Here is a 144,179-nt window from a genome sequence, read left to right as displayed (position 1 = left end):
ATAGTTCGAGTGATAAGGATTAACCAACCCTCTCCTCCCACACATGTGACGCGATCTGTGAACACACTCTATATTACAAGCAACATTCCCTAACCTCTGCCATAATCATTTTACAGCTCGGGCTTGCATTAACCGAGAAACCACCGCCATCGCTTGTGTGAAAATGACGATGATTCCTGACAAGATAATGGATATTCCTTGAACAGTTTGATGGGGATTCCTGATAGCTTGGAAAGGCCATCATGCTTTTTTGGACTATGGGAATTATGTAAAGTTCACACACTTGTAGCAAATGCAACTACCTCACATTTGGTGGTGTGGAGTGGTATTGGAGTACGCCTGCTTTTAGGTATTACAGGTTGTCTTTAGAGTAGGATCGCTCTGGCATTGCCTCAACTTTATAGGAACTGCTGTATCTGATGCGATGTCCAAGTTCTAAAGTGGAACATTGCTCGGAGGTTTTTGGTTAGTAAGCCTACAACCGGGATTACGTCTTCACAGGAATGTCCATTGTGATTACAAATTATATGACACACGGTTGTCATTGACAAGAGAAGAGACTCCTCAAGGACTGGTGAAATTATATCAAGTTGGTTTTATGGAAAGGATGGTTAATTCATGACTTCTTCTTTTCGTTATAGAGCACAAATGTAGTGTAAATAATCCTATTATAATAATTTATTCCTTTGAGGACAAATTTATGCTTGCATGGGAAAATTTGAAGGGTGCAACTGGCTTCAGGATCTCATCTATTCTGCTGAAGAATGCCATTCATGTGATATCTTCAAGGCACTTCTCGTTGACTGCTTTGATGAGATCTAACCAAGATGTGAACATAGTGTATGGATATTGAATTGAGAAATTGGATTGGTGTGCAAGCTTGGATGCTACTATACTGTTTGAAATGCACAGGCAAGTTTTATGTTGAATCATCTTCATGGAGTGATACAAATAATTTGTTCTGGTTACATGTCTTGTGCATGGAACATTCTTCAAACATTTTTTTTCACACCAATACCCATTGAACTTTCACCTTCATCTCAATGTCGCAAAATCATGAACTCACAAAATTACTCAAATCGTATAATGACCTTCTGAGCTTCATGCATTGAAGTCTTTTCATCCATATACTCAAGAGCTTTTGTACTGCGGCAAAGTTATGTGTGAGGATTATTGGAGATCTAGAATTCTCCATGTGTTCTTGGACACTGGAAATGACCTTTAAATGTGCTTATTCTTAAGTGTTTGCCCTTCAAAGTGTCAAGCTTCCAATCCGGTTATGAGACAACGTGTTGTGAAATGCGGGGACTGTGAATGACAGCATCAACCTAAACCTTTGGCTTTTTCCAGCGTTTTTTAACCTCATTATTGGTGCTAGAAGTGGGTTCGGGGCCATTGTAGAAGGACAATATGCGGTTTCCTCCAACCTCAGAGCCCTGTCAATACTGCTCTTGACAGATTTTGATCAATTCTTTGGTTCCATACATTTATGATTTTCTTCCTAATTCTCTGTCCTGAGATACACGACTGAACACACCTCATTTGAAGTCAATCCCTTAAATTTATAGATTTTTTTTTGTAGATTTTAACACCATTTCTTGATTTTACTTTTTTTTTTAGTAAACCCATTTTCGAGAAGACGCCCCATCAGAAACTTCTGCAGTCACTCTCTCTTGCTCTCTAGACACAAATATCCCTTAAGACGCTACAAATTGCTTAATTTCTCTTCGCCCTTTGCTACGTAAATTTCCGAATCCCCTTTTAGTTTTCTTTTCGTCTGAGAATTATGCTGATGGACGAGCTGATGATAACGCTCAAATGGGATTGTTAGGAAAACAGGAATGCTCATTACGGAGAGCCAAGGCTTAGTTGGCTCCCGAGATGGGACATGTCAAAGCTTATTTGTGCATCAAGAATCAATAAAGTGGGGTATATGAGCCGATTTGGGAAATGGCGTTGGAGTCAAAATATGTTACATCGCAAATATGCAGGAATGTGTGTGGCGGAAGATATATATAGTGTCTGCAGTGGGATGATTTTCGCGAGGAGACGTCTATTTAATGTGATCTATGCTCTGCTTTGGTGATTTTTCATGTTGCCGTCGGCGTCATACTTAGTGGATCAACGTAGATGGAATATATCACTTTGGAGGTATTTTGTTGAGTTTTTTTTTCTGGATAGCAACAGTCGGAAAGGGGAATTTGTGTGATTGAAAATGACAAGTTTGAATGTGATATCACTGCTTCAATATGTGTTGGAAGTTTTTGTTGCATCTCCTACTCATGACACAGATGTAATCCTGACAGAACACTACCCATGTGGATTAATTTGGATTAGGATTTGATCACTGGAAACTCTATTAGGATTACTTTGGATCTAAGAATTTAGATGTTTTGTACTACTTGTCTCATTATGACTTCATCAGGGAATAAAAGTTGTTTTTGAATAATGGATGTCCAAATGACAAACATTTCGGAAGGATGATAGAAAAAAAAAGATTTATGAATATATGCACAAGCTCAAATGGTTCGCATTTTATGAATATTCAGGTGGATTTCCTGTTTTTGCACTGGAATCAGCAAGTGAACGACAATCTTATTGGATATTTCCATTTAAATTTGAAATGATTACTCTATCCAGTGTATGAACAGAAATGCATGAAGTTTAGTGGCTGACCATTTCAGTTTTTTTCCCAACACATTTTGCTTCTTAATGAACTCATGTGGATTTCAGAAGTGCATTACATGTAGCCCAATTTGTGATTTCTACTTTTATTTGCGAAAAATCATTTTTATATTAACACAAACAATACAGTCCGTTCAACCCGTATTGAGACTTCTAGTGAAACCTTTTTCGCAAAGCAGTTGTGCTAAAAATCAAAGTTTTGAGTGAAATCAAGTTTTCAATGAATGATAAAGCTCATTCACCCCTACTTGAGACTCCCAGTGTAATTTGCGATTTTTACCTGTGCCTTTATCCGAAAGCATCTGGGCTAAAAATTCATCAATTTTGAGTGAAATAAATGACATATTCAGTCGAAGACGGGATGGATATCGGTATAAACTTTGGGATGTTGTGGTGCGGCCAGGAGCGAGATCACAGTGACACAAGCCCAGATGTAGAGTAAGTCTGATTCCCTTTATAATCCTTTCCAGGAAACGATTGATCTATTCTGTATCAGGGAAAAGACAATCCGATGGGTTTGGAGCGGTTGCACCCCAAAAATTGCATATTGGGAATTGTAGGCCTATATTGAATTGAAAGAAAAATTATATGTGACATAAAAAAAAAACCATGGCCTGTTTAAAAAATTGTATTAGGTGAAATATAATGGTCTTACCTTTTTTCCTTTACTTTTGTAATGAAAGGTTAATGGAAATATGCTGAGTCTCTATCTTTGTCTTCAACAGCCATCTTATATTTAGTTTATTTCCACTTTTTCCCCCAAAATGCCTTTTCTTTAATATAAAAATTGCTATATAAATTCATACATCTGCCAGAGTTAGCCGAACCAGTTGAAAACAAGCCTATTTCAGTAATGTCACACATTTCCCATATAATATACATGTAGCTCAATGGATAAATACTCCCAATTTTATTGTTTTCCATGTTGGGTTGAGAATTAGCGGTAACAGACATAATATAAATATAATGCAGGATGTAAATCCCTTGAAGCTATCAGTATTCCTACTTGGGATCAGTTCAAATAATGCTGCATTCATAATAATACTTCAGGGCGATGGTTGTCACGATTTCATTAGTTTTCGTATAGATTTAATTTCCTGTGCATTATATGTTTTATGTGGGTGTGAAGCCATCACAATTACCTCTATTTTCACTTCTGGTACATCATTCCTTGGTATCTTCTACCAAGCTGTCCTGATATTCATGAACAGAAATGTCAACAATAATGATAATTCTTCTCAAGTATTATATTCACAGGGAGTATTGGAAGTAAAAGGGATACCTGAATGTGGTGATAATACTGAGCTTTGATAGATCTGTGCAAGGTTAAGAAAAAAAAAATCCTGGATTGTTCTTGCATGTTTTTGTTTTATGCTTCTGACATTAATGTGAAGTTGTTTTATAGTCATAAAGAAATTTGGAACTAATCAGAGGGGCTGATCGATGGAAAATGACTGAAAAGCAATTCAATTTTAAGTAAATTAAGATCATTTGAAAAATACAATCGCTCGTTATACTGTACGTCCACACGGTGGGGTTTGATGATTGACAGTTGGTAGTAACCGAATCGGTTTGGGTGCTGTTTTTTCATGGTAATTTCTAGTTCAAGAGCTTCATGGATACCTAATGATATAACATTATTTATACATTGATATACCAGGGCACCTGACTCATTTCATACCCATAATAAGTGCTTTTCTTAGGAATACAGTGCTCTGAAATCGGGATTTCATTGGAAGTCTCCCCCTCCTCACTTTATAGCCGCCATAAGTTACACTCGTGATTTGAAGTCGGATTTATCTTTTAGTGATTAGCGCTAAGACCTTTCCAAAAATACAGAGAATGAATCTATCCTCGTTAATCCCTTCTAAAACCATTCATCCATTACCCACAACTTGTAGAGAGCACGGTTCATCAGTTTGGGTTTCAGTAACAAGTACAATGTATGAATCTCCATGCTTGATTGATCCACAGATCCTTCCTGCACGCCGATTATTAACAGTTTGGAGACAGAGTTTTGGGCGTCGTTGGGTTTGGCGTTTGATTCGGCGCCCATCCTTTAGAGCGCACGTGTGACATTGCCAATTAATGCCTCGTCAAATTTGACGATCGTTGCTCTTCCTATTCCATCCAGGCGTGCTGGTGTATTTGTGCCATTAGAACACAGGGGCTCTGTAAGGGGATATGATTCTATTATGGAGTCGGACAGGCCTATATAGTACATTGTCTATTTTTAAAGCAAATAGGTTTATTGATAAGGTGTTTTATTAGATACGATATAGACCCTATACTGCACATTGCACAATTAATTTTCATGTGTTCAGATTCAGTTGCAATGGCTTCATGCAGTGATATATTACAGTCATCAAGCCCTGAGATTTGCCAAGACATTTAATAAATCAAGTAAAGATCAATTACATGAGTGTAGGCATACATGCTAAAAGGTAAAGGGGAGCCATCGTTCAAAAAAGTGACATCAATAACATTAATAGAACTCACACAATATCAGTCAGGAACAGTCCAACCACCTGTCTAAAACCCCATAGGTTATTTGTACCCCTATAACTCGTAGTCCTATATGTATTTCACACAGCAAACAGCTCATAATAGAAGCTACCTGCTCATAAAGACTGCTTATCGTGTTTGATTCATCTACAGGAATACATACATGTTTCACTGTATTTTGATTTTTATGTCGACCTACACATAGTCCTGATGGTGATACTTCATAAATTCCCTATATGTACAAGGATATAAAGAATGCAAATGATGCAAACTTGCAAAGTATCATACATGTACAGTGTATTGCTCCTATGAGTTCCTGGTTTTAGGCCCATGTACAGCCAGCAGACGTGTAGGAGCGCCTGAAGCTTTAGTGGCGGTGTCAAGACGGAGCGTTTCACGCCTGCTTATTAGCGCGTAGCACCTCGCGAAGGAATTGATAGAGGAAGCACCGTTCCGTGGACTGAGTAAACAGAAGGAGAAATATTTCGGGAGAGGTTTTATTGCTTGACTGGAAGAGATAGAGATGGTGGAGGAAAAGAATAGTTTGAGGAGGGGGAGAGGAAGAAAGAAAGAAGGATAGTAAGAAAGGAAGATAGGATGAAGTAGGAGAAGATTTGTATGGAAGTTTATTGCTGAACTGGAAGAGAGGGGAGGGAGGGAGAGAAAGAAAGAAAGAAAGAATGAATGGAAGGAAGGAAGGAAGGAAGGAAGGAAGGAAGGAAGGAAGGAAGGAAGGAAGGAAGGAAGGAAGGAAGGAAGGAAGGAAGGAAGGAAGGAAGGAAGGAAGGAAGGAAGGAAGGAAGGAAGGAAGAACTTTAAGAAAGTAAGTTGAAGGAAGGAAGAAAGAAAGAAGTACTTAAGAAAGTATTAAAGTTAAAGGAAGTAAGTAAGGAAGGAAGGAATGAAAGAGAAATGTTGCAGTAGAATAGAAGAGATACAGTAGAAGTTGAGGGAAAATGGAATGAGAAGAAAGGTTGAAGAGATGATGAAAAGGATGTAGAAAGACAGAAATAGAAACTAAAGTAGGAACAGGAAAAAAATTGTTGTGGGAGAGTTTATTGCTCAACTCAAAAAACCCTCGTGATGAGGAAAAAAGAAAGAAGTTGAAGAGAAGTATTAAGGTGGAAAGTTAAAAACAAAAGATGATGGAGAATACATGTCGCAAGAGAGTTTCCACACATGGATGCTTGCCTGTGAAGTTAAGTAGCAAAATAAAACAGGTTACCAAGAAAGAGCTCATTATGAAAGGGGCATTAGTGTTCCATGGGTTGAGACTTGGTTTGAACTGACGACTTTGAAGGATTCAGCAGTGGTCTTTTGGGTGACAATTTCACATGGTGGTAATTAATGATGCATGGACAAAAGCATGCATATTACACCATTAGCAGGAATGCGACGTGCAGGTTTGGTTTGCATATAAATGAGGATATGATGGGCTTAAAAGGGATAGATAAGATGCATGTACCTATATATAGATGAAGCTAGAGATGAGGAGGATGGGAGAAGGTGGAGGAAAAGAAAAAAGAAGAGGGAGGACGAAAAAGACAAGAAGGAGAAAGAGAAGGACAAGGAGGAGAAAGACGGGGAGGGAGGGAGGGAGGGAGGAGGAGGTTCAGAAGGAGAGAGAAGGATGCAAAGGATGAGGAGAAGGAGACAAGAAAGAGGAGAAGGAAGAGGAAGGAGAACGAGATGCAGAATAATTAAGAAGAGGAAGAAGGAGAATAAGCAGAAGAAGAAGAGGAGGAGGAGGATGAAGGAAAATAAGAAGTGGGAAGAATGAAGAAAGAAGCAAAGCTTGATTGTGAGATATGAACAAGATGTCATGATTCTGTCACCTATTTTCAGTTCAGCAGTTCAGTGTCAAATATACGCTTTTTCTTCATTGATGAAGTGATGAATGTGTGCCCGTAAAGGTAAGCGTCGAACTTGGACTGGTAACAGGGAAGAGAGTATTAAGAGTATGAAAGGGTATTAAGAAGTATTTTAGCATATTTTTTAGATGGAGTGAAGCTTTGAGAACAGTTGAGTGGTATTCTCTTGGCTTTCCCATAGTGACTACTCAAATCAAACAGCTCCTCTCTCACCAGAAATGGCAAATGTAGCATTTTTATTACTGCACTGAATTATCATGCAGTACTGGTATACTCGATGTTAGATTTGGCTGATGGATCAAGGTTTAATAGGTGGTTTCAAACCGCCTCGATCATAAGAATCCCCGTTAAATTACAATAATTTTTTAAGGCTAAAAAATACCCATTATTACCCATTATCTTTGGTTCGACGGGCAGACGCATTACCGACTGAGCCAACTTTGCTCTCTTACAACTTCGCACGTTCCGACTAGTTCCAACGCTTGTCTTTGAAACAGAGGGTTGTGGGTTCAAAACCCAGGCACTGTTTGTTTCCTTCAGCAAGAAATACATTCACATTGTTCTGCACTCAACCCAGGTGAAGTAAAATATGTTCCTGGGAGGATTAATTCCTTGATTGCACTGATCTCTACAGAAGAAGGGGCAGCTCGATTGATACTAGTGATGTTTTTTGTCATCTCGAAAAAGCCCAATATAAATCCAGCTATTTTTATCATTAATCCATTGGATACTGAATAATTTTGCAATGTTCACGTCTTCCATAGACATTTAAGCATGCATGCATGTATATGCAGGCTCAGTCACGTACGATCCAACAGGTCAATATTTTTGTCATGAGTGAGAACACAAAGTTCAAGTACTTCAGAATTCTGGGGACAGTTTCAACATTCATCTGACGAGTCAGATTTGCCAGTTTTCATTGATTTTGATTGGCTTGTTTCATTAAAGAATTGGTACTGTTGTATTTGTATTTGCCATTATAAACTACCATGGCAACATGGCTCTTCAGCCAATGGCAATGAAGGGTTCAATGTGAAGTTAAAAGTATCTTATGAAACGCTCCCTAGGTTAAAACAAAATTGAGTGAGCACACCCATAAGTTTGACACTTACAATGCATGTTTGTGAAAACTGGGCCTCATGGCTCATTTATTTATGATGAGTCCCATGTGTGTATTATTTTGTAGTTCATGTCCTGATCCATCATATATAATTTACTGTCCTTCATCATCATATTCATGAAACAGAGAGTGCTGAATCCAGAGAATGTGAATATTCCTGGCTATTGAACTATGCAGTTGTACATGTACAAGTATGAAGTGAAATAACATTTGTTTATCATATGAATTCTAATGTCTGTCAAATGAAGAAAAAAATTTGTCCATCTTTGAGTATTCTGACACTGTAGATTAAACAGATTGGGACATAATTTAGAGTGAAAGTGAATAAGGACTAACTGTACATATTGGAATGTGAAACTTGAAGATTTGAATTTTAATCCTTTGAGATTTGAAAATAATTCTTTAGGATTCACATTCAATCCAGGATTTGACTGATCAATTAATATTCAAATCAGTTCTCGTTATTCGTAGTACGTACTGTATTCTTTGCATGAAAGATTCAGACTAGGCCCATTTGCATAAAAGTTATTTCTTACGGTAACTTTGCCATCTAAAGGTAACCACTGGTTATTTCCAATTCGTCTAATGCCAATTCGTCCAATTGCCAACTTGTCTTCTATCACTTGGTCTACCATCAGTTCGTCCAATATCCACATCGTCTAATTACCATTTCGTTCACTCACCATTTCGTCTAATAACCAGTTGCTCCAATAGCCATTTAGTCCATATACATGTACCATTTGGTCTAATTAGACTAAGTGTTAATTGGGCAAAATGAATGAAAATAAAACGATTATTAGACCAACTGGTTATGAGACGAAATGGTCATAGACGAACTGGTGATTAGACGAAGTGATAATTGGACCAAATGGTCATTAGACAAAATGTTGATGGACTGAACCGCAATAGACTAAATTAAGGTAGACCATGTGGTGAGTGGACAAATTGGCAATTTACCGATAATAGTAACTGTTCTGCAACAGTGGCCTAATATAAGCCGATGTTAACGAATTTGTTGATTTTCAATTTCTCCATTTTGAAGACCCCGTTCTGAGAGCGACGATTCGATCGCGAATGACGAAGAATCCATTGCAACCTACGGTACGATGGATAATTCGTCGATCGCGACAAAGACCACGGTGGAAGCGCACGTAGAGTTAGCCGATAGGTCCGCACAGACAAGCTTTGAAAAGCAAAGGTGGGTCTAGCATGCATGCAGTGCTTACTAATCAATGACACAGCACATGGGATGTGGTAAAGTCATTTGGAAGTTTGTGATTGATTCAAGTCGATCTCAACTTGAAATTGATCTCAACTTTCATGAGATACAAATGATATTATGATAACCCTTTATATATTTGTTTATGATTAATGGAATAACTTATTACATAAGTGTGGAATACCATAATTGACAATTGATTTAAAATATGATGCGTGAATGTATGGGAGATGATTTTAATACTCAATCCTCTTTTTAAAAAGACCATATATTATATAGTCCCATTTTAAAAAGAAACACAATAGATATTATTTTAACCATATTGCATATTGTTTCACACATAAACCTTATTTTTAATTCCCTCTAATATTTGGAATCATTATATGGCTATAATTTAATGAGGTACCACAATAAATGTAATGCTATTTTTTTCTCCATTTTTAACACCCCAGTATATATGTAATGGACTCCATGTCTTCTTAGAAATACACCTATTTAATGAGATTGAAAGTATTAAAGATAATGCACAAATTCATTGGTTTTGTCCAACGGTCACAGTTACTTTAATGATAGCTGTATGAACAATTTTTATACATAGCAATAAATGGTATGAAATCGTTTGTATAGTATTTGTGACTGTAGCATAAACTAAAGAAAAATAATGTTCATACCTTCCCCACCCCCCCCCCCCCATATAAAAAGAAGAAAGAAAAGGTTACTGAATAAATCAAACTGTTGGACTATACCATTATTTACAGTAGGCATAATCCAGTGAACTTATTGTATTGTCCTCAATGACTTTAAAAGTGAAAGCTCTTTTAGAACACGTGGAAGACCTGTGGGTTCAGTAATCCTCTGAAAGTATATTAATTCTGTCAAATCTTAAATCTCATAAACCTTGATTAGAAGAGGAATTTCTCTGATGCACGATAATAGCTGATCTTTGCCAAAATATAGATCATAGTTATTCATGTATGATAAAATGTAGAAATAGTATAAGAAAATTGGCAGTTCATTTTTGCTAGTACAATTTTGCTAAAAGATAGAATGCTCTTTTTGATATATAAACTTGAAATTAGAAACAAAATAGCAGGGTAATATCAAGTAATCGTATGTTTCTTTTCATATCATTCTGTGGTTTGTCCTTTTTTTCTCTGTTCTTAATTTTCTAACAGAACAAAAATATCATTTGTATTTCGTTATCTCATTGGTCTTTCTGGCTCAGTCTTTGCCACATCCCATGTTTCCATATCTTGTATGCTAGACTTATCACATTTAATAAATCTTTAATATTCTGTTTTTTTTTCCTTTGCACCTTTACTAATCATCAATAAACATTTCACATAAATTAGGCCTGTTTCATAAAGTACTCGCAAATATGGTAACTTTGCCATTACCATGGTAACATGGCTCATCATTCGATTGAAATCAACCTTTCTATTACAATATTTGGCAGTTTTTTTGTGTGTTTTATGTAAAATGGTCCATTGATGATGAAAAAGCAATATAATTTCCAACACTTTACACAAAAGTCACTTTTTTTTTCTGAAATATGAAATATTAATGCTGTAATTAACTTTTTTTTTCTATTTTCAATTTTATATTATCATTATTATGCAAATAGCTGTTATCTTATGCATTTTCTTAATGCTTATTTCTTTTTTAATACATCATAAAAAACAAAGCAGCCACATTTATTCATGCATGAAAACATACATTCTTTACTTGAAATTTGAATAAACCATGAAAGGGGGTCTCCATCGTAGGAAACTCATCAAGTTTTTTTTGTTTTATAATTTTTTTTGCTTCCTATATATATATGAATTCCAGGCCTGTAGCCAGGGCTTTCATTCAGGGGGTGCTATTTCTCTTCCTCCTTGGCTCAAAACTTTGAGAAGCAAAACAAAAAAAGGAGACCAGCGGTCAAAATTGTTGGGTATTTCGTCACCGAAAGCCGGTTTTCCTCCTCTATGTGTTGTTGCTTTTGAAAATGTAGGAGGTTCAATAAAACCCCCACAGGCTACGGGCTTGAATCCTATAATTGAGTGTAGCAAAAAAAATTATTGTCATTTTCCATTTTGTTTTCATTGACTTTTATGCTACACTCACACCGATGATAGACAAAGAAAATCCATACCTACTTTATTTAGCTCCATTTTAAAGCATCTTTTATTCCTTTTAGAAACCATTCTTTGGAATGAAAATACACAATTTGGATGTGGATTATGATGGAGCTATATTTGATTTTATAAAAATACAAACACTTCAAAGTCGTTTTTCAGATCAAGTTTTTATTAACAAATCAGTCATTTTTAATGCCAGCTGTCACCAGCTGATCTATAATTTTCAGTTGACTTTCTTTGTACATGTATGATTAAGAAAGATAAGGAGGATGCAGGAAGGGATTGTGTATCATGGGAGTATTACTTTCAGAGATATCTTATTAAATATAAACTAATTGCCAACATTAACATCTTATCTACATGTATTTCAGAATTTAAATGATACAATACAGACTAATGTCCTCTAATATTAGAAAAATTTCAAATGATATTATCCTTCAGAAATTGGTTCTTTATCATCTACTGAAGATGTAGTTTTAAAAATTATATCTATCTGTACTTTTTTCAAATATCATATATATATACATATGCATACATCCTATGTAAGGGCAAGGTCTATGAATGGGTTTATTCCGTTATAATACACATTTAGACGTTAAGTCGAAGGTAGAGGGCGTTAAGGCGCATTGCGAACATTGAAAGAAGAAAAAAAATCGCCTTAAATGCAGATGTAGAAAGATATTATATCTGGAGGGTGTTTCATGAAACATCTTGTCACTGATTTTTCTTGAGAGATATGTTCTCAGCCAATCAGATGCAAGGATTTCAGTAGCTTATAACAAATGTCAGTGGAAAATCACTGACTATTATTGGCTTCATGATATGCTCTGGGCCCGTCTTACAAAGAGTTACAATTTTAAATCCAATCAACCACAACTATGGAAAGCCAGCTATGTCACCATCTAGAATACACGTTTGTTCAAAATATTTCCTAGATACATGTCTAGGTTGTATATTCGCACATTCATAGTTTTCTTGCTAATTCAGTATGCTTCTTTTGGTTTTCCAAGGACATTGTGCAAATTTCCTAAAGAAAAAATTATGACACTGATGGATTTCCATACACTTGAGATTGATCTGATCAATCGTAACTCTTTGAAAGATGGGGCCCAGATATCAGTAAATAATCAATTCGAATTGGAGGATTAATTTATTGACATTTTTTTTTTTTTTGGGGGGGGGCAATCGTGGTAAATTCAAGGATTGATATTGAGCATCACAGAAGTGTGTGGGTCATTTCAACACGACTAGTAGATCTATGCAGGAGTTTACATACATATACATATGTACAGCACTTGTGCAGTCAATGCTATTTCCCCCTTTTTTTCACTCATGGTGTATATTTATTCTAATTTCATCTTCTTGGCACAGGTGTGCGAGTTAACAGCCCAAACACTCCACTAATATGAGGTGATATATGATATTTGCACAGGTATAGAGTGTGAGGATCTGTTCACATGAGAAATTAATCCAGATTAAGTTTTATTCATGCATGTTCACAATGTACAATGTAAAAGAATACACAGATAATATATAAATATATATAAAACACAAGTAAATAATGAACATACAAAGGTGTTACAACATAAGCTAAAAGCTTGACTGGTTGAAGCACCTTTAATTAAACTGGTTTTGCATCCAAGAAAGCAAAATAAAAATGTAAGAATAAGGAAGAGAGAAAAGAAAGAGAAGAATATAAAAGTGATAGACTGCCAAGTTATAACAATTAAGTTTCAAGTTGTTATGAATATGGTAATAGTAATTCAACAAAGTTAAATTCTTAATCTTCAGTTACGAAGAAAAGAAAGAAAGAAAACAAAAGGCCATGCGTTTTGAGTTGGGCCCATTTCCTTTACATTTACATTTCCGTTATTTTAAATAACAATTGACTGCATTATTTCATAAGGTTTAATAGAAAATGAGTATGCACAGAGTGTGAGATGTGGCAGTTTGTGTGCAGTGTTTGCATCTAAATCTTCTTCAAATGAAATGAGGGAAACATAACTTGAATTTCAGTGTCCTGAATATTAAAGCGATCATTAATTTGGGCCATTATCCAAAATGGAAAGAGAGTAAAAAGGCACAGCGGGGCGTCTAGGGATCTGCTAAACGGCACCTAGTGTGGTGGGGGGGGGGGGAAGGAGCATTCCCCAGAACGTTTTACTTCTGTTGCCTTTTGATTTTTCAACACTGCTGATATTGTTTAGTATTTGTGTAAAGATTTCATCAGATTCAACACAATTCATGTGGGTAATAATAATATTTATTTATCCAATTGTATATCATCTTGCAGGCTCCACTTTGCAATGCTTGATAGAGACATAGGCGGCGGAAGCGGGGGGGACGTTCCCCCCCCCCCTAAATTATTTGTTGATATCCTTTTTTTTTTTTTTTTTTGCTTGTCAATTTTGTTTCCTGCGTTCCCCCTAAATTGACGTGGGCCCCCCTGAAATGTTTGTGTCCCCCCCTAAAATTTAGGTTGATGACCTTTTTTTTTTTTTTTTTTTTTGCTTGTCAAATTTTTTCCGTGTCCATCCAAACATTTCAGGTGGACCCCCCCTAAATGTTTTGCTTCCGCCGCCAATGGATAGAGAACATCCTTTTTAGGTGGTTACTGCTTGCCTCTTCTTAATATAAAGGAATGATTTTATTTTCAGTCCTGTTGGAAGTAATTTTTACATACAGTAGATCATTATGGTGTCAGGGTCGGTCATCTTTGCTATTTGCATTCCACTCCATCAGATGGTGGCATGTAGTTGACTTTTTGATGATTTTTTTTCTCTCTCTCTTCTTCAGCTTTGTGAATTATAAAAGCTTACGTGGCGTTTTTGCAATCATCTCATTTGTTTGAATTTAAAAACCTGTTCCGACCTTTGATTGCACTTCATTTGATATTATGAGTTCCATTTTTGCGCTCCTACATGTAAGCATTTAGACGGATATAGCTGCAGAAGGCTGACATTTCTTTTTTAGGAAAGGTATGATATTTTCCCTCTATTTAATTCTTATTCTTGTGACATCGGATATAAAATATTACGTAATATTACTTTGATATAAGCCAAGAAAATGTATATGTTTAAAGTCTTGCCTCTTTCACAAGCTGTTACATGTACATGTTGCTTGTAATTAGTAAATTAATGCCTTTCTAAAGATAGGGTCACATGGCTATGCATTTCATATAAATAGTCAGACTTTGCTTTCTATTTCTCAGCTGGCTATATGTCAGTGGAGCTTCATGCAAAGTCACAGTTGTAGGTTTGAAAGTTTACCTTCCTGTAGATTTCATTTCTACCGAGATTAAATCTGCACTGTAACTGTAATTGTTCACTGGGCAAACAAAATGGTTCTCACCCTTCCCAGATAGTGCAAAGTTAAGTTGCCAAAACTTATCTGGTTATATATCAGGGAAACCTCATGCAAACTAATTGTTTCCAGCCTTGGTTTTTAGAGTATACCTAGATTTGATTTATACTGAGAAGTAGACTATTCTCGTGCCATGTGCAATCAGACAAATGAGTTCTTGCCTCTTCCAGGCATTGTAATGCAAAACTCACTTGTAATACATCATCTGGTTATATGTCAGGGAAACCTGATGCACAGAGTTATATAATCAGCCTTGGTTTTTGAGGTATACCTAAATTGGACGTATATCATTCCTAGGGCTAGCTAGTACACAAAGTAGTTCTCATCTCTTGTTGGTCGTGCAAGTTGGTATCACTATCAGAATCAAAAGTATGAATTCTGATCGTAAGCTGCTGCCAGCATGCCTTATTGCTAAGTATTATCAAGATGATTAGATAAACTGTTCAATTGATTCTGTTTCCAGTTCAGTATGGTATTATTCATGACTAAAAACTGAATATCATTATCATTTTGACTGTTGTTTTACCCATTTCTATTTTGTTTTTAAACTCTAAATGTGGTTGCATAAGGTGCAAAGGCACATTCATCTAGACTTCTTTTTTTTTTTTTACCTCAATAGGTGAGTTCATGGGATTTCGTTTTAATTTAAGAGAAGTAAACACAAGTAACAGATGCTTGTGTAGCTATCTTAAGTGATATTAATGGTGATAATGAATACTGCTTGTATAGCGCATATCATTTTATATGAAGAGAGTCTCCATGCGCGTAACGATATAGAGATAAATTAGAAAGTATGTCTGTTACATGGAGATAAAGAATGTTTCTTTTATTGTGGTAACTCCCGTAGCAACTCAGCAGGACAGCGTTGTGCTCACTGGTAAATACCAAGCTGGTATATAACCAATGAAATATAATATTGCAATTATTAAGTGATTGCTAAAAATGAATTACAGATGCAAATGACAATTAAGTTTAACAATCATTAATATCATGAAGCATATGAATTGAAGTGAAAATTTACCTAGTTAGATAATGGAAGCCTTCATATTGATGTTGTTGAACTTGTTATTTCTATTTTTTTAATAGTAATTATTGTTATTATTATTTTTCTTATTGTTATTATACTTATTATTATTATTTTTTCATTATTATTTTTTCATTATTATTATTATGCCTATTTTTACTATTATTATCATGATCATTATTGTTATTATTATTATAGAATTAAGTCAAGAGAACTTCTTTTCCTCCTCATAACCCAATCATGCCTCCTGAAGAAATCGAAACAGTGTATAACGTTGTTGTTGTAATGAAATTATTCATGCTTGGATTTGGAGGTGCTATTATGATGTAGTGGTATGAGACACTCTTCAAACTCTTTAATGGCCTATAAATATTCATCGTAGGACTCTATGTAAGGCCCCTAGGGTGTAGGGATGGACTCACATGTAGGATAGTATCAAGGCTTATAGAGCTGGGTCTCTATCAAGCCGAGGGTGCTCAGTCTTCGGATTGGAGCCTGCCTTTGTGGCACAACATTTGCTCCCGTGACAATTGCTCTGGGCTAAATTTTGTCTAAGATGCAGGGAATAGGGTTTATGTTAAGTTTAGGGTAGGGTATAGTGTTAAACCCAGGGTTGACGTTGGTCATTTGATTAGTGTGTGGAATTTAGAGCGGAGCAAATATCATGGAGCCATTAGTCCACATCAGGATTTAACTAAAGAGCATTGAGGTGCAGTGGATCAAATCTCCAGACAGTCTGAAACCCCCCAAAAAGGACAGTATGGGATAAAGGATACTCTCTAAATTCCAAGGATTTAAAATATATCCAAATTGGCTGTGAATAGTGGCAAGTCGCATATTAGATTTAGATTTAAACCTAGTTGATTTAAATATAAATCTAAAAGATATAAATCTTATGAGATTTAAAAGTCAATCCTTGAGATTTAGAATAAATTCAAAATTTGGCTGGTCACTATTCACAGACGGTCTGGATTTATTTTAAATCCTTAATATTTAGAGTGTAGTCCAGGGTTAAGGATAGCATGGGCAGACCTGCCAACCAGTACGTTTTAGCCGTATTTAGTACGTTTTTTTTTTTTTTTTTTTTAACTAAATCGTAATTTATTGAGAAAAATAATCTCTATATGTCTCTATTTCATAAAACGTGCACAAATATGGTTATTAGATCAATGTAATTTCAGGTAACTTGTTTTTTTTTTCAATCATTTTGTTCAAACCAGGGTGAAGATATACACATGTTTTAATGTTTTTTTTTTTCATCTGCAAGAGCAGTGCGCATTTTAGCTTGCATGCAGCTTGAGCGCCGCGATGAGCGAGTGCGCCAAGCATTTTATTATGAAATACACTTTTTGGGGGAAAAATACAGTTTTTTTTTTCACAGAATACAGTTTTTCATTCCCAGAGGTTGGCAGGTCTGTATGGGGTTAAGTAAATGCAGTGTGAAAAGCATATTAGACTGATAGAGACTGACCTGAAGAGGGGCTTTGATGACCCTCTCAAGAGTGATGAATCGGTAGTTACAGAGGGCAGTGGAATAGATGAGACACCGAGGTGAGAGGTGCCTAATGACTCCCGTGACCCGTTGACAAGTTTGATACCAAAAGGGACGACTAGCATATTTATAAAATCGTTAGTGGTCATAGAGCTTTCAGAGATATTCTGTCTTGTGGCATAGTGGCAATGTTGATTTTGATGAGGTGACATATTCAGGGAAATGTTAAACTTTTTTTTAATGTAAAGTTTTTCAATTCCTGATCCTGAACCTGAATTCCTAGAAAGCAGAGCATTAATTGAATTTTAATTGAATTTTTAATTGACTATTCTTTTCTTGCATTCAATAGCTAATAAATGGATGTAACCAGTCCTTTTGAAAGAAAGGTCGCAATGGGGGGGGGGGGGTGAATTGTAAATTTTCACAATTTTTATTCCAAATTACATTATCAATATCATTTGTATGTTACAAAAGAAGACTAGAAAGTCAAAAGGGGCCTAAGCTTTCGATCCTAGCAGAATCTTCGTCTTCTAAAAGAAGACTGAAAGTATTGATATGTTGCCCTTTTTCAATGAAACCTAGTAATATATATAAATATAAATATGAATCCCTTAATAAGACTCCTCCGCAATTCAGTGAAGACAATATTACCTTCCTCCGTAGGTGGAACTAGAAACATGTTTGAAATGTCTTGGCCTATATACCCAAAATACATAATAGACTAATAGAGTGTGCATGAACATGTTAATTTGGGTCGTGAGCACGACACCTAGGTCCTGTTACATCACGCTTAGTAATCGATCTTGGGGCTGAATTTTGTAATTGATGTATACACAATAATCAATGCAATCGATCGTAGAAGTCCATCTCATGATCAATTGCCATAGTTTGTCTAACCGGGTCCTTGTGTGTTGGTTGTGAGAACTATCCATTATACTACATGTATCGCATACTCAGATCATGATTACTTTACCTGGTATATACTTAAAGGAGAATGAAACCCTTGAAATCAGCTGAATCCATATCAAAGAGAAAAATCAAAGAAACATATTGTTGAAAGTTTGAGGAAGATTGTATGAATAATAAGAAAGTTATGAGCATTTGAATATTGAGATCACTAATGCCATGTAGATCCTCCCATTGGCAATGCGACCAAGATCTGTGATGTCACACACGTACAACTCCCTCATTACTCTAGTACTTATTTCACTTATATTCTCACTTTTATAGAGTCTATCACAAGGTGAGGTGTTCTCTTTATGAGAGGACAAGTACAGAGGTTTCACAACATTATATCATTGATGAATCGTTTGTCATATGATGAGAATGAGCAAAAAGAGATGTTTTGGGGTATATTTTCAGTGTCCAAAAGGGGAGAGTTGTTCATCTGTGACATCATAGATCTTGGTCGCATTGCCAATGGGAGGATCTCCTTAGCATTAGTGATCTCGACATTCAAATGCTCATAACTCTTCTATTGCTAGTCCTATTTTACTCAAACTTTTGTTGATCTTATTCTTTGATTTTTCTGCTTTCACAAAAGCTAACTTGCTCCAAGAGTTTCATTCTCCTTTAAGAGCGGGGCTGGAATCTAGTTCAGAATTGTGCACCAGCTGTAACACAGGTATATCTAGGTAGTTTTTACAATGAGGGATGGAGTCTAGGGAGTAATAAAAAAGTGCCCCCCCCCAAGAAAAAAAGAATAATGATAATGATAATAATGACTAAAATAAATGAATAAAATAATAATAACAACAAATAAGAAATAAAAAGAACAGATAAAAAAATGAATGAATAAATGAATAAATAAATAGCTAAATAGATCTAAAGATAAATAAATAAGTCAATAAATAAATGAATAAATACATGAATAAATAAATAAATAAATAAATAAATGTATGTGGGGGAAGAGAGAGAGATTTAAGGAAGGAAATGTCAAACTTTATAAAATGACCAGTCGGCTTTCAGCTATTTAGATTATAGTGGCTGGCAACATGACATAATTGTGAAGTCAATTATTTACTAAGGGGTGTTTGAAAGGCATTGTTTTTTGCCAGTACTCTTTTTACCTTTGTTTTTACTTTTACCTTGTCTTTATTAACTATTTTCCCATTTTTTATATTTGCATAATCATAGCGGTGACTGTGACTATTGTGCCAATTCTAAAGAATAATTTGTACAGACAAAGAATTTATGAAATTGACATGGACCTGAATAAAAATGAAGAAAAATAAGAGAATTGCCCAAAGAGGGCCCCACAGGTGATCCAGCATTCAAGTATGGCATTGCTCCGTGGCTATTGACAGCACTATAGCATAGCATTTACAGCTGCCTGGCAGTCATCACTCTGAAGTGAATATGGCAATATGGTTAAGTCGGGATAGATCAAGTATTCTTGCAACTTCATCCATCAAATTCTGAGAGCTTTCACAGGTTCTCAGTGTCATCATCGAGCCAGGTTCTGAATGATGGCATTAGAATGATATTGTTGACTTGCATGGCTTATTCAATCATACTTTAAAAGTTATTAACTAAGGGGTGGCTGATATTAATAATAATGGCAACATAACATATTATGCTTGATACTTTTCTATAAGTACACCACACAGAGAAAACTTTAAAAGTGAAGTAACAAATGAAAACAGTTGCAAAATGAAAGTAGTTGCAGCAGAAAATTATTTCATGAGAAAGTCTTAAATCAAGAGTAATTGTCATATCATATATCTAGATCTGGTATACATTAATGTTATTAAACTTATCTCTGTGAAATCATGAAATCTTAGCTCAAAATTGATAATTCTGGTTATCACTTACACAGAAAAGCATATGTGGGACAGTATCAATATTGCTTGAAAAAATACCCAACATTTGATGGAATTCTGTGCTTATTTTGCTCATTTCTCAGCAGTTACACATTTTCTTCCAGAGTCATTTGGCACTTTTTTTTTTATTTATACATACAAACACTAGGTTGGTAATTTTATTGGATTCTGTTCGAACGCCTTTTGAGGTCGTTACCGCAACTGGTATTTATTTGTAAGAGGAACACGTAATAAGGTAAGTTTTAAGAAGTTTTTTAAAATGAATCAACAGATGAAATGTGCGCACAAATGTCTATAAATAGTTGCATCCCTATTTTTGTAAATGGAAATAATCATGGGCACATTTGAAAGACAAATGCCCGCGCTGAAGACTAGTCGTAGCAATCAAAAGTAAGGTGTTCTCAATGTCGGTCAATGCATGCAAGTAATACAAGATTTCTAATCAGGACGAACCGGGGATTGCTTCACTGATTTCTTTAGAAAAAAAATAGGAATTGTCAGTCACATTTTTTTTCTTGCTAATTCACAGGAATAAAGATTAAGATATACTGTCATTTTTTGTTCAAATGAGAGGGATTTCAATTCTATGAGTATTTTCTCTTTGATCAGAAGACGAAAGAAACTCTTAATTTGAATGGATTGGATCGAAGGATGCAAAAAAATATGAACAGAACTTAATATTAAGATATATGCTCAGCTTGTGATTTGAAGTCTAATCTACCCAACGTCAGGCTTTTATCCGAATGAAATGCATTTAATATGCTTATGGTTTTCTTTGTTTACTTCCCTGTATGGTAAAGCTGCTGGTCATGTCCAGGATTTTCCAAAAAGGGGGGCACATTTTTATGAGGACTATCAAAAAGGGGGGGGGCACACTTCTGTTTTAGCAGCATTTTTACATCACAAATTTTAATTTTGCTTCTCAAAAAAGAGGGGCACGGGTCGGCTGTGCCCCCCCCCCCCTGGATCTGTCAGTGGTTATGTCATCCATGACTTCAGAAATACCTGTAGCCCAATTATCTTTTTAAAAATTATTTGATCTTTTACTACAAAGTGGCCCCCCCCCCCTCCTAAAAACAAAGAATAAATCAAGGATAAAAAATAAACAAAATGATAATAATACTGAATAAATGAATTAAAATAAAAGAATAATAAAACAATAAAAGGAATGAAAATACCCAAAATAATAAATTAAGAAATAAAATCCATCAAAATACACACACAGTAATATTTGAAAGCAATATTCATTTTACCTGTAGATGACGATATGAAGCATGTGACAGTGCAAAGCAAGGTATTTTTTTGGATAATTTCCTTACAGATGTCACATGATCTGTGAGATTATACATAGAATATTTTCCCTGGTAATGCATTGCAATTCGCTCCACATTTTGAAAAGACATCTTTGTAGCAGATTTTTTTTTTTACATAGGACTGTACAGAACTTAGTTTTCGCCTATGAAAAAAAATGCTAATCAGATTTGGTAATATTATTCCCAGGTTTATATGGAATTTTCTTAGGATTAAATGAGTGGGATTGCATCTTGGTTACTTGGATACCCTAAAGCTTAGGATTAGGTATTTGTGAAAACTTAATATAGGTTCTTATGTATCATACTGAAATGTTATTTACTAACTTCTCTCAAAACTAAGTTTGTTTTTATTATTTGTGATTTTTCAGAGAGGAGGGTATGAGCCGATACATACTTAGCTGTTAAAATATGTACCGGTAACCTTTAAATATTCGTGGCTGTGAATTACTTTGCACCTTTTTTATGTTGATTGGAAATTTGTATAACTTACAAACTGAAGCCTATGACAAGAATGTTTGCCTAGAACATATTGATCTCATGAAGATGTGAACTAAGTACATATATGAGCTAATATTACCTTTGCATTATTTTGTATGAAGTGAAAGTTGTTTCGAGTTGCACCATTTGGTCTATTAAACACCTATTTAATTCAATTTATTTGGTTTACTTTCAGTTTATTTTATTGCTCTCACTGAAACACCATTTGGTCTATTAAATATCATTTGGTCTAATTTCTCCCACTGTTGGTCCAACCCCACTTGGATGATGATGATGATGCACAGCATTTGTATATAGCGCCATATATCTGTCAAAGACATTCAAATGCGCATTGGTCTGATTTCTCACAAATTTTAGTTGGTTTCCCTGGTACCAGTTTGTCCATTTTCCAGAATATCTATTGGTCTTGTTTTCAGTCATGAGGTCTAATGCCAGTTAGTCCAGTTTCAGGAGCTATTATTAGGTATCATCGATGTTGGTCCCATCTGGGTTGGTACAATTTTCTCATGAATATCACCTAGAACAATACTATTGATGGATCTTTGGTTCAGCTTTCAATTTTGGACTGATTTCTCATAAATTTGTTAATCAATTATTTTGTTCATGTACAAGTCCAATTGCATCATGGTTACATAATTATTTCCTTATTTGACCAGGGCCCCATCTTACAAAGAGTTACGATTGATCCAATCAATTCTAACTCTATGGAAATCCATCAGTGTCGTATTTTTTTCTACAGGAAATTTGCACAATGTCCTTTGTAAACAAAGAGAAGCATAGTGAATTTTCAAGAAAACAATGAATGCATGAATATACATCATAGTTGAAAAATATTTTGAACAAACATGCAGAATAGATGTTGACGTTGCTGGCTGTGCATAGTTGCGATTGATCGGATCAATCGCAACTCTTTGTAAGATGGGGCCCATTTTCGACGTTTACTAATACCCCTTTCATAAACCCAATAAAACCGAATTATGCGGCTAATGGCAGCATAATTTGGTCGTAAAATCAGAGGAGGACAAGAGTTATCCGCATTATTCTGATGCTGCTATTATCCGCATAATAGCAGCATCGGGACAAGATTTTGAGTTTATGAACGTATTTCCAAATAATGCGGATAATTGCCATGGTGCGGTCACAAGGTCACCCTTTTCCAACACAACCGCATCGGAGGGGGCGTGTCCAGTTGTCATGATGATTATCCTCCTTTGTCAGGACGGGCGCTCGTAAAAATAATGCGGATAATTTTCGGAGTTTGTGAACGCCATTTTTATTGAATTATCCGCATTACTCTTAGGCGGCTAATTGGAGGATAGGTTTTATTGGGTTTATGAAAGGGGTATAAAATGGCTCTTTAGAGAAGGTGAAGCGAGTTTTGAAAGAGAGAGAGAAAAGGAGAAAGATGAAATGCTCAAGAGAAAAAAAAAATATTCCATAAAAATAGAGAGACTAAAGTAAAGTAGTAAACTCAAAGTGGAAATATTTGAATGGAACACTTTCTTGCTGAATACTACTATGTACACAGGTTGTCAAAATCAGAGACACAATTGAATAGGGCTGCAGTTATTCTGCAGTATAAAATAAAGCATGTCATCTTTTCAAATTGTAGGCCGATTATTTGACAAACTAGCTTCTATTCACCAAATCAGGTCTCCATTCCGTGAAACCATCTGGACCAGTGTAAAGTTATTCTTCTCAATCTCCATTATGATTTTCCTCATATTTGTTCTACAAATGTCTCCTTGACTGTGCACTGACCGGTTGAGATCAATAATGTATGGCTGTCTTGTCTCTTCGGCTCACACCTCGGATCAGAATCACCTGCTCTGGCTTTTAATTCATTCATCACTCGATCTAATAATGGTCTTCTCTTTTATATAGTTTTCTTTTTCGCATTCTCATCTCTCTGTGTCTTTCTCTGTCCCTTTCTTCTCTCTCTTTATTATTTCTCTCTCTCTTCTCTCCGCTTCCCCTTGTTTCTCTCTTTCTTTTTCTCTTTTTCATATTTTTCTCAATATTCAAAATATGGAGTATAATTCATATTTTTACTCCATAAAGAATAGTGTTTTTGTTCTAGTTTGAATATAGCATTAGTTATCTTTTTATGATCTGATTCCAAACATGATTTTATCCTGTTTGATGACTAATTTCTTTGGGTTTGGTTTTTTTTTTTTTAATTGGAATATACATGTTTTGATGTGTCTCCATTCTTTTTCTCGATTTTTTGTACTGACCCGATCAATATTTTTCCATTTAATGTTAATGTGTTAAATGTACATTGTGGGCAGATTGTTACTTTGATATTTATTTCTCCTTCCTCCAGCCTCCATACCTCTTGTTCAGCCCCTGTCCCCTTGTTCAGCCCTTTTCATTCCCCCTTCACCCCCTCCTCATCCTTTCAACCCTTAACCATCCCCCATTCACGTCCTCCAGGCTTTGTCCCTTCTTTCACCCGAACCCTGTTCCCCATCCCCTTTTTCATCCCCATAATACCCCCGCCATACCCACTCCATCTCCCTTCCATCTTCTCCATTCCCCTTCATCCTCCCTTCATGCCCCCTTCACTCTCCTTCATACCCCCTTCATCTTACTTCATACCCCATCATCCCCCCTTCATCAGTTTTCATCCCCCTTCATCCCACTTCATCCCCTTTCATATCCCTTCATACCCGCATTCATCCCGCTTTAATACCCCCATTCATCCCCCTTCACCCCTCTTCACACCACTCCATCCCCCTTCATACCCCCACCTCCTTCATCCCCCTTCATCCTTTTTCACCCCCTCTATCCCACTTCATGCCCCTTCATATCCCTTCATACCCCCCTTCATCCTTTTTCATCCCCCTCCATACCCCCTTCATCCCCCCTTCATCCTCCTTCATCCCCTCCTTCCACCCCTCCATCTCCACCCTACCCCTCCTTCACTGTACCCGTTTCTCACGATCTCTTCTCTCCTTAATCTCTTTTAGTCAAGCGGACGAGAAATCCGCCACCTTGCCACCGGACCTGAGCAGTAAACGCTCCGACACTCCAAAGAAATCGGTGATGTTTCGGTCCGTTTCGGTGGACCCATCTTTAATTCCGTAAGGATGACATCATCATAGCATTGCCATATCATTTGCCTGACATTGGCTGCAAATTGGAAATTCTGCTTCTTTTGATATTCATGGCTTGCCGTAGCCAGCTAACTTTGCATTCCATTATACTTTTTTGTTACTTTGGGAAATTTCATTTCAATACGAGGATAACACTCAGTCATTTGGGAACATATATGCTTTTTGACCTACGAGCAAAAGTATCTGAAGTGCCGAGGCTTGGCCATGGCTTTAACTTTGGTACAAGTCGTGATTTGTAACTCTGTGCCTGACTAATACCTTTGCTTGTGAGTTATCATCGAATAAATGCATGCTCTAGCAAGGAAGCATGTTCATAAATCATCCTATTCTTTTATTTTTTTCTTTCAAATCCGTATTAAATCATCTGGATTTATTTTCAATTCAATATCAATTTTTGCCATCTGCGTGCATGGACTTGTAAGCGATTTAAAGATCAAGTGCATTAAATACATGATTGTCCATAGCTCTCTGTTGATGAAATGAAACCACTATATAATGTCTGTGCATGCCTTATGTATTAAATATGGCATTTGTAAGCATCAATTCTAAATTAAGATTGATTTATTGATTAAAGTCTTGCTAATACCTGATACAACATTCACCTTTATAAAATCATTATCGGACAAAATAGACATATTACCCACATATTCTATGCCAGTCATGTTTCAATAGCCCTCTCTCATGCGTTAAATTCTGCAATGGATGTCTGTATTAAAAATATTCCTCTTTTTCAGAACCATTTGCATTTTTTTCTCATGAATATTGAAGAAAAAATAGATCATCTTCTCTCCAGCTGCTTCATTGATTGATATCTCCAACTTTCTTTGCATTATTTTACTCAACTAAATATACAGTATATTCTTTCTCTCTACTCTATGCTCGCTATTCACATACAGAATGATGTGCCAAGAAGTTTGTTTCATATGTGTGATTAGAAATAACAACAGCTTGTGTTTTGTTTTGCTTTAAATTGATAGTTGGAAAACTTTCCACTTTTGAGGAGCAATTATCAATACTGGAGAAAAACTACCCGTAGGATAGTGAAACGATACTTTAGCGCATCTTTATGCTTAATCTTTAAGCTTGAATTCATCCAGAAATCTCTTTAGATTCATGGATTTGAATTGATTTTCACATTATTCATATTATTTAACTCTTGTTACCTTTAGCGCATCTTTATGCTTTATCATTAAGCTTGAATTCATCAAGAAATCTCTTTAAATTCATGCATTTGAATTGATTTTCATCATGATACGTATTATTTAAAGTTCTCTTAGTTTCATATTACAATTTTCATGTATCATGTTGCCTTGAAAATTTGCATTGTAAGATGTTCGATCAGCACTTTGCCTTGGGATTTTAATAGCTAAAACCTTGATTTGTAACTTAAAAGTAAACTTACCACTCTTCTGATTATCATACTCGTCTTGTATTATCTCCACCCGTGTGAACACATTTTTATAAATGCCCTGTTATGTCAATGGCTACTTGGACACTTGTTCACATGGCTGATGGTACTGTGTTGTCATCCTTTGTGGGAACACAGTCCTGTAATGCCATATGATCTCAATGTCATTAAGGGGCATTGTTCATACAAGGATTTGTTGTGTAGCATTGCAGTGCAGTCTCTCCTGCATTTCTCAGTCAACAAAAATTAGATTTTTATTTTGATATTTGATACCTTTCATGATGCCTTCAATTTTCTATGAATATTTGAATAATTCCTTTTTTAACATCATAGGCCTAAATCCATGCACTAAATCTATATCATCCACTCTACTGCATCTGTGTACATTTATTTATTTGGCTGTATCTTCTTTCTTTCTCTCTTTGATGTAAACAGTGATTCATAAAATCACCAAAGAATCCATTTTTTGTGTGTGCCTTAAATGTAATTAGTCCCTTCTTCATATAAAACTGCAACACAGATCGCGAGTTGTTTCTCTGACAACCTTGCTCATTTTGGGTGTTACGTTGCTGTCATACCTGTACATTTTTAGCAAGCTTTTGCCGACGTGCATAGGCTACATGTATGTCTAGTCATTTTCTTAATTCCTTTATTGTCTATATTATGATCATATATATATCTTTATATCAAGCATTGTCTTTTGTTAACAACTCATTCTTCTTATAATATAAAGGATGTGAAGTCTTTTTATTTTTTTTGTTATAATACAAAGCAATTCTCAATATCGAAAATGGGATTCTTGATTTCATTAAATAGGATAAAAGGAGAATTAACGACTGGCCATCCCAACTGGAAAGAACATAGCATCCCACAGTATGTGCAACTGTGTGTTCACAATGTGGAACACATTGTGAAATCTTCTTCACACTGTTAAATTTGAGCATTTCAACAGTGCGAATTTCATATTTGCACAGTCGACCATGTGACCACGCTGTGAACAGTCACACTGTTGAGGTATCCACAGTGTGGAAATATCTTCACACTTTTGGATTTGAGCATTTTAACAGTGTGAATGATGTGTTCACATAGTCCACTATGTGAACACACTGTGATCACAGTGTGACATTGTTCTTTCTAGCAGGGATACTTCAGTAGGTCAGCTTATACTGTCTAAAACGTTCAGGTGTGAAAGTGCCTCTTGGAGTGTTTCGATGTGATGCTGATGCGGTAACATTACTACTCTTTCGGTTTTCACGGTGACATTGAATTCCACTTTCCTCATGATCCCTTTGGCATTCATCAATCAGTATCCGTCAGATTCATTCATGTTGGAATATCCTTCATCTATTTTCTTTTCTTCTGAAATCCTGAAATATCTCAAATGTGCTGTTTACGTTTTGAAACTCAAGCAAATTTAGTATCTCTGGAATGTTTTCAGTGTTGCCATTATTGTTGCTCGAGCAAGATACATTTTTGTTTTAACACCAAACTTTACCTGTGCACTGTAAAAAAAAAAAAATATTGATATTTGTGGGGAAAACTATTTTCTAATTTATTGGTCAAGTTTAGCTTGGTTATGGGTTAAACTCCTTGATTTTGCCCAACCGTTTCTCTTTTTTTTTGCCCCATCTATTGTTATTGTTATCAGCAGTTGATACAAATGTTGACTTATATTTGGTACCATTTTTCTTGTCATCTTTGTTGGTGACAAAGTTTGAAACAACTCTTTCATGGAGTACTGTACCAGTTAGTCAATAATTTGTGATAATTTCGCCTACATGTTGTCATTGTGGGATAGTAGTGTACATGCAGGAGATGAATGGGATCAACAGAGGTTCCAAAAAGTGACTTAAAGGTCAAGTCCACCCCAGGAAATGCTGACTTGAATAAACAGAGAAAAATCAAACTAGCATAGTGCTGAAAATTTCATCAAAATCGGATGTAAAATAAGAAAGTTATGACATTTTAAAGTTTCGCCAACTTGAATGAACCATATAGTATTAAACAATGCTAATTCAACATGTTCAGGGAGGAATTAATCGTTGTATCACTTGACAATAAGGAGAATAATATTTAATATGATTTCATATGATAAAATACAAAAGAAATAGTGAGTGGATGACATCATAGTCTCCTCATTTGCATACCAGCCAGGATGTGCATATAACTGTTTTGTGAAATTAAGCAAAACTTTAAAATGTCATAACTTTCTTATTATACATCCGATTTTGATGAAATTTTCAGTGTTATGCTTGTTGGATTTTTCTCTTTTTATTCAAATCAACTTTTTGTTGGGGTGGACTTGTCCTTTAAGATGGAGAGGGAAAATAAAGCTCACGTTTGATGCATCCTAATGCAGCTTGGTATAATTAATAGATCCTTAACATCTTGGTTGCTACCAACTTCTATTTGCACAGATTTCATTGCAGGAACCTATTTTTTCTCTCTTTCTGGTTAATGGTTTAATGTGTATTTGCAATAAAACAAGCTGCTTTTTATCGTGTTAACCTTTCCTGGCTTCTGTCAGTTACTGTCGTCCATGCTGGCTTGCTTTTGTTTGCTCTGGTCGACACGCCACATTTACAAACAAGCTAGTACTCATGCATTCGATGGTATTGATGGTATTCACAATATTCTTTGTTGTGCATTCTTTATTAATAGTACACATTGTTTTTTATTGATCTTTTGAATAAATCACCATCATTTAATGTTTGGCTATAAGCCAACATTGAATAATCTATCACTCTTGGGTTTCACAATACAGGACAAAGTGTTTACGTGATTCATATTACTACTTTACACAACTTTTTCCAGTATCCTTAATGTTCTGTGTTGGGTTTATATCGAGATAAAAGAACTGTTCATTTGGGTTTTCTTCACAATCAGATGATTTTGTACATATCTTGTCAAAATCTTCTTCAATTAAAGAAATGCAGACCTTTAAATCCCGATAAATATCCGTTAAAAAAAAGTTAATATTTATTTAACAGCAGATGCATGATTTTGCATGTTTATTTTGCTTTTCTTTTTTGTTTCTTCCATTTATGTTTCGCATGGCATTAATCTGTTCTGACTCCAACCAACCAATCCTTCCATCCCTTGTGTTTTGCATCACCATGGCAACCTGTCACCATGGGAACTGGCTTGTGATCCACCCCCTGCATGGACTCTGTACTGTTCACATGTCATGTGATGCATCACATGTTTCGTCACATGACATGTTGTGTCTTGGTTTGGTTTGTTTCTTTGTTCTTGCATTCACATCTTTCATTTCTCTTATTTTCTCACTCCACATCTCATAATCGTGATCATTTTTCAAATCTTGAATGTATTTTATGTAATGCATGGAAATTTTGTGTTTGAATGTACATGTATTGTCCAATAAATTGTAATGAAAAAAAAAATGACTTTAAATTGGTGTACTAATTGCTATGCCCTCCTACATACACCGTAACAATTTGATGATTTGGGGCATGAAATTAAAACAAATCTATATTACTCACATTAAAATTTCATGACTTTTTAATGATTTTTTTGGTGGTTTTTCCCTCTGTGAATGCATGTAATTTTTTGTTTTGGCATGTGATTAACAAAATGAAATGTACCTGTAAAATAATAATAAAAAAATCATATAATAATTGAATTTATTGACAAATATTAATATCATTGAACTGAACTTGTTTGCACTTTTGATACTGGTAACTAACATCTGTAACTCATTGAATATGTCTTGATTTCATGTATGTGTTATTCTCTCCTTGCCACTGTTTATTCCTGTGTGTCGTGTGGTATAATATACCGGTCTTCCTCTTATGTCAAAACTAATGGGTATCCATATTTCATGAATACTAACATCCCCCAATTCAACAAACCTCATATCCGATTTCATCATCGGAATCCCTAATACATCCCGACGACAATTTATCCATGTGTTAACGACGCATTTGGCGTCCCCCTGCCGTTTGTTTCTATCCATAACTGATTTCCCACACCATCGGAACGGCAATGGCGTGAAATAATGTGGTCGGTTTGGGGTAGGCTGCAGAATTTTGTCCAAGACGTTGGATCCATGCACTCGGAGCCAGTGCAGCCGGCCACGAAACCCGGGATCCTGCATAACGTCCACTCCGAATCTACAATGCCACTGTCGTCCGAGTATGTACATGAACCAGTCTTTTATTTTAGGGGGTGCGGTGTATTGCGTGATGATTGTGAAACATGCTTTGGAATGTACACTCTAAAAGCAAATCAGTCAAAAATGACTAGTTAATTGGGTCAGCTGGGTGCAACTCTTAATCTAGTCATATTTGACTATTTTCTAGTCGTATTTTACTAGAACAGAGTTATTTCTGACTAGAATATATGTCAGAAATGTGACTATCAGTGATTGCCCCCAGCTGACTTCTGGTCTAGTCAATTTGACTGATTTGTTTTAATATAGGGAGGTGGTGTACTCTAACTTTCATGGATTAAGAATGAATCTAGATTGGCAGTGAATAAAGTACCATGTGAAGTCTATATTGATTCAAATCTCAAAGATTTAATATCAAGTGTCAAAAGATTGAAATTCAAATCTTTAGGCTTTAAATTCATATATTTAATAATGATAATAATAATGTTGGCTACTTACATAGCGTACAGGTCCACCTTTTGGTGCTCATGGTGCTTTAAAAATGGCCCTGCTATTATTATTTTTAGAGAGTTATTGCAATTCAATATCCAACTGGTCACAGTCACTCTAGATTTAGTATGCATGTGTTTAATTTCTAGAATAGGTATAATCAAAGTTTGGCATGTGATTTGGGGGTTCTTATCATAAATTGGCCTTATTTTGTCCATTTTATCATGAAAAAAGTATTTAATAATCCACTTTGGGGCTATTTGATATTATCAGGCTGTGATTTTTTATTCTTTTTTGTTTTTGGTGGGGGTAGGAATAAGAAAGAGATAATGTGAACATGCAATGAATTACTATGAATTATTTGGTAGAATGTCTTTGTCAGGAATTTCAGAGATGGAAAATGAACCCTAGCATTCCATAGAACTTTAGACTAAAACTAATAATGGTCTTCTTTTATAGCGTAACAGGTGTTTGGTTATCAGAATACTTCCCTGTAACTTTTAGGAGATTCAATATCATCCTTTATCAGATAACTTTTCTCTAATTTTGAGCATGGTAAAGATATTTTGTAGCTTTAAAGGAGATTCTCATGAAAGTGGTATATATATTTCAAAATCATCTCAAATTGCACTACAGGTTCTTGAAGAATTATCGTGAATATCATGTATGTCTAAGGGGAATTCAATTTATTCATCTTTTCAGCTTATAGATATATTTTTGGTGACCTTTCTAGAGTAGTTGAGTTCTAAATCATGTAGGATGGTATCCCGAGGGGCTTTGTGCTCCTACGATTAGCTAGAGTAACCCTCGAGGGGAGATTTAGATGTAAGCTGGATGAAAATTATAGTCTAGGGCGGAGCAGAGAGAGGGGGAGGGGGAGAAGTGAGGGAGGAAGGAGGGAGGGAGGGAAAATGAGAGAAGGTATAAAGATAAATGGGGGAGGGATGAGGAGGAGGGGCGAGAGGGGAGAGAGGAGGGAAGGAAGGAAGGAGAAGTGGGGGAGGGAGGAAAAGATGGGTAGAGAGGAAGGGAGGGAGAGATAAGGCATAGAGAGAAATGGGTAGGTCGGAGGAGGGGGAGAAGGGAAGGAGAGAGGGAAGGAGAAGTGAGGGAGAGAGGGAAGGAGAAGTGTGGGAGGGAGGAAAAGACAGGTAGAGAGGAAGGGAGGGAGAGAGAAATGGGGTAGGGACAAGGAGGAGGGAGGGAAGGAGAAGTGGGGGAAGGGGTGGGGGAGGGAAAGATGGGTGGAGAGAAATGAAGGGAATAGAGAGAAGACATACAGAGAAATGGGGTAAGGAGGAAGGGGGGGGGGGGAGATGCAACACTTAAATCTTGCCTTTGATTAACAGATTCAATTAAAATTCAGCGCTAAACGTTATAACCCATATAGAGACTTGTTGTCTCAAAGGTATATATAGGGCAACAAAAAAAAAGAACTACAAAGTGGAGATGACTTGATAAGAAGTTGAATAGGAATAAATAGATTAATTGCAACCTTCAAAACACATCATTTTGGTGGTGAAATTGGAGCAAAAAAAATGAATGAAAAAGATGACTTCATAGCAGTTAATTCGTATTTCGTTATCATCTGTTGCTCTTTTATTACTGAAAAAAAAATATGTGGAAAAAGCATGCTAACTCCTTTAAGAACCATTGGGATCGAGGGACAGTGTCAATCTAGATGCTTTTAAAATGACTTAAATTTATATCTTATATTACTAGAAACACTCTTGTTTTTTTTGTTCTATTTTGGGGGCATGCATAAAAAAATGGGAGGGAGAAATTTGGGATGAGACACTATACTCTTGCCCTTTTCCATGTATGGAATTATATTTGGGACCTTGGAATTAGATTTGAGTTGTATTCACTCACCCAATTGACGACAAGGTTGATTATTTTAGTATGCATTAGATGGGTAAGCTTTCAACAGGCTGCTATGTATCTTAAAGGTCGTACAGGGCTGATGTATGCATATCCCATTCTCAAACCAAATTGAATACAGTGGAGTGAAAAACAATCTATTTCAGTTTTAAGCTGAGCATTATAAATGAGATTAAGTTGCTGCATAAATGAGGCCGTAGCAATGGTAAATTATGGGTTTGGAAGCTTTGCAAAAAATGAGCAACATACATGACCATATATGTACACGGCACAAAAATAGAGAAACCTCCGTGGGCTGAGCTTTTTTTTGTAGGGCAAAGACCCCCCCCCGCCTCCTCCTTAGCTCCATCCTGAATGTAGGGCAAAGATCCCACCCCCCCCCCCCTGTGCAACCATGCAGTTACACGGGTGAAATATAAAAGCCAGAACCAACACACTCCCCCTTTTTTATCAAAATGGGATGAATTGAATGTATTAGAAACTTGTAAGAAAAAAAATAGGAGTTTGTGCTGGGAGGAAGATGGCAAACCCTAGAAATAGAACAATGAACAGATACGTGTATATCCTCAACATTGGTTTTGTTTTTCATTACTCAAACAATCAGTACTAATCCCAACCCATGCAGTGGATAGTATAAGCAGATTGCCTTTGTAAACAACCAGAAAAAAAAGAGAAGCAATATTGATTGGATATTGAAAACTTGCATTTTGTTTGATAATTCTATTTCCAATATTTCTTCGAATCCCTAATAATTCCAGCCCTGGGGGAAAATCTGTAGTAACCGGTGACATAAAAGAGTGGGATTAAGGTATTGAGGATTTTTAAAGGACAAGTCCACCCCAACAAAAAGTTGATTTAAATAAAAAGAGAAAAATCCAACAAGCATAACACTGAAAATGTCATCAAAATCGGATGTAAAATACGAAAGTTATGACATTTTAAAATTTCGCTTAATTTCAGTTATATGCACATCATGGTCAGTATACAAATGAGGAGACTGATGACGTCATCCACTCACTATTTCTTTTGTATTTTATTATATGAAATATGAAATATTCTAATTTTCTCCTCATTGCTATTAAGTGAAACAACAATTAATTCCTCCCTGAACACGTGGAATTAGCATTGTGTAATATTATATGGTTCAGTCAAGTTGGTCCTTATTGTCGAATTTGTAAAAAATGAAATATTGCATAATTCAAACAATAAAAAACAAAAGAAATAGTGAGTGATGGACATCACAGACTGACTCATTTGCATGTCACCGAGTTGTGCATATCACTGTTTTGTAAAAATTAAGCGAAACTTTAAAATGCCATAACTTTCTTATTTTACATCCGATATTGATGAAATTTTCAGCATTATGCTAGTTTGATTTTTCTATATTTATTCAAATCAACATTTTTCTGGGGTGGACGTGACCTTTAATAATGAAATCCTGCTTTGGTGGATTAAGCATGGAGAGAAGAGAGGGAGAAGAAAAGAGAAAAGGGAAGGAGATGGCTGGGAGAAGGGGTGTGTGAAACTGGGTCAAAACTGGCTTTGATACACTGTACCTATAGGATGACGAAACTTAGAACTGAAGGAAGACATGTTAGGGGAAAAGAGAGAAAGATGTATAGAAAGAGAGAGAGAAAAGAGATAATGAGATACAGCGAGCATGGATTGTAGTGCGCCAAATAGGAATAATTAAAATAAGGAGAAGAAGAAGAAAAAAGGAGAAGAAGAAAAAGAAGAAGATTAAGAAGAAGAAGAAGAAAAGAAGGAGAAGAAGAAAAAGAAGAAGAAGATTAAGAAGAAGAATGAGGAGGAGAAGGAGATTAAGAAGAAGGAGAAGAAGTGGGAGGAGGAGAAGAAGAAGGAGAAGAATGATGAGAAGAAGAAGAAGAGGAGGAGGAGGAAGAAGAAGAAGGAGGAGGAGGAAAAGAAGGAGGAAGAGATGAAGGAAGAGAATTAGAAAGAGGATGAATGATGATGCTAATAAGATGACTAAGAAGTAGGAGATGAATATAACAGGAGGAGATAGGAAAGGGACAAAGAAAAGAGTAAGAGGGAGTGAGGAAAAGAAAGAGAGAGAGAAAGAGTGGGAGGAGATTGAGTAGAGCTCTACTGCATTCAATACCAATTGAATCTCTTTCAAAGATGCTCGGACACAGTTCCCAATTTTATAACAGAGTATTGGTGTAATACCCATAGGTTACTTCAGATCTACTCCTGATTCATAAACACACACAAATACCGCAATCTGAAATTTGTCATTGAAGCAACTCTTTGCCAAATGCACTTTTCTTTTGCCAGGAGTACATATGCACCAAACATCCCTTTCAAAGACGGATGTTGTGGTAGCTTGCCTTACACAGCCATAACATTGAGCCACTAATCTGAGGAAAAGCTGTTTGCCTACGTTTTTAATGGTATATGCATGATCCTGCGGTTTTGCTGTGAACCTTGCAGCTTAATGTCAGATTATGTCGCAGGCAGGGGCTTAAATGCTTGATGTCCAACCAAAAGGGATAATCCCGCTTCAACAAATTATACCTTTTTTTATATGGCAACCATATATTTGTGTATAAAATATCTACTTTTAATAAGTTTGAATGAGAATACATGTTTGGGATTGTTTGATTCATTTCCAGGGCAAGTATGACAATGTATAAGGACATGGCAACAACTTTTCAGGAAATGTATCACAAACGGCAACCATTGCATGGGGATTACCTAAAATAAATTTCTGCTGATATATTTAATAATAAGTTTACAGTGGCGTTCAGTCGACCAATGCATTTGTGTTTCACATGGTATATCTCAATGTAATGTATGCACACTGTTACCAAATGAGTGAGAAAAAAAACCCACTTCAGCCCTTTTTAGGACTTTTTCAAGATGAGTTGCAAAACATATAATATAAAAGTAATATTTTGCAGAATGTTGTAAAGTGCTAATCTGTTTAAACTGTTATATCTCTATAAAAGGAATTCACTTTGTTGATAAACGAGAGAGAGAAATCCATTCAGCCCTTTTAGGAACTAGTCTGTATGAGTTGAAAAATATAAATGTCGCAGTATTTTGTGTTCTGTTGAGCAGTCCATTTCTGTTATAAGCAGGTATATCTCAGCGAAAGGAATTCACATTGCTGATAAATGAGAGAGAAACCTCCAATAGGAACTATTTTGGATAAGTTAAAAAGCACAGCATCTATTAATTATCGGATTGATTGATGATTATGCCCCGATACCACTTCAAACGGGTAGCCTTGATCCCCCGTCTTTCACTCTCACTCAGACGATAAATATATGATGGTTGCGCTGATTAGCAGACTAGTTCTTCATCCCCTGATCTCTTTCTACTTCTCTCTTCCTCCCTCTCCCCCTCTCTCTCTCTCTCTGTCTCCCTCTTTCTTCCTTTCTTCCCCCTTACTCTCATTGATCCTTTTATCTCCATCTCTTCCTTTCAATTCATCTGTCTTTCTCTCTTTAATTCCCTTTCCGCTTGTTTTGTATCTCTTCCTTCCCTTCTCAAGCTCCCATTTCTTTCTCTTTCTCTTCTTTCTCCATATCACTCACCCTCCCCCCCCCCCTCTCTCTCTTGTATACTTCTATTTGTCGCTCTCTTATGCTTTCTCTTCTCTTTATCATTTTTGTCTGTTTTTTCTCTTTCCCTCACTCTCTCTCCTCTCATAGTTTCGTCCTCTGTTTTTCTACCTCTTTATGTTCCATCCCCCATTCCCTCTATTTCACTCTCTTTTATCTATTTATCATCATCTATCCCTTCCATTCTCTTCCTCTCTCCCCCTCTCCCCCCTTCCTTTCTTCCTCTCTTTTTAATTCTCTTTTTCCTATGCTTATGGGCCTACTCTTGCTTTTTCAAACTACTTCTTTCTGTTTCTTCCCAATTCTTAACCCCTCTAAATGTTAAAGAGTTATTCTGCATGCCACCTAACCACACTCCTCTCAGAGTGAGACGAGGGACCAGTCATTTTGGAGTGGGATTTACCTCTTTTGAGAGTGCACTATAGCTCCTTTTGGAGTGAACACTGTATATTTTTAGACGTTTTCACTCTTAAAAGATGTAAATTCCACTCCAAAATGACTGGTCCATCATCTCACTTTGAGAGGAGTGTGCTAAGGGACCAGATTAACTCTGTTGCATTTAGAGTGAATTCCTGTTTGATTATTCTTTCTGTCTCTGTCTCTGTTTTTATTTTTTTCCCACCCCCCCCCCCCTCGGTGAAGCTGGTTACAGATACGTGTTTGGTAATATTACAAATGATTGCTCTTGCGTTTTGTATATCATGGCAGGTAATGCGATCTGCTCTGCGGATACGACCAGTAGTTTTACATGTAATTTGGTTATGTCATTTTGTAATTGCTACTACAGAAATGTGTGGTTTGTGCGCATTTATGGTTGACAATTGATCTACTTCTACATCACAGAAAAACCCAACCACTAATGGTTTCCCAGTGCTTGTCTGAATTTGATACTTTCAAGGTGTTTGACTAATTTATTGCCCCTCCTCCCTCATCTTGAAAAGGGAATTATTTTCTGTTCATGCTTTTTGTGGTAGGTTAATATCTATAGTAGATTTTGAGCACAAAGAGAGGTGTCGCCTTTCACGCAGTTCACCCATTTATCAGCCATAACTTAATGTCCTCAAAATCCTTTACTTTACTTCCCTTTCTTTCTTTAAAGACCATTTCATTGACTGTGCGCTTAAATACAAGTGAAAATACTTATTCGTATCTGACACTTCCATTTACTCAGAGCTAGGTTTGTATACTGTCTCTTTCCTATGTAGTATAGTCTAAGACTTGTCTTTAATAGAATGGAGTGATTTACTAGCTAAGCTTTTGAGTGCCATGGGATCCCTATATCTAGGATTGTTTAATTATGCAGATTTTGAAATGGATACCATATTGACTTACATTAATTCAATTTAGCTCGGATTGTAAGATGTATATTTGGTTTTGAAGATAAATATTGGATCATAGATGGCAAAGAAATAAGTAGTAGGTGTACCCTCTTGTAAAAAGCCTTGGTCTAAATAATAATGTGTTGATTAATATGTATCGAACCTTGCACAAATGGTCAAAATCAACCTATTTTTATTGGTTAGAATTATAACCAGAATCTTTATTATTTATACTGACCATTTTTTTCTTGGTCGGACACATTTTCACCCGCAGTTTGGTAACTTTGACTAATCCTTTAAGAGTGTAGACAGTTGTTAAATGATAGAGTCGTGGACTTTCTTGACACCTCTGCATTACATGTGAAAGATATGGACTTTGGTTTTAATAATAAATAATAATAATAATAAGCATTAATTTATATAGCGCAGCTTTTATATGGATATATTCAGCTGCGCTTGTTCAGAGCTCTTTTTACTTATGTCTACACAGCATATTTTCTTAACTAAAGAGATATGTTTTTAATTTTGATTTGAAGAGAGCCAAGGATGGAGAGCTTCTTATATCAATTGGCAGGCTTTTCCATAGTTTGGGGGCAGCAAGTGCAAATGCACGATCACCAAGTGTGACTTTTGTTTTGTGAAATGGGATCTGAAACAATAATTTATCTGTGGAACTTCGCAGGCTTCGACTGTGTGATTGGGTTTTAAGTTTGAGTAATTCTGTAATGTAATGTGGGGCTTGACCGATTAATTAGTGTGACTTACGGCTTGATTGGGTGGAGAGGGTCGTATCTGTTGCATGCATTACATTGGCAAACACAAGGTTGTTGGCACAAGGTTATTAGCCTGGTCAGCGTACTAGCAAATAACAGGAAACCCGAAGCTATTAAGGAAATTGCGACTTTTGGCAGTTAATACCCAGGTGTAAATGTCTTTAATGAGCGATTGGTGTCCCTTTTCTCACAGTGTCAGGCTTTTTTTGTGGAGTCGGTGTGTGATTAATGATTGACGTACATTTTAGATGCAGTTTTCCCGGGTGACAGTGGCAGATGAATAGCTTTTTGTTTGTGTGTGCATTTGTGAGAAGGGTCAGTTTTTGCTTTGTGGTATCATTATGTGATTGATAATGATAGTCCTTTATTAAATAAATCATGGTCGGACCCAGTTTGCGAGTTGCACGATGAATCATAAAGTCAGAAACGCAATGCTCGGATAAGGCTCTAACTTCTTGCTAATGCTGCACTGGATATATACATTTGAGGCTAAAAGTTTACATACACCCATGGAATTTAGTGAAATTTTTCGCTTGCCAAACATCGTAAAATTTACTATATCTTCAGAAATATGAATACTACCATGACAAATTCGGTATCAAATGAAAGAGCGTATTAAGCTCTTTCACATGATTGGAATGCCGTTGGGATTAAAGTATATTTCAGGTGGAATTTGTTTGAAGAAAAAAAAGTAATGTTCGTGCAAAATGTATTCTATTGTTTGTTATTATATTTTCAAACATCGTTTCATAGAAATGTCAAATATATGATTTACAGATTTAGATTACATTTTCTATCATGAAATGTCACAACTGAACAAAAAAGTGTGATCAGAAATGTTTCTGTTGATAAGTAACTAGCACAAATATGAAATGTTGTCAAGTTTTTATATTTAGTGTATCTAAAATATGAAGATTTTGGGGGAAAAAATTACACCTAAACATTTTTCAGCTCCTGATGACAAAGCAATGTGATGAAGGGGCATGCCATACTCATTTGTTTGATATCAAATTCGTCATGATAGCACAAATATTTTATAAGATACATTAAATTTTGTGATGTTTGCCAAGTGTCAACTTTTCTTTGAATTTCCTGGGTGTATGTAAACTTCTGGCCTCAACAGCTGTATGTAGAATAAAACATTATTATTTATTTTATCAACTCTTTGATGATTAAGTTGCTGATATTCCAAAGCTGATCAAGACCCCCGTCATCCATGGTTTATTTACATGGTTATACAAGTAGGAGTCTGTATGTCGTGCTTATGAAACGATATGTACTTTTAATAATTCATATGATAGCTGTATAGAATACTGCTGTAGACTGTATAATGCAATCAGCACCAACCAACAAAATGTACTTCTGCCTCTACCAGCCAGTATCTCAAGGAAGATTCTTGTTGGATTTATTAATTCGAAGTATGTTTCCCATTCAGTTAAAACGTAAAGTGCTTGTGGGGCTATATTCATCTTAGAAAAAAACAGCTTTAATCATCAGGAAATTACAAATATACATGGATAATAGTGGATAGTCAGGTAAATTTAATACATTTACTAAATGAATTCTGTTATTCCCATAAAACTTTGTACAATTGATGTACGGGGGGGGGGGCATCCCATTCCAGTAGGCAATGGGTGGAACATGATTACGTTCGTCAAAGTTTTCCAATTATTACTGGCACTGGAAGGATACCATATTCAATAATTTATGTGAAAGATACCTTTGTGGTTCATATAATGCAGACTGTACTTTAATCAAGAGCCATCTTAATTATTTATTGTATCCCCGGGTCAAATTTTTAATCATTTATTGACTACCTATGGGCCACTGGAAAGTGAGTAAGGAGGTGTGCTGATTATGAACGATTACAGAAGCGCTTTCCAATATATGCCTTATATGCATTGGGATATCAAGTTATGCTGTGTAATGCAGTCAGTTTTGAGCCACTTTGTTTTATGCATACTCTCTACAGTGCTTTTTTAAGAGCAACCACAAGGATGGTTATGTGTGAATAATGCAGATTTTTTTTTTTTAATTGCTACTCTTTTTCTGATGATTATTTGCAGAAGAATTAAGTATCCTCCCAATTTGTAACCAACCTCAAAGTTGGTTCGATTGTGAACTGACCAACTGTTGATTTAAACATTCCAATTCATTTTGCTTGTGAAATTGTTCTCACCAACATATTGTAGAAAGTTTCATATCTTACCCAACTTTGGGGTTGGTTAAAACAATTTCTGAGAGTGAAAGGGGTTTGGTATTTAAAACACATGGTATTAACTATTTAAACAACCATGCTTAATTCATTAAAGATTAAATATCAAAGGTTAAGCTTTATTGTTTAAGACTTTAAACACATGTTTAAACTTGGAAAATGTTGTAGAGTTCAAAAAACGTTTACATAAAAAGATTATTCAGCATTTTTTCTATAACCTCATTATGTGTCATATTGAGCCTTGTGATACAGTGTATCTGCTATGAAAAAAAAAACATTCTCACACATTTGGACCCCTTCTTGTCGCACAAGATCAATGATGAACTTGAGATACTAGTAGCTATAGCAAGTGGTTCCATGACATTTGCTCCGGCGACAAATGCTCCGCTGCAAATTTCACACATTATAAATGGAATGACGAACTTCTATCCTGGATTCAACACCAATACCCTATTCTAAACCTAACCCTAAACCTACATGTAAACTTTTGAAACCCAACGTGGAGCATCGTGGCCCAGTGGATTAGTCTACAAACTTTGAAAGAGAGGGTCGTGGGTTCAAATCCCAGCCATGGCATAGTTTCCTTCAGCAAGGAATCCATCCACAGTGTGCTGCACTCGACCCAGGTGAGGTACATGGGTACCGGCAGGAAGAAATTCCTCAAAAATCTGTGCGGGATTGAAATGAATCCAATGACCGGGGTAATAATATGCTGTAACGCGCTTTGAGCCATTCTGGGAAAAGCGCTTTATAAAAATTGGATATTATTATTATTATTATTATTATTTGCACCTGAATCAGTAGCCTAGCTTAGCCCGGGTAATTATAATAGCAGGGCCCGCTGGGAGAACAGTTTTTTGGAACTGAAGTGGCTACCCTTGGTAAATATACTGTTGTTATTATTAGTAGTAGTAGTAGTAGTATTAAACCATAAACCCAGATATATGATAAAGCCCGGAGCAATTTTCGGATCAAATGTGTCACGTATCACTTCCAAACATAGTGCATGCATTATGATTAATGAAATACCAATACACTGAAAGCTGCAGCGGTAGAGGAAAGCAAGCCTCACATTACAATACACCCATTAGCTGCATATAGGTACGTTTCCCCATCTCACTTGCAGATTAATACCAGGTCATTCCTAGAAATAATTTAGAGACAGCGGGGATAGATTTTCCCGACTCTCTAATTAATGGCATCTACAAGCTATTGGGTAGCAGTGATAGCAGAGATTGTACATTAATTGACATATGGAAAGCCTATATATTTTAATGGAAGGAGATGAAGGGGTTAAAGGTAAAAGAAAGTTGGTTATTCCATTGATGTGTGGAATTTGCAGCGGTGTAGGCAGGCAAGGAATTGCTCCTACCATGTATACCATTTACCTCACCTGGGTTGAGTGCAACCATTTATGGCTAAAGGAAATAATGCCATAGGTGAGATTTGAACCCATAATTCTCTATGTCAAAGTTTGACATTTTAAAGGAAAGTTCTAAATTTGAACCCATGATTCTCTATGTCATAATTCTAAATTTGAACCCATAATTCTCTATGTCAAAGTTTGAAATTTTAAAGGAAAGTTCTAAATTTCAAATAAGTCCAGAATTAAGCACTCCCCCACACGCCCTAGTAACCAACAACTACTTTGTCATTATTGAAATTGTGCAAATATTTTGCAAAAAGTTGTAGTTGCAAGTGTCCAAGAATTGTTACATTCAGAAATTATGGTGAATAAAAGGAAGGGGGAAGCTCCTTTCCAAGCTACAGAGCGCTATTTTTAAAATTTCATAATACAAATTTGGATTCATTGAAATGCCATATATTATGAGAGCTTTTATCCACTCTTCTGGCATCTTCTTATTTTTCTTCCTCCCAATGGTATGTTGTATGCCAAATCATTTCCAGCATAAACGTAGCGGGTAATGCCACCAAAAAACACTTCCATGGACAGGTGGGAGTGCAAAAATAGAGATATATGCCCTCAATTTCCATTTCTCACTTGACTAATTATCAAATTAATGAGGTCTATGTTTAAAGAACTTTCAGGCCTGTCTTGCGAACCTTTCTCACACCGTTGTGATCAGATGTAATTAGTCATAGACCTGTTGTCGTCGAAAGCGAGCAAATATTTAAAGAGGATTGACCTTTATGAGTATAGACTGGGCTCCTCTAATCAAAATTCAATAAGAAATGTGTGGCTAGCGGAACGGATGGCCACCCGATTGGAGACGGGAGAATGACAGCTATGCAAGGAGTGGCCGAGGCGCATTTCAGACAAGTTAATTTTTAAATCATTGCATTGCATGATGATAACCGTATTTGATTGGATTTGAGTTTTTTTGGAAAATAGGAAGTGTGGTAAAATCTGAATTTCTGCTGGGTCATGTAGATTGTATATTCTTTTAATGTTAAAGTTATCAATCAGCAAGTAAAAGAGCAATATGGGAAATAAGTATTAAAAAAAATATGTAATATTTCATTTTCTATTACTTTTTTTTGTATCATTTTTATAGTGTCATATTACCCTCCCTTTCAACAATGAGGTATACTGTGCTATGTTTACGAGCTATGACCTGATCGATGGCAATATGCATTCATATTTCCCCCCCCCCCTTTGTTTTCTTAAACTTCTCCCCTCCCCCTCCCCCCATTTTACAATGTTATGTGATATTTATGTACTACTCTCAATGTCAAGGCTTTGCTGTAGACCGTGGTGTAGTGGTTCTGACTCTCGCCTTTTAATCAGAGGGTCGTGTATTTGAATTCCACCATGGCGTAGCGTCCTTTGGCAAGGCATCAATCCACAATTGCCACTCTCGACCCAGGTGCTTATTGGGTACCCGTAGGAAACAACTGTCATTGTGTTTGTTTGATAACAGGTTGCTAAAAAAGCTGTGAAGCGCTTTAAGCAGTTGTAGACTGATGTCACATTATATAAAAACCCTTCTTTTTTTTTTTGCATGTAGGCCTATTGGTCGTGAAACTTTCTTTCAAAATCACTGCTCATTGCAACTACCACATGAGTTTGCCTTTAATGATGTGGAGTTTATGCCCGAGAAGAGATTGTGAATGAAAATCAGAGGGACAGCTTAATAATGGATCATTACTTTCCCCTGAGTTTATAATCGTTGAGTATTGACGTTCATTGCTATGGCCAGTAAATCCCTCTGAAGTTGATGAGCTGGTGTTCATCCGTTATACATCTTTCTGAGGTTTCTAAGATCAATAGTGCATGGTTACCGATCAAGAGATATTTGCGGTAATTTTGTGTATTTTTTTCAGATTAATTGATTATGGAGTTTTCATTAGTAGGATGGCATTAGTTATATCTCATTGATTACCAGACTAATGCATAATCATTTGCTTGTTTAGTCTTAATGCCAATATTAATAGCTGGATTTATAGAATGCTTTTTTGCCTAAGGATACAAAGCTCTGCTATTATTACCCCGGCTTTAGCTGTGCTGCCATATAGGTGCAGAAGCATTCAAGGAATTTCTTCCTACCGCGTACACATTCACCTCACCTGGGTTGAGTGCAGCACAATGTGGGCATGGGTGTGAGAGTTCAGATTTTTATCTGATTTCAGATTTTTTTGTTTTGATTTTCAGCTTAATTTCAGCTTATTTTTGGCCTTCCTCTGTACAAAAAGTATGGGAGCTCTTTCTATTTCAGACTTTTTCAACACTCTTCAGCTTTTTTCAGATCTTTTTATTTGTGACCACTCACACCCCTGAATGTGGGTAAATTTCTTGCTGAAGGAAACCACGCCATGGCTTGGAATCAAACCCACGTCCCTCTGATTGAAAGACGAGTCTTAACCACTAGACCACTACACCCCACACTAGACCACGATAGACAAGCAACCTGTTAGTAGAGACCACAACAATAAGAACCTTTCCATAAGGACCAGAAATTTGGTTTAATAATAATAATAATAATGATAATAATAGTCAGTTCTTGTATAGCACATAACACATTATGAATAACGTCTCTATGCGCTTCCAAAGGACTTGGATGTTATTACCCTGGCTGTAGCTCAAGCAGCTTTTACGCGCTCGGCATTTCAAGGAATAAATTCCTGCCAGGTACCCATTCACCTCACCTGGGTCGAGTGCAGCACAATGTGGATTAATTTCTTGCTGAAGGAAACTACTGGGGATAATACATGTAACTCCTCACTATAAATAGACATTAAATCACCCTGTCTGTAAAGACCACTTGCTCATGTACTTGTAGACCAATTTTCTTTTCTCCCTTGGGTGGTCTTTATAGTTTAGGTTTCATATTATCAATTTAGATACAAGAATCTGTTTTTCCTGCATAGTTGTCTTTATCATGAGATTGATATAGAGAGAAACATGCTTACTTGAAAAAAGTTAGAGAGGTGCTTATTAATATCATGTTGATTGATTCAGCATGATTTTGAATAATTACTTTATAGATCAAGTTATGTATTTCATTTTCTGGCTACATTTTGTGCTGTAATGAAAATTAAGCAATGCTGGCTATGCAGAAACACACAAAACCAATTCAAAACACTAACCTCTCCTACAGCAATACTTTGACTCAAAAGCTGCATGTGCATGGAAGGATTGGGGGATTATCAGATATTCAAATGAAGTTTCACCTTTTAATCACATCTCTGATTCACTCGACCTTGCGTTGGTGAATAGAAAATTTACGTGGCTAATAGGGTATAATCCTGAATTTGCACACCGCTTTTCGCTTTCGATAGGTTCAGATCATCTAATTCAATTCTGTTATTTACCAGACAAATGTATGCACGATGTTGTAGTGGATGTATACCAAACTGTGTATGAACACAATTCTGTTAGAAAATAAATGCGTTAGTATTTTGATGTTCCTCTAGAAATTGAATTTTAAGGAATATTAATCGAGGTCTGCTGTATTATACATCCGTTTCTTGAACCAGGTGGTTGCATGAGCCATTGAGAATTATTGGATTTAAAAATAGTCAACATATGTCAAATACGACCCATGATACTGCTTTCCATTGCTTAAATGTACACCAAGTTTATTCCAGGGTTTGAGAATGGTAGAAGGGTGGGGGACATGGGGGCACGGGAAAATTTGAAAAAAATCACTGCACCATCTGTCCATTTGGCTCTACTAAATATTTGTCGACTTAACAAAGTCTGCAGTATACACTTTAAAAAGGCACCCATTTTTAGCTCCACTTGCAATGATAATAATAGGCATTTATAAAGCGCCATCTATCTAGAAATAATCTATTCCGAAGCGCATTGTTATTATTATTATTACCCCGGCTTTAGCTCAAGCTGCCATTCAACACTCGGTGCATTCAAGGAACCAATCCTGCCGGGTACCCATTTACCTCACCTGGGTTGAGTGCTGCACAATGTGGGTAAATTTGTTGCTGAAGGAAAACACGCCATGGCTGGGATTCGAACCCACAAATATGGGCACAACATACCACACTAAACCACTGGGTACTCTGTGTATATAGTATTTGGGTAAAAAGGGGGGCATATGCCCCTTTATGCTCCACCTTTAGATGTGCACGATGTACATCAGAGGTACTGATGATTTGCTTGCCAAATTAATATGGATATGGGCACGCTATCTTTGGCTATATACATAACAAGGTGCACTGTACTCTAAGCTAGTGTGGCAATGCCCTGTAGATTCTCATTACACCTTTCTGTCTCCCTTCCACTAGATAGATTCTGGAGCCATTGCTTGTCCATAACGGACTAATAGAGCTTTGAGCAGCGCTGCCAATTTGAGGATGATGATCATCCATCAATTGGTGTAGGGATCTAGTCGTTCCCGCAGGTTGGATGACTCCCTAAATTGTAAGTGTGAGGGATGTCACATCCCATTATGCTGCTAGCAAGATGAGGGGAAGGGTGGGGGAAAGAAATACGGATAAGGGCAATTCCATAGGTTGGTGGACATGAGCTCAATGTGTCTTTGTACATATAGCCCATCTGAACCGTAACGTAAGTAACCACATTATCTGCACCCTTAGTAAAAACCATGTGTTCTTTATTTTTTTAATTATATACAAATTTGTCTCCCTTATATACTTCTTTGAAATAGATATAATCAACTTTCATAAAAGCCTTGTATGAGGACACTTTTCACTTATGTCCACTTTTCATTTTATGCATGTCCAAATCATGTAACATGAGTAACCGACACATTTCAAAGAATTGCCAGGAGCATAATGAAATTTCCCAAGTTTTGTTTTTATACAAAGGATAGTCAGACTGCGTACTATGTTGAGATAAAGAGATGTTTAGTTCCTATCAATAATAATGGAGTTACAGCTCCAAGTATGAGTCAAGGTGTCTCCAAATGTAACGTGGGTAACCGTGGAATAGCCCATAAGAAGATGGAGAAAGACAGGTGACAAGAAAATGTGTTGAAAGCTCCTTGGTAAAAGTAAAAGCAAGATAAAAAAAAAATGAAAATATATGGCTAAACCCAAATGGCATTGACACATGTAACTATCAGATGAGTAATTAAGCCCAAAATCTTAAAATGGCACAGTTCGGTGTGGGGTGGGGAAATTTTGAATGAAAAAAATGTGTGCAAGCTAGGAAAAAGAAATCCCTATTCAAACTTAAACATCTAATTTTTTGATAGATTTTGACATGGCATTCAAGAAATTTCCCTTTCATTCGGTTTCTTTCTCTCGTCTTCTTTTTTTTCCTCCCCTATAGCCCACCCATTTGGCTGTCTGTGTGCTTTATAACAGATCCATTTGTGTGCTCAATGTTGACCAACGAAATAAACAATTTTAATGAAATTCATACAAAAAAACAATTACTTGAGCATTATACATGTATATTCAGAGAAAATTTACAAACAAAATTTTAAAAACATAAAATTTGTTGCCATTATAGCTACTGAAAGATGATCAAATAATTGACAGACGAGGTGTATCAATAAAGGAAGAAATAGGAGATGATATGGATGATAGCGGTGTAGCATACTGTCATTTGTCCATGTGAGATGTAAAAGCAAATAGTATTTAAGCGGATTGAAGATTGTTGAACTCATATTGATAAAACAAGTTTCTGCTCAGAAATGTCAATAGCCTCATTTTGGGGGTATCATTCTTTATCAAAATCATTTTCTCTTTCTTTCATCAGCTGTCTCCAATTTCAAGTCCCATTTGATATTCCTTTTGGGGAAATGTTGGCTATTTCATAGCATTTTATTGCTGTTTTTATGGGATGTTAAAGACTAGATACCAGAACCACAAGCAAATTTGGAAGGTCTGAGAGCTAGAAGGGGAGAGAGTGGGGGAGCGATGAGGGTATAGAGCAAGGAAAAGATGGAGGGACGGGGGGGGGGGGGGTGGGGGGGGCAAGAGAGAAAAACAGGTGAAAAGGATAGAGAGGGGTGTGAATTAGTGATGGAGTAATTAATTTGAATGAATATCTCCAATATTTACCCCTCTTTAGCCCCCCCCCCCCACACAAAAAAATCCACATTGTTATTAGTGGGAGCATATGGCAAAAACATATATCTCCACATCATGTTGAGATGTTCTTTGGATAGACACAATAACAGCAACAATTAGTATTTTTTTCATTGAGAGAAGTCATGTCAAAAGAATAAAAATGTTTAAGGGAAATGGATACTCTATGAGAGACAAAATGACGGAGAAATATGATAGTTTGGAGCATTCTAAAAGATGGCCACAAGAGTTGGACGCTGGTTAGCAAATGATAGTCAAGTACTCTGACATGCACAGGTCTTGAGCATCATATTGAACAAAATACTGTAGTCTTTAAAGGTCAAGTCTACCTCAGGAAGATGTTGATTTGAATCAATAGAGAAAAATCAGACAAGCATAATGCTGAAAATTTCATCAAAATCGGATGTAAAATAAAGAAAGTTATGACATTTTAAAGTTTCGCTTAATTTTCACATGATAGTTATATGTACAATTTAGTCACATGCAAATGAGAGAATCGATGATGTCCCTCACTCACTATTTCTTTTGTTTTTTATTGTTTGAATTATACAAAATTTCAATTTTTACAGATTTGACAATAAAGACCAACTTGACTGAAACATAAAATGTTAAACAATGGTAATTCCACATGTTCAGGGAGAAATAAAAGTTTGTTTGACAGGACAATGGGGAGAAAATTAGAATATTTCATATAATAAAATACAAAAGGAATAGTGAGTGAGTGATGTCATCAGTTCCCTCATTTGCATACCGACCAGGATGTGAATATAACTATTTTGTTAAATTAAGCAAAACTTGAAAATGTCATAACTTTCTTATTTTACATCCGATTTTGATGAAATTTTCAGTGTTGTGCTTGTTGGATTTTTCTCTTTTTATTCAAATCCACTTTTTGTTGGGGGTGAACTTGTCCTTTAAGAATATGCTTGAAATTATCATGATGAATGATGCTTTTATGGTTTCCCTCATCATATTCTAATGCAACTGTCTCAAGATCCCCCTTTCCCAGTTACTTTCGTCTACCATCACAAAGTTGTTGTTTTTGTCTCACCTGCATAGCAGAGTGAGACTATAGGCGCCGCTTTTCCGACGGCGACGGCGGCGGCGGCGGCGGCGGCGGCGGCGGCGGCGGCGGCGGCGGCGGCGGCGACGGCGGCGTCAACACCAAATCTTAACCTGAGGTTAAGTTTTTGAAATGACAGCATAACTTAGAAAGTATATGGACCTAGTTCATGAAACTTGGCCATAAGGTTAATCAAGTATTACTGAACATCCTGCCTGAGTTTCATGTCACATGACCAAGGTCAAAGGTCATTTAGGGTCAATGAACTTAGACCATGTTGGGGGAATCAACATCAAAATCTTAACCTAAGGTTAAGTTTTTGAAATGTCATCATAACTTAGAAAATATATAGACCTAGTTCATGAAACTTATACATAAGGTTAATCAAGTATCACTGAACATCCTGCATGAGTTTCACGTCACATGACCAAGGTCAAAGGTCATTTAGGGTCAATGAACTTTGGCCGAATTGGGGGTATCTGTTGAATTACCATCATAACTTTGAAAGTTTATGGATCTGATTCATGAAACTTGGACATAATAGTAATCAAGTATTACTGAACATCCTGTGCAAGTTTCAGGTCACATGATCAAGGTCAAAGGTCATTTAGGGTCAATGAACTTTGGCCAAATTGGGGTATTTGTTGAATTACAGCCATAAATTTGAAAGTGTGTTGGTCTAGTTCATAAAACTTGGACATAATAGTAATCAAGTATCACTGAACATCCTGTGCGAGTTTCAGGTCACATGATCAAGGTCAAAGGTCATGTAAGGTCAAAGAACTTTGGCCACGTTGGGGGTATTTGTTGAATTGCCATCATATCTCTATAAGTGTATTGGTCTAGTTCATAAAACGTGGAAATAAGAGTAATTAAGTATCACTGAACATCTTGTGCGAGTTATAGTAGTTTTCAAAATCAGCACTGCTGCTATATTGAATCGCGTGATGCAGGTGAGACGGCCAGAGGCATTCCACTTGTTACTTTCATTGCAGTACTAAAGCTGCGACCCAGTGTATCCCCTTAATCGTTGATGCAAGAATAATAGTCTAAAATATTTAATCTGAAAGTGAACAGGGTTAGTTAACCCCAGTACTTTGGAATTTTTCTGAAGGCACGGTAATATCTGACAATGGAAAACAATTTTGAACGTTTGTTCGTACCAAAAAATGAATTAATAACTGATGAACAATATAAGCTTGCTTGAGTTGCTTCATATTCAGATTACTGCTTTTTCTTAGAGTCACAAACCTTGTTTTGTTTTTTATAAGAAAATCTTCACGTTATCAGACCTTGTTTTTTATGTTTGGAACAACATATCTTCAGCTAAATGAACCTTCGGACTGATATAACGAATTCTCAGAATATTAAACGTCTGGAATAAAGAACGTTTGTAAAAACATGCTTTAAACGTTTGTCCAACACAACCTGGATCGGTGTATTAAAGAAATATTGAAGAGTTTGATCATTTTGTATCTGAACTGATGTGCATTTTACTCATAAAGAGTGAATATGCTTTCAGAAACAATCAAATGCAATTTATGTCGGTAATTTTCTTTCGCATCGTTGGAATGGAAGCTTTGATATTGAAAAGGATATTGAATTTGAGACAATTTTAACACCGTAGGCAGCTCTCAAAAAGCCTTTCATGTCGAATAATATCCTTTCATTGCTTCTTCGCTCTCTGCCGTTCTGTTGAAATAGTACAGGCAACCGGTAATTAACACCCATTATTGTTAGATTTCATTAGAATCTCTTTAATATGAAGATATAATAGTACATTAGTTTTTACCTGTATTTTCACTGGTACATGTAAGAAAGATTTTGTTCATTTTATGTTTTGCCCTGGTTTTGAAAATATAAGAGACGATAAAATCCTTAATCGTTCCTGTCATGAACAATACACCAAACAACAGGAAGATAGACGATACAAAGTTAGTTCAATTATTAGTTACTTTTTACTGGTTCTTTTCCCTCTTCAAGTCACTCTGCATCTACAATGTATGTGTGTTTCAGTTTAAAAAAAACACGATGCAAGAAGATCTTTTTTTTAGGAAACGAAGTGAGTTCATTCACATTTGCACCATAATATAAATGCAAGTCACATCGTTTTTATTTTTATTTTTGTATTTTTTTTTTCATTAATTTGTTACAAGAACTTGTACAATACATCTGCATGTATGCCATAAATTTGAATGACATTTTGAATAGTAAGGAAATTTGATCAAAATTTATTGATTTTTACGTTCAATGTTGGATTTTTTTTATTTGTGGACTGTTTAAAAAATCATACATTCTGTGCATTTTTCTACTTCATCTTTTCTTTTTGCACATCGCACACTCTATAGCATGGAATTGGTGTTTTTATAATCACATTATTCTTTCCTTTTGACATTTCTTTACATTCAAAGCCCCAGTCCCCCATAAACCTTGACATTTGTAGGAATTTTATTGGTTCTGTGCATTTTTGTTAACTCTTCCACATGATTAAAAAGTTCATTTATATTTTCTCTTTCTCTCTCTCTCTCTCATCTTTCATTGTGACTTGGGCAATCTTCAGGGTGGATTTGGCGCATTGTAAATACCATCTATTATAATCTTTGTTTTGATATTTAATCGTATAAATATTTACTTTGAAAAAAAAGCATCATGATACCTGATAATTCTTTGATTTGCATATCAATCCAATCAAACAAGCTTGGATCCTTGCTTGAAATTATCAAACTACTTTTACGATAGATCTGAGCCCAACCTTCCAAAGAGTTGCGATTGATCCAATCGACCACAACTATGGAAAGCCAGCATCGTCAACATCTAAAATGCATGTTTGTTTGTTTTTTTATTCTAGATACATTTTTTTTTTCATTGAATGCATTCATCATTTTTATTATCAACATCTAAAATGCATGTTTTTCCAAAAAAGATTCTAGATACAATGTTTTTTTGTTTCATTGAATGCATTCATCATTTTCATGTTAATTCAGAATGGTAATAGCGTGTTTGTCAATGTCATCGTGCAAATATCTTGTAGAAAAAAATTATGACATTGATGGATTTCCACACAGTTAGAATGATTGGATCAATCGTAACTCTTTGTAAGACGGCCCTGATTAAAATCTTATTCCATGAAAGCCTTCACTTGATTATCAATTCATTTCATGTTCTCTTTGATATCATATCCGCCCACGATCGCTGCATTACGTGCGATCCAAAATGACTGCAAAACATGAATCTATGTCGTGGTTTAAACCGATGGAGTCATTGGTTGCTATGGCAACCATCATCCACATCCAGTTGGCGCTGGTCTCCCGGGAACTTGCTTTCAATTTTGGATATGGAACGATGTGTCTGGACTTAGAAAAGAAACAAAAATGGGTTATTACATTATCAATGATCAGCATGCAACGTTTTATATAACACTGGTCGATATGAAGGGATTTCATTTTGGTATGAATTGTGAAGATGCCGTGGCTGAGTGGTCTACGGCGCCTGACTGCACATACATGAGGGGCGGGGGTTCCATTCTCGGCTCCACACTTATGCCCTTGACCATTTCATTTCGTGTTTTTGCACCCTGATGATAAATCAAATAAATGAAATTGCTCAGGAACTGATAAAATGCTGCATGTGCATATTTTGTTGAAAAATATGTAAACTTTTATTCAAAATCTAATTGTACAATAAATTTTTGTTTGAAATTAAAAGGAAAATTTTAAAAGGCACTTGATAAAACTCTGAGGCTCTGAGCTGCCTCTTTCAGTGGAAATCTTACTCAGCGTTTCTCTTGTGCAATTCTCCCTTTCAGTGTGAATGTTTCATGTATTAAAAGGGAACTTGACTCGCCAATGATTATTTGATTTAAAATCAGTTGAACATTTCCCCTGATTTTAAATCAAATAATGCATGCGGATGGTACTATGTGATAGCAGCATATGAAATCATGTTTCTCATTAAAAAAGTATATGGTACCTTTTTGCTTTGAGTTGTTGCTCGATCAAACCTTGCACATTTGGTTATTCACTGTTGACCATGATATTGTGCAATGTGATATATTTCTACAAGCCATTGGGCAAAAATAAAGATTTCTGAATATTTGTCATGATTGCGGTTCTGAAATTATGGTGTAGTGTACTCCGAAAAAACCCAAAGTGATTAATAAAATAGTAATAATATAGGATAGTATAGCGCAGGTACAATGTATTCACCTTGCTAGGTGCTCAAGGCGCTCCTATATTACCCCGGCTAAGCTAGTCTATTTGATCTTAGGTTTCTTTGAGAGCTGAGACAATGTTAGCTCAGTCAGTAGAGCGTGGGATTCGGATTCCAGTGACCCGGGTTTGATTCTCACTTGGTGCGCTAGTGCCCTTTGGTATAAAGACATTCATCCTCATGACCAGGTCCCTCGGAGAGGACCTTAAGCGGTCGGTCCTCTGGTTGCTTGCTTACAAGCAATCAGATAAAAAATCACCTCCATTTTACCATGTTTGAACTCTAATGATTCAACTTATAAGCATTAGACATTGAATATTGTTGCTTCATTTTTACTGTACCGGTGTGATGGCTCAGTTGGTAAGAGTGTCCACCTCACTACCAGGAGGTCGGGAGTTCAAACCCCAGCCACATGTCTTTTTTTAAGGCATAAAAAGATGGGATGTGCTGCTACCCTTTTGGGCGTTCACAACATTTATAAAGGGACACAGCATCGTCTATCTGGCACTGCTCAGTGGCTGCCCAGCCCACTATCAATAGAGCAAAATGAATTTTCAGAGTAATTTAAGATTTCAAATTCAAACAATAAAATATACATTTTCATTTTTTATTTTTCATTTAAAATTTCTAACATCCTGTGTAAAATTTTATACCCAATCAAGTTCAGTTAGTAAACCAGATTGTGTCCAATAGTTCTTACTTTCCCTCGCTATCACTCCATATTCACAGTACATTTTGTTCACTCCTTGATGTACAAATAAACTAGCAAATGAATCAATTAAAGAGCAATTAGCTCCTACAGTCTAATTTGTTTGGGTATGCTAATTGAGTAATCAATTACTTTAGCAGGTAATTAACAGTCATTCAAATTGACGGCTCTGTTTAGGCGGCATGCGGCGGCTTTTTCAAAGACTTTGCTATCACAGGTGTTAAGAATCATAAATAGGATGATTATTTTACAAGGTGTTCAATTGCCAGTGTGTATACAAGTAATCCATTTATCAAGTGGCTTTTTATTATACAGGTATATATGGATTAATATTAATTGTGTGGTAGTGTGGCCACAGTGTGTTCACTTAGTTGACTGTGTGTAGATGTGAGTCTCACTGTTGAAATGCTGAAATTCAAGTGTGGACACAATTCTACTCTGTGGACACTTCTTCGGTCTTTGGTGTGTTCACATAATTTATTTGAAAATGTGATGCACACCATTAACATGTTCAAAGGAAACTGAAAATGTGATACACGCTGTTAACATGTTCAAATGACCGTGTGACAGTGAATACACACACTGTCTTCTGCACTGTGAACACACTGTGGCACACATTGGCTCACACTGGCACACACACACGCTCACATGCAGGCACAAGCTGCGAACGCACTGTGGCACATATTGTGGCCCACCGAGACACACACTGAACAAAATGTGCCATACCTTGTGATACACTGGGTGATTTCAAGTCCAGTGTTGACCTATTGGTGTTGGTGTTACGTCAATTTTCACACGAGTATAACACCAAACATAAAATGAAGATGGTCGTGAAAAGTTACCCACTAGTTTTTGAGATGTTAATAATGTGATTTAGATCAGTTTTACAAACTCAGAATAGATTTTGGAGCTAGGGGAAGCAATTCAAATTCCAACACCAATGCCAACACCGGACTTGAAATCACCCACTGTGGCATGTTGTACTTTTTTGGTGACACAACATTTGCTCCGGCACAGTTGTTCTGGGCTTTGTTTTGTCTAAGATTTAGATATATAAGGTTTAGGGTTAGTTTGTAGGATAGGGTATAGTGTTTAATCAAGGGTGGAAGTTGGTAGTTCCGTTAGTGTGTGAAATTTACAGCGGAGCAATTGTTGCAAATGTCGTGGAACCGCTTTTTCAGCAGTGCTATGGGTTGAGATGATAATTTAATTTTAGTGATGGAAATGCTATAATAGGGCCTGGCTTCATATGCACATACATGCATATTAAATTCTTGGTTGTTTTTTTTTCATTTTGTTTGTGGGATAGATAGATCTAGATCCAATCAATGTTAAAGGAGAAAGTTTACATTATCTTCCCAAGATTATTTCAGCAGACGGAAACGCATTTTGTAAAAGACATTTTTAAAGCTAATTTTTAAGTTATCACAAATTCAGATTTCATCTTCGATCGATGTTAATACGTAGGAAATCAAAAGAGAGACTCTTATAAAAATTGGAGTATTGTCTAAGCTTGGAAAGAGTTTTTGTTCTTTTTATTTCTCAAGTGTCAAATTTTTAGACCTTTTAGGAAATGAAAAGCTGACATGACCAGAAGGGTTTACCAATTGTGGAATTGAAAAAGGAAAATGCCAAAAGTTAGTGGGGACTTCCATCCGAATTAAAGGAGAAGTTCATTCTGAAGGAAAGTTTGTTGTAAAAAGAGCAGGAAAAATTATAAAAAAATATTGGTAACGGTTTGAGGAAAATCCATTAAAGATTAAGAAAGTATTAGAATTTTAAGTTTTGGATTTGTGACATCATAAACAAGCAGCTGTCTCATTTGTTATGTAATTTAAAAAATGCATAACTTTAATTTTTTAATGGTTCGTGATGACTTCAATATTTTTGTTTTCGCTTTAAGAACAGGTGTAAAATGATTTTGTCTATTGATATACTGAAGGTGCAGTAAAAATCATTTTCAATTTTCTGAGAAAATTACATTTCATCGATTTTTTATTTTTACCTTAGATATATGTAGGAAAGCTGCTCGCAAGTGATGTCACAAATCAAATAATTAAAATTCTGATAACTTTTGAATTATTTGATGGATTTTTCTCAAACCTTTAGCAATATTTTTTCATTTTTCTCTTATTTTTGCAATAAACTTTTTGTCAGGGCGAACTTCCCCTTTAAAACCTTTAAAAAGACTCATTGATTGTAAAAGTAGCCAATGCACTCCAGTATTTGCACAGTGCCATGACATGGCATTAAGAATGCATTGGTGGAAATGTGGCAAATATATCAGCATTTTTAGACTGACATTCGGAATATGCCATACATTTTATCGAGGGAACCAATGTAGTGGAAAAGGAAATTTAATTGCTAAGTTCTCTGTTTTCATGTGCTCAGAATACTTCTGATTGTGTTGGAATGAATATTTGTCTTTGTCTATTGAGTTTGTTTGTGTTTTAAATTTAATTCAGTATCTAAAAGTAATGTTTTCAGTAGTGCATTGATACGGCAAGATATTATATTGTGTTACAGTTTATTCTTCTTGTTCTAATGAGCAATTATTAATCCTTTGAGCATTCATACTAGATGTTTTAATTAGTTTGAAAAAAATATTTGTCCCTTTATTTTTTTTCCTATTTTAAAAATCTTTTTTATGTATTCATTTTTTTTAGTTATTTATATATATATATATATTTTTTTTTGGGGGGGGGCAGTAGTTTCATATCTTAGTAAGATATAAGTCCAGGGGATGTTTCACAAAGATTTAAGTATGACTTAGAGTTGCACTTAAATACCAAGTTGCGTACGATATGAAAGGCTTGACCGCATTGGTCAGATCGTGTCATGAAGATGCGCACTACTGCGTGTCTATCAATAAGATCGCGCGTTCCATATCATGTACGCGTAGGCATTTAAGTACGACTTAAGTCATTCTTCAATCTTTGTGAAACACCCCCCTGGACCCATTAACATAATGCATAGAAAAAGATCATTGGGCTCATTTTACAATTTCTTTTACACAGTACTCCGCTCTTTATTTTCATACCGTTTAAATGCAAATGTGAACACATCCCTCATTGTATTCTGCTTTAAATTAAATATGAGTGGGAGACCATTACCGATGCACATGCATGTTCACGTTTGTAATCATACAAGTTTACATGAACGCGAACTGTTTTCTACCATAGAAGCACTCTCAATCAATATCTCTCCCTGGCTAATTCTTCTTGCTGACATGCAAGCTTCAATTAGATTAAGACCCTGGTGTATTTATAACACATGTTTCATTTCTTATTTCATCATTCAATAAGTGGCCAGTTCGGAGCTACAAAGTCGTTAGTCTGACTGGGCTGACTATAAGATCTTGGGTTATGCCCTTGTCGCTCTCTGAATTTGTTTGAAGTCTTCCATATTAAGGCATATTAAGGTATGGAATTATATCCGTATGGGATTGAAGATGTTTGCAATCTTCATAATTAAGATATTGGATATGTCTCTGTGGCCCTGAAGATTTTTGAAATGATCTGAAGTCAAGCTCCATTTGACAACGATAAAAGGACATGGGTAACAGATTCCCTACAAAAGTAACGGATTGTGTAATGAACTCATTGTTGATCCAATATTATGTGGAAGGGACAGAGAAGGAAAGACAAAGATATATATAATAGTGGGGGAAAAAAAGCAAAATTATTTTTTAGGGAAAGGGAAAGATGAAAAGTAGTTTTGCAAATAAGAGAACCTAGGTATTAAACAAGAAAGGAAGAAGAAGTTTATATGAAATGTGATTTATGTTGGTTGAATTTAATTTTTACCAAACCCCCCCCCCCCTCCGTCCCAAAATAAGAAAGAGAATAGACACAATGGGGCGTTAATTTGAAATACCAATGTATTTTAGAAGAATTAATAGTATTAAGAATTGAAGACCCCACCCCCTCCTTGTGCCAAATACAAGGCTTATCAGTACTGTATAGTCTGTTAACTGTACACCTTCGTATTTCTAACCAAGAGGCGGATCCAGGGGGGGGGGGCACATGTTCCTGATGAAAATTTGACAAGCAAAAAAAAGGCCCTCACTTTCAAAAGGTGGGGTGGGCACACTTGAGTAAAAACATTATATTTACATTACAAATTCTTGTTCTGGCTCTCAAAATGGGGCCACAGCCGGCCCATGGATCCACCAGTGTTTCTAACTATAAAATAAGCAGCCCTGTTATTGATTCATGAGTTTTCATTATAGTACACTTATTCATCTATATTTTTTATAATAGTAATACATATGATTTTTATAGTGTCTTTTCCATTTTTATTAAATGCTCAAGGCGCTTGGAACAGAGAGCAAGACATAAGAGTAAAGAGAACTAAGAATGAGTAAATTACAAATGAGGAAAATGTCTGTCTTCAAACCTAGTACCTGCTGGTGAACAAATGCAATTTTAGGTTGCCCTTAAAGGATGTTGCAGAGTTTGAGTTCTTCAGCTCCTGTGGTAGTGAATTCCAAAGAGTTCTTTTATTAGTGTGGATTCTGATTCATATATCACACACAGTTTCTTTTTTCTTTTATTCCAATACTTGTTTTATTTTGAATTTTATCTGTCCGATATGGCCCGTTCTGGTGCAAGAATGTCGCTGGTTTTGTATTTGGCCGAACACTCTACTATCTACTTTGTGAATGGATTGAATGATGATGCGTGTTACTGAATCCTAATGGAGTAATCTGATAGAGGCTGCCGTGGGGTGTGCCTTTGTTAACTTGTCCCGAGCTGCGCATTATGCCATCTGTGACATCCAATAAAAGTAACCCCATTTTCATCTAAAATGAAACAAAGTTTGATTGGTAGGATATTGCATCCTGTAAATCCACTTAGTCCATTACGATCCCCTCTCGCATTTTGAAGAGAGTCTGGCTGATTCAGTAATGAATGTTTGGGGCCATGTATTACACATTAATTGCCCTGAAAATTAAACTTTGGATAAAAGGCGCCTGCTTTATTACTACCATGAATGCAAATAGTAATTGTACAAATTTCATCTTCTGGAAAACAGTCTAACCTTTTAAACCTGCCATATGTCTATCAAGACTTCAATGCTCCCCCCCCCCCCAGGCAAAAATATAATATTGTATATAGGGGGGCTATTTTTTCACAGCTTACTGCCTAATTCTTCATTTTTTGATAAGTTTTAACATGACAATTGGGATTTCCAGAACCTTTCTTCAGTTCCCAGAGCTTTTTTAGCATTCCGGGTTTCGCCCTGAGCCCCTGTGTGTGTTTTTCCCCACCCTCCCCCCCCCCCCCAGCCCAACCCTTTCCATCAATAGCATCTGCTTAGGGACGGGGGGGGGGGGGGGGTGGGAGGGTCGTCAACCTTGGGTAACATTCATGTTCCATGCATATGAATGTAGTAAGCTATGAATAAATGGGCATCTATTGAAGTATATATTTTTTTTATATGATACTGAAATTACAGTAATTTCATTAAAACTTTATATTAGGAAATACAGAAGTACTTGTAAATAGGTGAACATACATGTATTATAGAATCATGTTATCATGTACCTGCTTCTGCACATTGTTATCAACGTCCTTCGTTTGATTTGAATTGATTTGCATTATTAAAAAAAAAGAAACAAGTAACATGAAATGAACAAAATGAAAATGGCAGGATAGCCCTACCTAGCAGCACCTATCTCAGGGTTCCCAGCCCATCAGGGAAAATTATTTTTACATTTTTCCAGTCAGTGAAAAATCTGGAACTTTGCATAAAAAATACCTCAAATCAGGGAAAATGCCTCAAATGAGGGAAGAAATCAGGGAATTTTGGTCAGCCCAAAGTCGAAAGCACGGTAGTCAGTCAGACTCTGTTATATTTTGTTGCATATCAAAACAACATCCATTGAATGACTGGTTATGGTGGTACTAATTAGTTTTACATTATTGTTTTTATACTGAAAATGTAATCCCACTGCACAACTGAGAAAACATGCGAAACTGGGAAAGGGTTTAAATTATTATCATCAGGGAATTTTTAAACTTCATCGTGGAAAAATCAGGGAATTTTGTTTTTTTGAAAAGCTTCGAACCCTGCTCTCTGCTGCTGGTCTACTGAGGGGTCCCCAATCTGCTTCGGTGCATGTCCGTTCTAAACCCACATAAAGGAGAAGTATGAAAGGGGCATGCGATCCAATCTGGCAGGCATCTATACAATTGTGATTTGTTGCCATTTCCCTAATGAGTACTGACAAGATTTAATAGGGACAGATTTGGTATAAATCAAAACCCAATCCCCTGTGAATAAATCGCATCTGATCGGGATGACACTGAAATGTGTAATATCAGAGGGTACATTTTGCAATTAGATGAGACCGATTCATTAGAAAGCTGTTATAATGTGTAGATGGTATCAGCCAGCATCTATCTTTGTCAATTTTTTTTCTTCTCAAAAGATATGAATCAGTGAGAGGAGGAAAGGATGACATCACCTATAAATAGGTTTGTCAGGAAAGGAAATATATAAGTGTTCAAAAAATGAGCAGTCATGATACTTTTACTGCTACTAGCTGTTAACAGCTGCTGCTGCTACTGCTTCTACTACTACTACTTTTAAAACTACTACTACTATACCTCCATCACCACTACAACTACTACCACTACTACCACTACTACTACTACTACTACAGTAGTAGTAGTAGTACTACTACTACTACTACCACTAATACTACTACTACTACTACTACTACTACCACTACTACTACTACTACTACTACTGTCTACTACTACTGTCTACTACTACTACTACTACTACTACTACTACTACTACTACTACTACTACTACTACTACTACTACTACTACTACTACTACTACTACTACTACTACTACTACTACTACTACTACTACTACTACTACTACTACTACTACTACTACTACTACTACTACTACTACCACCACCACCACCACCACCACCACCACCACCACCACCACCACCACCACCACCACCACCACTACCACCACCACTACTACTACCACTACTACTACCACCACTACTACTACTACTACTACTACTTCTACCACCACTACTACTACTTCTTCTACTACTACTACTACTACTACTACTACTACTACTACTACTACTACTACTACTACTACTACTACTACTACTACTACTTCTACTTCTACTTCTACTTCTACTTCTACTTCTACTTCTACTTCTACTACTACTGCTACTACAATAACTACTGCTATTACTGCTGCTACTACTACTACTACTACTACTACCACTACTACTACTACTACCACTGCTACTACTACTACAATTACTACTACTACTTCTACCACCACCACTACTAATACTACTACCACTACTACTACTACCACTACTACTACTGCTACTACAATGACTACTGCTATTACTGCTACTACTATTACTACTACTACTACTACTATACTACTACTCCTACTCCTACCACCACCGCTAGTATTACTCCAGCTACTACTATCACCATAATTTATCCTTCTTCTATTCAGAGTACTACTGTTACTTCTTTGAATGCTTCAAGTGTAGAAGACTACATTAACTAAATCTGTATGAAAGTACATGAATGAGTTCAAACAATTTTCTTTCACTCAGAACAGAAGAGGTGTAACCGGTAAACAGGCTTGATTCATGTAATAACGTTCTTTTAAGGCAAACAAACGATATCACGGTCTTCGTCACCCTTCGTTAATTAGCCAACCAGCCAAGGTACCTTGTGTCGTGCAAAATAGATGGAGCGTGTGATGGGCATTGTTTAGTGGTTGGTAATATGTTGGCCTCATTTCCAATTATGAGGTTTGATGGTATAATGAGAGCTATGGTGATCAAGGGCTGCGGTTCAAATTTTGAAAGTCGAGGTGGGGGGGGGGGGGCTAAACATGCATGAAATCACAGTTTGATGGTCTTTTGTTTTTACATGGTTCAGCTTTGTGAAAGTTGTCTCTTTTTTTCTACAGCTACTATTCTAAACACTGCGGTTGTCTGAATGATGTTACTTTAAGTCAGCATAATAACATTTAATTATAAAGTGCTGCTACATTCATGAACAATCAACTCATGCTGTAGTTTAAGTATTATCTAAGTATCTTAAAATGGTTTTCTTTTTGTTTCAGTTGTCTTTATTTTGAGCTTTGTCTATTCATGGCGTAGACGGCATTCAAGAAGTTGATGAACCCATTTATTCCATTGTAATATAGTGGAGCTTGTAATTCAAGTGATGTAAAATATGAGTTTTGTAATATCTTTTACAATGACAGAAATGGCAGCGGAATCTGAGCGCAATGGACGTTTGTATGAATTATAGTGTCGATTGGCATTTGTGATTGATGCTCAGATCTCTTCTTCTTGTTTTATTGTACGAAGAAATAACTTTTCTTCCATTAGGGCTCTGTTGATAACGTCTCTCTTTCAAGTGGTTCAATTATATCCCAACACCTTTAAAAGATCATAGAATTCATGTATTATCCAGTAATCAAACCTTTAGTGTAGGACCAATCGTCTATGGATTTCCATGGTTACGACTAAAGCTCACAATGCAAAGCAAATATTGGCTCTTTTTGGTCAATAGAGCTTTGAAGCCTTTGTGTAAGCACTCATGGCCATTTCCCAGTCCTGGGGGCAAATGTATTTTGACATGATGGAGAGGTTTTTAGCAGCAATATTCCCCTGCAAAGTGACAATTATGGGTAATTAATGAGGAGGGATTTGGCGCGGGCTGTCAGATGGAGGCAGCGGTCGGTCGGCGAATTTCCATTTCGGCCTCTGGCAAACCACCCTGAAAATGTAGGCTTGAAACAGAATGGCGTAGAGGATGATAGTGGTTAACCCCCTCAGGCAGAGATGGAGTGCTTTACTTATTTAGTTTTCTTATCAATATAGGGCCGTCTGCACCATCCTGAGTTTCCGAATTAGCGCGCTTTTTCTGATCCGGCAAATTATCCCGATCTGAACAATCTCAAGATTATTTGCAATGGAGACGCAATTATCGCGCTAGTTCGTAGGATTAATCTTGAGATTGCAATCCCAAGTCAACTTGGGATTATTTGCAAAATAGCACGCTATTTTACGAATTATCGCGCTAATTCGTAGGTGCAGACGCACTCGGGATTATTTATTCACGGCGTCAGACCATAATGCATCGATGCCTCGCTCGAGCAGGAATCGCTCTTCTTGCGATGGTGGAGACGGGGTTTCTTGAATCTTGAGATTAATCGCGAAGAGGACCGATCGGGCTAAAATCTTGAGATTGAGCAAACTCGGGATGGTGCAGCACCGCCTATAAAAATATTGAAGTTTTGCCAGTTTAATAGCTCTCTTTTATCCTTTTACATTTTGGTAATTCTTTCTCCCCTCCCCCCTTTCTCCAATATCTGTCCATCTCATATGGTGATGTATCGTTCTGTATATATGTTTCACTTTGCCCCCCCCCCCCTCCCTGCAGTTTCATAGTTTTACCCTTGTTCTGCACCCCCCCTCCTCTTCTCTCATGTCTCTATCTCTGTTTCTCTCTCCCATTTTGCATCTGTCTCTGTTTCTCCCTCCTTCTACCCCTTCTTCCTCTTTTTCTCTCGATGATCTCTTTCTCCCTCTTTCCTTTCTCTCTCTACTTCTTCCCTGAGCCCCTTCTCTCATCCCTGTTCTCTCTCCCAAGCTTTACCCCACCTCTCGCTCAACATCAAATACCTCCATGTACCTGCAGTACTTGTCTTAACCATACACACGGAATGACTTTTCGGGTCCCATGACATTTCCTCTGGCGACAATTGCTGCGATGGAAAATCTGCAAGTTAAGCCAAACATAAAACCTAACCTCCATGACTAAATAAACCCTTTATCTTATCTATACATTATTCTGAACCAAAAACTCTATTACAATCCTAGCTTTAAATCCTATGCCCTCTGTTCAGACCAGAGCAATAGTCGCAGGAGCAAATGTCATATGTCACCGACATTTACATTCTGTATTCTCGTCAGGAATGCCATTGATAAGCAAGGTTGATCATTAACATATCAAAATGTTCATCATCTTTTAATTCATTTTTTTTCATTCTCACAGGTTTGAAAGGCCGAAACCCAAAGTTGGCGTGGAGCACGTCCAGCCTGATCCTAGCAAGCTTGGCCAGAGTCAGCAACTCGGAAACAGTAATGGCCAAGCCGAAGCCATAGGCGTTGTGAGTATTCTCAATATGATTTATATTACTCGTCAATGGCACCATCCCCTACCCCCTCCCTGTTATATCTCATTCTCAAGTACACATGAACACGAAGGCTTTACCTGTGAGTTTTGGGAGGCGCTCTCTGCTTTGCTGCAAGGTAGTGAAGTGGCATGGGAGTTCAGAGAAGAGACATTCTTTCTATAGTCAAAGGTATTCCATTCAGGTATCCATCTATTGTTCTATTGTCATTGGACGGTATGTAGATTGCTCGGGAGCATGTACAGTACATTATATGTACATTACAGCTGGCACTTCTATTTATAGGTTCTTCAATAGTACATAACATACATGTAGGCGTTGTGAGTATTCTCAATATGATTCATATCACCCCTCAATGACACCATCCCCCTATCCCCCCCCCCCTTGCCCCCTATCTATGTCAGTATTCTCAAAATGATCAGGGGTGTGAGAGTTCAGATTTTTATCTGATTTCAGATTTTTTTTCGTTTTGATTTTCAGCTTAATTTTAGCTTATTTTTGGCTTTCCTCTGTACAAAAAGTATGGGAGCTCTTTCTATTTCAGACTTTTTCTACAAGTTTCAGCTTTTTTCAGATCTTTTTTATTTGTGACCACTCACACCCCCGAATGATTCATATCACCCCTATATGATACCATCCCCCCTTGAGCCCTATCTATGTGAATATTCTCAATAAGTTCATATCACCCCTCAATGACACCATCTCCCTAACCCCCCCCCCCTGCCTATCTATAGATGATTTTGTAATCAATTTTGTTTGTCTATTCAACTTCCCTAAACACATCCAGAGCAAGCCAAACTGAAGTTATAGGCAAAAAAAACAGTAAACTGTGCTGAAGTTTAATCTCTTGGAAAGATAAATATGTTTGATTTGGAAGAAATTGATCTAGAAGATACATAAATGTATAATCTGTTCTAACAGTATTGCTGCAACTTGGGTAAAAATATTTGACTTGATATGGGGGTTTACCTGTATTATAAACTCTTTTTGTGCGCCTTCATAATGTATGACACTAGAGGGCAGCATTGCTTCTCAAATGCAGGCTGCAATCCCTAAATATTTGTCTTTTTGCTCTCTGCTTCTGGTAGGTTCAAAATTTAGAAGATTTTCAACCAATTAATATTCCTGTATTTTTTTCTTGACTTAGAATTGAACTAAAGATTTAAAATGTAGTTCTACTTTAAAATCCTGAAAAGTGACAGTGATATTGTTTCTTATTAATCTAAAAAAATATCATCATTTGGTGAAAGATGATATTATCTATTCACCTCATGAAGTATTCTGTCCACTGCTCTCGTAAACATTTATTATTTCTTTCCCTATTCATTTTACACATAGTTATGATGAGTGAGACTGTGTTTTGAGCCCTGTACAAAAATTGCCGAGAATGTTTTATCATTCTACCATTTTGACTCAGATTTTTTTTATAGATAAATGTATTGGAAATGTAAAGATTATAGTTGTTGTCTGTCTTCTTTGAAATCCATTGCGCAGATACGCATATCACATACGAGGGACATGTGTAGCCTTTCGACAATACTACATTTTTGACATTTCTAATTGACATGTTTTTCTGTTCTCTCCTTCTTGTTCTCTTTTTTTTTTTTTTTTTTCTTCTTCTTCTTCTTCTGCTTCTTCTTCTTCCTTCCTCCTCAGGCTCAAGGCTTAGATGACGATTCCTTTCAGTTCGGGGAAGAGCTAGGAAAGATCCAGTTCTCCCTCATGTATGACTTTCCCGATCAAACACTGGTGCTGCGGATCGTCAAAGCAAATCATCTTCCTGCCAAAGATTTCAGGTAAACGTTCAGATTATTCCACACTCTCACACTTTTTCTTGTTTTGTTAAAGATCAAGTCCATCCCAGAAAAATGTGGATTTGAATAAATAGAGAAAAAGCAAACTAGCATAGCGCTGAAAATTTCATCAAAATCGGATGTGAAATAAGAAAGTTATGGCATTTTAAAGTTTCGCTTATTTTTCACAAAACAGTGATATGCACAACTCAGTGACATGCAAATGAGATTGTCGATGATGTCCATCACTCACTGTTTCTTGTGTTTCTTATTGTTTGAATTATACAATATTTCATTTTTTACAGTTTTGACAATAAGGACTAATGCTAATTTTACGTGTTCAGGGAGGAATTAATCGTTGTTTCACTTGACAATGAAGAGAAAATTATAATATTTCATATAATAAAATACAAAAGAAATAGTGAGTGGATGTCGTCATCAGTCTCCTCATTTGCATACCGACCAGGATGTGCATATAACTGTTTTGTGAAATTAAGGTCGGCAAATATTTCCTTTGTAACTTCTTCTTTGAACTTATTTCATTGTGTCATTTCGTGCGTTCAATAATGTATTTTACTTATCTTTGATTTTCTCTTTATAAATGAATTCTAGGGTCTTCAAAATCATGCTCTTGCCAGATTAGAAAAAAGATGTTTGAAAATTATTTCCCTATGGAACTAATTTTTTGAACTTTTTCATCATGTACACACAGACTTTATAGAATGCTCTGTATACATGTAAATAATTCAGTTTACTTTATTTTGAATATCTCTTTATGAATTTTTGCAAAGTGATCTGTTTGTCAAAATCATGCTCCTGCCAGTTAAAAAAGAATAATGCTTCTTTGAAATTATTTCAATATGTGCACTCATTTTATCTTTTTGATTCCTAATTTACCCTTATATTATTTCTCTATTATTTTCTGTTTTTCAATTCTAGCGGAACAAGTGATCCTTTTGTTAAAATCATGCTTCTGCCAGACAAAAAAGTCAAAATGGAGACCAAAGTGAAGAGGAAAAACCTCAATCCTATTTGGAATGAATCTTTTCATTTTGAAGGTAAGTCCAGGATAATAATTTGCTAGTAATATGAAAGCAATTTTTGTATTGGTCGCTGGTCATTGTTTTGAGTAGAATGCATATGCGGCAGGTTTGATTGGCCATTTCTATTTATTGGTTTACAATGATTCTTTCTCAGGACAACAATTTTCATCATTTAATCAAAATGGAAAAGACAAATGTATTGTTATTATTCATCAGATGGCCATTGTTATGGGTTAATTTTATGTAGGGGGCAGGGGGGGGGTAGCTACAATGTATGTGTTGTGATTAAAGAGCATTAGGGGCGGGCCATGTTTGCCTTTTTTTTATCTGGGTGCCAACGAAATAAAATGCCCAATTTTAGGTCATTGCTGCCTACTTATTCCATTTAAAAGATGGTCTAGCAACCAAATAGAAATGTTTGATGAGATATGCGATTGATTGCAAAGCAATTCGTGTAACTTGGCCCTGGGGAGCATTTCATCAACATCTTTTGTCCAACAAGTTGTCGTATCTGACAACTTTCATTGATTTTGATTGGCTGAGAAGCAATGTTACTATGGTAACTGTTAGTTATTCATGTATTACAGAGTTTGTTGGATAACATGTCCGGCACGTCATTTCATGACATGTCCCCTGGTTTCACTGAAGCATATATCACAAGAAATAAAGGTTGAACCTTATTAATACAACAGTCTACATGAGTGACGCTTGGACAGAAATTATTCAAGGGTTCTATACAAGGTCTGCGGCCTAGACTATCACTCTCGGGAGTCCCATTCTGTCTCTTCGTTATTGATTTAATCATAATGAGGGAATATTTTTTCAATTAGTCCAACGTCACACTTCAGTGGACTGGGGGATGGCAATTGCTTTCCAGGAGAAGAAGCAAAATATTTCCGAACACCTTTTCAATTTAAAGGTGCTTTGCTGCTGGTGGGGTGAGTGTAAATAGAACGGAGCAGAAAGGGAGATAGAGAGAGGAGAGTGGAAGAGAAAGGGGCAGTGAGGAAATGAGAGAGGGGTGAGACAAAGGGAGAAAAGGAGGAAGAGGGGGAAAGAGGTAGAGAGGTGGAAAGAGATGGAGAAAGAGGGAAAGAGATGGAGAAAGAGGGAAAGAGAGATGTGGACAGATATGGAGAAAGAGAGGAAGAGGGAGAGAATGAAGGAGAAAGAGTGAGAGACAGAGAAGTGGGATAGCTGGATGAGAGGGGGATAAACTGTACTTTTTGTTTCCAGATGATTAAAGTTGAGAAATATTTTAACATGTTGTTAGATTATCTTACCTTAAATGTGCATATATCATGTAGTGATTGAATCACTCAGAAATATATCTGATCTTCTTGGTCAAACACGAGGGAGCACATATTGATGGCAAATAGTAACTCTTCAAAATTCAAAATTTGTTCTGTCCTATTCATTTCCTGGTGAATCCTGGTGCACTCAACCCAGGTGAGGTGAATGGGTACCTGGCAGGGTTACTTCCTTGAATGCACTGAGCGCTGAAAGGCAGCTCGAGGTAAAGCCGAGGTAATAATAATGATAACAATGCGCCTCAGAATAGATTGTTTCTAGATAGATGGCGCTATACAAATGCCTAATTATTATTATTATTTTTCATTATTAATATTATTTTTATCATTATAATGGTTATTATTATCATCATTATTATTGTTATTATTATTAATATTATTATTATTGTTATCATCATTATTATTGTTATTATTATTATTATTAATATTATTATTATTATTGTTATCATCATTATTATTGTTATTATTATTATTATTATTATTGTTATCATCATTATTATTGTTATTATTATTAATATTATTATTATTATTGTTATTATCATTATTATTGTTGTTATTATTCCCCATGTCCCTAGTACTCTTTCCTACAGCTACATTATCCCTTTAATTGAAAAAAATTAATCAGTATTTTCCCCTATAACTTCACACTTCACTGCTTATTCAGACCGTGAAGTTTGCCTGTGTACGCGTGTTGTTATGGTACACAAGCATATTAGCGTCTTAATGACCCAGCTACTTGATGGGGGTGGTGTTGATGGAAATATTCTATTTTTATCGAAAATGAATCTCATTTGTGAATAGCTATGCTTGACTGCTATCTATGTCAGAGTGTCAATACACTGTTTAAATAACGTTTTGTCATTCCATTATCGAGCATGTTTGGCTCGTTTAGGAATGTGCTGGATGATGATGAAACACCTTTTCAAATGAGTGTCCCTGAACTTGGAAATTGATTTTCAATTTCAATGAGAAAGTTCACCCTGATAAAAAAAGTTGGTTTAATGAAAGCAGAAAAAAGGAAAATGTTGGAAAAGGAATGTGCACAAACATTCATAATCCAATTTGTCTGCCTATAATGAACCATCGTATCAGTCAATTTTGGTCAAAAATTTGATTTTGTGATTTTTGCATAAAATGAAAGTACGTGTGTTACACTATTCATAACTAAATTTCTAGGCAGCAATTTATTTTATTTTCTGAGACAGAGGATTTTCACAGCGATGCCATACAAATTTTTGATAAAATGCGCAAATCCCATTTGAAACGTGTACTGTAAGAGAGCGATACAACATTTTGACTGACCACGATTTCAATGCGCGCGGTCAGCCAATCCGTGGTATCGGCACTGGGCACTGCATTGACTTTGCACATGAAAAGCAATACGACGCATGACTGAGCGCGCGCATTGAAATCGCGGTCAGTCAAACGTATCGCTTTTACCTTATGGCGTTTTTGTACAGGGAAAGTCTAAGCCGGTCGAAACCGAAATTACAAACATGTCCATGAAGCTCTTTCGCGATATTTTCTTGGATCATCAGTTTTGTGTCAAAATAAAGATACCAATGTCAAGCAATTTTCTTGATCTTTCCGACCATGTATTTTTCTAGCAATGAATATGTTGTAAGGCTGGGGAACTAAGTGTGAAAATTATAGTAAAGTTTGAAGTGGATTTTCTCTGAAATGGGTTTGCACCGTGGTATGTGTGATACGACGGTTCGGATGACGACCGACGAAATATGCATGGATCGCTGAATTATTGTAAAAATATTATTCAATCTTCTGGCAGGTTATCCATACAGCAAAATACAAGAGCGTGTTCTGCATCTGCAGGTGCTGGACTACGATCGCTTTAGTAGAAACGACCCGATCGGGGAGATCAACTTGCCACTCGCCGAGGTCGACTTGACACACGAAAAATTGTACTGGAGGGCACTCACGCCAAGTAAAAAGTCATCAGTAAGTCAGCGATTTGTTACAGGGATAATGATAAATTGACAAGGGGGTAGGTGGCATTAATGGGGCAAGATAAAGAGCATTTTCTTTATATAACTCTTACATGACTGTCCATTCGTTACCAAATTCCTTTTAATCAAAATGTAGGTCTATGAATGAGTAAAATTGTGAAAATAATCAGAATTTTAGTAATCAGCACCACCTATGCAAATATATAACAGAATAAGAATCAAAGTAAAATCAGAGCCCTTGGTTTTAGGGGAATAATACATTGAGCCTATGGAATGAAGTCTATTGCAACCCTAACCCTACATCTTAGACAAAATTAAGCCCGGAGCAATTGCCACAGGAGCAAATGTCGTGTCACCAGATTTAATTGCCAATAGAAGAATGAATACCTTAATTGGGACAAAGTTATCATTTACTCTCTTTTTGTCATAAATTTATTCTCTTCTTGCCTTTTGTAGGGTAAACTCGGGAGTTTACTGGTGTCATTGTGCTATGCACCTACAGCCGGAAGGATTACGATTACAGTCCTCAAGTGTCAAAATTTAGCTGCCAAAGATATTACAGGAAAATCAGGTATAGTACCTAGTCATGTCAGTGTAGAAAATGACACTGATGATCTAGCCTAGAGGACTCTGTGATGATATTTTTTATGATTTTGATATTGATATTACATCACAGAGCCTAGACGGGTATATGGGACTGTGCCTAGTGAACTATCAAAACAAGAAGGGAATTCTCTTCATATTTAATATTGGAACTACCGATCCTATTTTTAACTAAACTTTTTTTCATACCTTTATACACCTTATGAATATAAAGGTATGACCATTTCAAAAACGAAAATAAAAAATTAGGGGTTTCTTACCAGACAAATGTCGTGTATCCATTTGTAAACACTGCAAATACAATAGGCTTGACCCTTGAACCGCTTTGATATGACGTAGCTTGGATGAGCTATGTTACGAAGTGCCGTTTTGAAGAACAATTCATAGATTAAAATTATTTATGAAATCATAATATTTGAATATTGATTGTAAATTATTATTCTTATAATAATTCTTTACAATCAATATTCAATTTGTATTATGTAAAAATATTAATTTTAATCTATGAATTGCTCTTCAAAATGGCACTTTGTGACATAGCTCATCAAAGCAGTTCAAGGATCAAGCCTATTGTATTTGCAGTGTTTACAAATGGATACACGACATTTGTCTGGTAAGAAACCTCTAATTTTTTATTTTCTTTTTCGAAATGGTCATACCTTTATATTCATAAGGTGTATAAAGGTATGAAAAAAAGTTAAGTTAAAAATAGGATCGGTAGTTCCAATATTAAATATGAAGGGAATTCCCTTCTTGTTTTGATAGTTCACCAGGCACAGTCCCATACGCGTGTCTAGGCTCCGTGATGTAATATCAATATCAAATCATTAAAAAATATCATCACAGAGTCCTCTAGGCTAATGATGATCATGAATCAAGTCAGATCAGTGCTAAAACAATGACGATGATGAGAATGATGATGTTGATGACGATGATGATGACGATGATGACAATGATCATGATGATCATGATGATGACGATGATGATGATAATGACGATGAATCAAGTCAGGTCAGTGCGAAAACAATGACGATGATGAACAATGACAATGGCTCTCCAACTATGTTCGATACAGTGTGAGACAACTGTTTATTTCTTCTACTCAATCCTTCACCACGATGGACCTCTTCCACATCAATGATAATATATTTAAAATTTAGCTGCCAAAAATATCACAGGAAGGAGGGGGAGGAATATCTTGTCAGAATCAAAACCAGTATTATCATATCTTAAATTCATTGATTTTTTTAAATGTTTGTTTAAAACATGATCTGAAATTATAAATAGATCTTCTTCATAGGTCTTACTAGATCTATATATGAAAAGCAGGCACTATTGTGTATATCTTGGTTAATACATGTACATCAAATATGAAATTACATTATATTGCATGATTAACAAATCATATGTTTGCAAAATCAGAAAATCAACTAATTTTTTATCTCTCTTCCGCAGATCCGTACGTGAAAATCTGGCACATGCACAAGGACAAGCGCGTTGAGAAGAAGAAAACAGTCATCAAGTACCACACGCTCAATCCAGTCTATAACGAGTCCTTCGTCTTTAACATCCCGCTCGATAGGATACGTGACACGACCTTCGTCGTTTCGGTCCTGGACAAGGACCGCCTCTCAAAGAACGATATGATCGGCGGGATCCTTCTCGGCGCGCGGACGTCACCGGCCGAAATGAGCCACTGGAATGAGATGATGAGCAAGCCGCGGACTAATATTGCCAAATGGCATGTGCTAAAAGGGGTTAATTGATGATAGCGCCGTCGCCGCGGCGTTTTCGATGTCGAGTTGGTACTTTCAACACATGTGCATTTATCCGACCGTAGATTTCAAGCCAACTGTCCGACCCCCGTTTTCAGGTTCTAGCGGAAGTGTGGGGGATGGGGAAGTGCGTAGTATTCTGAGATGGAACTCATGATTTACATCTCAGAGTTTTGTAAAAGTATGCATCGTCATTTAGTTGGTGTCCGTGCTTATGTTTCCTGGTGTGATAAAAGGGCATGTACGGCCGAGGATTTTGTGATCATGGTACATGCATACAATAAGACATCATTATTGTGTACTCTCATCTTTCTCTTTCTACACTTTCATTGACTTCAATTCTTGATGGCATCTTGCTCCACAGGACGACCATCCGTACTACCAACCCACGACGAGATGCATTGCATTTCTCCTGGTTCCTGCATGTCATCACCCGTGTGAAGGGTGGCAATAATCCATAAAATGCCTGGGAATATCATTATACCTCAGCAGCGGACAGCCTTCCAAGATTCTCGCAGAAAAGAATTTCCCATCGCCATGATCCCTCTCGTCTCCTCAGGGTCCGGTAACATAAAGCGTAGCGACCGATTGTACAGGTGGTTTGATCGCTAGATTGCACGTTGATGATTGTAGTAGTAATCAAAGAAATCAACTGTGCAATCAATCGCTAAGCTTACTGTCACAGCGCCCTCATCATGTATAACCCAAAGATGTAGAGATGCACAAGACTCAATATGCCTTGATGATGCTATATGCAGTATCATGCATATGCTTATTAATAAAACAAAGCAATCATATGTATATGAATAGATAATTATAGTTCATAGATTATGTGAAAGCTAAAAGATTAGATACATGTATGATCTATATATTTTATTGGTGAATCATTTAATGATTCGGTTTTCTATGATATAATGTTATACTAAACATTCCGTGTTAGTGCTCTGTACTGTCATGCTTTCCTATTATCCATAATGCAACATACTGCTCAAATATTAGGAAATGAACCATTTCGTCTTATTTACGGTATGGCTTTACCCGTTTTCTCTTCCATTCACTTGGTCTTGCACCACATAGTCTTTATGATAATTCAAAGTACAGTTAAAAACCCACCTCTTTCTGAATGTTTTCCTAACCACCCTTTCACACGGTAAAAAAATTGTGATTTGAATGATGATTCCCGTGAAAAATAAGGCAAATGACGGATTTGTAGCACGTGTGAATCCAAACTAGAACATGATTAGAATCACAAACGCTAATCACAATCACGAATTCATATTCTAGTCCGGAGGTGAATTCCAGTTAAGTTTCACTCAAATTACGGTACGAATTTGCGTGTGAAAGGCTTGACCTCCAATACATCTTTTGGGGGCGGAGCTTATGTGACCTTTCAAGCACTTCCGTAGATAATACAATTGCCATGCACTCATCGTAGTTTATATTTGCGATGCAGTGCTTTGATTGACAAGTCACCAAGGACACATGCCGCCTTCGCTCGGAAATTCAAATTCAAATCACGGTTTTCAAGTGAGCGTGTGAAATGTCCGCTAATTCTAAAGACGAATTGCAATCATCAACAATGCTGATTCAAGATTCGCATATAAAAAGGCCCTATGTTAGGTTCAATCTTCGTTTAATATTCTTTGATCCTTACAATGTATATTTAATGTTTTGACGTTTGATCTACGATTCTAACCTGATTCCTCATGCTTAGAGACCTGGGGGGCATTTTTTAAAGCTGTTGGTAAGTGAAAAACGACTTTAACCCTTTGAACCCGATAGGCCGGAATACCGGCCCACCAGTAAACGCACATATACCCGATAGGCCGGAATACCGGCCTACAGCCATGTGACTTCAGGAACATGGATTCTAAATGTCAGGTGATCTTTTCAAAATGACGTCATCTTTCTAGTACGTATAGGAATATTTAGTCGATCATTTCAGTCAATGTTGGCGATGATTTCGAAAGGATTTAGCATAAAAAATGGCTCAAATATGCCACTTTTTCATGGTTGCTCGTGTCGTGTGTGTGGTAACACACGGTGTAATACGCGGCGAGTCACGTGCTTACTAAGGGGAAGCAATTGGTATATCTGACTATGGTGAAAACAGTGATTTTGAGCCCAAAACAGACACTAAAGTTGATATTTCTGTTTGTAGACTACACTGTAGGTCTACGAGAAGGTAAACAACGTCAGCTGGCTCGGTCCGGGTACTAGCGGGGGGAAGATGCCGTTGGATCTCGAATCATGGGAGTTGGTGAATGTGGTCGATATGTGCAAATAATTCAGGGTATAGGTCACCACCGCCCCTAATAATTCAGGGTTCAAAGGGTTAAGAACGACTGGTGATCTTTTCGTGTGGTAAATGATATTCACCATTAAATGTTCATTGGTGATTATTTTGCACAAAAGAAAGGTTCACCAGTAGTTCTTAAAGTCGTTCTTAAAGGTATTGTTCAACTTTGTGAGCAGCCGATTTAAAAAATTCTCAAACCAAGATGTAACATGTGTACAAGTGCATGTATTAGAACTAATAAACCCTGAAAACAACCATTATTGAGAATGAAAAGCTAAAACTACAAGGCAAACCCCAATTTTGTAAATATGTGTCTTATAGACGCTTAAGTATTACACATAAGTGTATGGGATGAAATTAAGATGGTGTTTTTCGGTCACTTTATATTTCAATTTTTGAAGCACTAAATAATGATTTTCGAACGCAATTTTTTCTGGGCTTCATTTTTGTAACATATCACAGACACGAGTGACAAGTGTGACCTTCTAGCTCAGATTTTTTTAAGTCAAACCAATGTTAACCAATCACTTTAACTTACAAACAGCTTTATGGAACACCCACCCGTAGGTGTTATTATTAAAAACTGTTCTATATTATTGACTGTTTATGAAACATATTTTGTTGGACATAATGCAACATAATACCTGGGGGCCGTTTCATAAAGCTGTTCGTAAGTTAAGAGCGACTTTAAGAACGACTGGTGAACCTTTCTTACGTGCTAAACCATCGCCAATTGAGTATACCATTTACCAAAAGAAAGGATCACCAGTCGTTCTTAAAGTCGCTCTTATCTTACGAACAGCTTTATGAAACACCCACCTGGAAGAAATGTAAACAAGAACCATCTGGGAATTACACTAAATGAGAATTAGACCTAGTGAGTTTAAAGGCCAAGTTATGGTTGGACCAAATGGTAATTAGACCAAATGTACAGGTTCCATAACATTTGCTCCGGCGATAATTGCTCCGCACATTAAAGGTATTTGCTAACATTGATTTGACTTTAAAAAATCTGAGCTGCAAGGTCCCACTTGTCACCTGCACCTGTGATATGTTACAAAAATGAAGCCCAGAAAAAATTGCTTCCGAAAATCATTATTAAGTGCTTCAAAAAAGTGAAATATAAAGTGACCGGAAATACCATCTTAATTTCATCCATACACTTATGTGTTATATTATTATCGGCACAATAGAAATTACACAAAACCATCAATTATAACGTATATCGAAAGGATTTCTTTCGATTTTTTTTTGTTTTAGAGTTTTTAGGTTGACAGAAAGGCATTCATGTACATATTTCATCTCTCCTTTGATATTTTTTAAATTACATGTCTACAACGTTAGCATATGCCTTTAAGCAAAACATAAAACCTAACCTCCAGAACCAAATAAACTCTAATCCTAATAATATTAACATTATTCTGAACCAAAAACGATATTGCACTCCTAATTCTAATCCTTTGCCCTCTGAGTTATTAAGACCGGAGCAATCGTCGCATGAGCAAATGTTGTGTCACCAATGTACATGTATAGTAGGTCAAATAGGTTTAGCCATGATGGTGTTAAGTGAGCTGAAAATTAGACCATCTGCTAGTAGACCAAAGTTGGTTTAATCATGATGGTGTTTGATAACCAATCCAAGAATTACATGTATACCTTCTGCTAGTTGACCAAGTGGGTTTAGCCATAAGAAAAGATAAGAGAGTGCAGGTTTTCTGAATGCTAAAACTTTAATATTATAGTATTATGCAGATATTCTGGGACTGTATTTAATTTGCTGGGCTCTTTTAAGCATTTAGGGGGGGGGGCAAACTTGCCCCCAGCTCCACTTTTATTATTATTTCTGTTTAATAGTCAAAGATTTGACTTAAATGGTGTCATTGCTTTGAAATTTGCTGCAATATAGTGCTGTTGAGGAGTATTTTATTTCCATTAGAATAGTAAAAAGTTTATATTTTGGATGTTAATGACTTTGAAGAATAGTGTGGTGCTCCAAATAATGATTTTTTTTTTCAGATGAATGAAAAAAAGATTAAGCCCATGTCATATTCATCGCAAGTGATGAACACTTTTTGTAAGAAATTGACTATACCAAAATTATTTTTAGAAAGTATGTTTGCGAAGGAAAGTTAATCTTGATGATAATTTGGTTTTGATAGAAAAATTAATGAGGGTGAAAAATTAATTAAAAAGATTGATGAAGGTTTGACTAAAATTCATCGAAGAAGAGAGATGTGAGTTTTTATATTTTGTGGCTTCATGTGTGAGCAGCTTCCCCATATATCATGTACTCTAAATTCCATTCATTCCAAATTTTAATGGATATGTAATGAATGCAAATATTCATATCAAAATTATATAAGAGGATACGAAATGTCTAATATGAAATTATGATATATCTATGGCAAAAATGAAATCACTTGTACTTTTTCAAGAAAAATTACATTTTTGGAACCTATTTAACTAACATGGTGGAGTTGCTTGTCTGTGACGTAACAAAATCAAAATGTTACATATTCATGACTCATATTTTTGATGAAGTTGATCAAACCTCCAATATTTTTCTCAGGCTTTTCTGCTTCTATTAAAACCAACTTTTTGTCAGGGTGAACTTCTCCTTTAATGTCCCAGATTTTGTAGTAAAGGACGTAGTACTGCTGATACTGTATGTAGTATGTTTTTGTACATTTTTGTGAAATATTAAATCAGAGATTTCAACTCGACCGATCCGTTGCTTGAGTGTTTTAGTATGTATATTTTGTTTTTCTTAGTTTTGTTTTGTTCCTTATGCATTTTAAATTCAAATTCTCCTATTTATTATGATCTGCATTCATTACTTGACATTTAGTTGATTGTTTATTCAGTTTGGCAAATGCACCCTAATAGTGAAAGTCAGGGATGCATTTTCCTTTGAAGGAACACACTAGCCGCTGTTCATTGCCAAGTGAGTGTTTCATAAAGCTGTTCGTAAATTAAGAGCGATTTAACAACTGGGGATCCTTTCGTAGGAGCTAAATCAACACCAGTGAAAATCGAATTACTGTATTTATAGCATAAGTGCTCAAATGGCTTCTTAATACAAAGAGAAAGCTTTACAGAGAGAGGGCACTATATCTAATTAAAGACATTGCTCTTGTAGGATGACTTACTTTTTGTTTTCTATTTTGTAATGCCCTAGCTCCTTAGACTAAAAAAAATCTGAAGATTTGATTTTTTTTAATACTAGAAATGTATTCAGTTAAAGAAAATATATGAAATCAAAGAAAATACAGAATAGGATTCGTTTATTTTTCTGAGCTTAGTTGAAATACCAAATAATCGTAAAGGACACGCTTTATATTGTATATATTGCTGAGTATTTATTATTGACCTAATCGTGGTCGGAGTAACACACAACATTTTGTTTAGATAAGGAAACCAAATTTATCTGTACTTTGTAATAATTGAGTATCTGTAAAATATTACAATTATTCACAGTTAGTATGTGATGTTAATGCTATTTGAACTAGCTGTTTAAGACTACAGATTTGATAGATATGCCTTGTTTTCATAGCATGGATGCATAATTGGCAATAAGTGGGATCACTATGTTTGTGTAATTGGAAAAATCATGCGTTTCAAACCTCGTCACGATCCCAAATTTAATTGTTTGCTTGCATTCGGCTGTTGATAATACATACGATACTTTTCTACATGTCTTTGCCTGTGGAAAGTCGATTTTGCAGCTAATTATTAATGTCCGTCTTAATAGACATTATCAGAATTAATTGATGTATAAAAAAAATGATGTATAAGACTCAGTTGGATCAGGGTTTATTAATGTACTAGTCACTGTCAATAGATTGATGATAATAATACAATGTATGAAAAAATCAACAAACATATATATTTGTGACATGTTAATTATGTATATAACCTCCGTATTATACATAGTTTTATTAATAAAATGAAAATGACTGATATTGAAATCATAACTCCGCTATTCAATGTGCCATGTGTCGAAGGATAAGTTTGTCTCCCTCTTTTGAGGATATTTGTGTAATGAGTTGATTGAAATTATGTTAGAGCCTCGGTTTCTCAGACGAAAATGGGAATTCAGACATTTATAACAATAGGAAAACCATTGTACAAAAGTTAGATGGTCTTCCTAGAATCGTGACTGTTGTTCTAAGTGGAACAAATCGGGGACAGATCCAGGGAAAGGGGGGGGGGACAGATCCAGGGAAGGGGGGGGGGCAGATCCAGGGAAAGGGGGGCGGACATGGCACTGGGGAAGCATGGATGTTGTGGGTTGACATGCTGTCATTGTACACCATTTGGCTTTATTAATACAAAGACGAGAGTCCCATGGCCCTAAAGGGAGAGGTGTGATGTTCATTTCATATGTTCATTTTAAATCAAATTTAATTGCAACGTTTTCTGCCAAGGATCCGAAAACTTTTAGTATAATTTGCATTTTAATGAAAGTTCATTGACCTTTGGAACTTTCCACTCCAAAAATGTTATACCACACGCTTCTCGGCATTTAAGTGCGACTTTGAGTCATAAATAATTTCTTGTGAAACACCCACAGGTTTGTAAAAACTTTAAAAATATATATATTTTCATTAAGTTTGTAAAAAATACTGGCTCCAAAAAGCAGTATCTTTGTGAAATTCTTTCATTTTATGTCACAATACTGCTATTGATATTATATTGCAAAAACATTACTTGGGCCCGTAACAAGAGATTAGAAATTAATCAATAATTTGAATTTCTGATTGGTTCTTATAGGGAGTCTACTGAGCAAAATGACCTTGATAGGTCATTGTATTTAACGATTAATCGCTAATATGCACATCATGTTCGGTATGCAAATGAGGGGACTGATGACATCACTCACAATTTCTTTCGTATTTTATTATTCAATTTTCCTCTCTTTGTCTTGTGAAACAAAGTTTGATTCCTCCCTGAACATGTGGAACTACCAATTTTTTAAACATTTTTTGGTTGTCCAGTTGGTCATAAGTGTCAAATCTGTAAAAATTGAAACATTGTATATCTTTTTTTTAAATGGTGAGTGGGGGACATCGACTCTCTCATTTGCATATCACTGAGTTGTGCATAAAAATGTTGAGTAAAAAATAAACAAAACTTTTAAAATGTCATAACTTTCCTATTTTATATCTGATATTGATGAAATTTTTCAGCATTATGCTATTTGGAGTTTTCTATGTTGATTCAAATCAATATTTTTCTTAAGTGGACTTGACCTATAAGGCCACCGCACATCTTGCGATCCATGTGCGACCCGAATTTTCAAACAAAACATAGAAGTAATTGATGCAAATGTCGAAAAATGCAAAAATTATTACTTTACAAAGTGCTTAAATTATGGAATAAACTGCCTGTAAAACTAAGATCGGCTGACAAGTTTAAAACATTTAAATCTCTGCTTAAAACACATTATTTGCTCATTGAAACTTTTTATTGTTATATGTTTTTTTGGTGTAACTAGTAGTGGTTTAAATATTTATGTTTAGTTTTTTTTTAGTGAGTATGGCATGCTTTCGTAAGTTGGTTTTGTGTTAGGGTTTAGCCTAGGCCTGGTGTTTTTAGAGTCAGGGCATTAAGATCAGGAACTAGTCCCCGTAGATACATTTTAAAGCGCTGTTCAATGTAATTTCATTATTAGTATTAGTTGTTCATTGTAAAGCGCTATATAAGTACCTGTTATGTATGCAAGCATGTATGTATGTATGTACGTATGTATGTATGGGTGTACGTATGTGTGTATGTATGTAATCATCAAATGAATGCTTAGAAGTTGAAATCCATGATTCCACCACTGTCCTTTATTAGAATAAAGCAAATTCATTACGATGTCATATCAATCGTGTGATGAGCTTCCAATAATGGAAACGTATTAGCATTCTTATCTGAATTTGTACATTTTCTTCAGAAAATACACAAAACAATTTTTTTTTCAAAATTGGGTCATGGAGCAGTCGTGTGGCGTGTGATGGCCTTTCACTAAACATCACAACGCTGCCTTTGATTTGGTTTAAATGTGTCTAACACAGAAAACAAAGCATGTTTATTTCTTCAATTTTTTCATTTTATTGCCTTTATTATTTGAAGGTCATGCAATATTGCAAATCACAAAACAATTCATAAATAAAAATATAGTGTGAGTATAACACTTGTCAATTAGTGAAAAAGGAGCAAAAATAGTAATAGTGAAGAAGTACTAGTAGTCAAAATATGCATCAATTATAATCAATTTAATACTCTGGCCCATATTCTGAACGCAGGTTGAACTTGGACCGTGGTCTATCTCTGTGCTAAAATTATGGGAAGCCAAGCATGTCAAAATGTGTTCACATGGTATGTTTCTTATGTTTACAGTGCTCTTTCCTAATTCCTTAATGTTGAAGACATCTGTCTTGTTTACCCTTCACAGACAGTTGAGAACAATTTGAGAGTCAAATGAACTGATACTATGAATCTCTATTGTTAGAGATTTATGTCACAATTGGCTATCCATAGTTAAACCACAACTTTAGACCGGAGTTTGAATTAAACCCGACTTCAGGATACGGGCCTTGGTGTTTTGAATTAACAGATTCCAGCACACAAGACCATTGTTCTCGTAGGGATGAATCACATTGCTGTAGAAGAAACCACTTCGAAGCAAATCTCCTCATGCCATTGCAACATTCAAGGTAAGTATACATACAATGTTATGAAGGTAAATATGAGAATGTGTGCAAAAAATACAAATGATACTAAATAGGTTCATTATTGCGGAATGAAATAATCACTAGAGGGTATTCATTTGTCTCGCAATCTACTATGGTCAACAAGGAAATTCGTGATCACTCTCGCAAAAAGTGTTCACTAGCTTACAAGTTCACGAGCTTTCGAGTGCCGCTGCAACTCTTTATCAAGTGACGAAAATTATCTGATACGGTAGTCTATTTATACCAAACCCCAGGACCGAATTTCCTTGTTGACCATAGTAGATTGCGAGACAAATGAATACCCTCTAGCGATCATACAAATGATGTACAAATAAACAAAACAGAAGCAGTACAGAAAACAGGGAATTTCGATTATGGGGGTGGTGTGAATGAAAACGGACCTACAAAAGGTGATGTCATTTTTTTTTCTCAAATGAAACACAGGGTTATTAACACACTATGCGATTTGTTGCGGTCCGAATTTCAAATTAATTGGAATAACATTTGATATGGATATTCCAACTAATAAAATATTACGGATCAGAGTTCAGATTAGTGGTAGGACTACTGAAATCGAAATTCAGTCCAGTTAAAGCCTCCCTGAATGAATAAAAACCAATTCAATTTCAAATCGTAATGTCATCCTCATCGGCTGCAACTTAAAGCCGATTTGGACTTTACTCCGACCATAGGGCTTGCCGCAAAGTAAAAATATGATTTTAGTTTTCCGAACAATATGCCAAACTTTAAATAAAATAATTTTACTTCTTGGAACTTTCATATTTAATGCAAATTGCGATTTCTTGAAAAATCGCGTCGCATAAGATCGCATAATGTGAGACGGGCTTTAAGGGTTTAAATGGACATGATGCAAACCTCAATTTTTTTTTAAATTCTAAGTTCGTTTTTCCCCCGTTCATCTCACTATAAGGGGGGGGGGGGGGGGCATGCCTCTAAATGGAAAACTGGCAATTTAGTGAGTAGATTGTGAAGCATGGTAGGGGCTAATCCCATTTTGTCTGGAAGTCCATTATTTTTCATTTAAAGTTTCTCAACTAAGCACCTTATTTCCATGGGAATATAAGATGGACAGCATTTTGATCCGCCCTCATTTAAACAAATACTAGTATACTATCCTGATGAAAAGATGGCATGTTAGTTATCTTGTATAATGTAGCAAATTGGGTAGTGTCAGTGCCCTATAAAATAAAATTGAACTTCAAATCTGGGCCCCGTCTTACGATCGATCTGACTATCGCAACTATGGATGGCCAACAACCTCAACATGTATTATGCATGCTTGTTCAAAATATTTTCAAGCTATGATGTATATTCATGCATTAATTGTCTTCTTAAAAATGTACTGTGCTTCTCTTTGTTTACAAAGGACATTGTGAAAATTTCCTGTAGAAAAATTTATGACACTGATGGATTTCCATAGTTACGATAGATTGGATCAATTGTAACTCTTTGTAAGACGGGGCCCTGTTCTCTAGCCAGGGACTTTTCATCCTCAAAAAAATAAAATAAAGTCTTGAATTCCAATAGGCTTTGTACAGGGACGACAAGATTTCAGGGGGAATTGATTAATTTAGACACAAAAACAAGATTCACTGTAAGGAATCAATATTATTGTCACATTGGTGTAAAGGCCTGGTCCCGCTGCACTTACGGATGCAGAGAGGATGTAAAACGGAAAAGAATCTTGCCATCTGTTGGAAAACGTTATGTATACACTGTGTACTCTTTGCATACGTATTTCATACGCTCTATATCCATTTAGCATCCGTCCACTGTGATTTCATTGTTTGCCCATTTTGTCCATTGTCTGGAGAGGATGAAAACGGATGGAGCCACCCCGAAATTTTGCTTGTCCGCTCTATCCGTTATGACTACGTCTTGTGTCCGTTGGCCAGTGGGACCAGGCCTTAAGAATGTTTTTAGCACAACATTTGGTGGGACTACATCAAGCAATAAAGCTCGGGCTAAAACTGTTTGTTTTAGATACAACAAATTTGTACATTGTACTAAAGGGTATACAAACCACTTGAATGAGCTTACATAGTCTTAAAGCAGAGAGGTACACAAGGCTATGGACATTCATAAAATACACAGTACATGGTTAAATAATATCTTGAGAAGACATTGTAGTGTAAAATTCACTAACAAGATACAAATAATTGCACACAAAGATACATTACACAAAGCATAAATGAAAGTATATCAGAGGATAAACACAGCTAAATACATGTATGCCTAAATCGGCCCTATTTGGTCAAATAATCGGCAAGGCACAAGGAATTCTACAAACACGAACATGCAAAGCACATGCTATTTATAGGTGTATTCAGACCACCTCGATCACCAGAAAAATCATTCTTAAAATATTTTTTTAATCGATAACTTATGCAAATTAGTGTATGAAATTTGCCATAAAAGTGGTGTTTTGTGCATGTTTTTTCCCTCTAACTTACTTTATATAGATAATAGATGCTACATTTTGGTGAAATATCTTTTTTTTTTTTACATATCTAACAAATACCTACAAAAAATAGCCAAAATAAAATTAATTTCCTATGTATTTTATTGTTTATTCAATTCTTATGTATTTCCTTGTTTTTCAAAATTAATTTCGTTTTTGTTTATTGACATGAACTTTGTGGGGAGAACCTTTTGCTTTCATAAATACCATAAAAATAAATCTATTTAAACCAAAAAAAAAGTAAAAATAACCATACATATGATTTTGGGGTTGAAAACACAATTAGCATTGACTTTATGCACGGAATCACATTTTTGAGCAAGTTTGAGTCTGACATGCACTTACAAAATGTTGCGTAATTTCGGAACCACGTATCCGAGCATTGCAAAATTAGTTTCAAAAGATGCGCAGCCTTGAAGGTAAAAATTCACCAAACGACGCAGTCATTTCAATTTGCATTGACTTTATGCATGCAGCATGGAATCACCTTTTTGACCACATTTGAGTCTGACATTCACATATGAAATGTTGCAGAATTTCGGAACCGCGTCACAAACTTAAGTCTCAAAAATTCTCACTGTGCCTGGTCTGAATCAACACAACCATTTGTGAACATGATTTTCAAAAGTTTGATTGCATAGTTTATCAACTTGTCCCATACAATAGGATTGCTAGAAAATGTGACAAACTTTGAAATACATGAAAATATTCTTTGTTCCTCTTTTTCAAATTTCCCTGAATAATTCAGTGCATTATCAGCAAGCAAATGTGCATAGATTGGTAAGAACATCTTGTAATACAAGTTTAATAAAGCAAACATGTGAAAATTGCAAGATCATTAGACTTGAAAAGTTAACTTTAATCTAATGCAAGAACTTCCCAGAAGCTCCCTCTTTCTCTCATTTCATTTAAAAATAGTGAGCAGTTTATGATAAAAGAAGTTCTGATGGGTGTTTCATAAAGCTGTTCTTAAAATAAGTTGAGAGCGACTTTAAGAACGACTGGTGAATCATTCTTACATGTACGTGCTAAATGATACAAACTTAACATTTAATGGTGAATATCATTTACCACAAGAAAGGATCACCAGTCGTTCTTAAAGTCACTCTTAACTTACGAACAGCTTTATGAAACAGCCACCTGGTCCTCCTGATGATAACTTTATAAATACATCTATCTCTGATTTATACATATTGGCAAGAATAAAAATCATCTTATTCATAATCTCTTTTTTTCCTTTACTTTTGATATTTTGTTCCATTTTACATTTTACAGAGATATCTGTAAACATCATAAGATACATGTAGACTTGAAACATGGATAATAGTTACAATTGCTTTCTCCTATCCTATATGGTCTCCAAGTGTACAAGGGCAAATGGCTCTTAAGTCAACTTGTTTTGTTTGTCCATACTCTTCTCTCCATTACCACAGGGGTGCATAAAGGGTTGCCAAGTCAGAGAGACCCCTGAAAATTGACTGATTTTTGAGTGAGAAACTGCAGATTTTTTAACATCTCCCCATTACATACATTGATTTATTTCAATGGATTGTGTGTTAATGAGAAAAATCTCCCTTCTTCCTCAGTAAATTCTCCCTGAAAGGTGAAAGTTAAAGTTGGCAGTTCTGCGCACATTCAAGGAAACTTGTGGTAACCATCTATAAGGAGTTATGAACCTACAGCAATTGTTTATCAGAGAATCTTCCTCCAGCCCATTCTCTTCATTTGGACAGGGGTATAGGATGAAGTACACTATCTCTGCTACAGTTGAAGGCCCACCAGAAAGTGCCGTCCACAACCATGTCAAGAAGCAAACCTAGGTTGTTGATGAAAGAGCTTTTGATGGCTAGGTTCCCAAACTGTTGCGACCATTCAGATTTACCCATTCCGCTCTTCTTTAATTCTTATACTCAATGGTCAAACACAACAAAGTACACAAGAACTACTAGTACTGATACACAAATTAGTAGGTTTAAAAGCTGCAGGTATCAATGCGACTCTGAGACTCGTGATGCTATCCTCGTGTGGCCTCACAATTCATTGTTAACCTGTTGACTAATGAATTTTGAAGTGCCCATAGGCCTCACACAACGACCACCCTGTTCCAGTAGGCAATGGGTTTCGTTTTTCTGTGCTCATATCTGAAGAGTTGTTATATACATGTAGCATGACTGCCCATACAAGCCGTTGGAATTGTTCACAACCCTAATCATGCAGTAGTTGTTACAAGGAACAACTTATTCAAGTACATGTCGCTTACAAAACTAGCATCCATCAGTGGATAGTGGCTTTTTTACATCAGCTTTCCCTAGCCTGCAGGGTTTGTCTATGGTGGCATAGAAGGATTAGATGAGCAAAACACGAAGAGTTGAAATTCCAGTGAAGACTCAACAAATGGTGGCTCAGGCTTTCATTAAGGTGCCCTAAGGATCTATCAAATGCAGAAGTTCACATCAGCTTTCCGTTTCCCCCATGGCTTTGTCTACATGCATGTTGGATAAAATGATTATGGTGGAAGAGACATTGAGCAGTGCTTCTCCTGAAGATGAAACAATCGGTGTCTCAAACATTTCAGACTTACTGAAGATGAAACATTTGGTGCCTCAGACATCTCAGACTTCTCCTTAAGATGAAAGAATCAGTGTCTCAGACATTTCAGACTTCTCCTGAAGATGAAAGAATCAGTGTCTCAGACATTTCAGACTTCTCCTTAAGATGAAAGAATCAGTGTCTCAGACTTCTCCTTAAGATGAAAGAATCAGTGTCTCAGACATTTCAGACTTCTCCTGAAGATGAAACATATCAGTGTCTCAAACATTTCAGACTTCTCCTGAAGATGCAACAAATGGTGTCTCAGACATTTCAGACTTCTCCTGAAGATGAAAGTGTCAGTGTCTCAAACATTTCAGAATTCTCCTTAAGATGAAAGAATCAGTGTCTCAAACATTTCAGACTTCTCCTGAAGATGAAGTTCCGGTGCCTCAGACATTTTAGACTTCTCCTGAAGATGAAACAATGGGTGTCTCAGACATTTCAGACTTCTCCTGAAGATGAAAGAATCAGTGTCTCAGACATTTCAGACTTCTCCTTAAGATGAAACAATCAGTGTCTCAGACATTTCAGACTTCTCCTTAACATGAAAGAATCAGTGTCTCAAACATGTCAGACTTCTCCTGAAGATGCAACAAACGGTGTCTCATACATCTCAGACTTCTTCTGAGTGTCTCAGAAATCTGTTACGGTCCCCTCATCACTTATCCATGGTCATGTCAAGAGGATTGTCAACAACCGAGTCATGCATGAGAATAAAGAGGGGCAGATAGGTGAGAAAGTCTAGCATGTCCATAGGACCCTTAGGACCTAGGATGTCCTCACACTCTTGCTGATGTTCCAGACTAACTCCACCTGCTCTCAGTTCGATCAACAACCGGTCCATCTTGAAATGTCTTGTCTTCTCATCTAGGCACCAATTAAACAGCTCCTGGAAAAGCAAGGAAATATTTTTAATAGAAAAGCAAGAAACATTTTAAATAGAAAATTTACTGAACTTAAAAAGAACCTCATAATGAAGAGATGTGTGGCCTGTTTCATAAAAGGATTTGGCATGTGGCTATTATGTAAAATCTTCAGTTTAATTTGACTGCCTGCTAAGCAATGATACCATGTTAGTTAACATAATGACAAATCCACCATAATCATATGAAGTTCTTGAGGGAAACAGACCACTGATGTAATATCACTCCTAATGAGAAAAAGATGCTAATTTCATTTCCGTTTCTTCAGATTCTATTTTTAAAGCTCTAACCAATCCTTCACACTCTATGCAATCTTTTTTAAAATTACAATTTGTTTTGTCTTTCTACTTTACATTATCATGATTGATGCACGATTCCAGCTATAACAAAGTATTTTAGAAGGTCTTAAGAACTTTGATACGCATAAGTCCTGATGTATTTTCCATTATTGTGTACAAAAATGTCAACAGGAATCTAATGCAGTATAAAAGTACACTACAACACTAACTTGGTAAGAACCCTCTTTTACTTGTTTGATGCTGTAATTTGTATCCAAATAAGTTCATCAAGAAGCTAGCGAGAGTTTTAGAGCATACCAATCAGCGTAAGATGTTGGTTCTTAAACTCTAATGCACAGAGATGCAAGAGACTTCTCACCTTTGCACGAAATATTTTCCAGTCCAACGTCTGAAGATCCATCTTTTCAATCACATTTTTGACGAACTTGCTGTAAAAAAAATGTTATTGAAATAGAGTATGTTTACCAAGTGGTTATTTGTATTCTTACACTTGTTCCCCAAATCATTCCTTTCCCATTATGAAAAAATAACTGTGGGTTTGAAATTAATGAAAAAAAAATTAGATTGATTTGTACACTAACATATACATTCTCTAGGTTGCAAGTTATAACAATCCCACACGAAAACGACGTAACCAAAGATCTCCAGGAGGGAAGATGGCAGAAGAAAGAAGTGAAAGAGGGGAAGGCAGCAAAAGGAAGAAAATAAAATGAATGAAAAAATAAAGGATGGGAGGAAGAAAGGGAGGGAGGGAGGAAGGAAAAAAGGAATGGAGGAACAAAGGAAGAAAGGATGGAACAAAGGAACGAAGGAAGGAAGGAATGACAGAAAAAACAGAGGAAGAAAGGAAGGAAGGAAGGAAGGGAGGGAGGGAGGAAGGAAGGAAGGAAGGAAGGAAGGAAGGAAGGAAGGAAGGAAAGAAAGAAAGAAGCAAGGGAGGGAGGAAGGAACGAATGAAGAAAAGAAGCGTGGAAGGAAGAAAAAAAAAGCAGGAAAGAAGAAGAGGGAAGACAGAAGAAAATACATGTGTAAGTGGTGAAGGTACTTAGAAAAAAAAGTGACCCAATATAAACAGATGATGAACTAGACTTTTCATCAGCTGCCCTAGAGGATTTTTTTATTTTTTCAGGATCTTGTTCTAAAAGAAGCTTCTCCATTTGATACGTGAATTCATATTGGGAAGATTGAAACTTTTTCAATTTAAATTTTAATTCAAACTGATCAATTCAGTCAATAGGTAAATCTACTTACTCGATTGACGATATCTTTTGATATAGGGCAGCCATAAGGGAGAACAGCTTGAAATCTGTCCCATGTGACATATTGTAATCTGCTAAATCAAGAACCTGTAAAAAGCAAAAAAAGTCATGAAACATTAAAAAATAATTTGCAATGACGCATCCTCGAAACAGCATGTCTATCAATTTACTGAATAATAAATCTACTGCTTCTGCTCATCATCTCTACTCGCCGACTCAAGCCAGCACCTCCTCATCCATCCTACTACTCGAGCTGTTTCAACTCATCAATCTCTTCTGGTTTACAGTCCTTTTCAGGACTACATTCAAGAAAGATTACTCTACTCTCAAATTTCCACTTTCTTGCCTATCCATTTCTTTTTCTTCTTCTATAATACTCCACATGGTGTACCGTAAACCTCATCAGCGATTACTAAATAAAGTTGTTTCCTTACAAGGAGATGAATTTTATTTATTAAAATTGAAAACTAAAAGTAAACATACAAGAAAATTGACAAAAATATAAAACAAAATCCGCACAAAGAAGCCTATTTGGCTTTACCCAAATCAAACTAAAGGGAGGGTCTATTTCACACTGCCTCCCTGCACAAAAACTTGTTACTATTTTTACTAACTGCACAAATGCCCTTTGTCACAACACACCGGTAAATGCCATTAGCTGAGTTGTTTAGTCTTGTGCATCATTTTGTTATTGCAGACTTAGGCTAACAAATTTATTTATTTATTTTTTTTTTCTTTCTTTATTTTTGGGGAAGCATGTTTCAACATAATGATAAAAGAATACTGCTAATTCCACATAAAACATAGCTTGAATCAATTTTTTTTATTTATAATTAATTGAAAACTAATTCTGAAACACATCCAGTCATGAAAACACATTGAAGAAAAAATAATTTAACAATGAGTAATAAAATAATAAAAATTCATATTAGACAATATTTGTGAGCTCAACAAAGATGTTTGAAATGACCTCGCACCCCTAACACCACGCCATGGAATGATTTCCTTCAGCAAGAAATTAACCCACATTTTGCTGCACTCAACCCAGGTGAGGTAAATGGGTACCGGCAGGAAGTAATTCCTAAAAAAGCTGTGAGCACCAGAATCGTTAGACCAGCTTAGCTGGGATAATATAGGAGCGCCTTGAGCACTTAACAAGGTGGATACATGCTCTATATAAATCCTTTATTATTTATTCATTTATTTAAATGCTTTTTAGTTACAAACCAAAATACCACAGAAACATGAGCCTTAAAAGGTGCAACCTTACCCGTAAGATATAAGCCTCTTCTTTCTCTGACAAATTGGAAGAACCAGTAATGCCTTTCAACGCCATCAGCGTCTCAAAGGGATTTAAGAATCCATCTTCATCTTCATCAACCTAAAACAAAAACAAAATATACTTTAAATCACCACACTGAAAAATAAGAGCAAATTGAATTAAATTCAAATGATTTTCATCCATAAGGATATTTGTATAGGGATATTACATCACATTAAAAACATGCATACCAGGATATTATCTAAAATGCATGAATAAAAACCAGGCTCATTCGAAAATATACTGCTAAAAGCATATAAGACAATATAAACAGTAAATCTGTCACATAATCAAAATTAGTTTATTCATATTTTTCACTTGCATTTTATTTAAATTTGGGGGAATTTGATCTGCTTCAAGTGAAGAAACGAAGAGGATTATATTGTGTTCACTCACACCTTATACACACATGAATATGCAGGGAAAAGTTTTGCAGCTATTCAATTGTAAACATAAAACATGATAACTATTCAAAGAACTAAATCGGACAAGGACTTTGATATCATTCCACATAGCTGAAATTCTTTTGCTAGGTAGGAGAGATATGGTAAACTTTGACTCATATGAGGGATAGAGCTCATCACTGGGGAGGGGGGGGGTGTGGGGGCTTCCAATGTATTTTTCTAGACTTAAATAGAGCGATTTAGTAAAATTTGTTATGAATATTTGTATAAATTAGCAATAAAAAAAGATCAGACTCTGAAGTTTCTACAAGGTAAAAGAAAGCTGGAATCCTATTGACTTTGAAGAGTATACTGCACAACATTTGTGAATATTTGTAAACATTTGCAATAAAATAAAATAGGCTTTGACATTTCTACAAGGTATTAAGGAAGCTAGAATTCCTATTCAGAATGACAGCAGAATCCATAAGGTACAAGAAACTTACTGTATCAATTTCTTAAATATAAAAAAAAACTCACTGTATCAAATGCCATCCTGTACATTCTGATCTTCTCCTCTTTTAATATACAGAACTGGGCCAGCCAGCCATCTAAAAAAAAATAAGACAAGGTAAAAAAACATAAATTTAGATTTCAGTATATTGTATGAAAGTGAAGAGTGGTCATAAACTAAGTGTAGTGGCCAGTCATGGTTTTGTGATGAGGGTGATTTATCAAATAACAGCGATCACATCACTATGTCATAAAAATGAATGAAACAAGTCAATTTGCTTGGACATATATATATATATACATGTATGTACTATATACCCACTTTTAATACCTTTGAAGCAGTGGAAAGATTAGAACCGGTCTAATCATAATCATATTGAACAATTTGTGAAATCTATGTCTGAAAATGGGTTGTACATGTATGTATAGAGACTTACACTCTTTGAAGTTCAAGTCCTCAGGGATGGGCTTAGTCTTGACCACAAACTTCTTATTCTTCAGACTCTCGAAGGCCTCCATCGCCTTCATCCTCCGCACCTCGGCCAGACGCTGTCTCTCCATCTCGGCCAGGAATGCTGGGTCCTTCGCAGCCGGTGGAAGGGGCTTCCTGGTGGGCTCCGGTGAGGGTGTAGGGGGTACTGGCGTGGGCGTGGCGGGGGCGGGTGTGGGAGAAGCAGGTGGTGGTGGTTCGGGTGTTGGTTCTGGTGTAGGCACTATGGGAATGAATCAATAGACAATGACACAATGACCTTACTGAAATTAAAAGACTTGGGTGTTAATTTCTAGTACGATAAGTAATTTTATACTTCACTTCATCAGTGCCACCAGATCGTTGAACATACATATACTGTATGATTTGATACCATAACATAAACATAATTTGAAAATTGAAATTTTAAGAAATACACGTAAGGTTTTAACAATGTTTCGAAAATGGGAACAAATTGTTCAATATCACACTCTCAAGAAAAATGAAAAAGTTGTGGTTATGGAATGAACCTCATAATAAACAAAAATGTATGTATAAAGAAGCAATCTTTTATATCATGGCAGCATTAGGGCAGAAGCATATGAAATTATAAACAAAACAATCTAGAAAAGCTGACAATTATACTAAGTTAAATTAGATCTTGATCAACAAAATCAATTTTTTATTGCTCAAAGGCTATTAAAAAATATGTGTACACATGTACATTGCAAATGCGTTTTAAGGTTGTACATTTTGTAAGAATACGTGAACAAGATTTTTTATGTTGAATGACGTGACCAAAACAGAAAAGCTTTGTATCAATTATACAAGATATAAATGGTACACAATTAGTATTGTATGATAGATGACGGTGATTTGTCTGTGCGTCATATAGTCTAATACTACATGGGATAAACTCACTTGGTCTATAATCAATTTGGCATAATTGCTACAATTTACTTGGTCTATTAGCCAGGGCTGGTAATCGATTTTATACTTAAGCCAGAATTTTAAGTATTCTAATCAGTATTTTGCTTTTAAATACTTGACCATCTTTGGTATTCAATTGCATTTTGGGCTAAGCATTTTGCTTAAATCTAAGTCAGCCGCCTACAAAACTTAAGCCTGGCTTGCGATTAGTTTACAAACGTGATACATTGCATGTTATTTGGCTCAAACTTTATGACGTCACGATGGTTATTAGTAATTTTTTGCTTAATGTTCACTTTATAAAGTAAATACTTAGACGTGACCTGAATACGAGGTTAAGCATTCTGCTTAGCCAGGTAAACTGCCAAGTAAAATGTTTACAAAATCAACACTTCCAATTGAATACTGGCCCACGTAGTCGAATTTTCATGTAGTCTAATACCAAGGTGGTTTCATTCCACTTTGTTGACTATTTTGCACTTTGTCAAATGAAAATTGATTTCATGAACAGTTCATATAACCATTAGGACTAAACAGTGTTGGACCAAGTGAAATTTAGACGAAATGGGTAAAGCCTTACATGTAACTGGAAACTAATAAAAAAATCCAATGCTATCAATGTCTCAAACGGATTTACAAATCAACACAAAAAAAATGGATTCATAAATAGTTCATATAACCATCAGGACTAACATGGTGTTAGACCAAGTCGATCTTGGACCCATTGGCCCGTATTCTGAAGTCAGGTTTAATCTAAACTCTGGTTTTAAGTTGTGGTTTAAGTATGGAAAGCCAATTGTGACATAAATCACTAACAAGAGAAATATAATATTTCAGCTCATTTGACTCTTAAATCATTCATAATTATCTAGGAAGTATAAATAGATGATTGTCTTCACCATTGAAGAATCAGGAAATAGCACAGTAAACATAAGAAACATAAAAAAAAATTGACACTTTTGGCTTCCCATAATTCTAGCACAGACTTCAGAATACGGTCCAATGTGTAAAGCCTGAAAGTAACTGCAATGGACTAAGCAGCAATTACACTAAATGGTTAGTAGAAAATATAGGATTAGAGCAAGAGAAACGAGACCAAACAGAAAGAAGAAAAAGCAGGTATAGACCAATGGGAAATGTGCAGTGTAGATTTCTTGACACACAAACACACACACAATAATGGTCACAACTGCAAGTTGATCTCATTTTGTCTTCAAACTCTTAAGCAACATGTAGCTTCGCAACAGTATTCACTGTGTACCGACTTCTATAACATTTTTGTTCATTAGCAAACAAAGCTGCAACATGACATTTGCTCCTTCGGGCTTAATTTGGTTTAAGATGCAGGGTTAGGGTTAGGATTGCGATAGGGTTTTATGTTTTATGTATGTCAACTGGCCACATGTGGCCACAACGGTGACGCATAACATCGAAAATACATTTTAACAAACCAATCATAATTCTTTCTTTTTTTAATGTGGAAGTTTGTGGAAATTTGTAAAATAATGATTTAGGACTTCACAGATACTGAGATTTTATCAAATTTTGAAGCTGTAATCATAAAATATTTTGTACAATTTCATGACAAATAAGCTTTTTGATACTAGTATATATTTCAACATGTGTTTAGATCCATATTTTGAGATCAAATAAAATAGGAAATATTGCAAATTGTCTATTTTCAACAAAAATCACTTTTTCTGTTGCTGTAACTCAATTGGCTGAAACTTCTTGATAATAGCTACCAATTATGAACATAAAATGATAATTTTTCCCCAGATTTTGAGAAACATATACATGTACATGGTCTTACTGAATATCCAAATCCTTATAGTAAGAGGCTGTGTTATACAGTAATAAATCAATTTCTTCAATCTTTGCACAAATGGTGTTAAGCTGTAAAACTCCATTCAAGCAAATTAAAGACTTGTTAATAGCGTGCTAAAACCAAGTATACTGCAAAGCAACATACTTCTGTGTGCAGAAAATGCAACAGCAAGCAAAAAAAAAATAATAATAATAAGTTTAAAAAACAAGCAGCTGATTTCAAAATCTAGCATTAATTTCAATTTACATTTTGGAACCGTAAATGGAGTTATTGGAGGAAGAGGTGTTGGATCTCGATAGATCACAGGCGGTAACGTTGGCGGCTCTGATACAGTGAAAAAAACACGAAAAAGTGGGTGATGCAAAAAGAAAAGAAAACATGGTACGGAATGGAAACATGAATGAAATTTGAAAAATTATAATGTTACATGTATAAAATTAGATGGTGACAATGGAATTTAAATGAGCTACATGTATAATGAGAGAACTTGAAACCATATATTTTCCTTCTGATAAAAGATAATAAATTCAAAGTTTGCAATTTCAGAGGCAAATTTATCATAAACAGAAATGAGGGTGACTCTGCCTTAGTGAAGTCTCTTGCAACCACAGAAATCTGTTAAAATAGGCAAAATTTGGCTAAAGTTTTGCATATTTTGATATGATAAAATGTTTTGAGTGAGGTGATTATTAGAATATGTAGAGTCTACTGTAGATGAATTGAGAAATGTGATTAGACGCTTGTTCAAAAGGTGTTGAAAATTTTGAGAATTATTCACAGAACAGGTGGAAATTAAAAGCTACTCAAGATCTGGGGCCCGTCTTACAAAGAGTTGCGATTGATCCGATCAATCACACCTACGGATGGCCAGCAACGTCAACATCTAAAATGCATGAATGTTCAAAATGTTTTCTAGATATGACGTAAATTACATAATTTCATTGTTTTCTTTACAATTTGGTGTGTTTGCCTTTGTTTACAAAGGACATTTTGGAAATTTATGCAGAAAAAATTATGACACTGATGGATTTCCATAGAGTTACGATTGATTGGATCAATCGTAACTCTTAGTAAGATGGGGCCCTGATCAGACATCTAATATTAATAATGAATCATCTTTAATGATATATATAGGCTGGTGCACTCCTCAAATTCATTTCTAGAAAATAACTTAAGTTCTCGCAATACAGAGCGAGCCACTAAAATCATGTAGACAATTTGTTCTCATAGAATGCATCCTCTATGTGTACAGGTAAAAAAAGCATGGTAAAATATGGAGAATCTAAAGAAGGAAGGGATAGTTTGGCAGCACCAAATATAAAATTCTTAAAAAATATAAATATTTGGTCCAGAGCTGCCCTTGCACCCTACTATTATATTGTTTTTGGTTAGTATTAGGTCACTGTGTAATTTTGCATTGTTTATTATTTAATGCCATTATTTTTGTAACTGTTTATTATATGTTATATATTGTTCTTTGTATACCAACAGCCGGAATATGACTTTTATGCCAATGTAATTTCTTTTTATTTTGAGCATGACAATAAATTTTGAATATCTGAATATCTGAGATAGATTCATGCACCCAACTTTATAGGAAAACTGAATTTCCTTTTTCAGAAGTAGTGAAGAAATGGCAACATAATTCTTCTTTTCATTAATGCTAATGAGGTGTAGTCCCACTAATTACACTTTTCTATTCAGAGGAAATCACTGCTGTACCGTGCATGCCATAAACCAAGTGAGTGGTATTTAAACATTTTCAAATAGTGCTCCAAAAACGTGAAAAACACCCCGAATTCGACGCCATAAAAAAATGGGTCAAACCATTCACCATTTTTACATTATCCATCACCATCCTACTAATAAAAATGTATAAATAAAGGAAGTAACCAGGTTCTAAGATATTTCTATCACAACCCAAAAGAATACACTACAAAAATGTTCATTACCTTTCAGTTTAGGCAGTGGGATTTCAAAAGCTACTGTGGGGACATTGTATAACAAAACAATGAAAATCAAAACATGAAGATTGGAATAAAATGGGGAATTTATTTATTTTATTATTAATTATTATTTTTATTTATTTATATATATATATATATTTTTTTTTTTTTTTTGGGGGGGGGAATACTCAATTAAATCAAGTGTTTCAAGCATATGGATACAAATAAGTATGTTTTGAACAGCTTGAAGTCTGCCACTATTTTGGTGAGAAAAAACAAAACTTATAAGTAATTGGTCTTCTGAATAATCATACTTGCTATCAAATTTACAAAAAATATTAGAGCGGAATATCTACAACTGAAATTATTCATAGTTTTAGTTAGCCATTTTTAATCTGTTTAATCACAATTGAAAGAATTTGTGCTAACATAATCAGGCGGATTTCTAGATATGGCATATATACTGCTAGAGTATTGTTCAATGAATTCACTACAAATCTATACTGAAATTATTCATAGTTTTAGTTAGCCATTTTTAATCTGTTTAATCACAATTGAAAGAATTTGTGCTAACATAATCAGGCGGATTTCTAGATATGGCATATATACTGCTAGAGTATTGTTCAATGAATTCACTACAAATCTATATGTATAAAAACAAGTGATGCAACTGAACTATTAATTCTGATTTCAACTATGATATTGAGCTTGATGAAACAATAATGGAATGAATTACATAAAGAATGTTGGAGTAAATACAATGTAAAGAATGTAAAAAATGAACACCTGGCAGGGTTATATAAACCTCAAAACACTTGGTTGCCTAGTAGGTGGTTGGCTACAGCCGGGATATTAATGACATTTGGGCCTATATTCACAACAGAGGTTTATTAACCAGGAAAGGATAGCAAACCATGAATTATTCAGATTTCATACAAAATTGTGCTGAATCAAGCGCAATTAGGTACATGAAATCTGCATCCTCCATGGTTTTGGACCCCCCTCCCCCCTCGTGGGTACGTCATAAAGCCGTTTGTAAGTTACAAACGATTTTACAAAGAATTAGCCGGTGATCCTTTCTTGCGGTAAGTGATGCACACCTGATTTGCAATGGCGTTGATTTCATTCCCAAGAAAGGGTCAGCAGTTGTTTGTAAAGTCACTCATATCTTACAAACAGCTTTATGAAACACCCACCTGGTTTGAACTGTTTATTATCAATTGGTCTAATGTCAATTCGTTCAATTACCAACTCGTGTGTTATCATTTGGTCTACCATCAGCTCGTCTAACAAGCATTTGGTCTACTTGGAGTAATTGGGCGAAAATGACTGAAAAGAATATGGGTAGTAGACCAACTGGTTATGAGACGAAATGGTCATAGACGAACTGACTAGACAGAATGATTACTGGACGAAAATGGTTTTTAGACGAAATGTTGATGGATGGAATGGCATTAGACTAAGGGAAGGTAGACGAGTGGGCGAGTTGGCAAGACAAATTGGCAATTGACCGTTTAAACCCCTTGTGTGAATTCGGGCCTTGGAGTCTTGCACTCTACAGAGTAGATATGAGCGCTTTATACATGTACATGACTATTTTTATTACTCTTAAAAAGTGAATTAACAAACACAGAGCTTCAAAACTTACCGACGGTCACTTTCGGTGGTGTAGGTGGGGGAGGGGTGGGCTCTTTCGGGGGAGGTGGAGTAGGGGTCGGGGGTTGAGGTGTCGGTTCCTTGGGCGTTGGTGGTTTGGGGGTAGGGGGTTGGGGAGTGGGGGTCTTTGGTGGTGGAGGAGGGGGCGGAGGGGCTGGCTTGGTCTTCTTGATGACTGGTTTACGCTTTGGTTTCGGCTTCGGAGGGGAAGGTGGGGGAGTTGGCTCTTTGGGGGGTGGGGTCGGCGACTTCGGTGGAGGAGGAGTTGGGGGTGGTGGTGTCGGAGTTGGTTCTGTAAAGAAGGGAAAGTTACGAAAAGATCTTGTTAACATACTTCAAAAGTTATGTACCCTTTAATAGTACTGTTATTGAAATAACATACATGTAATTACCTTATAACATGCAAGCATAATAGTGACACTTTAAAGTAATAAATCAATGAGAATCAATATTTGTGTCTAAAACTATTGAATACAGGTTCAAACATCATCATATACATGTGTACATTACAAAGGAAAAATACCTCTCTTATTGATTAATCATTACCTGTTTATTCCTATCTAAAATACTTTTGAATATGCTGTCAATTTCCCTATCAAGGCCAAGGAGTGTCTTGTGTGAAAAACAGGTCAACAGTTGATTCAAGAAGATATTGGTTCGAGATGATCAGATAATATTGTAAAGATTCTATGAACCTGGAACTTCTCGCGTAACTGTGTTTTCATCTACATGTATGTGGATTTTCTTAAGCGGACACGAAATTGTTGATGTGGATACAAATGGGTAATCCTTCAATTGACAGAGACTATGGACACCTATTGTAACCCTTCTTTGGTATCAAACATATAATGCGAAAAAAGGACAGCACTAAAGATGTGCGACTGATCACTTTGTATGAAGCCACAAGCGTGGATGAAAGCTGGCCGACATTGGTCCAAAGACGTAGATTGACAGTGCAAAGGTCTCTTTTTCAATTGCAATTTTTGAAGGGCTCCATTTTTACAACATGCTACAGACACCATTGGCATAAAGGACCATATCAAAGCAAATAACCAATGCCTTTAAAATTGAAAAATAAATAAAAATTTGTTCACCTTTAGGAGGGGGCGGAGTGGGAACTTTGGGGGTTGGAATAGGATCAGGAGGGGGGCTGTGGACCTTGATCCTATCCAGTCCAAGAATCCTGGGTATCCACGGTCTCTCGATCTTCAGTGGCTTGTCAACGTTGAACTGGAGTCCGCTGATTACACCGACGTTAGCAAGTTCACCGGCGTTCGTCTCCACAGCTTCACCTATACATGGGGCGGGAAGGAAGGATTGTCGGTTTGGACATGATATAGAAATGGATTATGGATGTATTATCATCAGTGGGCTGATAAAACCTTGTATCTGAAAAATGATGAAAGCGAAGAAAAAAATGGCAGCCAATGCACTATAATCAGGGTCCCCCTTCCTTAGACAAGCTGTGGTGATTCAATTCCTGGCGCTAAAAAAAAGAGCTGGGACTTATTAGCCTGTATTCTGAACTCAGACTTAATCTAAATGCTGGTTTAAAGTTGTGGTTTAACTATGGTTAGCTAGATGAGACAGGCATCTCTAACAGGACAAGTTCAATTTATCAGCTTAATCCACACTCAAATCATTCACAACTGACTGGGGATAATTGCTGAAGTTTTCTTCATCATTAAAACATGAGGAAAGAGCCAAATAAAATAAAACATATAATTTAAATGCAATTTTCACATTTTTGGCTTCCCATAATTTTAACACAGCGTTAGGCCAAGGCCTAAGTTTATATATACCAGACGATGTGAAGATGAGGTGGTGAATGTCCGAGATTGACAATTTGCCAGTGCTGACAAGTTTCCTGAAACAGTGCCCAGAGCTCCACATTCAATTTGGTTGAGTCATAAAAGGTTTCATGTAGGTTAATAATCCAAGGTACACAAAAAAAAAAGAGGTTAACAAAAATAACCTTGAGGACCTACCATATACTTCCGGTTGAAGGACCTCGATATAATCAATGGCAAAGAGAAGAGGGACAAGATTGGCCGAATCAAAGGCGTCGGGAATCACAACATTACCGTCCTCGTCTTCCTCAAATTGGCCATCCCCGCCGGCCATACTGAAGACTTCATCCCAGGCCACCGTGGTAGGGGTGTGCGGCTGGCTAGAAAGCCGTAGAAGATCCAGTGGAGTTTTAACTGGAGGAATCATGTGAAAGAGTAGATTTAAATGATTTCAATTTTGCATGCATAAGCAAAGAAATGCAAAAAAAAATCAAGTGATACTGATACCTTTGAATGAATTAACAGTAAAAATAGTGGCACAAATCAATAACAGTTAATGCCGTACCTATGATTACATTCTTGTGGATCTGTAGAGAGGCCTTTCTTTTCCTCTACTCTTATTTATCTTGAGCACATACATAGAGACTTGATATTATCATTGTTATGTTTCCGTGAGGTGTGAACCTTGAAACATGTTCCGTTTAATAAAATGTTTTGTTCTTTTCCTTGTTTTCATCATTGTTATGTATTTATAAAAGCAAAGTTATTATTACTGTCAGTGGCATAATGAGCCAAAAACTTTGAGATCGATAGCCAGACATGGCATATGGGGTAAAATTTCTATTTACAAAAACTGCAAGCAAGCAAAGGAAGCAAGATATCTCTTTTAACCTTTTACAACAAAAGTCAATCACAAACATGACAAAACTTATTTTTTTAAAGATCAAAACATATCTTACTCCCTATTCCTAAAATTGGAAATTATTTCACCCTTTTGCTTTCATTTCTTTCCTTTTTTCACCCTATTTCATTGGTTCTGTAAAATTTGGGGAGTTCATGGTGTCCCTGCAAGGCCCCCATCTCTATGACAATGATAGTTATATCACATACATGTACTCATTACTGCTTCTTAAATAAATACAAATACATTCAAGTTTCAACTTAATTAAGGTTTCTCAAAATCTTATGAAAAGAGCATGGAAATATGTATGATTGTGGGCAAAGCAATAGGTAAGCACAATAAATAATGCATGTACATGTACATGCAACAACAAGTTCACATTCAATGTTTGGCAATGAAAATGACATGATCAGATGTTTTCATATTGAGATATGTGATCAAACCTACAATATAAAGTGATAAATAAATGCTAGCTTTTATAGAATTAATGATATATTGTGACCTTTAATTTGTATCATAAACATTGATACAATCAGCAAGAGTTGCATGGATGTGATACATGGCTTTCTGATGCTATGGATATTAACAAAACATTCATAAATTGCTGAAGCCAGAATAAATAGAGAGCATTACAAACATACATACTTTGAACTAGATAGCGGATACAAATCATTTCAGGGGCCAGTTTCATTAAGAGTTACAACTGTTACAACTTTGCCATTATGGCAACTACCATGGTAACATTGATTTTGATTGGCTGCTGAGCCCTGTTGCCATGGTAGTTATCATAATGGCAAAGTTACAAAAGTTGTAACTCTTTTGAAACGGGCACCAGGAAATTCCCAGGGAAGGGAGAATGAATCCCTATATATAGAACAAGTCGGTTTGAATAAAAACAGAAAAATCAAACGATAAGATCAATTAAAGTTTGAGTATTTTTTTATAAACAATAACAAAGCTATGAGCAATTGATTTTCAAACCACTTATGCTATGGAGATCGTCCCATTAGCAATGCAACCAGGATTTATGACGTTAAAGAGGTACAACTCTCCCATTTTTACACTGAAAATATACCCTAAAACATATATTTTTCCTCATTCTAATGTTAGTATAAACTCTTTGTCCATTTATATTTTATGAAACCTTTACTATATGTCATCCCATATTCAAGGATAGCAATAGACTTGATGAAAGTGACAATTTAGTAGGTAACATAAGTGGGGAAAGTAAATGGGGAGTTGTAAAAGTATGACCATCTTGGTCACATTGCCAATGGGAGGATATCCACATCACTGGTGATATCAACATTCAAAATATTCATAACTTTCTTATCTGTTCTAATTTTCGTAAACTGTCGATTTGTGCCTTTGATTTTTTTCACACAAGCTACCTTGTTTCTAGAATTTCATTCTCCTTTAAAGGACAAGTCCACCCCAACAAAACATTGATTTGAATAAAAAGAGAAAAATCCAACAAGCATAACACTGAAAATTTCATCAAAATCGGATGTAAAATAAGAAAGTTATGACATTTCAGATTTTCGCTCAATTTCACAAAAATTATATGCACATTCTGGTTGGTATGCAAATGAGCAGACTGATGATGTCATCAACTCACTATTTCTTTTGTATTTTATTATATGAAATATTCCAATTTTCTCCTTATTGTCAAGTGAAACAGTGATTAATTCCTCCCTGAACATGTGGAATTAGCATTCTTTAATACTATATGATTCATTCAAGTCGGTCCCTATGGTAAAATCTGTAAAAAATTAAATATTGTATAATTCAAACAATAAAAAACAAAAGAAATAGTGAGTGATGGACATCATCGAGTGACTCATTTGCATGTTACAGAGTTGTGCATATCACTGTTTTGTGAAAAATAAGCAAAACTTTAAAATGCCATAACTTTCTTATTTTACATCCAATTTTGATAAAATTTTCAGTGTTATGCTAGTTTGATATGTCTCTATTTATTCAAATCAATATTTTACTGGAGTGGACTTGACCTTTAATGGGATTGCCTACATGCATAATCACAGGGAGCTACAAGGTAAGAGAGACCACGAGAGCATAATGTACTATGTACCAAGGCGATAATGTGAAGGCTATTAAAATCAACCCTGACAATAACCTTCAATAACAAAGCATCCATTCCCTTACTTATCACAGATGCACGAATGGATCGTTATTTGGCTTACCCCTTGCTAAGATATACCCCATGGGGTGTAACTATAGTATAATAATCATAATAATAATCACCTAACAACCTTATGTCCTATTCAATATGATTTTGAATGACAGATATTCTATTTCAATTCCCATCCCCCATTTTTATAAAAGTGACTTGAGCCTGTAATGTACATGCAAATGAATATATTTTTTTTTTAATCATTCACGCCCCTCCCTGTTTCTCTCAAGGTGATTTGACCATTTAATGTAAATGAAATATTTAAAAATAAAGAAATCAGGGGCCGTTCATAATTATTGACACTACCATGGTAACAGGGTTCAATAGCCAATCAAAATCAAGGATTACATGGTAGTTACAACTGCAAAATTTCAATAATTGTATGTATGCATGAAATGTATAAGTAGTCCATACATTTACTGGAATTTACAGATGGAGAACAATATTGACTAATAACAAAAACCCTGTGGGGATGTAGATGGTTCCATACAACTTGCTCCTCCCAGAAATCCAAACATTAACCCGAACATAAACCTAAACTGCCTTCACTGAAATTCAACAGAATCTTTAATCCTCACATCATTCTGAACTAAAAACACTATATCACAACCGTAACATTCATTTTATATCCTGAGGAGAAATTAAAGAAATTTCAATTTTGGCAAGAGTACCGGTATGTCAAGTTACCAAGAATATTTAGAGGGTTCTTTTTTTAGCGAGGGTGTGGAGAGGATTCTCAAGACAATTGCTAAAATGTAGCCTCTGGTGGTTTTCTTTGAAGTTGTGCCAACATGCAAGAAAAACACCACAGGTAACTACCAACAAGTACCAGTGAGTCGTCATGAAGCCATTGAATCCTGTTTGCTCAACAAACAGTTCCCAATGTGTCTGAGCAGCCTTACAGAAGTGATAAGTACCCTGAGGATGAATCGAAGCCTAAGAAGGGACTATTTACACTATTGCTCAAAAGTTAAGCTGTCTACGTGCTCAAAGATTATCTGTATCAATGAACATACTTAGTCGCTTCCTAAATCACACCCATTTTTACCTGTTGGCCAAATTGGACCAAGAGAGGCCAGCTCTAGAAGCTCTCTGTACCTAATGAAATAAGTTCACTTTTTCTCTATCAGTTTAAAAATGAAACTACTTTCAGAAATTCAACCAATTATTATCGTCACTAATCATTATCATCATCATCTTCATCATCATTGTAATTGTTGTCATCAATCATTATCTCCCATCAATCTAATGTCTATCTCCCATCAATCTAATGTCTATATGTCTATCTAATACCTAGTATTTATCTGTTTATATATATCTCTATATCAATCTATCTATCTATCTATCTATCTATCTATCTTTCTTTCTTATATGTATCTGTTTAAATATGTATGTCTATCTGTCTGTCTATTTATCTTTTAATCTAATATCTACTCATTTGTTTAAATAATTATACAGGGTCTGTTTATCTATTTATCTTTCTACAACAGACCACCTAATTCATCCGCATGATGAATTAAAAATCTAGTTATCAAGTTCAAATTTGGTGTACTTCTGCCCAAGTTAAAATACCTCCATGGCCAGGTACCAGGAGGAGTTGATATAAAGGAGAGATTTCCACTAAAAAGTTTCTGTTTCATAAAATCCACATCTGATGGTTCAGGTTACCTTGCCATTTTCTTGCCCTAAAAATCTGATTTGTAAAGCACAGTATGTGATACGAGTAATTCACACCACAACACACCCAAGCACACAAAAATAGCAAACACCGTTTAAAATAGATACATCTAGGTCTCCAGATTATCCACATCACCTGTTGAAATAGCATGATAAAAGTGCACTTTTGAAACAGAATGGATACAGAATTAACTCTCTCACACCTAGCTTTGCCAGAATTATTCAGTGTAGTAACTATGACTATATCATAAACACATGTGTGGGTCATATTACCACAGTGATTCAGAAATAAAAAAAATAAGAATTAAAATTTAGGACCCATTACAAACATGAGGCATTAAAATGGACACAGCTAGTTAGAGAGTAACACATTCTTGGAACTCAAACTTTTCTTAAACAATGGTGCGAGCATTGTAAATTAACGAGACCATGAGTATACCACAGTACTGTGGCAAGGTTTATAAAATCAGTGTCGGGTGCAAAATACACAACTATGATGCATGAACAGTCAAAGTGAATGTAAACAACAATTATGGGTTACTACAAATCAACACATGTGGTACATGCCACACCTGAGGTAAGCCGTGTTTACACCGCTGTGGCAGGTGTAAATTTTATAATTAGTGTCGAGTGCAACATAAACATATATGGAGTGTAAAATAACATAACTACCATTAAGTTTGCACACAGTCAAAGTGAACGCAACACACTACCATGTGGTATTACACACATCTGTGGTAAACGCCACACCTGACTTAAGTAGTGTCCACACAACTGTGGCAAGTGCAACATTATACCATTAGCATCTGGTGCAAGATACATGTAAACAGCTATGATGGACTTTGTATACAGTCAAAGTAAATGTCACACACAACTACAGGGTACTACAAACAATGTGGTAAATGCCACATCTGACTTCAGTAGCGTTCTGTGGCAGGTGCAATATTATACAATTAGTGTCGGGTGCAAAACACAGCTTTCGCTAGTTGTACACACAGTCAAAGTCAATGTCACACACAACTATGGGGAGCACAAACAACTGTGGTAAAAGTCATATCAGACTTTAGAAGTGTCCCGCACCACTGTGGCAAATCTCATACACCTGAGTGCTAGACGGAACCCACAAGGCAACAACAGTGTCAAATGTCCAAAGCATGACCACAGACCGATCTTATCTTACCACGCTTTTTGCATGTACATGCTTCCACAGAGCATAGACAGTTAACTGTGGGTTGTGGAGACACCGCGGAAGGCTCTCCCGTGTGATCAAGGATCTGGATGTCTCCATTGCTATGTGAGGACGGGGGAGACATCATCACTACGGGTGCATGGGCTAGTAGAGGTGGCAATTAGTATTAAATGAAATCAGGTTATAATATTACAAGTATTAAATGAAATTAAGTTATCAGATGCAGTATTAATCAAGTACATAAATAGTGTCACAGTTCACAGTGGTTCACATAGGTGTTAATTTGCCTGTTTGGGGTAAAAAATGTGCATTGCTATACAATACTTAATTTCACAAGGACATTTTTGCAATAAGCTAACATTTTTTACAAAACTGTTATACAGGCATGCACACAACACAAGATGTGCAAATGAGGGAGTTGATGATATCACACACTCACTATTTACTTTCATACAGAATATCATATAATTTATTCTTGACGGTTTTCAGTTTAGTACATGACAGAATCATAAGTTACAATAAGTGCAATTTCACATATTCATGAAGCAGTCAGGGTGTCTTTTACATAATTGGATGGAAAATACTCTATCATAAGCTCCCTCACAAGCACGCTGCCCCTGTGAGCATATTCATGCAACTGTGTGTGAAATAAACAAGTTTAAAATATCCCGACTTTCGTATTTCACAGATACATGTAACTTTGTTGGAATTGTCAGCATTATTGCTTGTTAGATCCTTCACTTTTGATTCAAAATGATTCCTTGCTGGAGTGGAATTCACCTTTGCTTTGTTTGTCACAGGCTATTTTGTTTTAATATATGTGGATTCGCTCATAAAAAGCAAGTAGGATATACTGTATAATTCAAAGTTTTCATTAAGAAAATTTGTTTTAACAAAAAGTATTATTGGATATAAAGAGAAAAATACATTACATTACAGTACAGTACAGTACATATTACAACGTGGTTCTTACATATATACCTCCATAATTTACACATTGACAAGGAATCTAAAGCGTGTTCACATTTAAATCAGCTATCAAGTGAAGTGGGTGAATTTTGTCTAAACAGCGAATCCTACTCAATAAAACGCCCATCTCAAAAGATAGTGGATGGGAAGACCGGCGAAACTTTGGCAGGTCCTCTCAAATCCACCAGCATGCATTTGAATTTGGAGTATCTGTATAATCGCAAAACACCTTTCAGCACCTTTTGCCCACTCAATTTCCCATCCCCCCAAAATGGGGGCACTGTGAAAGAAGCCGAGTATGATTCATGCTAAATGACATTGGCAAAGACTTTTCTTAGGATGCCTTATTTTTTATAGTCTCTTGAAATTAACTAAAAAATAAGTGAAAGTGAATACAAATACATGTAGTAAAAACAAATTTTGAATATAAATAATATTTTATGGCGAATGGGAGCTGCATTGCTGATATAAACATGTATAGTAATGAGGCTCATTTCATGAAGACTCACAACTGTTGTAACTTTGCCATTAATGTAACTTCCATGGAAACATTGATTGTGATTGTCTGCTGAGCCCTGTAACCATGGTAGTTGCCAATGGTAATTGCTAATTCATCCACTCACCACGTGGTTCTACCTTCATTTAGTCTAATGCCATTCCGTCCATCAACATTTCGTCTAACAACCATTTGGTCCGATCATCATTTCCTCTAATCACCAATTCGTCTATGACCATCTCGTCTCATAACCAGTTGGTCTAATATTCATTTTATTTTCATTCATTTTGCACAATTAACACTTAGTCTAATTAGACCAAATGGTATATGGACTAAATGGCTATTAGACCAACTGGTTATTAGATGAAATGGTGAGTGGACAGGATGGCAATTAGACAATGTGGATATTGGACGAACTGATGGTAGACCAAATAATAGTAGAAAAGTTGGCAATTGGAAGAACTGGCGTTGGACCAATTGAAAATAAACCGTTGCCAAAACATGGGAAAGTTACAATAGTTGTAGTAACACTTAACAAAAAGGACCCCTAATGTTCTCTAAGGCTAAGCTGCAAGTTACATAAGTATGTGCTCTGCAAAAGCTTCTAAGTGGTGCAAAATTAGGTGTAAGGTTTATCTTTCTTACCACTTTGATCTGCAGAGTTTGCAGAGTGCTGCGATTGAGACTCTATTCTCACGTGGGTACTTGGTCCTTTATGTTAGGATATTGTGCGAATAATGTGGGTGGCAAAAATCAAACACATCAGAAAGACGACATATACATACAGTACATCTAACGAGAACATAGAACATGTGTGATAGTTAAACCCATTCGTGATAGTGATTTATTGCTGGCCTCATTTGATCAGTTTTCATTCCTCAAATTGACAAAAGTTATATTCATCTTTCTTTGCTCCACATTTCCTTCTCAAATTGCAAGAACGAAAAAAACCTATGACATTAATGCGTGTTACTTTTTGTTTCAACACATGTATGTAAAGTGCCTTTACTAGTTCAAAAAAAATTTGAATTTTCATTTATATAATAAACCATTGATTTTACAGATTGAATCATGGCCATTTTTTCTACAATAAAGAGGTAGTGATTACTGAACATGATTAACCACTGAATCTAAAAGATAGCACTGAGGCATTTAAGATGAGTTCAGTAAGTGTAAAAAAAATTATTTTGCATGACTTTTAGTGCTATTGGGCCAGACTACAAAATATGGTCTATAATCTTGAAATCACAGATTATGAATGGGTTAACGAATGCAAAATAATAATACGTGATTGAGCAACACTAATACTCAATTACAATTAAAACACAATATTACTTGAAAAACAAAACCAAACAATGTGTATACACGTACACATCATGCAGGTGTATCATGTTAACGTGAAATATCATCCATATTATTTTATGATATCGACTCTTTACTTGTGCAATGGTGTATAGCTACACACATGTACACAGTATTAAAAATTGTGGGTGGCATTAAATTAAATGTTTTCAGTTTAGTGATATCAATACTTGATTGTGCAGTAGTGTAATTCATGCCGAAGCATACATGATTTTGCGTGTCAGATGATATTTGCTGTGCAGTGACATGTGTTACATATCTGTACAGGTTTGGTCTCTTAAAACTTATGCTGTACTGCAAGCGTAAGTATAAGGTTGATGTACCTTCGGATGATTATAAATTTTGCTGAAATCTGACTAATAATTACAAATGTAACCAGCCACCCAACAACCAACAAGTTGCAAGGGAAGGTTCTCTTTAATGGTCAAATCAGTAATTTAGTCTTCAAAAAAACAAAAAATTGACAATTATCTTTCCTGAAAGGGTAATTCTTTTTTATGTTACTGTCAAAATTTGAAGTTGTAAAGTTGAATAAACATGAAGAAACAAGAAATTTAACTTCTAAAGGTTTCCATGGCAAAGAAGAATAGTGTCGTAGGTTTCACGGTACAACATCTATCTTTCTTGGGCAATTGTTGGTCCTGAAAAGAACAACCCAAACTGGACGTTTTGACAAGTGTGTTCTTGTCGAAACGTCGAGTTGGGTGGTCCTTTTCAGGCCAACACTTGCCCAAGAAAGATAGATGGTGTACCGTGAAACCTACTACACTAATAAAGAAACAATAGTTTCTTTGACACCATAGTTTGTGGACAGCTTGGAAGTTTCATGGAAATTGAAGTGTGCAAACATGTAACTCATGCTTGAATGAACCCCCAACTGCAACCCTTATTTTCTACTTATTTGTATATTTAAAAGCTGCTGCTGAATTTCTTCTGCTATTTATCAAGTACTTGTGAGAGTTATTGTTTATCTGACAAGTTCTAAATTATATCATTTTAAAGCCTTTAAAGCTCAATGAAAATCTCAAAACTCCTTTTTGGCAAATTATTGTTGGTTGGGAGGTAGCCGGTAAAGGTATACTGCCATTACTACATGTACATGTATATATGGCAAAAGTCAACCTGTATACTGCAAGGTATAAAAAAAAGATATTGGTATAATAATAGATTGATCTGAAGTAAATAATTTTTTCTTACAGCCAAAGTTGTGATTTGGTGTGACAAAGAGCCAACAGTCAAAATACACAAGGACATTAGTAAGAATTCACGCAAGAGGTGTTTTTGAACAGTTCCAACGCGTCTGAGGCATCACAGAGGGCATTCAGAATGTTTCAAATGTAACAAATGCGGGTAATCTTTCTCATGCCTGAGCTAGATGGTGTGTATTTTTTATATGTTTTTAGACGATAGTAATGTGGATCCGTTTTTTTTTTCATAAACCATCCTCATATCACATTATCGGGGCGTTGCAAGAAACTTGTGATCAATTGCAAGTCTAGTTTCGGTCCCTAAAGCAATCATATCTTGCGATTAATTGCAAATTGACTTTTTGAAGCAAGGATGGTCAACCGATTTGCTACTGCTAAAATTGATCAATTGAAAATTGCAACAGAATATTTACAATTGATTATGACAAATATCTACTTGCAACCACCCCTATGACCGTTCTGGGCCCCATCTTACAAAGAATTACGATTGATCCAATCAATCGTATCTCTATGGAAATCCATCAGTGTTATATTTTTTTTCGACCAGAAATTTGCACAATGTCCTTTGTAAACAAAGGAGAACACACCAAATTGTCAAGAAATCAATGAATTTATGAATATACATCATATCTAGAAAAGAAATTGAACAAACATGCATGTTGACTTTGCTGGCTTTCCATAGTTGCAATTGATTGGATCAATCGCAACTCTTGTTAGACGGGGCCCTGAAGTAATCAATAGCACCAGTCATTAGAATTTAGCTATAAAAAATAAATGACTGATCATGTGACAGATTTCAACCAATCAGTTGCTTAGGATCCACATTACCATTGTATAATTTTTTATATCCTGCTAAAAGTCCATTTATAGAATATTCTATTCACACACACGCGTTCAGCATTAGTCTTACCGGAGGATAGAGAGCCATAGTCGCTGCTGTCATATTCATCGATACTGGGGACTGTGTCGATCAAAGGATGCGTGCGTGTGGAGGTGAAAGGTCATCGTTAATAAAAATACAGTGTATGCATCATTAAGGTGCTACAATGGGTGATTTCAAGTCCGGTGTTGGCCTTGGTGTTGGTGTTTGAAATTTGGATTGCTTCCCCTTGCTCCAAAACTAATACAGCGTTTGTCAAATTGACCCAGATCCTGTTATTAACATCTCAACAACAAGTGAGTGACTTTTCGCGACCATCTTCATTTTATGTTTGGTGTAATAATCGTGTAAAAACTGACCTAACACCAACACCAAAAGGTCAACACTGAACTTGAAATCACCCAATATGATGTGTACAGATGATGATGTGTAAAGATGATGATGTAAATATTATAAACTGCACACTGAATATTTCTATGGGCAAGTCCAAGCTATCCAGCCAAATGCTTTACTTTCTCTCAATAATCAAATAAAAAAAACTTAACCATAAAATAATTTGAAACATTCAAATATTTTTACTTCAAGGTAACTTTTTGTCTATTTTAATGGAAACCCATTTATTCATGGTAATGGGCTCAGTGACAAACTCAAAATTTCATACAAATCTCACTGATCAGTTGAAGGGACAAAATAGTTTGGACTTGCCTACAACTGTACACACGTATTACTTTTGTGAAAGTCAGATAAATTAATATGCTGGTCTTTATTTTGATGCAGGGAAGTGCTCAACGTATCTATTTCTCCTCTTAAAAATACATAATTGTCCATCTTTTTTAAATATCTTTTGAAATAAGAATATGTTCTCCAACTGCACTATTACAATGTATTAAGTTCCAATGGTGTTTCAATGGTTCTTAATTACACATAAAAGCTCCTAGAAAATGATATCAAGCAAAAAACATCTACATGTACATTTATCCATGTAGGATGTAGCTTAGGCAGGGTGCTACATAAGCACTTGCCCGATTGCCCGGGGCAAGTAAATGTTAGAGTCGGGCAAGTGTTTTGAAGTAAAAGACCAAAACTACTTGCCCGAAATGGGAAAGCAAAATTCTCATAGTAGAATGACCAAAATTAGGGTTGATATGATATTGACCCTAATTTCGGTCATGGCAGCTGATCAGTTCATGTCAAAAGAGAGAAAAAGGGCAATGGTTTATAAAACTGCAAAACTTTCTTTTTGAAGAGGTAAAACTTTTTTTTCAAGGATTTTTTCGGGCAAGTGAAATAGATTTTGGGGCAAGTACCGTATATTCCAACTATTTGAAAATGTACTTGCCCAACTCGGCAAGTGCTTCTAAAAAGTTATGTAGCACCCTGAGCTTAGGTATAAAACAATTGCGCATTTGCATGGGAAGTAAACATAATCACTATTGGAATTCCATTTACTCAAGGCAAAAAAGGGGGCAATAATTAGACTGCCCCCTTGAGTTTTTGTCATCTAGGATACACCCATCCACTTAAAACCACCCCCCCCCCCTTAATCATAAAAAATGAACTAATAAAAAAACATATAATTGATTACATGTAAATAAATCAATGAATTAATCGACAAATAAATAAATATTAAATATTCAAAAATATTTAAAAATAATAAAACATGGATGAATAGCTTATTTCTTTTTAATCACAGAACACATGCATTTTGCACAAATTAATGCTGCTCATGATAAAAAAAAAGATTAGATTGGCTTACCCTTCTCCAAAAATTTGACTTTTGAGTGCATAAATGAAATTGAAATAAACAATAGAAAATGTGACTCAACTTACTTAAGTTAGTAAAAAATGACATTCACATAGAAAACTAACCTTTGTTTACACATATGTGTATGTAAGCAAAAGTTTAATCCATACTGTATAAAAGCAAGAACTCTACTTATTCTCTGTGAATTTAAGTGCATTTCTGATATACATGTAGGCTATCACTTTTGACCTGCAATCTCACAGCATGATTTTTTTTTACTTTAAATTTGCCCAAATGACAAAATACTATAGGCCTTGTATTTGTTTCGCACCTTGTTTGTTTTATCAATCTTCTCTATTTCTTACATGAAATTTGATAAAATATTAACATGCATAATCAGAAAGCATAGTAATCAGTTTTCAAATACTGAAAACTTTATAAAAAATAAAAATATTTTAGAAACAAATTAACTTGCAAGTATGGCATTGACAATTTTTATTCCATACTGTATTTCATCGTTACAAATAACAAATGCAGCAAAACGTGTAAATGTAACAAAAAGATCCAAATCTCGATGAGTACACAACCTGTCTATTTTTAATAAAAATAGATAAATTTAACACATACATGTAACAGTGTAACCCATTAGAAAGTTCAACCAAGAAGTTGTCAATGAGAAAATTAAATGTGCTACTTTGAGAAATGTTTGGAGGTGTACAGTATAGAGGAAAATAAAATATCAAAATATAACAGCATGCAAGAAGACCGTGACAAAATCTTGAAAATTTGAAGACAGGATCACGAAATTTGAATTTCAAATTAGAAGAAAGATAGTGTTCTGATTCTGTGACGATAAAAGGAAACTGAAACAAAAAGTTTCATGAGAAAGCATTCAATTTATCCTGAATCGGTCTATGAAACCGGAAAACTATTAATGTTCTCACAGAAAGGAAGGACAATTACATACATGTAGATTCCAGGGATTTGAGTACCTTCAAGATGTTTACAATGTTTTTCAAACAAGATGCAAAGGCTTTCCCATACAAGAAAAAATATATAAGGCCTACATGTATATTTATTTGATTGTACAGGTAGTCTATCAAACCAAACAGATGAATTACTGAAAAAAATTAAATTGCAAAGAATTATTTGTGTTATTTTGGGGGGCTACTTTATAAAACCCACTGCCTAAATCTGCTACCATGGATAAGCTTTAGTGAATGGGGATTTTCCAGAGCTCTTTTTAATTTTTTTCACAACTTTTTATTTAGTAATTCCCTGAGCCCAAGTGCATTTTTTTTCCTTGATTACAACATGTGAAGTGTGTGAGCCCAATGGTAGATAATCAAAATTATCTGGTTGCAGACATGATGAAGTTAGAATATGTGGAATTTGATAGTTTATTTAGAATAAGTGGTTAATAGACCAAGGGAATGTTTCATGAAAAGCTTTGTCTGTGATTTTTCACTGTTTAAGTTGTTCTCAGCCAATCAGATGCAAGGATTTATAGTAGCTTATAACATCTACCAAAGGAAATCACTGACACACATCTTCATGAAACACCCCCTGATAGAGAGGGTACCTTTATAAAGTAAATTGCCAATTCATCATTTGCAAACTCGTCCACTCATCACATGGTCTATAAACTTCATCAAGTCTAATGCCATTCCGCCCATCAACACTTTGTCTATCAACTATTTGGTCCTATGACCATTTGATCCAATCATCACTTCTTCTAATCACCAGTTCATTTATGATCATAATGATAATAATAACAATAATAATTATAATAAAAATACTACTACTACTACTACTAATAATAATAATTATAATGTTAATAATAATAGCAAAATTTAAACTACACCAGTGGAAAACAAATTTCTTTGTAATCATCATGTTTGCGAAGACAAAATAAACATCTTTTATTTTGTACTTCTCATACGTCTCATAACCATTTGGTATAATATCCATTTAATTTTCTTTCATTTTGCCCAATTAACACTTATCCAGTTAGACTAAATGGTATATGGACTACATGGCCAATGGACCGACTGGTTATTAGACGAAATGGTGAGTGGACAAAATGCCAATTGGACCATGTGGATAGTGGACGAACTGGTGGTAGACCAAATTATAGTAGACGAGTTGGTAATTGGACGAATTAGCATTGGACCAATTGATAAATTAAGCCCCTTTATAACATTACCTGGTGGGACGGGAAAATCATCGCTGTCCACTTCCTGGGGTGAAAGGTCAACTGGTGACACATTCTTCAGCGAGTCAGGGGTCACTGTTAGTGGGGAAGGTCGGGAGGGCGGGGTGGGTAGGGTGTGAGAAGAAGGACAAGGTGAGAAGTGAATAGGAAACACTACAGTAGGGTGAAGGTTCAAGAAACGATTAAAGAAGAAAGGGTTAACACACAGCATGCACACGTTAAACAGAAGGAAGAATTCTTAGTAGTTTCAAGTTGTGGATATTAAAAGAATGTTGCAACTGTCAATTATCGTTTTGTATTAGGAAGATGTTGCCATGGCTTTGAAATTATTATTACAGTTCTTATTTTTGCAATCTATTTTGTGTATGAGCAAAACTAAGGTCCTTTTTCAACCACAGCAACTTCAATTAAAAATAATAATTGCAATATCCAAAATTGCTATCAAAAGCTAATTTCTAGTAAAATGCTGAGGCAGATTTTTTTACTTCAAAATTTGATCTATAAAAACCAAAACACAATGAAACCCTGACATATTTTTCAAAGGATACATTGAAGAGAGCAAAACAAGGAATTTTGATTATTTTGTTTTCGCAAGCATATCAGCGAAACAGAGAAATTTCATCTCAGTGTGTCAGAATATATATATTTCTTCAAACTTTAATGTGTATGTAAGAATGCCAGAAGCATGTAGATTCAAGGTTTGTCCTGAGCTGATTAAACATTCTGATTTACTCATTAAAGAAAGATCTAGGAGAAACGGATTCTTGTAATTCATGATTTATGCAGACCTGCACATTGAAAAAAAAAAATTTTTAGGAAGAATGGAAGGTGCACTTAATAAAAATCCACTGCACACAATTGAAAAATCAGGAAATTAAACACACTATGTATTTTCTAACTGCTCATTTTGGATGTATTCTCAAATCGCTGAATTTTCTTTTTCTCATTTTTTTTAAATTCAAATTGCTTTGAATTTGTATTTTATGCTGCTTTTTGATGGTTGAAATATGATTCATTCTTATACAAACAAGGCCCTAAAAAAACAGGCCCACACAACCTGATGGGTGTTTCATAATGTGTTCGCAAGTTACGCTGCTTATATGCACAACTTAACAAACAAACTGGCCAACCTTTTTGTGTGAAAAATCAGATTCCGAATTGTTGTATCTCATCAGCTTTTTTTAAAATTTGATTTTTTGTAAAGTAAACTTCTCATGATTAATAAGCATCTGCATAATGCTTCAATTTATAATAGAGTGCGTAGAGACTTCTGCTAATTAGGTATTTTTCAGGCAAGTATAATTATTTGAAAAGGAAAAGAATTGAATACTACCCAATGGGTTTATAGGAATAGCACTTCCAAGTTGTTACAAGTAGAACAGAAAAGTGTTAACTCATTTAGCACAAGAAAGGATCACTGGTCATGCATTCAGTCATGTGCAACTTGCGACTAGTTTTCATGGAGAGTAGCTTTAATATGATTATGAAGCAAATAGTTGGTGATTTTCACCAACTTATTTGTCCTGAACCAAGCAGATGCCAGGATTTCAGTAGCTTGTAAGAGTTGGCACTGAAATTTGTTTTGTGAAAGGCTCCCTTGGTGCTCATAGCCCATTCATGAAGGTACTGATATTTTTGCTAAAGATTTCATTTTATATAAGAAATGATTTTTATCTCCTCACCTTTTCTTTTTGGCCTTGGTTTTGGGACCGATATTGGAGTCCGACCTTTCCACGTCCAGAACTCTGGCTTCTTGTTAACCCGCTTGCGTGCCTCCTTGGTCTCGCTCTTGGGTGGGGGCACCCGGTGCATGTGGGCAAAGAAACGAGGGCAGGGGCCAACAGCGGCATCTTCAAATTCGGGCTGAAGGAAATGAAAATTATCATATTCTCGTATAAAAAAAAATGAATAACATGTAGACCTTTCACTGTATGCACATACATGTACATACATGTACATGGGCACACAGATACATGTACATTGTTCTAATAATAATGAATTTGTGTTATCATTGTACTGAGGTGATGCAGAGTGGTCTAGGCAGCTGACTACACACAAGGAAGCCTGGGGTTCAAAACACGGCCAATGTTACCACTTGAGTACATGCCCATGAGCAAGGGGCTTGTACTACATTACTATCCCATTTCATTCGGCTGGTGACATTCACTGTCTGTCCCAGAATTAAAGTCATAGCCGTGGAGTGTTTTCCTTCAGCAAGAAATGTATCCACACTGTGCCTCACTCTACCCAGGTGAGGTGAATGGGTACCCGGCAGGAATACTTCCTTGAATGCACCGAGTCCCATTGAAAATGGGGTACATGTAGCTGAACATTACAAGGGCTTTAAAATGTAAAAGAAACTGAGAGTATCGAGAAACTTGTCAAACTCCAAAACACCCCTGAAACCGGTTGATAGGGTGCTATTTAGACCGAGCGCTATTTCTATTTTGACATCCAGGGGGCTTCAAGAATTATAAAATAAGAAAATTCATGCACTGACTTTATCAGTGTGACCTAATGGACAATCTTGTGTTAATTTGTATATTTTAGTTTGGAAGTATGTACTTAAAATCACCACCAATGGTCACATGTATGTTTCTTACCCGTATATCATATATGCCTCGGTCGGTGAGTGAAAAAGCACCAGCAAAACTGATGTACGCAAAGGCTGTACCCTGGACAGAAAAAAAAGAAACGATACAAATGCAGAAAAATAAACAAGAAGATGTTAAGAATATTCATGAAAATGTGTTCAAGAGAGAGAGAAACAAAATACATTTTTATTTATTTATCAGTCTGTTTTTAGTAGGGTGGCTCCATCAGTAATTGGGATACTGCTGTCCTTGGAGGCCCTACAACAATTATATATAAACATAACAAACATAATTATGAAAAGCGTACAATGTGAAGTTAAGACAAAACAAAGTGTAAAGAAAAGAACAACACATAGGGCCAGTTTATAATTAAGGTTTAAAAATATTATAATGCCAAAATAAAATACTAAATGAGGATTCTGATTGAGCATTTCTTGATTTACAGAAAGAAGGTGAATAAAAAAGAGGCATTGTTTTTTTCCTTCTGATTTTTTATGCACAGTATGTAAGGCGCATTAATCACATACGGTAAATTGTCTCTAGATGCACTTTGGTCCTCAAAATGTAGTGGCAGTGAATGATTTAATTTCAGTTGCATCAATTTAGATGCATCTAATCCCATAATGCTACATGCAGGTAACATGTAATTTATCTGTCAGTCATAGATTTTCTTAATAAAATTTCTGTATTTCATTTATTGGGATTATTGACTTCCATGTACATGTACAGTGTAAAGTGATATGCAGTTCATGTACTGGTTACTCTAAATTTAAACGATTGAATGGAATTAATTAATCAAAATTAATCAAATAATCAAAATTAATTATATCATTAACTAATTAATTAATCAATCAATCAAATAATAATAATAGTAATAATTAATAAATAATGATAACAATACAGGCATCATCTATGATCTAAAAATAATTAAATTCATAAGGTTTAAAATAAAAAGAAAGATTAAGAGTTTAGATGATGAGTGTCTTATTGGTAGTATCTGATACTGTTAGAAAGGATATAGACTTTTATACATATGTAGTTCAGATTTGAAAGTCTCTATTTTATACATATAATTATATAATGGATAAAATTATAAAAGAATAAATCAAAATAATATCAAATGAAGTGAATAAAAATGAAAGTTACAAAAATAAAAAATAAAATCCCTGTCATCATAAGATTGAAAGTATATGTTGGAACTTGGAAAAAAAAATAGAGACAGTACATTGTATGGTTTATTCCTTTTAAATTCTACTTGTATTTTCTCAAATTTTCATTATTTATTCCCAATAATTACATCTGATAGTTATTCCCATTTCTCAATCTTCTGTTATTGTCAATTTTGTGATAATGTGTTGACTATTAAAGTCAAACACATTAAAAATAAAAATCATGGAAATCATATTTTCCTAAAATATGAATTGAGAATGCATACTGTATTATGCATGTACAGTTGAGGCCGAAAGCTTACATACACTCATGGAATTGAGTGACATTTGTTCATTTGCAAAACATCGTAGAATTTACTATATATCTTCAGAAATATAAATACTACCATGACGAATTTCGTTTTAAATGAATGAGCAAATTAAGCACTGTCACATGATTGGAATGCCGCTGGATTAAAGTAAATTTCAGGTCGAATTTTTGTGAAGAAAAAAAGTAATATTTGTGCCAAATGTATTCTATTGTTTGTTATTATATTTTCAAACATCGTTTCATAGAAATATATGAATGTTAAATCTATGATTTATATTACTTTTTCTATCATGATATGTCACCACTGAACAAAAAGTGTAATGTGAAATGTTTGTGTTGAGAAGTAACTAGCACAAATATGAAATGTTTATGTCAAGTTTTTATTTTTAATTTGACTAAAATATGAAGATTCTTTGGGAAAAAACGGCACCTAAATATTTTTCAGCTCCTGACGACAAAGCAATGTGATGAAGGCGCACGACATACTCATTTGTTTGATATCAAATTTGTCATGATAGCACAAATATTTTATAAGATACAGTAAATTTTATGATGCTTCGCAAGTGTCAACTTTTCTTTGAATTTCCTGGGTGTATGTAAACTTCTGGCCTCAGCTGTACATGTACATATGTATGGATGAACACTGTCTAAATTATCATCATTTTGGCAACATTTGTCTTAACATTTCACAAAATCACTAGTCATAACACTACCAAGACTCAACTAGCGTCACAAAGTGAGTTACTGTTCACGCTCACTACATGTAACATGTACACTGTACGATCAGCGTGCTTAGCAACAGGCCGCAATACCGGTTCCAAAGGCCATTCATTGTACTGTATTGTGCAACATGTGTAGTGCTCTGAAGCACGAAATAATAGTGAGTCTGAATGGGACCAATCAGGAGTGGCCTCTGCTATTGTTGTGAATGATAGTTGGATCAATACCTCAGTCTCGCATTCCACCCGGCCTGGTCAATTCACAATGATGGGTCTTTGTCCCTTTTCAATTTACTGTTGATTTCAATTTCTGGGAGTATAAATGGCAAACAAGCAAATCCCTTGTTGTAAAATCAATAAAATCCTTTAGAACATGTACTGTACCTGTACATAGTGATACATTTAGGGTGTAATTATTGTTCTGACTGGGGGCATTTTGAGTTCAAGCATAGAATGCCTGCCTGTGCAATATAAATGTATTGTAGACATTTTCAAGACTCCCCCAAAGAAACTTCTGCAATCATACAATATGCACTGCACTGCCAATATCTATTTTCAGTTTAAATATACTTTAACCCTATATATCTAGGTCAGAGGGAGTGGGGCCTCGTACTGTAGGTCCCCTCAACATTTTACACAATATTTTTGCCGCACACAATTCATTAACCGCGCTACTCTCCGACTTTTTTACTTTCCAGTCTTGTGCATCTTTTGAGACCAAATTTGCGAAAAACGGGGGTAAGCATTTCCAAAATTATGCAACATTTTGTGTTTTCACTTGTTCAATTACTTTTCATTCTTTCAAACAGACTTCATTTCAGGTGGGAGTCCAGGGCCCCGTCTTACAAAGAGTTACGATCGATCCAATCAATCGTAACTCTATGGAAATCCATCAGTGTCATAATTTTTTCTACAGGATATTTGCAAAATGTCCTTTGTAAACAAAGGAAAACACACCAAATTGTCAAAAAATCAATGACTTTATGGATTTACATTCATATCTATAATTTTTTTTGAACAAACATGCATTTCATATGTTGACTTTGCTTGCTTTCCTTAGTTTGATCGGATCGGATCAATCGTAACTCTTTGTAAGACGGGCCCCAGGGGTCTGTTTCACATAACTCATTACAATAACTAACTTAACAGTTAAAAGCTACTGAAATCCCCCATTCTGATTGGCTGATCAATAGTAAACTTGTTACAGATATTGTGAAATCAATTCCTTATCAAACGGGATCCTTAATAGGAAACTTGTATCTGCACGTAATCTTGTCGGGATTCAAAACTGGCTTGGATAAACTCTAGCAAAGCAAAAAATATGTACCATGATGACATCCACGCTCACACGCATCATGTAACAGTTTGTAAATTGATAACCATTATGACTTCATCGACGATCGGGAGATCTACAGGATTACCTCACTCCCATATACCAGATGATGAGATGATGAAAATGCCATGAAGAGGTTTGTCAGTGATATATTCAAATGTTTTATAGGAATTCTATAAATCTGATTCACCTGTCTAAAGCTTCAGTACAAGGGCACTGGTAGTAACATAAATTACACCTATAAAATTATATACTAAAGGATCATCCGACATTCCAACATTACTATCAGGGCTCCACACTAACCCTTTTTTCTACCGGTCCAACCTGTTCATGTCCCCATTACCCATTTTTTCCACTTTTAACTGGTCCAAACCTAAAATTTACTGGTCCCCCCAAAATTAAGAAAAAATATGTAACAAAGGCTAAAGTTTATTTTGCTGTCTTTTATTGGTTTTAATGCCCCCCTAAGAAAAAAACAAGAACAAACAAACAATACACCCACACACACAACATAATTCATGAGGGCCATTTCTCAATTTTTTTTTAAAGATGCCAGAGCCATAATTAAAACTTACAAGAGTGGATGTAATTTGTATCAGTTTGATATATTTTTTTACTGGTCATGAAGAACCAGTAAATCTGGCTATTTCAGAAACATTATTGGGGGGAAAGGGGATTTTCCAAAACTAAAGGCTTTATGAGAAAATTACTTGTGAAAATGACTGACAAAATTCTTGAAGAAACGTTTCTGTGCATACCATGGAAAATATTACACAGGACTCAGATTTACAACTATAATAAATAATAATATAACAATAATAAATAAAAAAAAAAAAAATAAATAATAAATTTTCATATGGCGCAAATTACAGTTAGTAGCACTATAAAAAGGTAGTGCGAGAAAGAGGGAAAGAAAAGAAAAACAAAAATATTGAACCCAAATACATCATTATACATAAGTGAGACTGTGTTTTGAGAATTTGGAACTACATGTACATGTACATGTAATATGTATCAATATTAAGAAAATTTAAATTCATCTTTGGAAAGGGTAGACTTAAAGGCCCGAATTCACAAAGGTGGTTTTGAAAACCCACGGTTGAGTCCATGGTTTATGCAGATTTCCTGTATTAATTCCGCTTATTTTACCGCGTATATAAAAAAAGTCCAATGCTGATGCACGCTTTTGTCACAGTGCGCCAAATTGACGCCTGTTGCCGTGGTTATCCACGCTATTTTATTCATGAGTCCACTGTTTTTATTCACGAGTCCACTCTTCAAACAGTGGACTCATTAATAAAATTGCGTATCTAACCATGGTAACAGGCGTCAATTTGGCGCACTGTGACAAAAGCGCGCATCAGCATTGGACATTTTTAATACACGCGCTCGATATGTGCTAAATTAATCGTAATTTATACAGGAAATCTGCATAAACCATGGATTCAACCGTGGGTTTTCAAAACCACCTTTGTGAATTCGGGCCAAAAAGATAAATCTTTAGAACATTCTTGAATAAGTTTGGCTTCTTCGCCCCCGAAATGATCAGAAGAGCCCTGGTTACACCAAATGGAGCCTTGGAAAATCCTCATCCATTGCAGTGTTTAAAACTTATCCAATGTTGAAGATTTAGGCAATAACTTGTGACAAGAATACCCCCCAAAAAGAAAAAAGAAAAAAAAATAATAAAGTGCCTGCTGCTTTACCTGTGATCGCGAGACCCATGCTTGCAGATACTCATTCCATATGGGACCGTCGAGTAACTCGGCATTAGCCGTTAGACTGGTCTCTCCCATTGTCTTTAGAGGGGGTAGCTGAGTATAGGAAGGGTTCACTTTCACCATCCGAGACTCCCTGCTCAGGGGATCCACCATGCTGTTGTTGGGCGTTCGTGAGTTGAATGCTTCCCGGGAGATGAGGGGGAGGGCGTCCTGGCTCTGCGATCGACGTCTCTCTCGGAGGGTGTTCGGCAAGTTAGAGCTGTTTTTTGTCTATAGATATTTAAGCAAATATCAAAATTGTCTGTGAACTGATAACTATAAGAAGGGTGTATTGGATGTTCTTAGTATCTGCACAAAGACATTATGGATAAGGGCAGTTTATTACAACCTGGGGCAAAAATTTGACATTTACAGAATATGCAGTTGCGGAGATACATGTATATGTAGGGCCGTCATAATAATAAGAACTTGAACAATACTTGCTTATATAGCACTTAACACTTACATGTACTTTATCAGAAAGCTCTAGTGTCTAGAAGCACAGTAATTAGCATAATTACATGTACCACAAATTTCCATCATGACCTATAATGCAATCTTTATCTTAAACTAAAGTTAAAAAATAAAACTTGATCAACAGATTACAATACCCATACATGATACATAGTCTCACCTATATGACAATTATGTACTACTAAAAAAAACTTGCTACACATGAACATACTACCCCAAACAGAAACTGATAGTAGAGTTTCATGTTGATTAAACAAGTTTTTATGTTCAACATGTTAGAAAAAAAAGGAAAGCTAACTTTGTCTTTAGTCTACAGTAATATTTTTTTCTTCTTCTTATTCGTGTATTTTTAAATTAATCAAACTTATTTGCATTCTGGCAATATTTTTATCAGAGGGATTTACCCTTTGCCATAAGTGAATTGATTCCTTTTATACTGATAGTGATATTATTTTCCACCCAATATAAATTATAATCAGGCGCAAATCCAGGAGTGAGAAATTCCCAACCGGCAACCTGGCTGTATTTTCCGTGAAAGTCCGGCTCAGACTCTGGATCAGCATCTGGTAATAATAATATTACTATTAAATTAATTAAACAATACCTGAGTTGTGTAAGAGTCATCTTTTGAGGTTAATAGACTTTGTCTCTGACCAGCGGGAAATGCTGTCGAGTGCCCCCGGCCGTAGGCACTTCGAACCCGGGCACATCTCGGCGAGTTCGGAAGAGAGAAGGCGTGTCGGGGCGAGGAGTCCGGATTCCCCCGACGTCGACGCCCGAGTTCTGGGGGCAAGCGGTATCGAAAACCCGGTGGTTCTTCCTGGTCATAATTGACCATGCACAGAGTCGGTAGCTGTGTCATTTTGACACTGTTTTCTTCGTTTTCCTACATGATTCAGACATTTTTACTTCACTTGGATATGATGAGTTCCAAAACCATGTAGTCAGTATAGAAGTGTTGTCATTCTAGCGCATATGGATAAGAAATACAAGCAAAAATGCCGATTATTATGAGTTTGTCGAGATCGAGAATCCTAATAATAAAAATATCCATTCACAAACTCACAATACAGAGCTAGCTAGCGTGTGCAGGGAGCTAAGGACACGTCGATTTCATCGATAGGGGTCAAAAATCAATTTATTCAAATGCAAACAATTAACATTCAGTATTGCAAAGATGAATACATTTAAAACAAAACCGATTTTTACAAAAATATTCCCCAATATATCACAAGTGTGTAGATTATAAAAACTATCTATATTTACTTAGATTTATACAAGGTAAATTTGTATTTTCTTTAAGCAAGTTTACATTTCCCTAGTTACGGCGAATCGATCCATCCGGTCTATACACCTGTCACAATGTTTGGAAACTTTGGATGGTTTGTTTTCACACGGGGTTTACGTGTGAACATGAGGGCGCTCTATTTTTTTGTTCAAAGAACGTTTGAAAGCAGCAGCCGGACAATCGAAAGTATTATCAGATTATAGAAAACAGATAATCAAACATAATTTAAGTGTGGTATTCAATGAATACACAGTGGCAGATCTACTTTATTTCCAAGGCGGGACAAGCAAAAAAAAAAGGGGGGGGGTTCACTGCGAAATGATGGTACAGAGGAAGTTTTACAAGTTCACCAGAAAATGAAGGTAATTTGGAGTTGGCTCCAAAATGTAGGTCATTACTCTTTTTTTACCTGGCAGTCCCTACCCCCCCCCCCCCCCCGTTGATCCGCCACTGATCGATACACATTGAAAATAAATATAGTCGCGTTTTATGAGTTATTCCTCATTATTTCCAAAAGCATGCATAAGGTAAGTATAATTTTAAGGATGAATTCTTCTGCCAATGATGTAGAAGGTTCCAATGCTGTAGGGCAACAGAACAGAGTTATACTTCCTTAATTAAAGGGCACCAGAGATGGCACCGGAAGACATGTCGAAAGTCAATTGGGATTTTCAGTCATGTCAGTAGGTCCTGTACTGTGCCAGTTTGGGTAATTAAACTTTAGGCCCTCTTATTTTTTTTTGCCAAAACTTGGCCTTTATGAAATTAGATTTATGGTACACTGCTAATTATGCCAATGTTTGAAAGCATTGGCGGCGGAAGCCCAAAAAATTTAGGGGGGACGCAGGAAAAAAGTTGACAAGCCCCCCTGTTACACCCACAAATGTAATAATCGCCCACAAATGTAATAACGCCCACAAATGTAATAACACTTTACCCACAAATGTAATAACGCCCACAAATGTAATAACACTTTACCCACAAATGTAATAATTTCACCCACAAATGTAATAATGCACTTTACCCACAAATGTAATAATTTTTGATCGCCCACAAATGTAATAATGACTAAACCCACAAATGTAATGAATTTGAAGGGATTTTTGGCGAATCTGTTCTAAACTAAAATCCTATAGTAATGCGTTCATATAGCACAAAAGTGCAGTCTTTTTTCCAGACCCGGTTAATAAAACATTATAGTACAATTCCAAAGTCTTTTTCCAGACCCGGTTGTTTCAAAATTATGATATACGTCCAAAGTCTTTTTTCCAGACCCGGTTAATTAACAAATTATAATGCAAGTCCAAAGTCTTTTTTCCAGACCCGGTTGTTTAAAAAATTATGAAATACGTCCAAAGTCTTTTTTCCAGACCCGGTTGTTTAAAAAATTATGATATACGTCCAAAGTCTTTTTTCCAGACCCGGTTGTTTCAAAAATTGTAATATACGTCCAAAGTCTTTTTTCCAGACCCGGTGTTTCAAAAATTGTAATATACGTCCAAAGTCTTTTTTCCAGACCCAGTTAATACAAAAATTCTAATGCAAGTCCAAAGTCTTTTTTCCAGACCCGGTTGTTTAAAAAATTATAATATAAGTCCAAAGTCTTTTTTCCAGACCCGGTTAATTCAAAAATTACAATGCAAGTCCAAAGTCTTTGTTTCAGACCCGGTTGTTTAAAAAATTATGATATACGTCCAAAGTCTTTTTTCCAGACCCGGTTGTTTCAAAAATTGTAATATACGTCCAAAGTCTTTTTTCCAGACCCGGTGTTTCAAAAATTGTAATATACGTCCAAAGTCTTTTTTCCAGACCCAGTTAATACAAAAATTATAATGCAAGTCCAAAGTCTTTTTTCCAGACCCGGTTGTTTCAAAAATTATAATATAAGTCCAAAGTCTTTTTTCCAGACCCGGTTAATTCAAAAATTAGAATATAAATCCAAAGTATTTTTTCCAGACCCGGTTAATTAAAAATTATAATGCAAGTCCAAAGTCTTTTTTCCAGACCCGGTTGTTTCAAAAATTATAATGTTAGTCCAAAGTCTTTTTTCCAGACCCGGTTAATAAACCATTATAGTACAATTCCAAAGTCTTTTTTTCCAGACCCGGTTGTTTCAAACATTAGAATATAAGTCCAAAGTCTTTTTTCCAGACCCGGTTGTTTCAATAATTATACTATACTTCCAAAGTCTTTTTTCCAGACCTGGTAGTTTCAAAATTATTATAAGTCCAAACTAAGATAATGATATTCTAGTTGAATAAAATGAGAATCGAGCTCAGTCTTTTCTCCAGACCCAGTCAATTAAAACTGGTGGAAATGTAACAAAGACCCCAACTCTTTTGTAAATGTTAAATAACATGGAAATATAGCGTAGTCTTTCATCCAGACCCAGATCTTTCAAATAACAAATGAATAATAATAATAATAAATTATTAATAATAAAAAGCAAACAACGACCCACGATCCTATTTATGTTGAATAACATAAAAAAATAGAGCGTAGTCTTTCCTCCAGACCCAGATCTTTCAAATAACAAATGAATAATAATAATAATAAATTAGTAATAATAAAAAAAGCAAACAAAGACCCACGATCCTATTTATGTTCAATAACATGGAAGTATAGCATAGTCTTTCCTCCAGACCCAATTATTTCAAAATAATCAAAATCATTAGAAAAGAATAACAGAATCTAAGGCCCAACTATCCTTCAAACTAAGAACCTTCAATAAATAAACGTTTAGAGAGTTTTCTTTATTCCAGACCTTGTCATTTAAAAAATAAGATGAATGAAATCCTCATGACTAAGACTCAATCATATTCTTGTGCCTGTTCAACATGAATAAGATGATTGGGGGAGTATTTCATCAACATTTATGTCCGACAAGTTGTCAGATCTGACAACTGTTCTTGATGTTGATTGGCTAAGAAGCAGTGCTACCAGTGTCGGATAAAACGTCAGACAACTCCTTTCATGAAATGCTCCCCGGGCTCTAAGTTTTGATGTTGTTTTTTTTATCATAAATTTCTTTGCCTGGAAGAAAAAATGAATGTTTAATTGCATCATTTATTATAGGATGTTAGGCTGGAAGAGGGTTAAATTTTTTTTTGTTCTGTTTTTTTTTTAATAAACTGGTCTGGTCAAATTAAGTATGCGTTATCACAAGGGTTTTATAGTTTGGAAGATGCTGGGGTCTAAGTTTTAAGATTAATATTTTGCTTAATTTGTATTTTAAAGAGAACTGGTTGAGGGGCACTGGCGTAAATCCGTGTTGATGGGTGGGGGGGATGACTGAAATATTTTGGCATTTTTTTTGCAATCATGTTTTTAGATATGCAAGGAATTGTCATTGGTATGTCCACAGTGGCGTACCGTGGGTCACGGAATGGGGGGGGGGGGGCACCAGCAAAATTTTTGAATCACTGAGTGAGCGCGCTCAGTTGCCAGTAATTCTGACCTAATAGAGACATGGACAATGTCATTAAAGGGATATGTATCTCACTGATCAAATAATGCGAGCGCAAAGCGCGAGCTGAAATTTTTTTATATTCACACCTAAAAAGGGACATTGTAATCAAATTTGTGTAATCATGATAGGTACCTGTCTCGCTAAACAATGCGAGCGCGAAGCGCGAGCTGAAGTTTTCATATATTTTTACCCCAAACAGCGAGATTTTAAGGAATATATTTTAGGAATCCATTAAGAGCATGCATATCTCACCATAGTCATCTAATGCGAGTGCAAAGCGCTTGCTGGTTTATAAGAATTACATCTGAACACATGAAACACTTTTTGTAGTCATTGCAATCATGATTATCATACGCATCTCTCTAATCAAATATTTCGAGCGCGAAGCGCGAGCTGAAAATTTAGATAGTTCAGACCTGAAGTGGACATTCTAAGGTTTCTTTGTAGGAATTAACTAGGACCATACGTATTTCATTAACCAAATGATGCGGGCGCGAAGCGCGAGCTGAAAATTTGTTGTATTCAGATCATCAGAAGGGACATTTTAAGGACTGATTTTAGGAATGCATGAAGAGCAGACATATCTCACCAATCCACTAATGCGAACGTAATCACGGACAGGAAATGTTTCATATATTTTGACATTCGATCTTGATCCCTTCCCAAAGACCCCAACATTGATGAATTGGAAGAAACGGGGGTACCTCTTCAATGTTATAATAAGGACATAAGTATTTCGTTTGGAAATGGTGAACTGGCTCTTTATTTGCATTTTATGATTCAATAAAATTGTTTTATTTGTTAAGCGGTATTTCAGGAAGAATTTTCACCAATAAAACAATTATCTCTTGTGATTTTTGTCATTTCTTTCGTAAAAAGTGGGGGGGATGTTTGTACAGGCCATCCCCCCTCCTCGAAAAGTGGGGGGGATATATCCCCCCCATCCCCCCCGGGATTTACGCCAGTGTTGAGGGGTAAAGACAACACTCTAAGCCCAAGCATTTTAAGTTGGTTTAATTTTGAAGATTGGTCTTAGCTGTGATTTTTTTTCAATATTTGATTATCTTTTAAATAACCGGGTCTAGACGAAAGACTAAGCATAATACTCCACAAGAATAAGAATATGACAAAGTCATATTCTTATTCTATTTTAAGATTGTTTAAATCATTTTTAAATTACTGGGTCTGGAATAAAGACAACGCTCAAAACATGTGCTTTTCTACATGCATGGTCTTAATTTGGAGGATTGTTGGTTCTAAGATTCGTTTTGGGGGTTGGGTTTTATTGATTTTTTATTTCTTGAAATAATTGTGTCTGGAGGAAAGTCGGTCTTCGACAATCGGTCTTCATGTTATATCACAGTAATTAGATTATTGGGTATTCGTTTTAGAATATTTGTAAAAACTACTTTATTTTTTCAAATAATAAGCAAGTCTGGAGAAAGGATGTTTGCTTTACCCATGCATTATTACAATGTTTTGTAGGGGTCGTAGTATTATTTTTTTTAAAATGGGTGTGGGGTAAAGACATACTTTTTTTACTTGGTAAAACTTTGGAAAATTGGTCTTAGATTTGAAGTTTTTTAATTCATTTTTTAATAGCCGGGTCCGGAGGAAATACTTTGGACTTATATTGTAATTGTTTAATTATCCGGGTCTGGAAAAAAGACTTTGCACTTTGGTGCTATATGAACGCATTGCTATAGGGTTTATTTTTTAGTTTTAAGTAACCGGGTCTGGAGAAAAGACTACGCTTGATTCTCAATTTACTCTTAGTGCATATATTCACAATATACCCCGTATAAGTTGAAACAACAACAAAGACATTAATTCCGCCAGTTTTAATTAACTGGGTCTGGAGAAAAGACTAAGCTCGATTCTCTTTTTTTTCCACTGAAATATCATTACGTATCTTAGTTTTGACTTGTATTATAATTTTTGAAATAACCAGGTCTGGAAAAAAGACTTTGGGCTTATATTATAATTTGTGAAATAACCGGGTATGGAAAAAGACTTTGGACTTATATTATAATCTTTTAAACAACCGGGTCTGGAAAAAAGACTGGACTTATATTATAATTTTTGAAACAACCGGGTCTGAAACAAAGACTTTGGACTTGCATTGTAATTTTTGAATTAACCGGGTCTGGAAAAAAGACTTTGGACGTATATTATTATTTTTGAAACAACCGGGTCTGAAAAAAAGACTTTGGACTTGCATTATAATTTTTGAATTAACCGGGTCTGGAAAAAAGACTTTGGACGTATATTATAATTTTGAAACAACCGGGTCTGGAAAAAGACTTTGAAATTGGACTATGATGTTTAATTAACGTCTGGTAAAAACACTTTGCACTTTTGTGCTATATGAACGCATTACTATAGGATTTTAGTTTAGAACGGATTCGCCAAAAATCCCTTCAAATTTATTACATTTATGGGTAAAGTCATTATTACATTTGTGGGCGATCAAAAATTATTACATTTGTGGGTAAAGTGCATTATTACATTTGTGGGTGAAATTATTACATTTGTGGGTAAAGTGTTATTACATTTGTGGGCGTTATTACATTTGTGGGTAAAGTGTTATTACATTTGTGGGCGTTATTACATTTGTGGGTGCAACACCCCCCCCCCTAAAAAAAGGGTTATCAACTAAAAATTTAATTGGGGATCGTCCCCCACCTCAAATTTAGGGGGGACACGCCCCCCCCCCCCCCCCCCGCATCCGCCGCCTATGTTTGAAAGATAAGTTTGGCAATGTGAGTGACATGTAATTCCGAAGGGTCCTAGTTCCGAAGGTTCGATAATCCGAAAACGAAATAAGGTTCGTAATTCCGAAGGTTCGTCAGTCCGAAAACGAAATGAGGTTCGTAATTTTGAAGGTTCGTCAATCCGAAAACGAAATGAGGTTCGTAATTCCGAAGGTTCGTTAATCCGAAAACGAAATAAGGTTAGTTAATCCGAAAATTAAATAAGGTTCGTATTTCCGAAAATGAAATAAATTCATTTTGGTAACAAAAACGGTGTTATCATTACAAGATAACACGATATTATGCAATAATAGTAATAACGATCGTTGATACATGTGTGTGTTGTGGCCAAAGCATGAATTGCATTAAGAATAGGCGCCCGGATCAAGCATAGGCTTAATTTCGATTTTATCTGAGCAATTGCTGCCTATGCAAATGGTTTAAGGATGCAGGGGATTAAGTGTGTTGGTCGTGTGCAAGTAACCTCCATATTGGAGGGGATGTCATTTTTAATAACGGCTTCTGCTGGTAATAAAAATAAAAATAATACTAATGATGATCATAATAATCCAAACGATGATCATAATAAAAATGGTAATAAAGAATATAAATGTTAATGAAATTTTATTGATCGTTACGCGTAGTGTTGACAATGTTAATGACGATAACAATGATAACAGCTTAACATTGTTCTTTTTTATCATAATCCATGTGAAATTTAAAAAGGAATGCATTTAAATTCGTATCCACCGAACAGTAGGCCTATGTGTGTATATTGTGTGAGGGATGCTCATATATGGGTGCTGTGTGTTCGTGCATATCAGGGCCGAAGCCATGATTTTCTATGAGGGGGTTCCGAATAAAAAAAGAGTGAACCCTTTGTAGTTCACGATCAGTTCCGTTACCTCCCGGTGCTGATCCAGATTCCCCCAATGCGGGGGGAGGGGGATTTTCCTTACACTTTCCCCGATCGGCCGCTTAAATAAACAATTTTTTTTTTATATTGTATGCATTCACACCTTAACAATAATTTTAACTCTCATAGTAATTTTTGTATATATTATGCGTATCTAAGTAAACAATTACTGCGAGCAGAAGGCAGAAGCTAAAATTTGTAATATACTGCCCTGAAAACAGGAAAAGAGTACCTGTTTCAGATTGTTAGTGACTCATGAGGAGGATAAATAGGCGTATCTCATCAAACAGATAATTAGTACCATACGCGTCTTGTTAATGACCATAAACATTGCTCAGAATGATCAATTTTTAGGACAAAATTCATGAGATTTCTAAAAAAATAGCTCGCTCCTCGCATTCGCATTATTCAATCAGGGATCACGAAATACAGTTAACCTGTCTATAAGAATAAAGCTAAGAAGTCACTGTTCGGACTACCCTTAAAAAAAAACTATCAGATTTGGGCAGCCGATCGGGGAAAATTTAATGACCCCCCCCCCCCCCCCCCACCCAAAAGGAAAATACGTTCCACCGCCCCTGGTTGAAACATGCATCGTCTTCATGGCTAACTGCAAAAAGTCCTTAACATGTCCTTTTTAGATCAGGTCAGAGCTTTATTTAAAATTTCTGTTCGCGCTTCTTGCTCGCAGTTATTATCTAGTTACATAGGCATCTCGTTTTGAAGATCACAAACATATTGCCCATCATATTTAAAAAAATATATAGCTCACGCTTGCTTTATTTAAAAAGGGCTTATGATGTTATTACATATTTACTTTATTTTATAAGAATAAAGCTAATTATTGACTGTTAGGACTACCCTTTCAAAGAAACAAACATCAACTTTGAGCTGCCGATCGGAGAAAATATGGGTGACAAAAATTTCGTCCCCCCCCCCCCCCATTTGCGAAAGTTGGATCCGCCGGGGGGGGGGGGCGTGTCACATTGAAAATGCATTTATTTTATTTTATTTATTTTCCTCAGCAAAGCTTGCTTATTTTATCTAAGTTTCACTCCTCAGCCAGGTTGCTAAGAGACAAGGAGTAGCTCTTGTTTGAAGGTTTGCATGGTGGTATGTACAATCGCTGATGTGGTTTACGGTACACCATGTGAAGTGTTATAGAAACAGTGGATAGAAGAAGAGAAGAAATGGATAGGCGAGAAAGTGGAGATTTGAGAGTAGAGTATTCTTTCTTGAAAGTAGTCCTGAAAAGGACTGTAAACCAGGAAAGTTTGATGAGTTGAGAACAGCTTGAGTAGTAGAGCTAATGAGGTGATGCTGGCTTGAGTCGGCGAGTAGAGATGATGAGTAGTAGAGAGACTCGACGTTTCGGACAGGTTGACTGTCCGTCTTCAGGAGTGAGTGTTCGCGTGTGTGTGTGTGTGTGTATTTGAGTTTTGTCAATCAGATATGATTATTTACGTCTGGGACCGACCTTTATCGTCACCATCCGAAAGACGTGACCAGGGCTCGAACCTCGAACCTCTGCATCAATTTGTAACTTCCCCGCATAGCTTGGATTACAGGCGCACGCCACAACGCCCAGTTCACTCGGCGTGGGGCGGTACTTATGGCGTTCGTGCGGACGTGGGGGAAAGCGCTGGGCCGGCGGTCACGGCGGGCTGACGTCGTAGGTGGCGCTCTGTGCGTGGGTCAGCGGTTTTGGCGGGAAACGAGTTGGCGTGGTATGCGGACGCGTTGTGTAGACGGCGCACAGTGGGCCAGGAAAGAGCAAAAGTGCGCCAAAACTGGTTTTGGGTCATGAAACAAATTTTTTTTTTTTTCATGTTCTAAGCAAAGATAAGAACCTGTAGAATGTCTCCGTACAATATTTCTCAATGAAATTTATTATTAGTTGCCCATTTTATTTAATATTACCGGAAAATGACCCTTTACGGCTACCGCATGTGTAATTGACACGTTTTTAGAACTTTCATTGTTTTAACAAAACGGATTGCTTAATTTATTTATAATTCACGGTACTTTTTGATGAATGATTGTTTTAGGTGATCGGAAATTTTCAAAATAAAATGATAACCCCTTCAGAGGAAATTTTGGACGAAACCATTTGACAATGGGGGGGTTTTAGCAATTTTTTTTTCATGAGCATTTCTTTTACAAATTGCTGCCGATTGCTGCGCTGTAAATACCATGACGGTCTTTGTTATAGTTCATGCTTTACACTGATACCAAATTTAGCTGCATATACGTGCATTTTCTGGAGATATAACCAATTTCCAACCACATGTTCGCCGTATTTATCACAAAAATTGTTCCAAGTTAGTGTCCCATTATGCGCGTGCCGAACGTTGCGGGTGACATTAGACAAACTCCCCGTCGCGTGCTGGGAGATAGAAAGAGAGAGAGAGGGGGGATGTCTTGCTCAAGTGTAAGGCTCTTGTGACTGGTATCTGCCTAAAATATTTTCGTTAAGCCTACGTAAAGACAAACTTTCATTTCCACTTCCACTAACTATATAATAATACATGTAACACAACTTCATTTTGATGTCAACCTGTTCCATCCCGTGTTCCATATCTGATATGCTATCATCCTGAGAAGATTAATTCTTAAGGTAAGATTCCCGGATAAGATTATTAATTTTTTTTTCGTTAATAAACCAAGTAGGGGCTACTGTATATCGCTATAACACACATGACTAGGGATGTGATAGGTCTCACGCAGTTTTCTGCCAAAATATGAGAATGTGTATAGGAAAGAGATGGGATATATGTGGGCTCTATACATGTATAAGTTGCATTATCATTATTATAATATTTATCCCCCAAAAGGGTTTGTAACTTCACATACACGTATGAATTCGTTTATCTCTTGGCTCATTCTAAATTTGGTATAAGTTATTGTTAGTATCGATCAAGAAGGAAGTGTATATTATCATTTCAAGGATTGTTTGGTTTGTGACTCTCATTGACTTTATATACATGTATTCCACAGACTAATAGTAACAGGTGACATTGTGATTAGTAGCAAGTTTTTAAGAGTACAACAATCACAGCCTCTTCCCCCTGATGTTCAAAGTATGCTAAAAGATCCTCTAACCAAAGACATAATAGTTGGTGAGATGGCAGAGAGAGACTCTGATTCGGAATAACTTTGTATACGCCGTTATTGGTGAAATAGGTAGACCTTGTAGGGCCTTGTACTGATTAACCTGCAGAGGACCCGGCCTCTATTATTTATCATTGGAATAATTTTTTTAAAGATTTCACTGTCCACTTCTGGTATCAATCCATTTTAATTCATGTAGGTGTGGTTAATCATTGTACCCAGGGAATGAAAATACTCCTTTGCATTTTTTTTTTACAATTTCACTATGAATTTTACAATTCCGGATTCATGGTAGGGCGCCCTCTTTAAGCGATACTCAAGTCACCAATTGAATTGTTTGTATACCCCGAGCACAGACTTTTCTTGTTTGTTTGCCTGTTTGTGTGTTTGCTGTTTGATAATATGCTTAATTATTGCTGAAATTTCTCTAAAACTAGTTTCTGAAAATTTGAAACTTATTGTAGAATTAGAAACATGTAATTTCTTCTCAAATGTTAACAGCCAATCAGAAAACAGTATTTTAACGACGTCATCAATATTTGAAAATATTTTTATTGAATTCTACGGGTGAAATTACCCCTATCTACCAAATTTAATCGTACAAATGTGTGAATAATAGGTTTTGGCGCACTTTGGGTTCATTCTGGCCCACTGTGCGGCGGGGTGAGTTAGGGCGGCGTGTGTGTGTGTCGGCGGCGTGGTAGCAGGGCCGTAGCCAGAAGCATTTTGTTGGGGGGGTGTACCAGCTAAATTTGCCAACTAAATTTGGCGTGACAGCGCCAACGTGAGCACAGGGGGAGTCTGATGGGGGGTGTGCCCCCCCCTACAATAATCACATGCTAAAAGATTTTGAATTTTTAAAATTGAATTAGTGGCATTTGGTGAATACTTTAAGGTAAATTATACAAAGATAAACAAAGATATTTGCAATTTAAAAATAAATATTTTGGATCAAAATAGAAAGGCTAGTGTGCCGTAGTTGCTAACTTGCAGTATAATGATATACCCTATGCATTAATAATATCAAAATCAAAGATTTGTTAATTTTTAATTGACCTTCTGTGCAAGATGTCTCAACTAAAATTTCAAGTGCTACTGCTAACAGTGGCGTACCGTGGGTCACGGCATTGGGGGGGGGGGGGCACCAGCAAAAATTTAGAGTCATTAAGTGGGCGCGCGAAGCACGCTCAATTGCCAGGTATACTGACCTGATAGAGACATTTTAAGGACTGTGCCATTAAACGGATATGTATCTTAGTGATCAAATAATGCGAGCGCGAAGCGCGAGCTGAAAATGTTTGATATTCAGTCCTAAAAAGGGACATTATAAGCAAAGTTTTGTAATCATGATACGTACCTGTCTTACAAAACAAACAATGCGAGCGCGAAGCGCGAGCTGAAATTTTTTGTATAACTTAACCCTAAAAAGGGACATTTTCAGGACTATCTTTTGGAATTCATGAAGTGCGTACGTATCTCATCATAGTCATCTAATGCGAGCGCCAAGCGCTTGCTGATTTTGTTAGAATTACACTGGCACATGAAGCACTTTTTGTGGTCATTGTAATCATGAACATGATACGTATTTCACTAATGAAATATTTCGGGCGAGAAGCGCGAGCTGACAATTTTTGAAATTCAGACCTGAAGAGGGGCATTCTATATGGCTTGTTTGTAGGAATTTACTATTTCACTAATTAAGTGATGCGAGCGCGAAGCGCGAGCTGAAAATTTGTTTTAATTAGATCAGAAAAAGGGACATTTTAAGGACTGTCTTTAGGAAATCGTGCACTGCAAAAACGCCGGTGTTGATTTAACACCAGCCTGGTATCTATATCGGTCCACACCAATGCGAACGTATAAGCACATACTGGAAATGTTTTATTAAGGCCTTAAAAGGGGGCAATCACTTTAAGTATATAGTCATGAAAAAAGCATATGTCACTACATAAAACAATGATAACTTGAAGTGCGAGAAGATAGTTTGGTGCATAATCTTTGTGGACTTAAAATACAACAGGACTATATATCTCATTAGTCAGACAATGCGAGCACCAGGAATGATGCAACCCCAACCTGCCCCCATCCCCACCCTAAGCACCTTCTGACACCATAAATTAAAAAAAAAAAGTTTAGTAAAAATAACTTAGAAAACTGCAAACTTGTAGACAAGTCTACAAGTTGTAGACTTGTCTTCATGAATTTGCCAACTGCCGAGTTACCAGTTTTTTAAGTCTTGTATTCTGTTCTTTTCAAATCTGAAACGGGGCAGTACTTGTACATCACTTTGCTGACTGGTAGAGCGTATAGTGTTCTGCCACTTTAATAGGCCCACTTTATAATTTGCCAACTATACTTTGGCTTTGATTATTCAACTTAAACCTTGGAAATTCATCCCACCCAATATTTATGTACCTAGTCTTGCCTCTAATTTTACAAAACTAATGTGTTTGTTAAATCGTCAATAATTGTGGTATAATTTGCAAACTAACAAGCTTGTTCATATTGGGGGAGGACTGGGGGCTTACTTTGTGTGTTATTATAGCTCCATCTGTTTTGTACTTAGTATTTTGCTGACTAGTAGGGCTCTAAGCCTGGCTACATGGACTTGGATTTGCCAATTGGTTGTCTTTACTCTAAAAGTCGTAACCTTCTTCGAAGTTAGTACCCCTATTTTTCTTTCCTTTTCTTTCTTTCTTTCTTTCTTTCTTTCTTTCTTTCTTTCTTTCTTTCTTTCTTTCTTTCTTTCTTTCTTTCTTTCTTTCTTTCTTTCTTTCTTTCTTTCTTTCTTTCTTTCTCTCTCTCCCCCTCTCTCTCTCTTTCTTTCTTTCTTTCTTTTTCTCCCCTATCCTCCATTTTGCCAACTGGTACATGATTTTGCCGACTGCCACGAATGTTGGGGGGGTGTCACACCACCCCATACCCCCCCCCCCCCTCTAGCTACGGCCCTGCGTGGTAGGTACATCAGTGGTGGCGTTCTGTGCGTGTTGGTCGGCTGACTCGTCGGGTAGGCTTCGGCGGGATTGAGTGGGTGGCCTGGTGTACGGATGAGGTGTTGGGTCGTCGGCGGAGGTTGTAGCGAGGTGTCGGTGTCGGTGGCGTGTGCGTCGGCGAAGTTGCTGGTTGAGTTGGTGATTCGATCAGACTGCTGTGTTGGGTAGGAGGGCTTGGTGGGGTGACGGTGGACGGCGGGTTGCTTGTGGAGTTGGTTGTGGATTGGTTCCCAGAAGGAAAAACCAGTAAGACCAGTAAGAATTTACTGGTTTCCAGTTGAATTTTACTGGTTTCCAGTATATTTTTACTGGGCCAGTTGATTTTTAACTGGACCAGTAAAAATCAACTGGAGACCAGTTCCAACAATTGCATTCCAGTTGAAGCAATTAGTAATACCAGTTAAATTGTTTTTCATCAAACTGGTGTTTCTAGTCCAATAAATGGTTTCCATTAGATTTTTACTGGTTTCCAGTATATGTTTACTGGACCAGTTGATTTTTAACTGGACCAGTAAAAATCAACTGGAGACCAGTTCAAACCAGTGGCGTAGACACGTTCGTACACCTGGGGGAGATGACTGGGCTGCCAACGCTAGTTAGGGCGCGAAGCGCCCGAGTGAGGGAGCGAAGCGACCGAGCGGGGGGAGGGTGTGGGAGGGGGGTGTCCCCCCTGCCACGGTAGGGAGCTTTTGCAATTTTGAACTTGAAATCGTGCGATCTGATGCATACTTAATGAGGTAAAATAACACACACAAGCGCGCACGCACACACACACATACTCACACACACACACACACACGGGTGCGCGCACCACACACATACTACGCCTTGATGACAGACCCTGTCGCAGAAGGAATCGCAAGCTCTTGAAGACCTTATCATCAGTGCTCGTTGGGCTGTTTCCTGCTGTTGACGGCAGTTGGCGTCCATTTTGACATCGATTTTAGCCTCAGGTTTCAAGGAAATCGCTGCCTTTGCGACTCTGTGACAATTTGAAGCCTTGTGGCTCTCAAATCTGGGTGATGCCTTTTTCCAGTTACAAAAGCCGATTGAAACAAATGCTGGTTCTTTGTTCTTGGCCAATTTCAAGAGTCCGCGTTTTTCTGCCTGTGCACAGTAGAAACACAGTACCCGTTTCAGGGAGGGTTCGTAATGGATCCAGGGGTAGCTTTGGTACCATTTGGCTTGAAACAGAATTTTCTGCGTTTTAGTTTCTACTACGGGAATGGAAGAAGTAGGGGGTGATTGGGGCTAACCCAGTCGTCAAAACCGGCATCAGCTTCATCATCATCTTTCGCCTCAGATGCTCCATCACCCTCAACGGCACTTTCTTCTGGTTGAACTTCAGGAAGAACAGGCCTATCTCCGACATCATCCGATTTTGATGTAGACGGCTGTTCGTCATCATGTTCTTCTTTCTCATTGTGCTTGAAAAAAGAAGTGATCTTTGATGTTTTCAACTTCTTATTATGAGCCATCCTAGAATCCTAAAATCAATTCACGCTGTGAATTATGTAAGTGACACACTCACATATATTTCCCCCTTAAAAAGTTAAGGAAGACAAGGCCTCCTGCTGAGCGGACTCACCACGTGTTTTTGTTTTCTAGCTAACTGCCTTAGCGCGTCCCTTCTCTCCCCGCACGTAATGCGCACATAACACGGCGTACGCTCGTAATCCGCATCCCTGATTTTCAATAGCTTCTTTCACACGTTAAAAGCCAATCTTGTGGTTATCTTGTGGTTATCTTGTGGTTTGCAATCTTAGAGGTATCTTGTGGTTATCTTGTGGTTTGCCCCATTTGAACACGCAAAACTCGTGGTTATCTTTTGGTTTCCACACCACGAGATTGCGCGCACTGCAAAATATGCGCGATTAATCTTGTGGTTATCTTGTGGTTTCCAAACCACAAGATAACCACAAAATACTTGTAAGATTTTCTTTTTTTTACCGTCTGAATTGGCTTTCACCGTGTGAATGCGGCTAATAACAATAAACACAATTACAATAATGATGAGGATTATTATTATCATCATCATAATTATTATTATTATTAATATTATAATCGTTATCATTATTATTATTACTATTATTATCATCATTATGACTTATTAAGTAACCAAATATCATTCCCCAAAACCTGGGGGGGGGGGGGATGATTGTACATGCCATCCCCCCCACCTTGTGAGGTGGAGGGGGGGGATGCATCCCCCTCATCCCCCCCGTTGTCTACGCCCCTGGTTCAAACAATTGCATTCTAGTTGAAGCAAAGTAGTAATACCAGTTAAATTGTTTTTCATCAAACTGGTGTTACTGGTCCAATAAATAATGATTTTATTTCAAGTCAGATCATTTGACGAATTATGGAAAATGAATCTTGCAATTCAGAGAAAGTTATCGTTATCGATTGTTATCATCATTCTTATAATTATCATAATTATTATTTGTATGATTATTATGATCATTGTTATCATTCTTATTACTGTTATCATTGTTATTAATATTGTAATTATTATTATTAATATTATAATTATCAAGTATTAACATTATCATTAAAACAATTATTTCCTTTAATTATGATTAAGAGCAAGATAAATTCCTCTGATATAGTCAACTGGTCTAAAGTAATTCATTGTTTGAAATTGAACTGGTCAAGACCAGTAATACCAGTAATTCTGATGATGCTGATCACGTGGTTTACCCCATTTGCATATTTCCTGTTTTTAAAAGAAAAATCAGGATTTAGCATGGAATATCCTTGCAATGGCACTCATTGTTGTTTAAAAACTTTCTAAATAAGTGTGTGAACTAATTCACAATGAAAATGTGTAATTTCATATATCACATTTAAAATAACAGCAGAAAAATTAATTTACTAACCATTTTTTCCATCACATTTCACTGACCATGGTATATAACAAAGCAAATGCATGTAATAAATTGATCCAGTAAGACCAGTACGAGGACCAGTTCGACCAGTTCAATGACCAGTCAGACCAGTAGAAAATACCAGTAAAGACCAGCTATTGGATACCAGTATGAAGACCAGTGACACCAGTAACAACCACCAGAAACAACACCAGTATAAAATTCCAGTTATTCAAGACCAGTTTAATTTTTAACTGGACCAGTAAAATTTTAACTGGACCAGTATGACCAGTTAGACCAGTAAACCGATGTTCCAATTTCCAGAGTTACCAGTTAAAATTCTACTGGTCTAACTGGTCCAGTGGAACTGTTTTTTCCTTCTGGGTTGGAAGTTGGGTGGTGACGTAGGATTGGGCGCCAGATGGTGTTGATGTGGAGGCCAGGGTCTTGAGGCACGGTGTTGTGTTGATGTATCTCAATGGCTTCCCTGACCCTTCTGGTATTCCAGTGCCGGATGTTGGTGATTAGGTGGCTCTTGTCCCAGTCTATGCTGTGATTTTCCTGTTGTGCGTGTTTGGCGATGGCAGATCGGTCCCAGTCGCTGCGTCGGTGGTGGGTCTTGTGTTCCTTGAGTCTGGTGTCGAAGTCTCGGCCGGTTTCTCCAATGTAGACTTTGCCACAGTCGCAGGGGATCTTGTAGACGCCTGGTTGCTTGTTGGATGGGTGCTTGTCCTTGTGAGAGTGCAGGATGGAGTGTAGCTTGCGAGAGGATTGGTGTCTGACGAGGATGTTGGCAGAGTGAAGGATGCGTTGTAGTCGGTGTGAAGTCTTGCCGATGTAGGGAAGTGCTTTGGTGGCGATATAGGCTTGGTTTCGGATGGGTTTTCGGTGCTGTTGGTGCTGGGTTGGTGGCTGGACGGTTGAGTGTTGATCCTTCTCCTGGGGTATAAGTATCATAAAAGGATGTCATTCTACAAGTTTATGTGACAATGAATTCATACTTTATAGAATAATATTCTTGAATGTGATTTAACCCTCAGAGTAAATGTTCAAACAAATTTTATTAGTTATAGTATGACATGAAAATAACCTCCAGTTGATGTTACTGTTAGGATATATCGTAGAGAGATTCTTGGTTTTGTCTTTAATTTTAGATGGTTCTAAGATCGGGATATATTCCAAGACCGGATAATTTCCAGGATCGGGACATTTCCCAAGACCGGGTTGCTTTGAAGACTGGTGAATTGTTTTAAGCTGAACATTATAAAGTGCTGACTCTGAAGGTTTTCGGCCAACATGTCACCTGACAGATAAGTTGTAAATAGCAGTGAGAGAGAAAGCAGGAGACGTTTCGTTAAATTTGAAACTAGCTTTCTAAATACCAGGAAGTTTTGCAAATTGACATTTCAGAAAATAGACATTGATTATGAAGATGACCGAACATGAACAGTTTGATAGTGAGAAGAGTTTATTCGAATTTGAATCCGTGTAAGATATGTCGATTAACAGAGTTTTGAGCTAGAATTTAGGTGCATAATTTTTTTAAGCTCAAGTTCAGGAGTTAGAAGGATTTTGAAATGTAATCACAAAAATGTTGTGATAAGAGATACAAAGTGGTGAGAATGGAATTCTATGAAGGTGGATTATTAATGCAGGATCCTTTCATAGGAATTTTTGGTAGTCGTTATTGTGCAAACAAAATGAAACAAAGTTAAAGGTTTAATTGATATTTTTTGAGGTAATTTTGCAGGTGAAAATGTAATACACTGAACGTTGAAGCTGGTGATGAGATCAGTGCAGGATCTCTTCAGTTATATTGGAGTTAGAGACAGATCGAGAGTTGAATGTTATAACTTGGATCAATGCAGGATCCTTTGATTGTAAACTTGTGAATTAGAGTACTTTTCATAATACTTTATCATATAGAGGTGTTACAGTTTTTATTTCCCTTTAAAACTTCATACGTTGGACAATATTGAGCTTCAAAGAGAGATGTTTTGATATTGGAGTTTTGTGTACTGAAATAAATTGTAAATTGTGATTTGGTACACATTGAGTTTTACTTGAATTTTATTTGGAGTCCGCCCATGTGACAGGGGGCAGGGGCACTTGTACCCCAAAAAGAAAAAAACGGGGAAATTCTATTTTTCCTAAATGGGAAATTCCCTTTTTTTTTAATGTGCCGTTTTTTCGAAATAAAATACTTTTTTTAAAGTATACATTTCAGATTAGTTTTCAGCCTGGAATATTACAAATTTTCAGCTCGCGCTCCGCACTCTCAATTATTCGATTGGTGAAATGTGTATCATGAAGAGGTCACTAAATGCATTCTATTAACATGTTCATCTTTTGGTCAGTATATTTAAACAACTTCAGCTTTGAATTTTTTTTCCAAGCCGCTCGCTCATTATACTCTCTCGCGAAAAATAAAGCCTAAATATACATCTTTTCATAATCAGAAGTCACTTCAAAAGGCTTTTCTCTACTTAATTACTATAAAACACACAATGACTTCACGCAGGTGATAATATCAAGGTGAAAATATCACCAAAGTGCCCATTTTGACGTATGAGTTTCGTTTTTAGCTTTGCCCCCCCAACCGAAAATTCGTTCGGCCGCCCTTGCCTTCCCATCCATCCTCATAACAATTGAACAGCAACGGTGTTTCTCCCCCCCCCCCCCACTTGCCTCTGCTTTCCCGGTTTTCATTTTCGGATTAACGAACCTTCGGAACAACGAACCTTATTTTGTTTTCGGATTAACGAACCTTCGGAACAACGAACCTTATTTCGTTTTCGGATTAACGAACCCTCGGAACAACGAACCTTATTTCGTTTTCGGATTAACGAGCTTTCGGAACAACGAACCTTATTTCGTTTTCGGATTGACGAACCCTCGGAACAACGAACCTTATTTCGTTTTCGGATTAACGAACCTTCGGAACAACGAACCTCATTTCGTTTTCGGATTATCGAAACTTCGGAATAACGAACCTTCGGAATAACGCCACAAATGCTCGGATTAACGAGCCCTTTTTCGTTTTCGGATT

The 144,179-nt window shown here is 36.1% G+C and overlaps 3 protein-coding genes across 10 annotated transcripts; 1 reads left to right on the top strand and 2 right to left on the bottom strand.

Moving 5' to 3' along the window:
• The first annotated feature begins 62,703 nt into the window (after positions 1-62,703).
• LOC129282845 (synaptotagmin-7-like) lies at positions 62,704-73,217 on the top strand. The gene is made up of 7 exons (XM_054918704.2): positions 62,704-62,735; positions 64,501-64,615; positions 66,296-66,435; positions 67,372-67,490; positions 70,572-70,741; positions 71,206-71,320; positions 72,808-73,217. The coding sequence occupies exons 1-7, from the start codon at positions 62,704-62,706 to the stop codon at positions 73,116-73,118; spliced, it is 1,002 nt and encodes a 333-aa protein (XP_054774679.2). The 3' UTR covers positions 73,119-73,217.
• Positions 73,218-84,285: 11,068 nt separating this feature from the next.
• On the bottom strand, positions 84,286-124,797 carry LOC129282844 (titin-like). Of its 8 annotated transcripts, XM_064115085.1 has the most exons (19): positions 124,338-124,797; positions 123,206-123,490; positions 117,978-118,049; positions 117,057-117,237; positions 115,366-115,527; positions 113,172-113,189; positions 111,446-111,496; positions 108,611-108,676; positions 106,492-106,644; positions 100,738-100,953; positions 99,844-100,041; positions 98,742-99,041; positions 95,394-95,471; positions 92,358-92,633; positions 91,948-92,018; positions 90,974-91,084; positions 89,696-89,790; positions 88,803-88,872; positions 84,286-88,111 (listed from the first exon to the last, which is right to left on the bottom strand). In XM_064115085.1, the coding sequence occupies exons 1-19, from the start codon at positions 124,593-124,595 to the stop codon at positions 87,881-87,883; spliced, it is 2,892 nt and encodes a 963-aa protein (XP_063971155.1). In that variant the 5' UTR covers positions 124,596-124,797; the 3' UTR covers positions 84,286-87,880. The 8 variants fall into 8 exon arrangements, with proteins under 8 accessions (XP_063971155.1, XP_063971156.1, XP_063971158.1 ...); XM_064115086.1 differs by lacking the exons at positions 95,394-95,471; positions 108,611-108,676 and adding an exon at positions 97,100-97,132; XM_064115088.1 differs by lacking the exons at positions 95,394-95,471; positions 106,492-106,644.
• A 16,666-nt stretch (positions 124,798-141,463) lies between these two features.
• On the bottom strand, positions 141,464-142,087 carry LOC135157942 (uncharacterized). Its single transcript, XM_064115148.1, has one exon. It carries the CDS (start codon positions 142,085-142,087, stop codon positions 141,464-141,466), a length of 624 nt encoding a protein of 207 aa, XP_063971218.1.
• Positions 142,088-144,179: the final 2,092 nt, after the last annotated feature.

Source organism: Lytechinus pictus, unplaced genomic scaffold (assembly GCF_037042905.1).
Source record: "Lytechinus pictus isolate F3 Inbred unplaced genomic scaffold, Lp3.0 scaffold_20, whole genome shotgun sequence".
Classification (NCBI taxonomy): Eukaryota; Metazoa; Echinodermata; class Echinoidea; order Temnopleuroida; family Toxopneustidae; genus Lytechinus; species Lytechinus pictus.
Note: the sequence above shows the minus strand (reverse complement) of the source record. Positions and strands in the feature narration are given on the sequence as shown.

Bases quoted from the DNA above. Each gene is read 5' to 3' on its own strand.
- LOC135157942 (XM_064115148.1), bottom strand. From the start codon at position 142,087: ATGATACTTATACCCCAGGAGAAGGATCAACACTCAACCGTCCAGCCA.
- LOC129282845 (XM_054918704.2), top strand. From the start codon at position 62,704: ATGGCAGCGGAATCTGAGCGCAATGGACGTTT. The intron at 62,736-64,500 runs GTATGAATTATA...TCATTCTCACAG, and splicing joins TCTGAGCGCAATGGACGTTT to GTTTGAAAGGCCGAAACCCA. The intron at 67,491-70,571 runs GTAAGTCCAGGA...ATCTTCTGGCAG, and splicing joins TGAATCTTTTCATTTTGAAG to GTTATCCATACAGCAAAATA.
- LOC129282844 (XM_064115085.1), bottom strand. From the start codon at position 124,595: ATGACACAGCTACCGACTCTGTGCATGGTCAATTATGACCAGGAAGAA. The intron at 100,042-100,737 runs GTAGGTCCTCAA...CCCCATGTATAG, and splicing joins CCTTCAACCGGAAGTATATG to GTGAAGCTGTGGAGACGAAC. The intron at 95,472-98,741 runs GTAAGTTTTGAA...TCACTGTATCAG, and splicing joins ACCACCGAAAGTGACCGTCG to AGCCGCCAACGTTACCGCCT.